The 119,393-nt window shown below is 36.3% G+C and overlaps 15 protein-coding genes, 2 long non-coding RNA genes, 1 other non-coding gene and 1 pseudogene across 23 annotated transcripts; 7 read left to right on the top strand and 12 right to left on the bottom strand.

Moving 5' to 3' along the window:
* The first annotated feature begins 2,559 nt into the window (after positions 1–2,559).
* LOC147551016 (uncharacterized) lies at positions 2,560–4,347 on the top strand. Of its 2 annotated transcripts, none has more exons than XM_086671074.1 (5): positions 2,560–2,788; positions 3,503–3,593; positions 3,668–3,797; positions 3,898–4,044; positions 4,155–4,347. In XM_086671074.1, the coding sequence occupies exons 1-4, from the start codon at positions 2,682–2,684 to the stop codon at positions 3,999–4,001; spliced, it is 432 nt and encodes a 143-aa protein (XP_086527200.1). In that variant the 5' UTR covers positions 2,560–2,681; the 3' UTR covers positions 4,002–4,044; positions 4,155–4,347. The 2 variants fall into 2 exon arrangements, with proteins under 2 accessions (XP_086527200.1, XP_086527199.1); XM_086671073.1 differs by having other exon boundaries at positions 2,566–2,788; positions 4,147–4,210.
* A 12,550-nt stretch (positions 4,348–16,897) lies between these two features.
* Positions 16,898–18,620, top strand: LOC147551015 (putative F-box protein At1g32420). The gene has a single exon (XM_086670528.1). It carries the CDS (start codon positions 16,949–16,951, stop codon positions 18,455–18,457), a length of 1,509 nt encoding a protein of 502 aa, XP_086526654.1. The 5' UTR covers positions 16,898–16,948; the 3' UTR covers positions 18,458–18,620.
* Positions 18,621–29,236: 10,616 nt separating this feature from the next.
* On the top strand, positions 29,237–29,950 carry LOC147551014 (uncharacterized). Its single transcript, XR_015238257.1, has 2 exons — positions 29,237–29,587; positions 29,714–29,950. It is a non-coding gene; the product is annotated as an uncharacterized LOC147551014 (long non-coding RNA).
* Positions 29,951–30,204: 254 nt separating this feature from the next.
* On the bottom strand, positions 30,205–32,725 carry LOC147551013 (Protein phosphatase 2C family protein). The gene is made up of 6 exons (XM_086668831.1): positions 32,501–32,725; positions 32,264–32,344; positions 31,658–31,939; positions 31,062–31,320; positions 30,837–30,958; positions 30,205–30,439 (listed from the first exon to the last, which is right to left on the bottom strand). The coding sequence occupies exons 2-6, from the start codon at positions 32,297–32,299 to the stop codon at positions 30,302–30,304; spliced, it is 837 nt and encodes a 278-aa protein (XP_086524957.1). The 5' UTR covers positions 32,300–32,344; positions 32,501–32,725; the 3' UTR covers positions 30,205–30,301.
* A 3,938-nt stretch (positions 32,726–36,663) lies between these two features.
* Positions 36,664–37,271, bottom strand: LOC147551012 (large ribosomal subunit protein eL14y-like). The gene is made up of 3 exons (XM_086669417.1): positions 37,146–37,271; positions 36,926–37,038; positions 36,664–36,881 (listed from the first exon to the last, which is right to left on the bottom strand). The coding sequence occupies exons 1-3, from the start codon at positions 37,252–37,254 to the stop codon at positions 36,828–36,830; spliced, it is 276 nt and encodes a 91-aa protein (XP_086525543.1). The 5' UTR covers positions 37,255–37,271; the 3' UTR covers positions 36,664–36,827.
* A 4,336-nt stretch (positions 37,272–41,607) lies between these two features.
* Positions 41,608–47,737, bottom strand: LOC147551011 (protein NPGR2-like). The gene is made up of 6 exons (XM_086668829.1): positions 47,593–47,737; positions 45,775–46,799; positions 43,430–43,538; positions 42,650–42,720; positions 42,016–42,565; positions 41,608–41,937 (listed from the first exon to the last, which is right to left on the bottom strand). The coding sequence occupies exons 1-6, from the start codon at positions 47,651–47,653 to the stop codon at positions 41,819–41,821; spliced, it is 1,935 nt and encodes a 644-aa protein (XP_086524955.1). The 5' UTR covers positions 47,654–47,737; the 3' UTR covers positions 41,608–41,818.
* An 11,326-nt stretch (positions 47,738–59,063) lies between these two features.
* LOC147551010 (putative galacturonosyltransferase-like 7 pseudogene) lies at positions 59,064–59,782 on the bottom strand (annotated as a pseudogene).
* A 75-nt stretch (positions 59,783–59,857) lies between these two features.
* On the bottom strand, positions 59,858–68,797 carry LOC147551009 (ATP-dependent RNA helicase MAK5-like). 2 transcript variants are annotated; one of them, XM_086670298.1, is made up of 10 exons: positions 68,449–68,797; positions 68,335–68,379; positions 67,801–67,942; positions 67,482–67,645; positions 66,848–67,015; positions 63,759–63,932; positions 62,064–62,375; positions 61,917–61,961; positions 60,291–60,873; positions 59,858–60,218 (listed from the first exon to the last, which is right to left on the bottom strand). In XM_086670298.1, exons 3-10 carry the CDS (start codon positions 67,886–67,888, stop codon positions 60,112–60,114), a joined length of 1,641 nt encoding a protein of 546 aa, XP_086526424.1. In that variant the 5' UTR covers positions 67,889–67,942; positions 68,335–68,379; positions 68,449–68,797; the 3' UTR covers positions 59,858–60,111. The 2 variants fall into 2 exon arrangements, with proteins under 2 accessions (XP_086526424.1, XP_086526425.1); XM_086670299.1 differs by having other exon boundaries at positions 68,335–68,385; positions 68,454–68,543.
* Positions 68,798–70,830: 2,033 nt separating this feature from the next.
* Positions 70,831–72,797, bottom strand: LOC147551008 (uncharacterized). Of its 2 annotated transcripts, none has more exons than XR_015237519.1 (3): positions 72,682–72,797; positions 72,446–72,525; positions 70,831–70,884 (listed from the first exon to the last, which is right to left on the bottom strand). It is a non-coding gene; the product is annotated as an uncharacterized LOC147551008 (long non-coding RNA). The 2 variants fall into 2 exon arrangements; XR_015237518.1 differs by lacking the exon at positions 70,831–70,884 and adding an exon at positions 71,299–72,116.
* A 761-nt stretch (positions 72,798–73,558) lies between these two features.
* Positions 73,559–75,924, bottom strand: LOC147551007 (large ribosomal subunit protein eL14z-like). Its single transcript, XM_086668207.1, has 5 exons — positions 75,499–75,924; positions 75,253–75,354; positions 74,068–74,197; positions 73,855–73,967; positions 73,559–73,763 (listed from the first exon to the last, which is right to left on the bottom strand). The coding sequence occupies exons 1-5, from the start codon at positions 75,499–75,501 to the stop codon at positions 73,710–73,712; spliced, it is 402 nt and encodes a 133-aa protein (XP_086524333.1). The 5' UTR covers positions 75,502–75,924; the 3' UTR covers positions 73,559–73,709.
* Positions 75,740–79,703, top strand: LOC147551006 (glutathione gamma-glutamylcysteinyltransferase 1-like). Its single transcript, XM_086668206.1, has 8 exons — positions 75,740–75,892; positions 76,688–76,844; positions 77,208–77,446; positions 77,560–77,723; positions 78,076–78,127; positions 78,453–78,680; positions 78,777–79,274; positions 79,424–79,703. The coding sequence occupies exons 1-8, from the start codon at positions 75,818–75,820 to the stop codon at positions 79,520–79,522; spliced, it is 1,512 nt and encodes a 503-aa protein (XP_086524332.1). The 5' UTR covers positions 75,740–75,817; the 3' UTR covers positions 79,523–79,703.
* A 96-nt stretch (positions 79,704–79,799) lies between these two features.
* Positions 79,800–85,645, bottom strand: LOC147551004 (origin of replication complex subunit 1B-like). The gene is made up of 18 exons (XM_086668205.1): positions 85,532–85,645; positions 85,144–85,251; positions 84,453–85,029; positions 84,241–84,376; positions 83,600–83,752; positions 83,354–83,494; positions 83,116–83,267; positions 82,907–83,006; positions 82,466–82,588; positions 82,249–82,404; positions 81,795–81,852; positions 81,507–81,685; positions 81,225–81,339; positions 80,919–80,989; positions 80,689–80,784; positions 80,494–80,570; positions 80,293–80,376; positions 79,800–80,022 (listed from the first exon to the last, which is right to left on the bottom strand). Exons 2-18 carry the CDS (start codon positions 85,187–85,189, stop codon positions 79,959–79,961), a joined length of 2,328 nt encoding a protein of 775 aa, XP_086524331.1. The 5' UTR covers positions 85,190–85,251; positions 85,532–85,645; the 3' UTR covers positions 79,800–79,958.
* On the bottom strand, positions 83,615–83,692 carry LOC147551005 (small nucleolar RNA snoR28). The gene has a single exon (XR_015239066.1). It is a non-coding gene; the product is annotated as a small nucleolar RNA snoR28 (small nucleolar RNA).
* A 2,775-nt stretch (positions 85,646–88,420) lies between the features above and the next one.
* Positions 88,421–92,075, bottom strand: LOC147551003 (uncharacterized). The gene is made up of 2 exons (XM_086668203.1): positions 89,606–92,075; positions 88,421–89,058 (listed from the first exon to the last, which is right to left on the bottom strand). The coding sequence occupies exons 1-2, from the start codon at positions 91,196–91,198 to the stop codon at positions 88,666–88,668; spliced, it is 1,986 nt and encodes a 661-aa protein (XP_086524329.1). The 5' UTR covers positions 91,199–92,075; the 3' UTR covers positions 88,421–88,665.
* Positions 92,076–95,843: 3,768 nt separating this feature from the next.
* LOC147551002 (long-chain-alcohol oxidase FAO2-like) lies at positions 95,844–99,543 on the top strand. Its single transcript, XM_086667554.1, has 3 exons — positions 95,844–97,028; positions 97,293–97,565; positions 97,646–99,543. The coding sequence occupies exons 1-3, from the start codon at positions 96,708–96,710 to the stop codon at positions 99,374–99,376; spliced, it is 2,325 nt and encodes a 774-aa protein (XP_086523680.1). The 5' UTR covers positions 95,844–96,707; the 3' UTR covers positions 99,377–99,543.
* LOC147551001 (peroxisomal membrane protein PMP22-like) lies at positions 98,503–102,564 on the top strand. Of its 2 annotated transcripts, none has more exons than XM_086667557.1 (7): positions 98,503–99,387; positions 100,530–100,628; positions 101,295–101,396; positions 101,533–101,608; positions 101,853–101,923; positions 102,003–102,088; positions 102,254–102,564. In XM_086667557.1, the coding sequence occupies exons 1-7, from the start codon at positions 99,373–99,375 to the stop codon at positions 102,303–102,305; spliced, it is 501 nt and encodes a 166-aa protein (XP_086523683.1). In that variant the 5' UTR covers positions 98,503–99,372; the 3' UTR covers positions 102,306–102,564. The 2 variants fall into 2 exon arrangements, with proteins under 2 accessions (XP_086523683.1, XP_086523682.1); XM_086667556.1 differs by lacking the exon at positions 98,503–99,387 and adding an exon at positions 100,120–100,356.
* On the bottom strand, positions 102,097–106,270 carry LOC147551000 (protein NPGR2-like). Its single transcript, XM_086667555.1, has 5 exons — positions 105,925–106,270; positions 104,189–105,405; positions 103,564–103,717; positions 102,931–103,273; positions 102,097–102,464 (listed from the first exon to the last, which is right to left on the bottom strand). The coding sequence occupies exons 1-5, from the start codon at positions 106,013–106,015 to the stop codon at positions 102,458–102,460; spliced, it is 1,812 nt and encodes a 603-aa protein (XP_086523681.1). The 5' UTR covers positions 106,016–106,270; the 3' UTR covers positions 102,097–102,457.
* A 780-nt stretch (positions 106,271–107,050) lies between these two features.
* On the bottom strand, positions 107,051–112,333 carry NPGR2 (no pollen germination related 2). Of its 2 annotated transcripts, none has more exons than XM_086668201.1 (6): positions 112,031–112,333; positions 111,109–111,428; positions 110,276–110,543; positions 108,313–109,529; positions 108,068–108,221; positions 107,051–107,635 (listed from the first exon to the last, which is right to left on the bottom strand). In XM_086668201.1, the coding sequence occupies exons 2-6, from the start codon at positions 111,358–111,360 to the stop codon at positions 107,295–107,297; spliced, it is 2,232 nt and encodes a 743-aa protein (XP_086524327.1). In that variant the 5' UTR covers positions 111,361–111,428; positions 112,031–112,333; the 3' UTR covers positions 107,051–107,294. The 2 variants fall into 2 exon arrangements, with proteins under 2 accessions (XP_086524327.1, XP_086524328.1); XM_086668202.1 differs by having other exon boundaries at positions 111,109–111,386.
* Positions 112,334–117,344: 5,011 nt separating this feature from the next.
* LOC147550998 (uncharacterized) lies at positions 117,345–118,626 on the top strand. Its single transcript, XM_086672412.1, has one exon. It carries the CDS (start codon positions 117,703–117,705, stop codon positions 118,141–118,143), a length of 441 nt encoding a protein of 146 aa, XP_086528538.1. The 5' UTR covers positions 117,345–117,702; the 3' UTR covers positions 118,144–118,626.
* Positions 118,627–119,393: the final 767 nt, after the last annotated feature.

The following is a 119,393-nucleotide window of genomic DNA, read 5'->3' as shown; positions in this document are numbered from 1 at the left end:
CAAGAGGGAAGCAAAGGCTAAATATATATCGAAACTAAAACAAATCGTCGTAGTTGTTGCATACACTCACTCTGTTTCCTCAAACCCCAATCTGTCTCTCTTTGTTGAAGATGGTTTTTAGAAAGTATGCAATTAACATTACCTCTGTTGAAAATCAATAACAATAATCATAGAGAAGAAGAAAGAGGAGAAACATTGTGGAGGCTATGAATCTCATTCTTATTAAATTAGGTTTACAACTTAACAAATATATACTAATGATAAAAGACTAAAAGGCCCTTAAAGGGCAAATTACTAAACAACCCCTAACTATTACATATATTATTCTAACACCCTCCCTCAAACTCACGATGCGATTTTGAAAAGTATCGAGAGTTTGCTAACTAAGCAACGAAAGCGTGGAACCGAGTGTGACTTGGTGAACAAGTCACTGCTAAACCAAATAGTGCAAAACTGCTAAACCAAAATCCAATATCCGATACTGCCAACCAAAATCCAATATTGCCCAACAAAAATCCAATATCTGATACTGCAAACCAAAATCCCCGAAACTGCTAAACCAAAATCGGATACTACGAACCACAATTCAATACTGCAAATTACTGTCAAACTGCAGACGGAGAAGAAGATGCAAATGCAATATTGCCCAAAGGAGGAAGAATTTGCAAATGCAATATTGCCCAAAAGAGAAGGAAGAAGATGCAAATGCAATATTGCCCAAAAGAGGAGGAAGAGGATTCAAATGCAATACTGCCCAAAGAGGAGGAAGAAGATTCAAATGCAATATTGCCCAAAGAAGAAGATTCAAATGCAATATTGCCAACATTCAAATGCAATACTGCCAACAAGTTCAATAACAAATCCAAAACCACTTTCAAATTTTCAGTAACACAACCTCCTCCAAATTCTAAAACCACCTTATCTAAAACCACTCAAATCAAATCCCAACCAAAACTATCATTCAATACCTCCTAAACCATTCAATACTACCATTCAATTCAAGATTGTCATTCAATACCATTCTACCTTCTTTTATCCAAAAATCCCGTGAAGAATAATGCAACTAATAACCAAACTAAACCACCTTTTTTTTTTTTACGCTCATAAAACAAGACAACACTAAATAGACTAGCTAAATAAATACGAAGAGGAAGAAGTGCGAAGAAACAATACCAGATATGCAACGAGAAAATAATTTTGCTGCATCAGCCAAACAACCTCTTGAAGAAAATAATTTTATTGCGGAAGCCAAACGATCCCTTCAAGAAAATGAATTCCTCAGCACGGACTCCCAAAACCAAACGTACCCTTATCTTCTCACCAAAACGACCAAAGAAATAACCAAAACTACCAAACAAATGACCACAAAACTGCCTAAATCAAGTCTCCCTCTAAAACCGCCTAAATCACAAAACCACCCTTCTCAAAACTACCAAACAAATGATCTCCCCTTAAATATCCAGTCGAAAACCACCAACTCAAACCCACTTTTAAACATCCCAAAAACCGCCTCTTGCTCTTCCCTGGTTTCATTACCCAACCTCTTCAAACTAAACCGCCCTCATTCTTTCCGAAACCAAACCCCTTCTCAAACCACCACCTCATTACTAAAACTACTTTTTCAAACCTCAATAGCAAAAACCCACTTTTCAAAAACCACCTCATAAAACTACCTGTTGAGTAGTTTTATTTTTTTTCAAAAAACCAACTAAATCCACTTATTTTAACTCTTAAATATACTACCCAACAAGTCAACCATCTTCTTTCAAAATCGTATACTACCAAATAAATCAAAACCACCAAGAACCCATCAACTAAATTTTTCAAAACTCGTCCAAACTACTAACAAATCCAAAACCAAAACCTCCATTCAAAACCGCCAACAATCCTTCTTGAAATCTAAAACTGGTGCCAAAAAATTCACTAATAAAATGGCCAATATCAAAAATCAAAACTACCTTTAAGAACCATGCTCTGATGCCATGTTGAAAATCAATAACAATAATCATAGAGAAGAAGAAAGAGGAGAAACATTGTGGAGGCTATGAATCTCATTCTTATTAAATTAGGTTTACAACTTAACAAATATATACTAATGATAAAAGACTAAAAGGCCCTTAAAGGGCAAATTACTAAACAACCCCTAACTATTACATATATTATTCTAACAACCTCATCAATATTTTAGACTGATGTTCGTTTCAAATAGATAAAAGGGCTTTGTTCCACCAAGAACTAGTCGCCTTTATGCTTCAATTTTGTTCAAAAGATATGTAGAGATCCAATGTGCTTGATATTTTCTATTCTTCACTCTTTGTAGATAAGCTATTACAATTATTCATCAAACACACAAAAAAAAACACCCTTAAAGCCATTGCCTTTGAGGAAGGGTTTGATAAATATTAAGTTATTAGGATCGATACATTCCACTATTAAGTTTTCAATAGCAAATAAAAATAAAAATATTTAGTTCACCAAAAAAAAAAAAAAAAATTAAGAACTTTCACTGTGGACCATAGAAATGGTTATATACTACAGTCACCACGGCACGGGGCCACTGAACTTGAAGAGGAAGGAAAGAAAGAAATACGCCGACTGTAAAGTTAGCCGTGAGAAAGTTTCTCACAATCCTCTTTATAGAGCTCCCAAAACCCCTAAATCTTTGAAACCCTAGTTTCGACATGCACTTGTCCAAGTTTCTCTTGCACAAAATAAAGCATCCTCTGACGAGAATGACTCAAACGAGGAGAACACATAAGAGGAGGAAGAAGCTTTCTTTGAAAACAAGGTTACTCTTTTTCTTTGTTTAAACTTCCAATTTAATGGAATTCTTTCTCACCCATCATTCATAATACAGTACAGTAGTTTTTTTTTCCCTTTAATAGTTAACATGTATATCGATGATCTTGGTGGTATGGGTATCATGTCTCCAACACAATTAAGGTGTTTACTTTTACATCAATCCTTGTTGCTTTATACACAAGTGAAGTTAACCTAGATTTGTATTTTTTAGCATCTCCAATACAATACTCAAGAAAAACTCAATTATGCCCAACAGCCCTTGGTTCGAGTCTCAAGAGGTATAATCTTTCACCTTAAAAAGGTCTAGGGTTTGAGTTTTTCAAGTTTGTTGCATTGGAGATGCTCTTAGCATGATTGTGCAAGCAGTTAAAAAGGAAAAATCTCACATTATACCTAGGAAAAGTGAACGTGAATATAAGAAAAGAAAAGCCGACCACAAGCCGAATGTTGATCTGGATGGCTACCATTGGACGGGCCCTGTTGAGAAAGAATGGTCCATCCAATGGGAGCTGACCACACTCGGCGTTTGCCCTGTGTCTGACTCTATTTTTCAGGTCATTTAGCATCAATGAAGCAAAAAACAAGTACCCGAATGTCTAGAGTATTTTGATTCGGCGAAAAAAAATAACACCAAGAGTACTTATATTATACTTTTGGTTTAGATCAAGTAAATGTTTGTTTTAATGTTTTTATTTCGCAGGGAGAAGACAATGACATTACCTGAGAAGGAGACTAAGAGAGACGATACGAAACCGGAAAAGGCGCAACTTCCAGATACGGCCTATATGCATGTGAGTTTCAACTCTTATATCTTTCAACTCAAGTTATGTTGGTATCACCTTTAACAATGTTAATTTTGTTTCAGAACATTGAGATAATAGTAGATTATGAGGATTTCGACTGTGATGATCTTATGGACACGGGCCCTTGTAAGGCCTACAAGGATTATGAAGGTTTCATTCCCCTTGGAACTGACGAGTTTTTCGAGGATTTTGGTATATTTTTTGGATAATTTGTTTCAATTTTCTCCTTGCAATCTTTTGGGGTTTCTGCTCCTTGATATATATATATATTATATTTTGTAACCCAATACAGACGACACCGATGAAGATGTCGAAAATGATGAAGAGTCAAAGATGATAGAGAGAGAGAAAGGGACTTTTGTTCAACATAGTGAGAAAAGTGTAAGGATCAGATGAAGGGCCTGCCATGTCGAAAATGAAAGGGTAGTTAGTAATTGAGGTAAAAAAAATGTACTACCATACTAAGTAATGCATGATATATAATGTATATTTCTTCAAGAACAAAACCACTACTATTGATTTGTCGGCCTTAATGATGCAGCAAACCAGGTTGAGCATGAAGGTACACAATTGAGTGACAAACAACAGCTCAATGATAAGAGAAAACCCAAGTATTGGGTGATATAACAAGATTCTCATCTTTTTGTTTTTCTTTTTAAACTATTAATGTACCTAATAAAATCCAGTCTTCATGACTCGGTGACTCATAAATCAAATACAAAGACTCGTGATTCCTTGAGTTTTTCTTTTGTTAGAAATTACTTTTAGTTTGCAGACATATAAACGATAGAACATATTGTTTAATAGGTAGTTGTAGCCTTGGTCCATATTGACATTGTTTACTTTGGTTGCGTAAAATAAAGACCACTGCCTTGGGGTTGGAGTTGCTCTAACAACTATCTTTTGTTTTGTGTCCATTAATAAAGACAGCTGCTTTGTGGCGTACTTTGTTTAGAAATTCTTAAAAATGTTTTTTACGTTGATTTGTGTGGAAATTGAGTATGGACGAATTCGACCAAAATTTCATTTGGGATAAAATTATACTTGTATGAAATGTTTTTTTTTTCCAAATATTATTCAAGATTGGATTTCATATTATCTCCAAATTTTAGATTTTTAAACCATCCTCCCGGTTATCCGAGTACAATCACCATCTTATGGATCTTATGTCCTTCCATGGACAAACCTAACAACAACGCCACATCCTCAGGAGTAAATTCTAACTCCACTCCTCCAAATATAAATTTCTTTTTATCAGTGTTGAAGTAGCATAAAAGTTTATATACTGCCCGATGTGGTTTCACTTGATTCTCCATAAGTATCTCGTCATTAATTGCAGCCGAATGGAAACGAGCAAAAGGCGTATCGACAACTGTTTTTTTAAGCTTCGCTCATCAATGGTTCCAGCCCGCGAACCATGTCAATTACCAATTTGACGTTGTATCTATATTGTTGGAATTTGTCAGTAGAAGGACCATTTTTTTCTTGACCAACAAAATTATGCTTCTTCTGCACCTTTATCTTCCTCTTTTCTGATGCAATATCATGTCAGTGACATAGAAGAATGAAAAACATTAAAACAGTTTCATTTAAAGCTTACAATTTCAACACCAAAAAACTTTAAGAACCATGAACAACACAACAATTTTAAAATAGACAATTTACACAAAATCTGTATATTGCTATAACATAATGTAAATCTACCATTCGCATTCATACATTTATAGAAACAACATACATTGCATTCACATTACTAAGAATTTTCTGCAAAATTTTTACTCTTTTTTATTCTGATTGAGCTTCCTCCATAGAATCATCTATCTTCTTACTTTTGCACTTTTTAGGTCTAACCTCTTTCGCTATCTTTCTCTTTTCAACTGTTTCTTCTATCAAAATACACCTTTCTGTCCTTCCCGGTGAGTCGTTTTGCTACATAAACAACATAAATAATATCAGAATTGAAAAATTGCTAAAAACATAAAAGCAGGTTCCATAGATATTGCAAAAAATAATAAAAGATTTCAAATGTTGTATTATATCACTACATTTTGTAACAAAGTATTAAATGTATACAATACTCAACTTCTCTTGTTTTCCTCTTCTTTAAAGTAGGTTCTACCGTACGCCCCTTTGTCTGTTGTAACATCCTTTTCTTTGGATTTTTTTCGCACCTCGGGTGTGTGAGAAACATTATCCTTTGTAGTCATGGAAGATCGACAATCGACATTCTTGTCGGTCTGAAGCTTTAATCTAACCATTTGGCTGAATCTGCAAAATGATTAACATAACACATAAAGCTAGTTAAATTTCAAATGTGTGTTAGCCAAAATAACAATTAAACAAGTTTGGGTAATAACCATTTATGTGGTTCTATAAGAAACTACAGAATGCTAGTTATACACGTAATTTTTTTACGAAAACCCGATATATTCTGGGACTAAAACCAATACTCCAAATTACATGTTCTATGAATTTCATAAAACCAAGTTCGTGTAGTAACCATTTAAAAGGTTTCATGATAAACTCCAAAAATGCTAGACTAAAAAATGAAAATGTTTATGCAATCCAATTATATTCTGGAACTATTATCCATACTACAAATTAGAATGTTATATGGTTGTCATCAAAACAAGTTTGCATAGTAACCATCGATAAAGTTTTATAAGAAACTTCAAAATGCTAGACAATTTTTTTTTTTTTTTTATGAAAGACAATATATACTGGAACTAAAACTATGCTTAAAATAAGCCTTTTTTAGTCAAGGGACCAAAAAGTGATACCCTATTACGGGGAAGGTCCAGGGCAGACATGAAAAACGGATCAGGTCCAAGGCGTCAGGGAGTGGTGGGTCCGACTGAAAAGGTGCAACAAAAGATGTGTCATTTTTTTGCAAATACCCCCATTACCCTCCTTCCCCTAACTCCACAAATATATTCCCTTTCTCTTTCTCACTCTAAAAAGCTTCCAACTTTTAAATATCTCCTGCAATTTTTTTTTCTCTTTAACAAGTATAGTTTCCTTTCCATTCTCTCTGTGTTACTCTCTAACCAAAGAGATTTAGGGTTCATAATCCATATTCTTTTAGATATAGAGTTATCAAATACATAAATTATTTCTATAGACTTTATCTCTTTTGAAAACTCAGATCTGACCTCTTTTTTTCTAAGAACCAAGAGAAAATCAAGATCAGAAGACACTAGAAGATCCAGAAATTTGTAGAAATCACAGATCTATAAAGGATTGAGTACGATGGTGTATATTGTTCAGAAAATCAAGAAATCAGATTTGCACCTTCTAGTACAAAAAAATTGGTGATAGTGGTGTTAGGTTGGTTTCTTTAATATATTCTTGTTAATCTTTGGAGCTGGTGTTTACTGTTTAGAAAATCACGAAATCACTAGGACGGTACAAAAAATTGGTTGTATTTTTTTTGGTCTTTGGAGTTGGTTTGATAAACCCTAATTCTATACAATAATATACGAGTTTTGTAAGATTCTTTACCTTTTACTATGAATATTTGATAAACATTGAATGGTAAAGAAATCAAATCTGGAGTTATCCTTAACTTGATGTGCTTTTACTATTTTTGCTTTTTTATTTCACATATTTGTTCCGAAAATATTAAAATGTTGAGTGCATAGAATGACGCATTGAACAACTCCTGGTTCTCTTAGATATTGTACCATTTTTTATTAAATTTAACGTCATAGATATACCTTTACATGTTGAAATGTAGTGTACATTTCTCAGTTCCCGCTACATTTTACCGTTCCCAATCCGTTCCCACATTTCTTTGTCATGTGGAAGTTCATTGTACATTTTTTAGTTTCATTCGCCTCATATTTCTATCTTTGTCCTTATTTTGTCAAGGTTGCAACGTGAAATCTTTTTCTTAAACAGAGAGTCAGAGATTAATAGATTTTGGAGAAATTTCCAAAAATTTTATAAAAGGGGAAAACACCATGGAATCATTTGGAGACTGATTAAAGATTTTATACCCATTTTGATCTATCTAACCTTAGAATGCATATATAAACAGAGAGAGAGAGAGAGGTTTCAGCAGGTAATCTTGTAAAATTGATTTGGGGAGGAGAGAAATGGTTAGGTCGGTGGATGTTTTAGAGTCATTAGAGATGGGGTTGGGCGAGATTGATGGATCGAGTTAGGAGATTATAACTGTGGGCGTGTGAGTTTATACATTTATAGAGAGAGATGGGAAAAGGAAGTTTGGACATTGAAGAGAAAGAGAGGGAGACTATGTACATACAAAAATTCCAATATAAAAGTGTCACGTACATAACCAAAGGGCCAGTACATAAAATAATTCCCGGTACACGAGATAATTGCTAATACAAAAGTGACCTAGAAATAAAAAAATGTATAGTTAATAAAACAATTCCCGGTACACAAGAAAATTACCAGTGAAAAATGTTTAGTAAGTAACCAAATGTCCTGTACATTTCAAAATTCCCGGTTCATGTGAAAGTTCCCACGTTTCTTTGTCATGTGGAAGTTCACTGTACATTTTTTAGTTTCATTTGTTTCATATTTCTATCTTTTACCGCATTTTGTCAAGGTTGCAACTGTGAATTTTTTTTCTTAAACGTTTAAATTTTTCAATTTAGGAGTTATCCTTAACTTGATCTGCGTTGACTATTTTATTTTCTTTACTAAAAAATTTCCAGTACACAAGACAATTCCCGGTACACAAGAAAATTCTCAGTACAAAAGTGTTTAGTAAATAACCAAATGGTTAGTAAATAAAACAATTCCCGGTACACGAGATAATTCCTAGTACAAAAGTGACCTAGAAATATAAAAAAATTGTATAGTACATAAAACAATTTCCGGTACACAAGAAAACTCCAGTAAAAAATGTTTAGTAAATAACCAAATGACCAGTACATAAAACAGTTTTCGGTACACAAGAAAATTCCCAGTACAAAAGTGTTTAGTACATAACCAAAGGCTAATAAATAAAAACAATTCCCGATACACAAGATAAATCTCAATACAAAAGTGTCCTGTAAATAAATAATTTCTGATACACAATAAATTATCATATATCGTACAATTACAATGTTTTGTAAATAAATAATTTCCGATACAAGATAAATCTTAATGTAGGTTACAGACTTGTACATGGTACATTTCCTAATTTACAGTACATTTCCTAATTTACTGTATATTCCAAAATGTGAGTAGATTAGATTATGCACATTTCTAAATGTAGGTTGCAAACTTCTATACGGAGTACATTAGACAATGTACTGCACATTTCAAAACGACATGAACTTACGGTTGAAATATCACCAAAACATAATTTTTCAACATATACATTCGTGTGCAATACACATGTCTATTAGTAAATAAGCAAAAATACAGTAAATGTTACAAAATACGGTAAATTGTTTCACTAAAATTATTTATGTTTTGGAAGAAATGTATATGACATTTGATTATAAATGGAATGAAACCTGAAAAGAAAAATATAAATCTGTAGATAAATTTGAAACTTGAAAGACTAATATAAATAGAATGAAATATTTGACAAAAAATAATGCAACATATATCCAAAAAAGAAAAGAACTTTAAGATTTTAAGAAAATATCATACCTAAAATAAAAGAAAAAAATTACAAAGAGAGAAAGTATTTAAAGTACATTTCCTAATGTGGGGTACAGACTTGTACAAGGTACATTTCCTAATTTACAATACATTTCCTAATTTACTGTATATCCCAAAATGTGAGTACATTAGATTATGCATATTTTCAAATGTAGGTTGCAAACTTCTATAGGAGTACATTAGAAAATGTACTGCACATTTCAAAATGACATGAACTTACGGTTGAAGTTTTACCAAAACATAATTTGTCAACATATACATTCGTGTGCAATACACGTGTCTATTTGTACATAAGCATAAATACAGTAAATGTTACAAAGTACAGTAAATTGTTTCACTAAAATAACTTATGTTTTGGAAGAATTGTATATGACTTTTGATTATAAATGGAATGAAACCTGAAAAGGGAAATATAAATATGTAGATAAATGGAATTAAAAATTTGACAAAAAATAATGCAACATCTATCCAAAAAAGAAAAGAACTTTAAGATTTTAAGAAAATACCATACCTAAAACAAAAGAAAAAAACTCACAAAGAGAGAAAGTATTTAAAAAGAGGAACAAAAATATATTTGTAGAAAGAGAAAGAATTTATTTTAGATTTGAGAGAGAGAGAGATGGAGAGGATGACGGTGGATAATAGAATGTAGAGAGAGAAAGTGGAGAATAAAGTGTAGAGAGAGAAACGTGAAAAGCCGGATTTTTTTATGGCATTTCTGTAATTTCGGGGTGGCAATTTATGTAAATAAGAGTAAAAGTTTCCCTAGTGTTGTAATTTCCCACCATCACTTAATTATTGGACCTGCCCCTCATTCCTTGTGTGCAGTGGGCCTGCTTCTCTTTTTGGAGAAAGTAATGGGCCTTTTGCCCAACCCCTCTTAAAATAATCATCTAACTAAAACACAAAATGGGTCAAAGACCCAAAATGATGTTCATTAGTAGGCTAACAACCCAAGTTAGAAAGAAATTAAGGCACAAGTCCAATTGCTCAGAATTGTTAGGCCCAATAAAAAATGACGTCAATTTCTTTTAAAATACCCTAAACACCCTTTAAACCCTTTATCTCTCTTTTAAGTTTTTGTTTCTCTCTCTATGCCTTTATCTCTCTTTAATTCTCTCCATTTTCTCTCTCTATTGTAACTTTCCAGATTCAAGAAAAAACAATTGTATTGATCTATATTTTCTTGGTGGTTTTTCTTCAAGGCGTTCAACTATTTAGAACTAGATTCGTTTTTTTATACAGGTTGATTACTGTATGATTTTGGGGAAAGGTTTGTACGTTTAAGAGAGAGATTCATCACCAAGTAGAGATCTGATTTTTGTTATCTCTCTAGCAGTACAACAAGCTTAAAAACAACAAAAGGTTTATCAGAATTCCTTTCTAGGATGAAGATCAAAGAGGTTTAGATCTGAATTGAAGACCCAAATTTTGTTGAATCTTTTAGTACTAAATTTGGTATTTTGTATGATTTCAATACCATGGAAGTTGAAGATTGAAAGCTCAAATTTAGAATTTAAGAACATGAAAGTTGAAGATTGAAAGCTCAAATCCAGACAATTTCAGTATGTATGTATGATTTCGGGTTTTAAAGGCTTGATGATAAATTTCATTTTTTTTTGTACGTATAAGGATGAGAATTATACGAGGAAGGATTATGTATTTTTTTCTAGTGTGACGTTGATGATGAAGAAGAAGAAGGTGATGATAAAGTGGGATTGGTTTCTATTTCATTTGTTGATGTTAATAAATTTGATATTAATCTTGTTAAGATCTTTAAGAAAAAAATGTTTAGGATATGAACATATATATAATAGGGGACATTTGATTATTTACTATACATAACAAAATTGGTTAAGATCTTTATTTTACTATAAATATATTCTTTCATTTGGTTTGTATTTCATTTGTTGATGTTAGTTAATTTGATTATTTACTATACATGGCAGTATATAAAAAAATTCTCGGTACAGAACAAAATTCTCAGTACAAAAATGTCTAGTATATAAAATAATTCCCGGTACACATGAAAATTTCCATTACAAAAGTCTCTAGTACATAACCAAATGGCTAGTACATAAAACAATTTCCGGTATACAAGAAAATTTCTAGTACAAAAGTGTCTAGTACATAACCAAATGGTTAGTACATAAAACAATTACCGATACACAAGAAAATTCAAAGTACAAAAAATGTCTAGTACATAACCAAATGGCTAGTACATAAAACAATTTCCAGTACACAAGAAAATTTCCAGTAGAAAAGTGTCTAGTACATAACCAAATGGCTAATACATAAAATAATTCCCGGTACACAAGAAAATTTCTAGTACAAAAGTGTCTAGTTACAAGTAAGTAGCTAGTACATAAAACAATTTCCGGTACACAAAAAATTCCTAGTACAAAAGTGTCTAGTACACAAAAAATGTACAGTACAAAACCTCTTGTTTCAAAAAAATGTACAGTACAAAAAATTCAAAAAAAAATTGCCCAAAATATAAGAAGATAAAGTTATAGAGAAAGAAAATAGTTAAAAATAGATAGAGAAAGTGTAAAATAAAATGGAAATATTTGTGAAAATAAAGTATAGATTCAAAAAGTAAAAATTTTAGAGAGAAAAATTATAAAGAAGGGAAAAAAAAATTTGGAGATAAATCTAAAACTTGAAAATAGGAATATAAATGGAATGAAAGATGAAATCTATCCAATATTTTTTTTAAGATTTTAAGAAAAAAACCTAACTGGAGAGAGAGAAATTATAAATGAGAAAGTAGGAATGCGAAATTATGAATGAGAGAGAGAAATTAGGGGGAGAGATAAAGTAGTTAAAGAAAGTCTTTATTGATGAGAGAGATAATTTATGAATGAGGAATTAAGGAGAGAGAGAAAAGTTAGAGAGAGAAGGAATGTGAATGTGCGGTAGAGAGAAGGAACGTGATTTGCACGGAATTTCTGCAAAGGGTATTTCTTGTAATTTTGTAAAAACTAGAGACTAAAATCGCAATTTTACCACAGCTCCTGACCATTGAAACAACCCCTTATTCTTCTCCTGCAGTGGACTTGCTTCTTGTTCTGGGACAAGGATTGGGTCTTTTGCCCAATCCCTCTAATTAAAATACAATACCCTAAATTAGATAGAACCCTAAATTGTAGAGAAAAATTAAAAAATTATAGAGAAGATGGAGTAGTACCTGAACTTAAGAAAGAAATTAAGCTATAGATGTGATTTCTTCGAAGAAATTTTATAAAAACAGAGACAAGGAAACTCCAAAAATTTCTTGTTGCATGCAACTCTACTTACTCTTCACTGCTCACTGCTACTCCGAATCTACAAAAACAGAGACAAGGTAAGAAATAACTTAATAGATATTGATAAATTTTAAAAATAACTTCCATTAATCTACATTGAAACAACGAAACCCTAGAAATTTCTTATTACCTAGTCAACTTCAGAAAACTAAATTATAAGAAATGTTGTAAAAATCAAAACCTAATTCGTTTAGTGTTGTTTGCAGAGATGAGAACTGTTTAAGGAATAACAGAAAGGATAAAAACCAAAATCCTCTTTACTTACTTTTGTTTGCTGAAGAAGATGTTCAATTGTTGGTGTTAAAGACGTTATACTTTTAGGATTTCTCTTTCGGTTGAAGAAGAAGAAACACATAAATCGATTCTCTCTCTCCTACTCGGTTTATTTTGGGCGATTTCTCTGTCTTAGAAAGGATAGAATATGAATCATGGGCATTCGGTTAAACGGAAAAAGTAACTTTTTTTACCGGATGGAAAGTTCTATTTTGAGGAAATAATGTTTTGAATATGTAAATATTATTGTATCTTTTAATTTGTGTTATTTTTTTAACTTGGGATAGGTTAGGTAGTAAAAGAAAATGAGAGGTTAGACAAGTAATTAGTCTAAGTAGATTTTTTTGTGTTAATTTGATTTCGATGTACGATAGTCATTACAAGGCGTTGATACATCAAGGATGCGATAATACTCTACTTAGATTTATTTTCTATTTCATATTAGCTTTGGTCTCTAGACTCATTGGTCCTGCGATTTTAGACTTAAAACCCATCCCTCGTTTTTTTTAGTTTATTTCCCAAATAGCCCCCAACTTTGTGACCAGTTTCCTGTCTAGCCCCCTACTTTATCAAAAATAACCAGATGACCATTTTTTCAGTTACCGTTATAACACCGTTAATTAGTCATCACCTCTCTCATCCAACTCATCGCCTCTCTCTGCCACCTCATCGTCTTCATCGGCGAAGGTCGCCGATCGGAAAATTTTCCGGCCGGCGACCTACTGACATAAAAAAAAATAAAAATTTGGTTTATCTCTCATCTCTCTCACTAATTTTTTTTTTTTTTTTAAAAAAAACTCTCTCCTCCCTCTCTCTAAAAACTCCGGCGAAGACTGGAGTTTTTTGAGAGAGAGAGAAGAGATGAACTAATTTTTTTTTTTATGTTTGTGGTCGCCGGTGAAGACAATGAGTAGGGGTGGCAATTTGGTCCGAACCGGTGGGTTTTTACCCGAACCCGTCCCTAATGGAACGGGTTTTACCGCCACGTTTATTAAATGGATTGGTAATGGTATGAAAATAAAACCATCTACCGGGTTCGAGGCGTGTTTGGGATTAGGTAGTAAAACCCGCCCCACCCCGATTAAATATGTTATGTATTATATATACAATAGGTTTCTAAAACTTTTTATCTTATATCATCAATTTAACTATTTTATATTTTATATTATGTAATAAGTTGTAGTGTTTATAGTTGATAAAACCGAATTGTTATAAAATTTTGTATATAATAATCTATATTTTTTATTAATATAACTTATTTGAAATAAAAATATGAAATTTATCATTAAATCCGCCCCGCCCCGCACCGTTTCATGTTAAACGGGGTGGGTCGGGTCGGTAATGATTAAATAATTTTTAACCGGGGCGGGTATGTAATTAAATACCCAACCCGATTAACTATTGGGGCGGGAACGGTAAAATCCGTTTACTAACGGGGCGGACTTGGGAAAGAGGTAACCCGTCCCAAACTCACCCCGTTGACATCCCTAACGATGAGGTGGCGAGAAGGTGAGGTGGTAAAGAGAGGCGATGAGTTGGATGAGAGAGAGAGGTGATGATTAATTAACGGTGTTATAATAGTAACTGAAAAAGGGGGTCATCTGGATATTTTTGATAGTAGAGGGCTAGGCAGGAAACTGGTCACAAAGTTGAGAAATAACCTTTTCTTTTTTGCCACCCCTTCAGATTCTTATTTAATGTATTTAGGGAGATTTGCTGTTTGGACTCCCTTTCTTATAATTGACTTGCTGTTTGAACTCCCTTTTTCCAGAGTTGCATTTTGGACTCCCTTTTTGAAAAAAAAGTTAAATATAACATTTCCAAAAATCTTTAGACTATTTTACCCTTCGTCAATTTCTTAATGGAAACAAAATAAATTAAAAAAAAAACTAACCAACCCTTCCTACCTCCTCTCAACAAAATACGTATCCCCTTCCCACCTTATTGTTCATCCTAGAGAGAGAAAGAAAGAGAATGATTTTTTTTTAATTTGATAGAGAGAGATGATTATCTGGAGTATAGATAGCTTTGTTCACTAAAAAAAAGGAGTATAGATAGCTTTGTCTCTGTTAGCACTAGTCACCAAACAACCCTCAGTCGCCATGGGAACTGAATATTCAACACCATCAACAATAAAGGACCAGCAACCCCAACAGGAATTTGAATAAACCAGACAATCATTTCTCGACGCCGCCCTAAATTTAATTCATAATCCCACCCATCTAATGGTAATCCATCAAGAGATTTCGATTCTTTGTAAATCTTCACGGCGAATTGAAGCAGCTCTTTTACAATCCCCAAGTTTAGAAACCTGGGAGTTTATATAGAGTTTGATTGTAGGAGATGACGATGATGATGATGAGTTAGGAGTTTTGGATTGTGTAGTTTTTGTTTAGATTTGGTTTGTAAAATAAAAAAATTGTGGATTATAAAGTGACATTCTGATTTAAGGGTTTGAATTGATTTTGCAACTGTTGGTGGTGGTGGGATTTTTGGACGACTGTAATTGGATTTATGGGTTCAAGTTTAGAACGGTTGGTGGCGGTGGGATTTTTGTTCCCATGTTGAATTTAATTGTTGGGTTTGATACTAAATCTGTTGCTGCTATTTATAAATGCAATTTGGGAAGTAACATCTCTCTCTCTCCATCTCCATCTCCTTTCTCTCTCTAAATTGGGTGGATTTAATTGCAGGTATGATCATGGGTGTATTAGCAAAATTATTTGGTACATTTTAAAAAATACACTAATATACATAGGAGAGATAACCTTTAAAGCCTTAATCATTATAGATCTCTCAATCTTCTTCTTCTTCCTTGCTTTATCTTCATCCACCATTACCATCAATAAACTAATCTCTCCAAGAAGTATTTCTCAGTACTGCTCAAATTCTTTAATTATTTTAATGGTTTTTTTTCTTGTTGAATGTATATTAATGGTTTTTTTTTGTTGAATATATTAATGGTTAGTAGGAAGAATTTGGGTCATTGTTTGGGTGGTGTGTTTTGTTAAATGGAGGAAGAAGATGAGTTAAATAGAAGAAGAAGATGAGTCCCAACTACTTTAGTTAAATAAACTAGGGGGGTCTAAACTGCAATACCGATTATGTGAGGGCAGGGTGGGAATATTTTTAAATGTAACTTTAGAGACGGAATATTCTCAAATGATTCCGTCAAAAGGGAGTTCAAAATGCAACTCTGGAAAAAGAGAGTCCAAACAGCAAGTCAATTATGGGAATGGGGGTCCAAACAACAAATCTCCCATGTATTTATTGTGCGTCCCACCGTTAATGGTAATGTTTTGGCCAGCGCTTTGGGGAAAGCTAAATAGTTTCCTGAAATTTTAAAGGGAATATGTAGAATTTTAGAAATTTTCCCGGGAAATAAATTTTAAGGGGAAATAAAAAAAAAACACTCCACCTCACCTCACTCTGTCTCCACCTCACATCTCTCTCACCACCTCACCTCTCTCTCACCACCTCACCTCTCTCTCACCACCTCACCTCTCTCTCTTCTCCGACAAGGTCGCCGGCCGGAAAATTTTCCGGCCGACGACCATTAAAAAAAAATAAAAAAAATTCACTCTTTTTCCCTCTTCTCTCTCTTTTTTTTTTTTTTTTTTCTTTTTTCCCTCTCTCTAGTTCTAGAGAGAGAGAAAAAAAAAAATTAGAGAGAGAGTGGAGGGAAAGGGAGCGAATTTTTTTTTTAATGGTCGCCGGCAGGAAAATTTTCCGGCCGGCGACCTGTCGGAAAAGAGAGAGAGTGGTGGGGAGAGAGAAGATGAGGTGGAGAAAGAGAAGTGAGGTGGAGAGAGAGGGAGCTGAGGTGGAGAAGCTATTTTGCTTTCCCCCTAAATAAAATTGTCAAACAAAATTGACCAATTTTTGACCAAGTCTTCGCACCCCGGAAACTATTTTACTTTCCCCAAAGCGCTGGCCAATGTTTTTAGGGAGGAAACCCTAGAGTTAGAGGTGCCCCTAGACTTTGCTGCAGAGAGGCGTAGAGGGCAACTCGATTGTTTTCAATAAAAAACGGTGAGTGTAGTCTTCTTCTATCAAATCAAAAAAGAAAAAAAAAAACTCATCATCCTGTTTTTCGGCGAAGAAGCCCTAGAGTTACATTCTTCTTCTCCTAACATGAAGACGAAATCTGCTGCCTTTCCTCTTAAATTATGTAAAAGCATCAACAACAACAACAACAAATTCAAGAAGAAGAAGAAGAAAAATACAGGTATTATTATTTCAGACCCGACTCTGCCTCATATTAATAGTAATAATATTAGTGGGTTTTTTCTTGGCGAAGACACATTAGTATACGAGATACTCACCAGATTACAAGTAAAATCACTTGTTCGTTTCAAATCAGTATGTAAACGATGGAATTCAATAATTAGTAAAGATCAAAACTTTATTGATTTACATCTTACCAGATCAAAATCAAGAAACCCTAGTTTATTTATCATCTATAGACCAACTGTAAAAAAGAACGATCCCTTCCTGTGTAAGGAGTTCTTCTCGACTGCTGACTTATTTGATGGCGGGAGAGCAGCATCCTTTAACTCTCTGAGGAAGACCTCTAGATCTTTTATTAGTAAAATTACAAACACTATAAATGGTTTGATTTGCTTCATTGGCTCTCGATTTCGTGAAGCTGTTCTAATTTATAATATTAGTACCCAAGAACAATCGCCATGGATTCAATCCTCTGACTGGTTCTTGGAAGAAGAAGAGAGAAAGATGGTCCCTAGAGCTTCTATTGTCGATAGTGGAACCACCTATCGTTTCGGATTTGATCCTGCCACTAATGTATACAAATTAGTCCGTGTTCGGCATCTACGTCGATTAGATATTGATTTGAATTATAATGTTTGTGAGGTCTTAACCCTTGGTATTACGCCTGTGTCCCCAGCTCGACCCAAACATTGTTTTGTTAAAAGATGGAGAAGGATTGATCAAGTCCCACCCCATTCACTAGGTACTCGTTCTGTTTATGTCAACGGTTATATATATTGGATCACTACTCAACTTCAAAAGTGTTGGAAACGGGATCAAAATCCTCCTGGTACTCCTGTATTTATAGTTGCATTTGATGTTGGAAAGGAGAAGTTTAGATCTATTCTAGTCCCTAATGTAATACATGATGAGACCAGGTATCATACTATAAATGAAGATGCATATCCACTCAATCCAAATTTTGATCTAATAGAAGTGAACGGTCGTGTAGCTCTACAAGTTAAAGTGAGTTATTACATTGTCAAGTTGTGGATATTAGATGATGACAATAAGGAGAGTACAACAACAAAAAATGGTAATTCAAATTGGACTCTATTGCAGTTAGAATTGCCATTTGAATGGAGGGATAATATTATTGATCTACGTATTCATACGATATCTGATCAAATAATCTTAACAACCAAGAGTTATTACCGAGAAGTATATTTTTCCGACGAGTATTTTTCTTTTTATTCTTATAATCGGGATAAGAATATCTGGGAGAAATTTGAAATCAGCGGAATCCCCGAAACCCTAAGAACTAGTTTTGATGATTTTGTTATATTCACCAAGTTTGTGGAAAGTCTTTTGCGTGTTCCGAACAATATATCTAGTAAAAAAAGTGACCCTTTGAAGAAGCATTATGTCTTCTGATGAGGAAGAGCTCTACTTTGTTCGTTTCTTACTATCTTGCTATATGATTTTTCTATTTCAGCTTTTCCTCATTTTCTGGATTAAATTAATTTGTATAAAGTTGATTATGTTTTCAAGTAGTGAGTTCCCTTTTTGAGTTTGCCTAAGAGCAACTCCAATGCAACACTCAATCTTAAACTCTGAGTGCTACATATGCTTTTTAGAGTTTTTTCTTAAAAACTCTCTCTAATGCAACACTCTATATATGGATCTCTAAGATGACGTGTCGAGGGTGGAATAGAGATATCTCAAGAGGACACTCTATTTCTAGAGTGTCTTCTTGAGATATCTCTAATATCTAACTCATCAATATTAAATTTTCAACCAATAGAAATCGAGTCTTATATATTCTCTAAATAACTAATTATTTATTTATAAAAATAACTATGACACATAAGTAACTAAGATAAGTTTAGAGTTTTGCATTGGAGAGACAAAAAAGGCCACTGTTTTGGGGAAAGCAAAAAAATTTCTGGGGAAGACGGTGGACAACAAAAAAAAAACTCAAACCAAACACTCCCCCTCAAGTCGCAGGAATAAAGGTGCCGACCGGAAAAGTTTCTTCTCTCTCCTCTCTTTTCTCTCTTCTCTCTCTCTCTCGCTCTCCTCTCTTTCTTTTTTTTTTTTTTTGATACAGTTCCGGCGAAGGGGTTTTCCCTTCGCCGGAACCCTTCGTCTGGTTTCCAAACGAAGGTGGGGTTCCTTTTTTGGAAACTAGACGAAGGCGTCTGGATCTGGTTCATCCAGATCCAAACGAGTTTCTGACGAAGAGAGATCCCCTTCGCCGGAAAGTTCGTGTGACAATAAGAGAAGGAAAGAGGATACGAGGAGAGAGAGAGAAGAAAATAAAGAGAAGAAAGAAGAAAGAAGAAAGAAGAAGGCCAGTGTTTTGGGGAAATAAGCAAAGTTTTCGGGGCAATAAATTTTGCGTGGAAACAAATTTTGTTTGTTTCCTCCAAACACTACCCATTTCTGATAAAAGTGACATATTATTGTTGACAAAATTAGGAGATAAAGATTTAAGAACATCAAATGAAACCCTAATTTCATCAATTGAATCCCATGATTTATTGTTGACAAAATTACAGGGAGATAGAGATTTAAGAACATCATTGAATCCCTCTCTTTCCTCTATCTTCTCTCTCGTTCTTCTCTTTCCGATAAAAGATGCCCACAAAGATGCCCACGCTAATGAATCACGACCTAATCCAAAGACTATGAAATTACAGGGAGATAAAGATTTAAGAACATCAAATGAAAACCTAATTTCATCAATTGTTTGTTGTGGGATTACCTTTGATGTTGCATAATGAAGGATTGAGAGGAGTTGAATTGATGTTGGGTTTGAATCCGTGGTGGTGAGTTTAGAAAGGAGGAAAAAAGATGGGGTTTAAATAAAACCAGTAATAAGAATTGAACCGATTACAAAATCGGTGATTCCGATAACTATGAATCGGAGATTTTGTGTGTGTGTGTGTGTGTGGGGGGGGGGGGGGGGGGTTGGGTTTTTTTCATTTTATTTTTGGAGAGGAGCAGATAAGAAAAGAGAGAGGAGATAGAGAGAGAGCCGGACGGCGGTGGCCGGAGATGGAGAGTTGGTCGGAGAAGAGAGAGAAGGTGCGTTTGGATTGATTTTTTTTGGTTTTTCACCGTCTTTCCCGGAAACTTTTCAGCTTTCCCCAAAGCGGTGGCCAAGAAGAAAGAAGAGAGAACTTTGTTTATGGTGATCGCCGACATTAATGGTGCAATTTGTCGAAATTCGGTGGGGGTCGCCGGAATTCAAGTTGAGGTGAGAGGACAAGAAAAAAAAATTTGAAAGGGTGATGTTTGGAGGAAACAAAAAAAATTTGTTTCCACCCAAAATTTATTGCTCCAGAAATTTTGCTTATATCCGCAAACACCAGCCCAAAAAAATTGAGGATCTCTACTTTCGTCACATTAGAGTGAGAATCTAAATTAAAATTTGAGACATAGGAGGAATAAAGTTTTTTTTAGAGTTTTGCATTAGAGATGCTCTTAGGTTCTTGAAATGTTGTAGTAGGTGGGTTATCATAAGAACAACACTTAGTCCACTTTAGTTGATTATTTAATCTATTGGCTCCCTACAAAATATGGTTGCCTAGAGAGTTAGTTACCTCAGGTGCATATAGTTTTTCTAGTGCCTCTTCAAACTACCAATCACGTCCAATGCATTGTGCTGGCTTAGGGAGAAAGTATTGTTGGCTTGGGGATGAAGATTGTTTGAGGTGGTTTTGGGAAACAGTGTAGGGAGCTAGGTGGGGGATTGACCGACTAATACCACCTCCTCACTTGCCATATGTTAGCCTATATATACACCCATGCACTCTTGAAATGATATACACTTTTCCCTCTTCTCTTATATACCTACTTGTATCTTTCCCTCCTCTCACCTTATACTTTTGGGTTTGTACTTTCTTTTAAGAGTTCTCAGAGAGAGAGATATATATATCATTTAATATATAATAACATAATAGTGTTCCAACAATCTATTTTCATCTCTCTTTAGCCTATTTAATTTTATCACGTTATCAGCACGAGTCTCTAGCCAACTGAAAGAAGTCGTTGCTCCGCTCCGTTGCCGAAGTCAACATCGGTGAAATATCGAACAAAATAAGCCGCTACTCCGTCTGTTGAAAGGTATAATATTTTCGTTCATATTTCATAATGTCTTACCTTGCTAGACTTGAATTTGCAACATTAGATATAACAGGTAAGAATTACATAGAATGGGCAGTCGAAGGTAAACTAACTCTAAAAGACAAAAATCTCCTGAACACTATTGTTGAAGGGAATAATGCAGATGAAATGTTACGGGCTCGTGCTTTAAGCTTTTTGAGACGTCACATACATGATGACCTGAAGTCAGAGTATTTGTATGTGGAAGATCCATTGGCTTTATGGAATATCTTAAAAGATAGATATGATCACCTGAAGATGGTCTTCCTTCCAAAAGCTCGAAATGATTTTATAAAACTTCGACTACAAGATTTTTCTTCTATTTCTGCTTATAATTCGAGTCTTTGTAAATTTGTTTCACGATTGAAAGTGGGAGGAGATATCATCACTGATGAGCAGATGATCGATAAAACTTTGAGTACGTTCCATGCCTTGGATATTGTCCTGCAGTCACAATATCGAGAGCGACGTTTCTCTAAATACTCTCAGTTACTGACTTGTCTTTTGGTCAATGAACATAATAACAAGTTGTTATTACATAACCATGAATCTCGATCCACTGGGTCTACACCTTTGCCTGAAGCACATGCGACATTGTCAAATGATCATGGCAGGAAACAAAATTATAAAGGTAAACGTGGTTCTGGAAGAAACCACCAACGTGGACCGCGCACGAACAAATGGGAGAGAAACATGCAACCCCCTTACCACCGGAAGTGGGAAAAGGGAGAAAATTCAAAGAATTATGTAGCGTAAAAGCCTGATAAAGTAAAGGGTAAGAATAATACCCCTCCCAAAGCTCGTGAAGAAGCTTGTTACCGTTGTGGTATGGAAGGTCATTGGTCCCATACCTGTCGTACGGCGAAACACTTGGTTGACCTATATCAAGCATCTCTGAAATCTAAAGCTGCACCAGAGATGAATGTTATGGAGTTTGATCCACCATTGTGTGTTGGACATTATCTCCCTGAAGGAATCGATCAAACAGATGATATGTTTAATATTACTGACTAGTGTGTTATCTTTCCTAACTATTATAATGTTATCTTGTAATATGTCATATAACTTTTTTTTGTAAGATATTAGATATTAGCTTATTTATAATTGTAATAGTTTTGTTTATATTATCAATATAAATAGTGTGGTTTGAATCTTATATGATATTCTTTAATTTTATGAAAGGTATGGATTCCAGAAGAAACATATCTAAAAGTGATGAAGATACCTGTCTAGCAGACAGTGGGACCACAAATTCGATACTTCGAAATACAAAATATTTCTCGACCTTAAAATTATTTAAGGCAAATGCGATTACTATCGCTGGCTCATCAAATCTTATAGAAAGCTCCGGAAGAGCTACTATAATATTGCCTCGTGGTATTAAACTTATTATTGACGACGTTTTGTACTCGACGAGATCCCTGAAGAATCTGTTGAGCTTCAAAGACATACGCCGAAATGGGTATCACGTCGAAACTAGGTCTATGGATAATAAAGAATATTTATATATCACCTCGAGTATATCATACAAGAAGCGTGTTTTAGAAAGACTTGAAGCTCTTTCTTCTGGGTTATATCTTACAGAGATTAAAATAGTCGAATCCTATGTCGTTGTTAACCCGAAGTTGCACGATCCAAATACTCATAAGATTTGGCATGATCGACTGGGACACCCAAGATCTACCATGATGAGTAGAATAATACAGAACTCTCAGAGACACCCTCTTTAGAACCAGAAGTTTCTGATAGATAGGGATTTTACTTGCACTGGTTGCTCATTAGGGAATTTTATTACTCGCCCATCCCTGACAAAAGTACATATCGAATCTCCCAAATTTTTTGAAAGAATTTAAGGTGATATATGTGGCCCTATCCACCCGCAGTGTGGACCTTTTAAATATTTTATGGTATTAATCGATGCATCAACTAGATGGTCTCATGTAAATCTGCTTTCGACGCGGAATCAAGCGTTTGCAAAGTTATTAGTTCAGATAATTCGTTTACGAGCTCACTTTTCTAGTGATCCGATTAAGTCGATGCGTCTAGATGGAGCAGGAGAATTTACATCGAGTACTTTTGATTCCTATTGTCTCTCAATTGGAATTAATGTTAAACATCATGTAGCTCATGTTCATACTCAAAATGGTCTAGCTGAATCATTTATAAAACATATCTAAATGATTGCGAGACTAATGTTGATGAGGACTAAATTACCGGTTACTGCATGGGGACATGCAGTTCTTCATGCTGCAGCTTTGATAAGGTTACGCCCCACTTCAAATAACCAATTCTCACCTTTGCAATATGTTCAAGGCCAGCAGCTAAACATATCTCATTTGCGTATTTTTGGATGTGTTGTATATGTTCTTATTACAGCCCCACAACGCACAAAGTTTGGGCCTCAGCGCCGACGAGGAATCTATATTGGTTTTAAATACACCATCTATTATTCGATATCTCGAACCCCTGACGGGCGAGACTTTCACTGCACGCTAGGTCGATTGTCACTTTGATGAGACAGTTTCCCGCCATTAGGGAGAGTAAATTTGCCTGAAGCAAATATTACGAAAAAAATACTTTCTTGGTTTACTCCAAATTTGTCTCACTTTAATCCTCGTACTAATCAATCTGAAGTTGAAGTACAAAGGATAATACATCTACAAGAGATTGCTAATAAAATGCCTGACGCATTTAATGACGCAGCGAGAGTGACAAAATGACACATACCTGCTGCAAATTTCTCAGCAAGGATAAATGTCCTCGAAGGACAGGATAAAAATATTGCAACAAATGAATCGTCTAAAACACGCCTGAAACGTGGACGACCAATCGTTCTAAAGATATAGTTCACCGGAAGAGGAAAAACTAACCACAAGTAAATAATGTCACAGAAGAGACAACAAGCTGCAACTTTAGCTAATATACCCCTAGAAGTGGGTGAAGCCCAAGAAGAGGCAGAAGCTCTAGATTAACATGAGTTATCTCCAAATGAAGAGATACCTATAATAATGCTTGTAATGGTAAAGTGTTGAATCGAGATAACATAATCATCGATGATATATTTGCGCTTTCGGTAGCTACTGATATTATCACTGAAAATGATCATTATGAACCACATTCCATTGAGGAATGTCGGAAACATCTGATTGGATAAAATGGAAAGAAGCAATACTGACAGAACTGAATTCACTTTCAAAACGTGATGTTTTTGGACCTGTAGTCCCGACACCCAAAGATGTAAACCCTGTAGGTTTCAAATGGGTATTCATCAGAAAGCGAAATGAGAACAATGAAGTTATTCGCTATAAAGACAGACTCGTGGCACAAGATTTCCTGCAAAGGCCAGGGATCGATTATGAAGAAACATACTCTCCAGTTATGGATGGAACAACCTTTCGATATTTGATCAGTTTAGTTGTTCTAGAAGAACTCGAGATGCACTTGATGGATGTAGTCACTGCGTATCTATATGGAAAATTAGATATTGATATTTACATGAAAGTCCCTGAAGGATTTAAATCGCCTAAAGACAACCCTTGTACCATGTATACACTAAAGCTTAATCGAGCCTTATACGGATTGAAACAATCTGGACGAATGTGGTACAATCGTCTTAGTGAATATCTGATCAAGGAAGGTTATGTAAATGATCTCATTTGTCCCTGTATATTTATCAAGAAAGGAGATACTGGATTTGCTATTCTCGCATTCTATGTTGATGATATCAACCTTATAGGAACTCCAGAAGAAATCTCTAAAGCTGCAGAATATTTGAAGAAAGAATTTGAGATTAAAGATCTTGGGAAAACAAAATTTTGTATTGGCGTACAAGTTGAAAGAAGTGTCAGCGGTATACTTGTACATCAGACTTTGTACACTGAAAAGGTCCTGAAGCGATTTAACATGGAGAATTCTTATCCACTTAGGACTCCCATGGTTGTTAGGTCTCTCGATGCTCTGAAAGATCCATTCCGTCCTAAAGAAGAAGACGAAACACTTCTTGGTTCAGAAGTACTATATTTGAGTGATATTGGTGCATTATCATATTTGGCTCAATGCACAAGACTGGATATTGCTTTTGCAGTAAATTTATTAGCTAGATATAGCTCTGCACCAACTAAGAGACATTGGGTCGGAGTAAAGCAAATTCTTCAATATCTTAGAGGAACAACTGACCTTGGATTATTTTATTCAAAGAGTTTATCTGGCGATTATCAAGTGAAGGGATACACAGATGCTGGTTATATTTTTGATCCACACAAAGCGGAGGTACAACTTTCTCATGGCGATCTAGTAAACAAACTATGCCGGCAACCTCATCTAACCATGCAGAAATTATTGCTCTCTATGAAGCTACAAGAGAATGTGTATGACTCAGATCTATTATTGAGCACATTAAAAGCTCAAGTGGTCTTGTCTTTATTACAAATTCCCCTACAATTATTTACGAAGATAATTCAGCATGCATCGATCAGATCAAAGAAGGATACATCAAAGGCGATAGAACTAAGCATATCTCTCCGAAGTTGTTTTATTCACACCATCTCCAGAAGTATAATGAGATTGATACCCAGAAGATACAATAATGTGAAAATTATGCTGAATTGTTCACCAAGTCTTTACCTACTACAACGTTCAGAAAACTAGTAGAAGGCATCGATATGCGACGTGTGAATAATATAATGATGTAAGACTACATCACTCTATCTGATATTCATCAGGGGGAACCTATTATTATATGGAGATTTTCGCATCTATTAGTACTGGATATTTACGCTCTGTACTCTTTTTCCTTCGTCCAGTTTTTGTCCCATTGGGTTTTCTGGCAAGGTTTTAACGAGGCAGAATTTCCGTATCCAACGCCACTCAGCATCTATGTTATTGTACTCTTTTTCCTTCGTTAGATTTTTGTCCCACTGGATTTTTCAGATAAGGTTTAAATGAGACAATGATTCCGAGTAGTGGTCATCCAAGGGGGAGTGTTATAAAGTGGTGGTTGCCCACAAAATATGGTTGCCTAGAGAGTTAGTTACCTAAGGTGCATATAGTGTTTCTAGTGCCTCTTCAAACTACCAATCACGTCCAATGCATTGGAGGTCCAATGATGTGTGCTGGCTTGGGGAGCAAGTATTGTTGACTTGGGGATGAAGATTGTTTGAGGTGGTTTTGGAATACAGTGTAGGGAGGTGGGGGATTGAAGCAATACAAGGATTACAATTTCCATTCTAGAAATACATGTAACTTTTCTTGAGGTAATTAACTTTTCTTAAAGTAATTGAAAGATTACAAAGAAAAACCAACTTTTGTATTGGAAAACGTCAAATATCTTAATTAATGCATGATATATTAAAAGTATCAAAGAAAGGGTATTCATGGAAAAGTAAGGGATTTTATATGATATATTTGGAATGTGACTCTTAATTTGGGACATCCAAAAAAGGAATAGTTGACTCTTAATTTGGGAAGGAGAGAGTAATATGATGAGAATATTATCCCAACAGTATATGTATATATGATTTGTATATTGTTGCAATATTCTTTAGTTCATATATATAATATACTCCCTCCGTCCCAAATTAAGAGTCCCATATTGGTAATCCAACTTATTTTCATATTTTTTCTTCTTCCAAGTTTACCCTTATTTATTTGACAACTTTTCTTGAAGCAATACAAGGATTACAATTTCCATTCTAGAAATACATGTAACTTTTCTTGAAGTAATTAACTTTTCTTAAAGTAATTGAAAGATTACAAAGAAAAACCAACTTTTTTATTGGAAAACGTCAAATATCTTAATTAGCTTAATTAATGCATGATATATTAAAAGTATCAAAGAAAGGGTATTCATGAAAAAGTAAGGGATTTTATATGATATATTTGGAATGTGACTCTTAATTTGGGACATCTAAAAAAGGAATAGTTGACTCTTAATTTGGGACGGAGAGAGTAATATGATGAGAATATTATCCCAACAGTATCGGTATATTATTTAATACAATATTGTGAAAATATTATTCCAATACCCCCCCCCCCCCCCCCCCCCCCCCCCCCCCCCAAGTTGGAGCGCGTGAAAAAATTTGAGACAAACCAAACTTGACTACTAATCGGTGAAACTGGTGCGAACCAAGCAGCTTCGTGAAAATGTCAACTACTTGTTCAGAAGAGCGGATATGGATCATCTTAATAGACGGTTTCAAGTTTCTCACGAACAAAGTGACAATCGAGCTCGATATGCTTAGTTCGTTCGTAAAAAACAAGATTCGCCGCAATGTGTATTGCCGTCATGTCGTCGCAATAAACCTGAAATAGTTCAGGAATTGGAATACGTAAGTCCTGAAATAGAAATTTCAACCATTGAAGTTCTACTATTAGAGAAGCCAGAGTTCGATATTCTGCTTTTGCGGAGGAGCGTGAAACAATCGATTGTTTCTTAGACTTCTAAAATAACGGGCTTGCACCTAACATAGTGAAGTAGCCGGTGGTAGAACGTCGAGTAATAGGACAACTGACCCAATTAGAATCAATGAAATCAGAAATGGTGAGACAGCTGGACGAGGAAAGGAGAATCCCATGGTTTAGGGTACCTTTCAAGTATCGTAGAACTCTAATCGCCGCATCCATATGGGTAGTGTCGGGTGTTGCATAAATTGACTAAGGTAGTTAACCGAAAATGAAATGTCAGGTCGAGTAATAGTGAGATAAAGGAGTCGGCCAATCAGACGACGAAATTGTGTGGGGTCATCAAAAGACATTAACCTTCTTTAAACAATATTGTGTTGTATACTTGTATAAAGTTAGCGTGTACCCCTATAAGCTTTTGACTGAATAGATGGGATTTCAAGTACTCGGTGATTGTGTTCCATTTGTGAATCAGAAACACTAAACACCTATACATCTAAATGTTGTACTTGCTCTCTTTGCACAACAACCACATCTGAATCTGACTCGTCTACACCGAACATCAAGAATCGATCTTCCAAAACACAAAATCCATGAGAAATCGATTATAAGATGATTGCTATCCTAGCATTCTCATATTTACTCCTCTGACTATCTCTTCCAAGTTCCAATGAGTCCTATCACTCTGAATGCCTATAATGCAAATAACCCACAATTTCCATGATTAAAATATACCCAAAGATTTTCAACTTAAAAATACAAAAATGATACGTCAACAAAAGGTATTAAATCCTTTCACAAAAAAAAAAAACAAAAGGTATTAATTTATTAAAATGTCAATTTACATCAACTAGTCGAATTTCGTGCAATTCCTTGACGACATCTCGTTCAAAATTCAAAAGGCTATAGCACAGAAAGTTACTTCTAAACTAACAATTTTTCGACTAGAGTTTGACCATAAGAGTTAAAAGTTGTTCGTGGATCTATTAATCTTAATTTACATAGTTTCGTACTATTCGGACGTTGACAAAACTTCCTTGAAAGCATAGGGCCTCTTTGACTGACAAAAGATCATTTGGCAAAGGTAGAACTGGCCACTACATCCCCACTTGCACCATGGACATGCTATACAAGTACAATCAACATCATTCAATTGGGTTTTTATGTTTTCAGATTATATATCAATCTATACATAATCAATTACTCATTTATATATATATATATATAAATGAGCAACACTACCTAATATAAAAAAATATTCATGGTTAAAAATTTTCGTCTCTACAACTTGTTTTATCTACAACTTGACACTATAATAAAATGAATCAATGGTATTGTTTATAAGATGCTACTTGTAGTTTGTCCAGTAACCTGCAACTTGACCATGTTAGTTAAAATGCTCATGGGTACAAAAATATGTATATTTATAAGTAACATACTGATCACATGGGATAAACCCTTGAAATGGAACCCACTTTCTTGACTACAATTCAAGTTTAGCCATGAAAGTCTAGTTAAAATGTATAAATTAATCTTATACTCGTGCCATTTTTTCTTTGTTTGGATTTAAATATGTATGCCCACTTGAGCCTACTCTCTGCAATTTGATACCCATATTTTGATATTATTGAGCAAGTTCAATGCATATACTAGCTAGCTAAAGCAAGACCAGTGTTTATCTTTGTTTAACTAAGACCCTCTGTGAATTAGGTTATTGTTTTATAAGAGGGAAGTAAGTGACTAGTTTTGTGAAGAAGAAAAATATAAGGATGATAAATAGTACTAGTAAGAGTGTGATGAAGATTGCTCTTCTTGCAGTATTGTTAGTTAGTGTCTTCGTGGGAATGTCGGGTGCAGCTCGTGTTCCAGCTTCGTCGAGCACTACTGTGAAGAATGAAGATGAGCAGCAACTAGTAGTACCCACTAGGTTAGTACCGTCCCCGGCATCAGAAGCTAAAGCTACTGCTTCAAGTGACAATGTTGTATATCCGCAACGTGAGTAACTAGTTAATCCTCGATCGTCTGTTTGCTTTGTTTAGACAGCAATGACGATGAATACCAACTAAACAACAATTTTAACTAATGATATTTATTTTTTTGATGCATGTGTAAATCATGAAGATTGCAAGTGCTGCAGATGGGCAATTGTTGGTCCTGGCATCAACTGCGTTGAAATATGTTGTGATTAGCAGCAAGCGCGCGAAGAAGCAGAATGCTGCTCAACTGGTGGTGGTGGAGGACAGAACCACCATTTTGATTAGTAACTGTTTTTGTTTCATGTTTGTGTTTCTATTATGCTAGGCTGTTGCTGATTCATGTTCATGTTGGAGTGGATATAATAAAGTCAGTCTATTAGCATTGTTATCAATAAATTTTAAGTACTTGCTGGGTTTTATAGTCCATCTCTTATTAAAAAGTTCGAAACCCTTCAGATCTATCCATCCAAGAAGTCTGTGATAAAAAATTCTTACCCACACTCATAAATCGTATGTATATATATATATATGCAAAAATTCTTACCCACACTCATATATATTTATGTGTGTGTGTGTGTGCGCGCGTGTGTGTGTGTACGTGTGTGTTATATGCAAAACAATTACAAATTAACAAGGTTTTTGTATATATACATGTTTTCTATGGATTCTTTAAATCTAAAACAAAGTTGATATTGGGGGGAGGGTATGATATGATAGTAACAATATAAAGTAATTAATAGAATCGAACAATTAAACAAGAGATGTTGGATTTGGTGAATCTGGTTAAGGCTTCCTTTGCTAAACATTCTGCAGCTTCTTGTGGATCGTCTATGTGCCTTATCAAGTTTACAGCCTCCTGGTTCTTCATCACCTACACAAAAACACCCAACTCTCCATTTACATCTCCATGTCTTATGGAAATAGGATTACTAAGGATTTCGACGAAAAAAAAAAATTTATGGCCTAGACAGCTGCAACGGCTCCATATATGAAGTGTGGTAGTCACACATAGTTTAGGGGGTTTCCAGAGCATAGGCTGTATGGGCAACTTAAGCTTAGTAAGTATCAAGATCGTTTAAGTTGACTTATGGAGTCTTTGCCAGGAACAAAACTCTACACACTTCGGGTGTGGGCCGAAGATGCAAAAGGAGAGACATTATCGACTTATGGAGTCTTAAGTAATGCTGCCATGAGACCAACTCTTGCCTTGTCAAAAGCAAAACGACTACAGGCTTAAAATTCATTAACAAGAAATTTTGTGTAGTTACCTCCCAAATGCCATCGCTTGCTAGAATAAGGAACTCCGTTTCATAATCAATCTTTTCGACACTGACAGTCGGTTGTGAGCAACACTTTCGCCCCCTTCCTCTTAGGATCTTACGAAGTGTGCCTGTTTCAATAACATCACAATCAAAACTTACAAGAAAAAAAATGTATTTTTTGATATTATCAAGAATTTTCTCCATAAGAAAGGAGAAGATCTAATTTCATACCTAAAATGTTATTTAGTGACAAGCTTTTCCTAACCATTGGATTGTTTGGTTTGGATATTTGATGGGCTATACCATCCCTACAAACAACTGTTTTATAACCACCTGTTTCTGCTGCGACAACTTTCTGTCCATTGATCACAATCACAGATGTAGATCCACCATCTTGATCACCTTCATTGTGAGTTGCTCCAACTAAGTTTCTTTTGCTTGAATTATATGCCTTCCTAATTGTCTCTTTGCTTCTTCTCTTGATTTCATTCTGAAAATGCATCTTAACCAACCTTGGTAAAATTTCAAAAAAAAAAAATCTATTTGGCCTGAGCCATTATCAGACGTAGGTCCTAGCCCATGGTGTGACTTTCAAGCATGTCAGACACCGACCCAAGACATATTATATGGCGCCTTGCCTGCACTTTTATTTTCAAAGATGATACTATGCTCGAGCGGCGGATAGCTATCAAGAGATAGAAAGTTACTAGGCCTCTCCTGGCTGGCCAATTTAGCCCATTGGGCAGAGTAACATTTTGTCCATTGTTAAGACATTCATCTTCTTTAAGTAATATTGTGTTGTATACTTGTATGAAGTTAGTGCTTACCCCTTTAAGCTTCCGATCGAATAGATGGGAATTCAAGTACTTGGTAACTCTATCTCCCATTTGTGAATCAGATACACTAAACATCGATACGTCTAATTCTTGTACTTGCTCTCTCTGCACAACAATCGCATCTGAATCTGACTCATCTACGCCGAACATTAAGGATCGGTCTTCCAAAACACAAAATCCATGAGAAATGGATCTATAAGATGATTGTTTCCTAGCATTCTCATATTTGCTCCTCTGGCTATCTCTTCCAAAGAGTCCTATCACTCTGAATGCCTATTAATGCAAATAACCCACAATTTCCATGATTAAAATATACCCAAAGATTTTCAACTTAAAAAATACAAAAATCATACATCTACCTAAAAAAGCAAGGGTACCCAAACTTAGAATCAAAGACCTTCATTTAGAGTGAGCAAGTCCATCAAGAAAGAAAGAGACTTGACTCGAAACAAGGGTAGCTCATTTCATTCCTTTAGGTCTGAGTTAGGCTTTCACTTTTAGGTGGATGTATCATTTGTTGTAAGAAGTGTCCCTAATAACTAGCACACAGAAGGGGGAAAAATAGGAGTTAAATCAAAAGTAGAGAGAGATTGTTACTTTGATTAGCTTGAGATGAAGATCCTGAAAACCCATACAAGAGATTGAGTTCTACCCTTCAAACTCCTCTCCTAATTTTATCTGAAATTTCATAAAAATAAATAAAATAATAGGTTTAACAAACAAAAACAGATGAGATCTGAAACATGGGTTGATTGAAATTTTTTAGTTTAATAAGTAGAAAATGAAAATCTTAAGAAATAATAGAAGAAAAGTTTGACCTAAAAAAGAAGTTACCTTTGAGATGAAGTTGAAGAGAAAACAGAGGAGAAGAAGAACACCAAATAAGTAGGAGTAGAGAAATTCAACTAATCAACAAAGCCATGAATGAGTGAGTGATTATTAGATTTTGAATATTTATTATGAATAAATTTAGTCAAGAAGAAAGAAATCAATTAGGTTACTTAAATCCCTATTTTGGAGGATTCCTTTCCCTTAATTGATATTAATTACATTTTAATTATGGTTTATTGGAAATATGAAGTAACGGTCTGTTTTGAGAATATTTTTCAAATTTTTTACAGATCACCCACTAGTTGGCTGTTTCAGTTACTATACATATCTCATTTTTGACTATTTTAATTACAAAAATAACCTCAGTATTTGGAAAATTTACATGGTGTATTTGAAGTGTAAACATAAGTAGACAATGGTTATACTTTCTTAGCACTAGAGCAAATTAGATGTTCAAATTCACTCCTAAGCCTATAGCTAACACTGGCTTGAGTTTGGTCTTAGCAAGAGCCGAGGTGTAAGAACCAAGAACTGCATTCTTAACTGAGTCGCATGGGCACTCGAAACTCAAAAGTTGGTCTAATCCGTCTGAGGCAATAAAATAAACAGGTCCGATTCAGTTTTCGAAGTGTTTCCCAAAATTTAGTTGGAATTCGACATAACCTGCATATTAAACGTCCCCTCATTTTTTTTTTTAAGTTAAATGTCCCCTTATTTAATCAACATAACCTGCATATTAAATGTCCCCTTATATTAACCGTCCCCTTATTCAAAGGGAACAAAAGTGGTTCAATCCACATAGCAAGGAAGGACCATATGTTTGAATGACCTTCATTTATAATGATCGGACTTCTCAAAATTGTCACCAGATCCAGCCAGATTCCCACCCCTATACAATTGTAATATCGAGCTCAATTCAAGACTTCGGACCATATTTTCTACATGGTCAGAATATAACAAGAGGAAGCCTAGCTAAAAGAGTATATGATCTTCCATTTTCTACAAAAAACTGAAACCAGATTATTTTGCAAATGAGATATATATGAGTATCAAGGATCTTGTTAGAGTATAAAGATCGAGATGAATCGAGATCCGTATATATCCGAAGATATCCGTATCAACCGTCCAAGATATATGAAGACATTATTTGTACTTATCCTAGATAGAGTCCTAGGATAATAAGATACCCGAATCACTCTATAAATAGAAGTGACCTCTATGTATTTTACATTGAATTGAGTTGCATTGAGTCTTCGAGTCTGTAACCAATCAATCCCACGATTGTGGAGATAATATAATCCAGCCATTCATGGCTTTCTCCGTGGATGTAGGTCGTGATCCTCCGACCGAACCACGTAAACTATTGTGTTATTTATTTAGTTTGTATCTTCAATTCTACCGACTAACATAAATTTTCACATGGTATCAAGAGCAGGTGAATCAATCTTCATCAAGCTTCCGCAAATTCTCGATTTTTTGGATCAATTAAATTATCCTGAGCAGGTTCATCAATCCTGTTTCATCAAAAAAAAAAAAAAAATTAACTTCCACTATTTCCGACAATTTTCTTGCGTCGTGATTCTACTTTTTAATCACTTTGTCGATTTGTTCGACTCTTCTTAAAATTAGATAATCGATAAATCACCTTATCAAATTTGTATTTTTTCCAAGTTATCTTGTGATTATCAAGCTTTCCTATTCAAGTTGACTTCATGTAATTCCATCCACCTCGTCTTACCATACATGAAGAACTTAATAGATGATTCCGCAGCAAGGGAGTTTATGCTCTTCATAATTGGAACCATATTCTTTGGATTGGGCAACATAGCATTGGCATCTTCAGAACCATCCCTCTACCTTTCAATCTCAGACATCATCAAATTCTTATATCTAAATTCTCTGTTGACTAATTTATCAATCAATATTTTTGATTTTTATCTTTTAACATTAGTCTTATGACTACTCTCATATTCGTTCTATATTCATCTACGTTGTATTATTATCCTAGAGTTCAAATTTTCAAGAAATACATTGGTGAACTATCTATGTGTACATTCTCAAGTTCAAGGTTCGTAGTTTGGATTCGAGTTTTCAAATATCTAGCTCAAAATTTTTCATCAGATTTCATGATGCAAGAATATCATCTTTATTGAATCATTGTTTTCCTGATTCCATTATCAATCAAATCACTTTGTCTACTTTATTTCAATTCCAAGTTCATCGATTTGGACAAACAAACAGAGTTTTTCTTTTCAATTTGATGACAAATCAATTGTTTTTTTTTCTCGGTTTCGGACAATTTCCATTGCCCTCTTCTTCTCCATTTTTAGGCCGACGAACAACTCTCTCTACAACTTTGGACGATTCAATACTGTTCCAAAGTTAGTATCCCTCGAACAATTTGTTGCTCTCTCTCGGTTATCTCTACTTGTTGGAACCGTACTTTTCGCTAATCGATTTTCCGGCGTCTCTTTTACCAGTTAGGTTATCCGACTGGACCAGGTCCTCCTTCAATGTAGCAATCTGTTGATCTTTTTCCATGGAAGAAACCTTCGGTTGACCTTTTTCTTTCCTAACAGATTTACTTTCTCCTTCATCAGTTGTCATCACGTCAATGATAAGGCATTCATGAACATTAGCTGGGTTTAATTTCTTTTCCTACAGTATCCAATTCATTCATCTATTCACGTGGAGAACAATTATCACCAAAGTGGAGTAGTTGTCATCACCTCAATTTGAGAGGCATTGATTTTGTTATATATAATTTCCAGTTACTCAATCACATATCACTAAATCTAATATAAGCACCACTTCAGTGGATGCTTATCTCTCCTTCAAATCACTGGGTCAATTTTCTTTCTCTCCCAATTATGATTTTGATCTCATAGATGTTTTCCACATCTCCACATATTCGATGCGCTTCGAGCAATCTGTATTCCAGCTTCCACATCTCTCTCTATACTATTCGATCTCTTTCTCTCCCGATCATTCAAGATCGACAATTCACATGGTATCCGAGCAGGTTTGTTAGTCTTGTGTTCTCTTAGCTTCCACACTTTTCCGACGATTTTTTTCCAATCGTTGTGATTTCGTTATCAAATATCAAGAATCAATCAGGATATTTGAATTTTTTTTTTAGCTTCCCCTATTATCGCCGATTTTTTCGTTGTGGTATAGGGATCAAGATGAATCGCTTTGATATAGGTTCCCAAATTATTCTTGTCATTATCAAGTTCCGACGATCTTTTTTGTCGTTGTGGTGTAATCTCTCTATGTCATCTCTCTCTCCCTCACGATATCACCCGTGGGTTGTAATCTCTCCCTCATGGGTTCTCTCACGTGAGTGTGAAATTTCACATGATTTCGATACGCTATCTTTCTGTCACCTATCTCTTCTTTTTGTGACACTATGTCTTCATCATCCTCTTCGTGGATCCACCGGTTCCTCTCTTCCATCATGAACTACATCTCATTAGTTTGTTGATAAATTTGAAGCTGACCTCCCTCTAACCAAATTTTATTCAAGCTCGAGAAAGAAAGAAAGAAAAGAAGAAAAGAATGAGATTCAAGCTTACGAAAGACAAAAATATTATATCAAGTTTATGTGCGATTACAAGTTCAAGTTGCAGACAAAGAATTCAGCATCATTGGCAATTGTTCGACATTAAACAAAAGTTAAAATTCAAGTTCAAGTTCAAGTTCAAGTTTGAATCAAATCATATGCGAGCAAAATTCATCTTTTCCAAGTTCAATCTTCAAGTTGGAAACTTCACAAGCTCCGTATTCCAACTTGAGGGGGAGTGTTAGAGTATAAAGATCGAGATGAATCGAGATCCGTATATATCCGAAGATATCCGTATCAACCGTCCAAGATATATGAAGACATTATTTGTACTTATCCTAGATAGAGTCCTAGGATAATAAGATACCCGAATCACTCTATAAATAGAAGTGACCTCTATGTATTTTACATTGAATTGAGTTGCATTGAGTCTTCGAGTCTGTAACCAATCAATCCCACGATTGTGGAGATAATATAATCCAGCCATTCATGGCTTTCTCCGTGGATGTAGGTCGTGATCCTCCGACCGAACCACGTAAACTATTGTGTTATTTATTTAGTTTGTATCTTCAATTCTACCGACTAACATAAATTTTCACAGATCTTAACAAAAACTAGAACTCAGTTAGAAACTAATACTCTGTTCTGATTGCAAAAACGATGACCCAATATAATTAAGTTTTTACCCAACAGTATTGGTACAAAACTAAACCAAAAACAAGTAGTAGCTAAAATCTATGTTCCAAAAATCAATGATGAATCGAAATCTTATGCGTTCTGCTTCTTTAGCTTTGAGAGCTCTTGTTGGATCGCTCCACCTCTCTGCACAAGAATAGTAGTCAAACGCCAGATATACTAGAACGTACCTTGATCTTTGCCAGCATAAGCTTGAATCTGTCGAAGTCACTCAGAGCAGCCCTCCTTTTCTGAACAATCAGTTTCCTGCCCCAAGAGCTGTTCTCCCATTTGTTCTTAACATCTGAAATCGCGATAAAGTAGTTCAGTATTAGAATATGAAAGCGTTAAAGTTTAAACTCAAACTTTAACTTGTTTGCCGAAAATGAACAAAAAAAGTTTGTCACTCACCTCCTGCCTCCAAGGCCTCAACTAAAGCCTTCTTTTTTGGGACTCTGCCGATGTCAATTTTGATATCAGTCAACGTGAGTCTCTTGAAGTTCATTTGGCTTCTAACCATGTCAGGTGCATCAACAAGAGCCTGTCACCTTTCAGCCCATCACAAAATCATGAGCCAAATACTCCTTTCGCTTCAAATTTAATACAACGACAAATCCTTCAGTTAAAGGCATAGCTATTCAAGACAAACGCCTAAAATCTAAGCATTGTTTTGACAAATTTCTACAGTCTAATCAAGTAAGACGGATAAATGAATCCACGAGATACGACCCACAATGACAACTAAACATAAAATTACACAATTAAGAGGGCAGCTAAAATTTTCGGAGATAAGAACCGGAAAGGCAGATCATTTTATCTACAAAGAAAAGCTAACAGTTTATTTGGTATATTTCGGGTCTAAACACAACATATGCATTGCGGCGATCAAAGGTTAGTCACAGTTCGCATTCTTCTATCCATTGCGGCGATCAAAGGTTGGACTCTTCATCAACTCGATGTCAACACTGCATTCCTTCAAGGTGATCTTCATGAAGAGGTCTTCATGAAACTTCCACCTGGTTTTTCAAAATAGGGAGAGTCCAAAGTTTGGCGACTCCGTAAATCTCTTTATGGCCTTAAACAAGCCTCTCGTCAATGGTTTTCAAAATTTTCTTCCGTTCTACTTAAGAAGGGTTTCCCTCAGTCTCTCTCCGATTACTCACTTTTTTTGTTTCACACTTCTACCACATCTATCTATGTTCTGGTTTATGTGGACGTTATTGTTATCACTGGAAATAATAATTCGGCCATCTCGGCACTTAAGACATTTCTTAATAAAACATTTTCCCTCAAGGATCTCGGACGACTTCAATACTTTCTGGGTATTAAAGTCTCTCATTCTTCTAAAGGTATTTTTCTATGTCAAAGAAAATATACCCTCAACATTCTCAATGATTCTGGATTGACCGCATCACGTCAATCTGCTTTCCCGATGGAACAAAAACTTCGCTTAAGTCCGTCAGATGGTGATTCTCTTCTTGAACCTTCTATCTATCGTCGTGTGATCAGGCGTCTACTCTATCTCACTGTAAATCGTCCAGATATTAGTTATGCGGTTAATAAACTTAGCCAATTCTTACAACATCCGACTAACATTCATCTTGATGCAGCACATCGCATTCTTCGCTATCTAAAGAGTTCACTCAATCATGGCCTCTTTCTTTCGGGCACCTGTTCGCTCCATGTCTCGGGCTACAGTGATTTTGACTGGGCCGGTTGTCCAACAACCAGAAGGTCGACTACTGGATATTTCACTATGCTTGGTTCCAACCCTCTGTCCTAGAAATCCTAGAAACACCCCACAGTTGCAAAATCATCCGCTAAAGCTAAATATCGCTCCCTTGCTAATCTCGCCTGTGAATTACAATGGATCAAATTTCTTCTTCATGATCTGGGAATTACTCATTCATCTCCTATGTCCGTTTATTGTGATAATCTTGCGGCGCTTCACATCGCCGGCAATCCCGTTTTTCATGATTGAACAAAACATATTGAAATTGATTGTCATTTCATTCGTGAGAAGATTAAAGACAACACAATTGCCCCCCAATTTACACCGACTGCTGAACAACTTGCAGACATAATTACTAAACCTCTCGGTGCCGAAGCTTTCACGAAGACAATTGGCAAGTTGGGCATCGTCTCCATCTCTGCTCCAACTTGAGGGGGAGTATTAAAGGCACTCACTCGGACTCTACTGACTCGGCAGTGATGACCAACAGTCACACTCGGTCAAACCAAAATTTATGATTTTATGTAACAAGGATTGGTTAAGATCTTAGGTAGAGTTTGTTTATATTCCATGTATATCTCAAATGTATTTGCTTAAACCCTAAATGTAATTACTATATAAACACATATAGGAATTAATAATAAACTTCTCGAGAATCCAAACTCTCTGACTCTATCTCTCTCACTCGAATCCTCTAATACAACTCGGTTTCTATATTAATAAGAATTGGTTTTACAATTCTACTCTTTTTGGCACATATAGGAAGTGCCAAAAAGAGAATGAGACGAAATATCATTTATTCTTTATTTGTGAGGGGACACAACCTATATGGGAACAGTTGCTCCAGAAACTGCGTTTTAACAGTTGCTTCAGAAACTGGGTTTTGTTCAACGTAGTGCCGAAAATTGGGAGATAGAAATTCAGTGGCGCATCTCGCTATTTATGAGCCCCTCGTTGAAGAGTCAGCTAGGCCGATTGATTTCTAATGCCTACATCTATCATATTTTGTCGGGAATGAAACAAATTAATTTTTGAAGGAAAATGTCGGCCTACAACGGAAGTCTTGAGAGAAATAATTGAAGAAGTCACAATGAAAATTAGCAACGGGACGAAGAGGATTGAAGCTAGTATAGAGACCAGCAATATAATGGAGAATTGGAATTTAAGTCTCAATATAGCATACTCAAAGGTCAGTTCTATCCAGTGGATTGGGCCAAGCCCAAGTACTTTCCTTATCAACACGGATGGGCCTCTAGATAATGACACCGCAGAATGTGGAGCCATTATCCGCGATCAAACAGGACGAATTCTAGCAGAAGCCACGACAATGACATCGAAGCAGACTATATTCTTTCATGAACTCCAAGGAGTGGAGTTAGGCTTAAGACTAGCCATTGATCAGGAACTTGATAATTTTGAAATTAGACTGGGACTCGGCTAATGTTGTTTCCTTTCTCACAAAACAGGCACAATTGGCTCTTTGAAAAGCAAAGAAGCTGTGGAGAAGAGTAAAAAGATTGCGGGAGAGGTTCACTAGTGTAATGGTGGCCCACACTTATAGGAAGTTAAACCACGCCACAGACTACTTGGGAAAAATGAGAGTACGCGCCGGTAATTATAAGGCCCAAAATGGGGAAGTTAAAGAGAATCAGGCCCAATACTAAATAATAATGAGGAAAAAACCCAGTAGATAAAAATACAATTTTACCCTCCAAAATGAAATTTTTCGCTCAAATCAACGTCAAAAACAATTTTGAAAATTTCTGAACAATTCTTGGTTTGCTCTCGACAATTTTGTAAATTTCTGAACAAATCTTAGTTTGTCTCAACAATTTGTAAATTTTTGAACAAATTCGTTCTTGCTTAGACATTGTTTTGCCAAAATATTTCGCATTTTTCTCTTTTGCATTTTACATAGACAAACTGACACAAACATTTTGGCTACAACATTTTTCGATTTGTCTTGTGAAAAAATAAATGATTTTGGCATTTTTTGTTTTGCTTTCGACATAAATATAAAGACTAAAGCATTTTTTTTGTTTGTCCTTTACAAAAATTAAAATGTTATGTATATTATCCTTTGTATTTAACAAATCCGTTAACGAACCAATAATATTTTGACTAATACATTATATATGTTGTTAAGAACACAATTATATATGACACCAACATTTTATAATAAGTCGGGACATTATTATAGATATTGTCAACATTTTATAACAACACAATGATATATGAGTTTCAACAAAAAAAAAAAAAAAAAAAACACAATGATATATGTTGTCAACATATAAAGGTAAAAATGGAATTATGAAAAAAATATGTTGTCTTGTTAACAACATAATTACATATGTTGTGAACATTTTGAAAAATGTTCAAAAAATAGGTTTTTTTGACTTTATTATTTTTGAGTGGATTTTTTTTCTTATTAGGGTCTAGATTTTTGGGTTTTTCACTCATTTTTTCCAACCGGGTTAATGTAAAGGCACCTTTACCTTTTTTTTTTTTTTTTTTTTTTATGAGATAAGGCATCTTAACTTAGGTTTGTTTTATTTCGTTTTTGTTTTTTTCGCTCTTGTATTCGGAATGGGCCCTTACCCAGCTTACCTTAATAAAAGGAAAAAAAAAAAAGTGTCTTAAGTTAGCTAACATCAGGACAGAGTCCCTTCAGGCAAAAGAACATAGCTGAGTCGCCACACGCCTAACCCATTTGGCCTGCTTTTTACCCATAATTTTCCAATCTCTCCACATCGTAAAAATGAGCCATCAGGTCCATCTCTAGTCACTTCTTCATCTTGATTACCTCACTTTAAGTAATACTAATGATCATCAAAGCCATGGCAAAGCCTTTCCTTTTAGTTATAATAGTAATCATCGAAACACATCGACCCCGTAGACCTGACAGGCTGGTAGGGGAAGTAGCTACCCCCACGCCTCACCAGACCTTATGAAATAGCAAGCCCTTCTCATCTCCATCCAGCTCATTAGTAAGTAAAGTATAAGTAGGGAAGTGAGGTCTTCACTATTGGAAAATTTGGAACTTGATGGAACTAGATGTTGATAATTTAGGTTTTATTTTGACTCTCACTGTACGTACATTATGCTAGCAAGACGAACATCAGATTACTTCTTCAAGAATCAGAAGGTAAAGACTCTTTAATTCAATCAATCATATAATTAGAAAGTCTAAGGTAAGCGTTCTGAAACTAGAGAAACATGGCAAAAACACTCCAAATAACATCTAAACACACTGAATATAACAGTACAGTATTAAAGAGAATACTAGGAGAACAAGTATCAAAATACTAGTTATGAACTTCAGAGAGACAAAAAAGTAACTAGGGCTAAGCACTCAACGAGTGAAAAACCGGAGTCTCTTCTCTTTTGCAATCTTCTCCAGGTTGTTGCTGGCAATCCAGTCTTCCACGTGTTCTTCTATTAGGAAACTTCCAGCCTCCGTAACTTTTTGAACTAAAATTAAATAAGAGAAAAGATAATTAAATAAAATACTATACATTTAAAATTTATATAAACGGGTTACGATCCTACCTCTCACTAGCCCCCCAGTCGAATTGCAAACCTTGGTTGTTTCTGCCATAGCCATTTTTATCATGGCTATGGTCTCATCTTCACTTTGGTTCTCTATGTCAGATGGCCAACCTCTCAATATGTTTCTAGTAACATCTGGCGTGTTACCCAAACATGTATATACTTCTACTTCTTCGTAAGCCGTTTTGTCCCAGGTACTTAGTTCAAATAATTTAGGTTCTCCACTGATGTACCCTCCAACAAAGCAAACAGAATGGTCATTGTCATTCTTAGACTTATTATACTTGAAATAAGGTAACATATGAATGACGACCTTCATGAGTGTTAAATTCTCATTTCTGTCCTTCATTTTACTTTTTAATTTCTCAATAGCTTCACGAGATTGATCATGTTTTCCTCCGCAGGCTATTACGACTCCATCAGAGACTCGAAACACTTTTTCTCTCTCACTAGATATTGGACAAATGTTACGATATGTACCGTAGCCATCTGCAGCCATAAAAACTCCTTTACATGTTTTTACTGCAATGATTGTTGTACCATGTTCCTCCTACAAAAACAAAAACTCATATTACTACAGTCTACAGTTAAGCAACAAAGTTAGATGGTTTTAACTAAGTCATCTATCTTATACCTCGGTAAGAAGATTCTGCAAATATGTTGGAGTTAACTTTATGGTGTCTGAAATGTGTTTGCCAGCAACTTCTGTAAAAACATGGGCACATAGATATAATGAGACAAATAATTAATTTGATGTCCCATCTCATTTGTTTTAGCCAATTCCTCCAAGAGTACGATTCACTTTGTGGGCAGCAGCTCTACAAAGCCTTCCCACGAATGATTAACTCAGAAGAAGAGGATGATCAGGATAAACCGTTGTACAAGAAGAATTGGTCAATCACTTGGTCCTACACAGCAGGAACTCTAACATCAAATGGTGTTGTCCACGAGATATAGTAGGAACTCTAGAGCAATGGGAACATCTAATGAAGCCAAAAGACAGCAGGGAGGTTTGGAGTATGACCTTTGTGGCCATCATATGGTGTATATGGAAGGAACGGAACAACAAATACTAGTGCAAGCGATATAAAACAATGCACAATGCCAAATACTAGTGCAAGTGATATAAAACAATGCACAATGCCTAAACTAAATGATGACACTTAAAATGACTCGAAATGTTATGAGAAGACACTTATCTAAACCTAGGACTGCTAACTATGCAATAACTTATAGTTTAAGCTTGCTGGAGTTTTGTAAACACTTGATGTGCAATGCAATATGACGATTTCAGCCGACATCTTCACAAAAGGGTTAGTTTAGGCTTATAATCTTACGAAGAACTTTGTGATTATGGCATTTTTCTCTCAATAATATATTAGAAGGATGAAAACATGAATGAAAAATGAGGTACCTTTAATGTTCCAGAAAGAATGAATTGCCTTGCATTTGGAAAGGCAGTCTTCAGCATCCTGCCAGCATGTTAAGCTGGTGTAGAATTCAACGACATATTGTTGCATCTCCTGCCAAAATAATTTGTTTGCTCAAGTAGTTCGTGTCATTTGTACAATCACGAACTAAATTTTTGGGGTTTGCTACAATGACGTCTTTAAGGTGTCGTTTGGCAACCAAAGTATAAGTACTTTTGCTTGTAGTAGAAGTTCTTTTGCTTTAAAAAAGTTTCAAAAGTATATGCGGCAAAAATGTTACTTATAAGTAAAAAGGTCAAAATGTTAGTTTGGTAATCCAATTTATTTTTGATAATTTTACTTTTCTATTACTCATAGAGATACTTGATTTTAATGAATTTATTTATGATTTCCACGATTACTCTTGTATACGAAGTGGTGGTGATATTGTCGGTAGTGGCGGTGGCGGTGCCTTGAAGGTATGGTTATGGGGTTTGGTGGTGGTTGAGGTATGATTGTGGTCGTAGAGGAATGATGGTGGCAGTGGCGGTGGTGGTGGAGGTATGATGATGGTGACGGTGGTGAAAGTACGGTGGTGCTCGAAGTATGGTGGTAGTGGTGTGGTGGTTGAGATACAATGGTGGTGGTGGAGGACGTATGGTGGTGGTGGACGTATGGTGGTGGTGGATAAGATATATTGGTGGTAATGACGGAGATATGGTGGTGGTGGACGTATGGTGGTGGTGGATAAGATATGTAGGTGGTAATGATGGAGATATGGTGGTGGTGGTATAGTGATGTAGAACGCAGCGGAATTTAAGAATAAAATAAACTAATACGAAGAACGGTAAAATAACGATTAAATAACTCTAAATAACTGTAAACTCGATTAAACTTGATTGGGTTTTCTCTTCAACATCGGAATAATGGACAAACTAGATATCCTTTTATAGGATTCTGGACTTTCCTAGATAGACTTGAATTAGACTTTCCTAAATAAATAAAATACTGCAACTTCCTAAATAACTAGACTCAAATCTGGACCTTTCCAATTATTGGAAATACTAAAATAACATAATTTCCTAAACCTAAATTCTCTAATAATCATACTAAAATTGGGACTTCCTAAAGCTACTCTCCATGGCCGGATGGCCCATGGCCCGGTTTAGTCATGGAAAAAGCCTCCACGCCGGGTGCCCCTGCATCATATAGTGTTGGTGGCGGTAGGTATAGTGGTGGTGGTGGTAGGTATAGTGGTGGTGATGGTGGATAAAATATGTGGGTGGTGGTGTTGAAGGTACGGTGGTGGTGGTGAAGGTACGGTGGTGGTGGTGAAGGTATGGTGGTGGTGGAGGTACAAAGGTGGTTGTAGTTGAGGTGTGGTGGAGGTGTATGGCAGTGGTGTTAGTGATGGAGGTATGGTGGTGGTGGAGCTGCGAAGGTGGTGGTTAAGGTGTGTTGGTGGAGGTGTAAGGCGGTGGTTAAGGTGTGGTGGTGGTTGAGGTATGGTGGTGGGGGAGATGCAATTGTTGTTGAGGTGGTGGTGGAGGTACAATGGGATGGTAGAAGTTTAGTTGTGGTGGTGGAGCGGAGGTAGACGAAGAAAAAAAAAATCGTCAAGTAAAATTTATGTATGTGTTGTACTTAAGTTACTTTAAAGTCAAAAGCTAAAAAATTTAACTTCAAAAGAAAGTCAAATTCTAACTTAAGTGAAATTCAAATCAAAATCATTTGTAGAAAAGTCATCCCTCCTAGGGTTGGGTTTTTCGTGTGGGCTAGAGTTCCTACGGTAGATTCGTTAAAAAGAAAAGGATTCTCCCTGTCTAACAGATGTGTGCTGTGCAAGGACCGGAAGGAAAGCCTAGATCATCTGTTCCTTTCATGCCCTATAGCTAGCTCTATCTGGAACTACTTCATAGCCTCCTTCAAGGTCCTTTGGTGCAGACCGGAGACAATAAAACAAGTACTAGAACAGTGGGAGGGCCTTTACAAGAGCAAGAAAAGAAGGAAGGTGTCAGAGGCACTACCATTGGACATTATTTGGAACCTTTGGATGGATCGAAACAACAAGGTATTCAAGGATTCAAACCCAAACACCAACATAGATGTGGAAGACATCAAAGGCACTTTATATTCTTGGATAAAAAGTGTTGACACTTTTAGGCACATTTCTTACATTGATGTTGTAATAAATTGGGAGGTGTGGATTTCGTGAGATGTCCACTCCCTGGCCTTGTCTTTTGTAAATAGTTTCTTTTTTCTATATATTCAATCAGAGTTTCAATAAAAAGAAAAAACTTCAAAGTTAAAAGCTAAAAATTTTAACTCAAGTGAAGTCAGAAATTCAAACCTTGGAAGTGGTTATTTTAACTTCTGAAATTTCGTTCTTTCTTTGAACAACATTTAGTATCTTAGAGAATATTTTGACAGCGTTCCTTAGTTGAACCTGCGCAATCTGGAGTTTAGCTTTAGTACGCGATAATTTTTCTTGAGGCCATTTCCCAGTTTGATTAAGAGTAGAATCAACGATAACTTCGGCATTCGCAAATCGTCTTCTAGCTGATAGTATCAGTGTCATCATAATCAAACCCTTAATACCGGGTTCATCTTCCAGGTTTAGCAACTGCTTTCCATAATATATAGCATCATCCAAACTTCTCTGCTCAAGATATATCATACAACTAGCACCACTACCTATTTGTTCACATGTTCCTACCTTTGATTTTAGCTTTGTGCGCGCAAGAATTACATTTGTTTCTGCATAACTGAGTGCCTCCCCAGAAATCTTTGAAGCCAGTAATTGAGTATGAGTGCAATTAGGATACTCCGAGCCACTTGATAATTGCCTGATCAGTTGATTAAGAGCATTCATGTCTTCACTTTCCTCTGAACCCAAAATCCAAGGAAGCAATTCGTCAATAAGATCGGTGAAGCACCTTAATGCCCCTGACATGGATAAGGCATAGTAAAGATGATCAATGATTGATACATCCCACTCAATTCTTTCGAGAGCAAAATTCCTCAAAAGAGTCGAAAGAATTAAAATTGCTTCCTCTGTATTGTTTCCTGGTACAAAGGATCCTTCAATTTTATAACGAAGGATTGGAGGACTAGCGTCAGTGCCACTGTAAAGAAGAAAAATGGCAAAGTCCTTTTGTATTCTTGCAGTAGTATCTGCATCAAGATTCCAATCATGAAGAAGGGCTAGTCGATATGATGAGATAGCTTCATTAGAATCACCTGCAAGTCTCCACAATTCTGGAAGCAACTCGACAACCTTGTGCAATTGATGAGAAATTTCGAAATTTTTGGCCACACTTTCTGTTGAAGAAGATTTGAAAGTGTCCAGAACATCTTTTAAAGATTCAGCAGCCTCTGCACATAAATATTAGAGATGAATTAATCGGTGTAGGACTGCTTTATTGTCACTTGTTTGAGATGTCAAAATTTCTAGAGTCCTTCAAACAAAAAGGCTTTGAACATGTTGAGATCATCTTCTAACTTTTCTAATCTTGCTAGCTAGGTAGGTAGGTATATAACCAAGGATAATCCTAACATCCATCTGAATTCTACTTATTACTTTCATAATCACTCGGTAATAAATTTGTTTTTACAACTTAATTTGATAGACCTAGACATGATACCAACTCAACATTGACAAAGTTGTACATTCTAGAGTTCTACTAACACAAATCAATGGTGATCTTCACGTCAGGTTAACATTTTCCTTTTATCTACGTACTACAGAAACAAATCAATGGTGATTTTCACGTCAGGTTAACATTTTCCTTTTATCCACGTACTACAGAAACAAATCAATGGTGACCTCCAAGTTTCATCAACAAATCAATGGCTGTTTTCAAGCTTCAGATGAAACTTGGAGAAGAAGAATACAACTCTTAGACTAAAAACTCAGCTACAAACTACAATAAAGTTCATCAACATCAGGATCCTAGATGATTAACCTTTACTAAATTGACTACATAGTACATACTAGAGTCTTAATCAAACAAATCAGTTAAGACAACTTTTTCCCTTTTATCTACTAGTACAGAAACCTCAAAAACAAATCAATGGTGATCTTCAAGCTTCAGAGGAAACTTAGGAGAAGAAAATTTCAACTGATAGACTAAAAAACTGAACTACAAAAAACTGGACAACATTTTACCTGCATATTTTCCCGCACATTTCAAGGAAATAGCTTTCTCTAAAATCTTATCAGTAAGCATTTCCGATTTTTTCAGACAGAGAAAGAGAAGACAAGAGAATGAAGGGAAAGCTGGTATGTTTTAATAAGGTCGGGGGTTTTGGGCATAAAGACTTGTTCAACTATTAGTTTTATTTAGAGGGAATGGGTGAAAGGCCCTAAGTTAAGCCCAAAATAAGGGCCCGATCTAAAGTTGGGAAAAAATGTAAAAGAGGTCCTCTGTGTCAGATCTGAATTTGGAGAAACCAAATACCCTTACTTTTTTAACAAAATTACGATTCGTGCCACTCAAAAATTACGAATCATGCCACTCAATATTTATGATACTTGCCACTCAAATTGCCCAGGAAACGCGAAAAAATCTGAAAAATTCGGCCCGATGTGACAGTTGCAGGTGGAGGCGTCCCATCTCCATCACTCTCTCTCTCCCACACCTTTACTCCAGCAAAACGTTCACTCTTCTTCTATTAACTTCACTCAGAAACCGTTCCCTCTCTCAAAAACCACCAGCCATTAAAGAACCAGAAGCCATAAAATCCCTCTAAAATCAGCCCTCTTTCACCTGATTTCAGTTCATAAACAGAAGCCAAGAAGGAACGGTTTTCTCTCTCTCATCTCAGCCCTCTTTCACCCGATTTAAGTTCAGCCCTCTTTCACCTGATTTCATTTCAAAGGTAGGTTTTCTCTCTCTCTCTCTCTCTCTCTCTCTCTCTCTCTCTCTCTCTCTCTCTCACTCTCACTCTATATCATGAACATACGTTATTGTTATTTTCTCTGGTAATTTTTCATTCAAAAAGCCCTAATGTTCTAAATTTTTTTTTCTCTCTCTCTATCTATCTCTATATCATGAACAACTAAGAGATTTCGTTACTGTGTGATATTACTTTGTTTTGGACAGATGGTAAAGCCTACTTCATCAAAACAATCAAGTAAGAAAGTATCCATTGATGAACCTCGGTCTAGCAGATCGAAGACAGTTATTGAAGAACAAGTAAGTAGAAGAATGAGCCCTAGAAAAAAGGTATGTAACTGAAAACTTTAAATATTTTCTGTTTCATAAACTTATTCCGAGTACATAATAATGTTTCCTGTAGATTGATCTGTTTCATAAAGTTGTGTACTGGTACAACCAAATAGTTCCAGTAAACCAGTTGATTTTTTTACACTGGATAGTTTCAAAAAAATTATCCAGAATACGTAACTATGTAAGACACAGATAAATTTCCAAAAAAAATCAACTCTTTCTTATGTGAGTGGTTTGCAGTTTTCTTTTTTATAAAGCTGTATATTTTACATAGAGGAATTCGCAGAAAATTTTACTACGTACTAGTACAACAAAATAGTTGCAGTAAACCAGTTGATTTCTGGTAGAACAAAATAGTTGCAGTAAACCAGTTGATTTCCTGTACACTGAATGGTTACCGTAGTTAAGTTTTATTTATGAAACACACAGATGATTGCCCGAAATTCAATTCTTTCTAATGTCAATAGTTTGCAATTTTTTCAGGTCTCACAAGATGATACCTTAACAGTGGTGCCACAAACAAAAGGAAAGAGAAAAATGGCAAATGTAAAACCTGAAGGAAGGCCAAAAAAGAAGACACAACAAGCTGTACCTGAAGGTGACTCTGCAAGGGCCTGGGTTGGCTCTCCAAGTGAGCCAAAAAATAGACCCGAAAATTTGGCGACCAAGTTGTCCAAGGAGTACAAGATTTCTCTTAAAAACACATGGACCCAGTTGTAAGGTGGTCTTTGTTGAAAATAACAGAAACGTTTGACGAGAAACTAGCCAGTCTGACATCTGAACAGGTATAAAATAACATTTACATACCAGTAAACTTGTGGGTTTAATGTAAACTAACTTATGTACTAGATACTTTTTGGTTTACTGGAAACTGTTTAGTTTACTGGAAACTTTTCGATTTACTGGAAACTTATTGGTTTACTGATATGGTTATTACTGAAATGTTTTTCATTTTCTTTCAGGTAAGTGAAGCTCTTGTTTTCCCCCTCAACGAAGAAGAAACCAAGTTGGTGCAAACAATAGAGACCAAGTCCAACGTAAGTGACTTCATTCTTGAGATTGACCAACTTAAGCTAAGAAATGACCAGCTGGAGAAAGAGAATGAAAAGCTTAGGAAAGAAAATGAAGAACTTCAGGCAGAAGTGGCAGAAGCTATTGAAGAGAGGGACGATGCATTCAAAGGATATTCAGATCTACTGGCAGAGGGAATGATTCCAGTAGCCATATCTTCGATCAGCTGAAGGCATTTTAGTGCCTATAATGAAAATGAATACAGAGAATGCACCAGAACAACAACAGGAGGCTCAGGAGAAAGAGGAAAAAGAGGAGAAAGTAAAGGAAAAGGGTAAAGAGAGTAAGGAAGTTTCAGGAAAAGAAGTTGCAGCAAAAGGTAAAGAAGTTGAAGGAAAGGAAGATAAGGGAATAGGTAAAGAAGTTGCAGGAAAGGAAGTAAAGAAAATTGCAGGAAAGGAAGATAAGAAAAAAGGTAAAGTGAGTAATGAGGAAAATTCTGAAAGTGGAGAAGAAGATACGGATGATGAAGAAGGTGAGGAAGAAGAAGCTGAAGAAAATGATGCTGAAGAAGATGATGGTGAAGAAGAAGATGATGAGAACAGTGAGGAAGATGATTCAGAAGGCAGTAAAGAAGAAAAAGAAGAAGATGAAGCGAGTGAGAAAGAACAGGATGAAGATGAGGAGACAAAGGATGAAAAAAAGGAAAAAAGCAAGGGTGCAAGCAAAGCTGCGAAAAAAGGCAAAATCTAATTTCAGATTAAGAATTTATTTTGGTTTAATCTAATATTATTTTCTACATTTAGTATTCAGTTAGTTTCAAGTGTTTTTATTCTTATTCCAAAAATAGTAAACATCTGGCAGGTTTTAAGTATTGAAATTCTAGTTACGCTCATTAGATCCTCTATAGGAAACTTTTTGATTCACAGTAAATTATTCTATGTCTCGGAAATGACTTAGTGTTGTTTTCACTGAACTTATATCAGACAATAGCGAGGAAAGCGATGAAAGCAAGGAAAGAGATGGTGAGAGTAAACAAGGCAAACAATTATCTTAACCCACAATTTTGTACGTAACTTTACTAAATGGTCCTCAAAATCAAGTTTAAAATTCTTCTTTTATATCCATTTATAACATAAATAAGTAACGAGGATTCTGACGAAGAGGAGATCCAAATAAATTTGTCAAGTGAGGAGGGGGGTTGGGTTGAAGATACAATGGAAAAGGAGTTGTCAAAAGAAAGAGGTGACGTTCTGATATTAAGTTGTCCCCACCATTAAGTTTTGTTCGGAATTTAGAAATTTAATACTCCACATGTAATTTATTTACAGATTATAATGTAAAGAGGATGGTGGATCAAAACAATGATTATCCTAGTTTGTAGGGATTTACACCCTTCTACTAGTGTTTATAGCGGAAATATGACATCTAATGTCTACACTAGTATTCCCAGGATCACATGCAAAACTAGTAATTAATCTAATGGAGATAGTAGATTACCTTAACCGCTTTTCCCTCGAACTAGTTGAATTGATTGAAGAAGACCAAGAGCTTCAAGTGTAGCTCCTCTACTTGGGACACGAGCAATCAATTTGATCTCCCACCTTGTTGTATAGCTAGAACACCAATGGTGGTTGGATAATAAGAAGACCTTCTTCTTGCTTGACTAGAAGATAGCTTGGGAATTAGCTCACTTTCTCCTCTCTACTTGATGTGGTAGAGTAAGAAAGCTTAGAGAGAAATTCCACACCTTATTCTCTGCCCTAAGAGTGTTTATATAGAACCCTAATAAGAATCCACCTCCTTTTAGGTTTCCTAAAACACCCTTTAGAATAAGATTTAGGGAAATAGTCGAAAATAGCAACTATTGGTATTTTCTCAATTCCCTAAGGAGTAGGTGTCCAAACACCACGAAAATTGGCAGATATAATGTTTATTATATCAGCAACTAACCCTCCAAAATTCAGCCCAATCCGAGTCCTAGAAGTACCCGAACCGGTCTAGGCCCAAAAACCCTGTTTTTGGCCTTTTTGTACTATCTTTGCCTAATTCCTTTTTAGGCCTATGAGATATGTTTATGGGACACTCCCATGATTATATCTCACTCCCACTAGTCATATCCTAGATCAATTTGTCACTCTTATGTGTAACCCGTTGTAGGATCCGATCGAAGTTAGCCGCGAATTACTTCGTAATTCGACGATCGTAGTTGGTCTCTAGCTACAACTCTACGATCCCTAAATCAATCGGACTTGATGATCTTCCACATCAATTGTCCTATCCGACAAATTGTTCGCATTGTCACCTTGGTCGAAGGACATCTCCTTCAACTCCTTCAGACTTCCACTTGGACTTAGAACAAGTGCAATGCCTCGATTCCCGTGTCAATTTAGTATCCCATCTGATACGTCACATCATTCAGACTTTCTTGATATTCGAGTACAACTGTAAAAGACAAACGATTAACTTTTAATCCGTTTGAGCGCGGCCACGCATTTTCAGTTGCTACTCATCAAGTGGCCTTGAGACACTTTGTACCTAATGTGATTAGGGTGACACAATCCATTCTTGCACTCCCACTTAACTTCATGTCTATCCTGTCCTTCCCAGTATCCGCCTTTATAACCTCCTTTTACGGCGCGGCGTTTAACGGAACCAAAGTCGGGCATTCCTTACATAAGATGAGTGGAGCAATCATGTTTTGAGGAATCTCTCCAATTGTCTTTATGAGAAGTATTGACGTTCATCACGAATGATGTACTTCTCATTTGAGGGTTATCCAGTGTATAAACCTTTTATACACCCACGTAGTCGAATAGAATATACTATTCCTATAGCCCATGAAACTGCGCTAACCCATCGACTCCCGTGCTAGTCTTCGTGAGTCATTGTTGTCCATGCAATGACCTGGACCAGGGATTTTTGATAATAAATATTCCAAGTTCACTTAATAGGGTTTCATTCATCAGATCACGTATCTGACAAACCTATTCGGAACGTTTTATTATCGATGGACTGTCGTTTAAACACTAAACCAAGTTTAGACGACTGGTGAAATAATTCTTATTATTTCTGATAACGAGAGTTGTAAATCTGAGCCTCTTCCGTAAAACTCCTTTTACCCACTCAGTTTTACTTGTCGAGGTTTAAAATTTATACCTCATGCCTTAGACTGTGTATGAATCTCATACTATGTCTTAGGTGACAGTTTAGTTTGACTACCGTGGTAGTCGGTTTTAAACTTTGCTTATTATCAATTAACTTGAAGATTACTATCTTCAACCTTGATAATATCTAGTAATCTTTACTAGAGTTAAGGCCTTTAATTCTTTGTGTAGTATTTGCAACAGTTCCCGGCTTAAAACACTTTTAGCCTACTTTCCTTCCATGTCTGGAAGTTTGCTACGATGACATGTTCAACTTTGTACTACTTCATCCTTTAGCCTTCTAGGATGTACTAAGTAGTGTTTCGGTTTTCCAATCCGAATTCGGATGTTTAAATGCTAATCATGTCCAACATGATTGACTTTATGTTTTCGAACATAAATGTCTCTCTCATGCGTGCTAGCTCATCGGTGTCTTTTAGACTCCGAGTTTTGCAACGCCCTCTGTCATGAGTTTTTGGGTCGAAATTCTTTTAGACTTTCCGAGTCTTAGATTTTCTGTTTCGGATCTCAGCGTACTGAGTCTCTCTAATCCTATCATCCTTTTGATCTATGCTTATAGATCTTCAGATGCCCAAAATGGCATTTTATCCTTTTGTGTGTGGTCCTTTATTGAGTCAGTTCGTTACTGTTATACAACACCTTATGTCGTACTCAATCTTTTGTATGTACTCTGCATACGGACCCGGAAGGTTTGTTTACTCCCACTTACCTTCTTGAAACTCGTGATTCAAGATTTTCTTCATTCTCCAGGAATCAAATTTCTCTAATTGCCTTTTGAATCGAAGATTCTAACTCTTGCGTGCTTTTAATCCGTCGATAGGTTTCCGAAGCATGCTTGTGGACATAACTTGATTGGAAGAATCTTTATTCTTCTTGTCTCGTTTCGGGAAACACGAATGTTTCCATCCTTCTCAGTTTTCTATTTTGGAAAACCAATTTAGGTCTTTTGTTGACTTAAATTATCAAGCTTCATGTCTTGACGAGATATGGATTCCACGATGATTTTGGGTTCTAGCCAAAATCTAGAGTCAGTTTCCGTTTCTGCGCAGGTCTTTTATCTCTTCAGAAATAACCTTTATTTTCTGTGTCTTTGAGATTTGACCTTTTAGGGCTTTTGAACAACAATTTGGAATTTTCTCAATTACTTTAAGATATTCCTTTAGAGACACTTTCACTTGTTTTGAGAGTTCTCCGGCGAATGACATTCGCTTTTGTGCGGTGGGTTTATAAGATCATGTCTTTAACCTTTCCTTTTCCGAGGAGCCGCAGTTTGTTGCTCTTGGTCGACTTTAATCGTCTTGTACAAGTTTCATGATTGTTCTTCATGACCCTCCATGATTTTTCTCATGATCGAATTAAATCGACTTGTACTTTTCTCCCACTTATTCTTGTAATAATTAAGGTTTTTCTCCCAGACGACCAGGTGTGCTAATTATTAGAAGAATACTATCATGAGCAACAAACACTTTGTTCTCTTGATTGGTTGTGGAAGAAGCCCAAATTTCTTTCAAAAGAAATTGCATCAGATATTAGCTAGTTTTTGTAATGCTTTTACAAGCTTAGCTGTTAGACGGAATTTTGGTAGTTTTGTGAGAAGCTATGTCTAGACTAAATGGATTTTGGAGGATAGAGTTTGATTCGTGTTCTTCATCTTAATCCTTTTGGACACTCCAAATATGGATAGGTTAGAAGTACGTTTGAAGATCAATCTCTGTTTTTGACTCAAGGCTTTCTTTCTTGTCAGTTTGATTCATGTTTTGGTTATAGTGGACTTGTTGTCCTCATCCCTCTCCGATTGGGATGAACCTATCTTATAGGTTTTTGACCAATTTTAGAATCTTTTGGTATAGTTTGTTAAATTTAGCACTTATTAACATCTCAATTTAGAAATAAAGTTCTTTATTGATTCTCCATAATACTTAGTACAGAGATGATGTTAAAAAAACTAGAAAACGATTAATCTAGAATAGTGCCTAAAGTAGACTTCGATCCCTTTCAGCATCCTTAGCAGTCGAGGCTTCTGCTCCCTCTTGGATCTTGTCTTCCTTAGCCAAATACTCAGTTCCCAGCTGCGCCTGTACATTCACAATGAAAGGGCAATTTTAGGTATCATATACCAAGGTTTGGGAATTTTCAGTATTTGATAAGTTAACTGTTTATACCTGAATTGGAAGCCACTGTTCCATTCTTTTTGTCCTCCAAGAACTTAGGGCAGTTTCTTTTCCAGTGGCCTATGCCACTGCAGTAGAAACATCTTGACGTAGATTGAATACCTTTGTTTTGAGGTTTAGCAATACGTTTGCCTTTTCCTTTTAACGCGGGTTTCTTCTTCTGCCTCTTGTTCTCTTGAGCCACAAGAATCTTATTCTTTGGCTCCAAGTCCATTGTTAGTCGTTCTGCTGCCTGAAGCATTGCATCAAGTTCCTCTAAAGGCTTGTTCCATCCATTCATCGCATATTCCATCTTAAATAGATTGAACCCTTCATGAAGTGAATAGAGGATCATGTCATTAGCCGCCGATTGGCTAACAGGAGAACCCAACTCTTCTAGTTTAGCAAAGAGTTCTATCATTTGCCGAACATGAGGACCTACTGGTTTTCCTTTCTCGAGGCGCAGACGCAATAATTTACTGGTTGTATCAAACCTCTCCACTCTCGCTTTGCTTCGGATTGAATCCTCAGTTTTCGGAGTGATGGAGGGGACTTCCATGTTCAGAGGTTTCTCGTTAAGGGTAGCCTCCATGGCTGATAACAATCGAGAAGTCATTGATTCTGGTTCTGCCCTCTTTTGTCATCCTCTTGATGCTCTATTTCCTTAGCAGTCAAAAAATCCAAAAATGGATAGTCTGAGACATTTAGCTTGTTTTTAAACTCTCCATCCAATATTTGAAGTATCTCCCGATTCCTTCCTTCATGGATGTTTTCGTTTAACACCTTCCTTAGGTATGTTCCAAGGTCGAACTTGTTTCCTTGTGTCATCTTTAAAACTACATAAAGTAATGGCAAAGTTTTAAAACTCGTTATCGTTTTTGAAAAACATTAGTTTTCCCACATTATTCAATATAAAATCGTCCCCGATTGAATAAGTGATTCCAAGACCCCAGTTCTTCGAAGTAAAGCGGACGAAGGCCCTACCCTTTGACTCCGTCGTTCCGGGTGAGCGAACTACTTCACTGATCATACCTTATGACTCTTGGTTGATAGATTTCATTAATGAATGACTAATCTATCCTTTTGCCTCGAGTATCCAAGACTCTCTTGCTGATCTCGTTGAGTAGAACCATTTAGACGTGTAGGCCTCTTCTATAGACCTACCCGCATTGTCCCAAGGTAGAGGAGGTACTCTGCGAAGGCCGACCCACCTTCCTCGAACAAGGGCGCAACGAGTGTCTTAATCTGAATAGGCGATTACTCAAGATTACTTTTGGGGACTTTTACGCTAGTCTGGCGTTTGTTATAGTGAACTATTTAGCCTAACTAACATCCACGACATAAAGCGTAAATAAGTAAGTAAATGCGCGCGAGAAAGTAAATCAAGCAGACATGGATCCTAGTATGGCCCCTAACCTAGAAGATCTAATCATCCTTGGTTTTCTTCTTGTTTCGCCTTTTGGTTCGTCTTAGATCGCCATCTTTGAACCTCCATTGATTTCTCCCACTCGCCTTTGGATTTCATCCTCGAGTTTCTTCAATGGACTCATAGACCCTAAACTCTAATTACAAGACTCTAACGATTCGCAGATCGTATAAACTTGAAATTAAAATTAATTACAAAGCATGCACCCATCCGTGCTTAAAACAAGAATAAAGAAATAAATCTATGGCCATACTAGTTTTCCGCATTCACATCACATGCAATCATATAATATATCAAGGCTAAGAATTATATATGCATGATTATCTTGGGAGATACTTTTGTTGACATCACATGTCACATTACGGACCTTAAGTCTAAATTCGAAGAATTCTACTAATGGTGCTTTCCGGTTTTATCTTTTATGATTTCTAAAATCATCTTTAAGAAAAACTCCGTTTTGGGCTCGAGAAAGCCCGGGTCAATTTCGGAAAAAATATTGGTTCGATTCTTAATGATTTCATAAATCAATTTAAAGAGAAATCCGTTTTGGGCTATTAGATGGCCCGGATTGATTTTGGAATTATTTGGTTGGAATCGGAAAAAATTTTGGCAAAAACTCCCACTCGAATGATGGTCCCTTTTCGTGGTCCGAAAAGCCTCGAAAAAGCCCGGGACAAGTCCTAGACAAGTCCCGGCCCAAGCCCAAAAAGGGCTCGGACAAGGTCCGGACATAGCACGGCCCATAGGGCCGGCATGTCCTGGCCGAGGCCTATCAAGGCCTGGTCTCGTCCTGGCCGGAGCCAGGACGCTAGTCCATGTACCAGACGCGTTCTAGACGTGTCTGGTACTGGACCGGACCAGCACTAGGTGTCTCGGACTAGTCCGAGACACCCAGAACCTCCCAGACGCGTCTGTTGCTGTTCCGTCCCGAGTTGCCTGTTGCTGCAGCTTCTTCAAGTCCCGAGCATCTGTAGTCGCGTCCCTTTCAATCCCGATCAAGTCCCGTGCCTTGCTCCTTCAATGGCAAACCGAGCTGCTGTCCGAGTGAAAACCCGAGCTGCTGTTGTTGAAGAACACCCGAACTGCTGTGTTCTTCTTAGTCCCGAGCTGCTGTGGAGGAGCTGCTGTGCCGGTCGGCCAAAGCTATGGCCGGCGGCTGCCTCCTTTCTTTCTCTTTCTCCCTGGCTTCAACTCTCCAAACCCTAGAAAAACTCATGTAGAAGAAGAGGGTCAATCAGATTTTTCTTTTTTCTTTTCTTTCACCCAACTCTTGACTTGGTGGCCCATAAAGTTTGACTTGGAGATAAAAGGGGTGCCTATAGTTTCTTCTTTTCCTTTTCATCTTGGCTTTTATTTTGGACTTTGAGTTTGGGCTTTTAAGAACTAAAGGTGTGCCTGCATAATTGGTTCTACTTCTAATTTTCAGAAAAGACAAAAATGTCTTTCGGTTTCTTTCCTCCATAACTTTTCCGTCCCTACTCCGATTCGACTTCCGTCTTCGCCGTCGGACTCACCATTGGCTCCACTTTCCATTTAACCTATAAATTTCACAAAATGACCAAAATACCCCTGGTTCCCTCTCCTTCCGATCTCTTCCACATGAGACGAAATTGTGACGAATCCCTAACTTTAGCATCCGGAATAGTTAGGAATTTAAAAATTATGTATCCCAAAAGAAAAATAAGAGATTGTGGAATCCACAGTGTAACAAATATGCGTATACAGAAAAGCTAAGGATTGAGAATCTATTGGAGAAGCTTGGAACTCATTCTTATGTGAGATCATTTGGAGTTCTTTAAAGAATTCTAAAGCTCTCATAATCGTTCTGAATCCACTCTAGATAGCTTACTATACTGTTGTATTCTTCATCCAAGTCTTTTTTGTTAAAAGCTACAAATTATTTTTGCAAACGATACAACAATCGCAACCAATTATAAGTTATTAGTAAAGTTCAATATTACATTAGTATCCCCATCTTACCCCTATATCTTTGCAAAACTCAAATCCCTAAACATCTCTCTTCTTCTACTCTTCTCCCTCTTCTTCTACCGAAATTACGATCCATCACGGCGACCATTATTAACGAGATGAGTTCACCGAAGCAACTTCAACAAAATTTAGGGAAATAACAAAAAAACAATTTCTAGACAAGATTCAGTCTCTAAAAAGGTGTATGAACATTCCCTAACACATTTTTTGTTTACATATTTTATAATCTGTTTGTTGGTTGTATGAAGAATTGTTTTTGTGGAAAATGAAGGTCCATCCGGTAAGGCTCCACCGAATGGTGTTTACATATTACGATCAGACCAGATCGAATGGAACTCTTCTAAGTAAAAAAGTAAATTTGGTAGAGTCATATCATAGTTTGTTTAGACTCATCGGTCAGCTCATACCGATGTGTAGTCACCTATATGGGTTTTGGTTGACCGAACTAGACAAGATTTAGTCTCTCAAGTTCAAACCTAAAACTCGATGTTTTGGGAAAATAGGAAATTATTCGGGGTACAAATTGTTGGGTGGAAACAAATTTTTTATTTTATGTTTTGTTTATTCAAAACATCATTCACCCTTAATGTCCTTTCAATTTCTTCTCCCTCCCTCTCTCCCTCCCACCACCACCACCACCACCATCAACTCCGGCGACATCTCCATCACTTGCCATCATCATACGGAGCCCCTAAAGCATCAAGCAAACAAGACCGGTTCAATCGAGTTTCAAGTTTCACCCAGGGTTTACCACTACAACTCCAATGTAATAAACTAACTAGTCCGGGATGGAGATCATGACAACTACCTTTAGCATTATCCCACCGTGTTGGTTCCACCTGTTTCCAGTCGCTGCCACCTGCCCACATCACCAGCAAATACTAACTGAAACAGAGGTAACAATTCCAACTCATAAATCCAACCGATTTTCTGAATTTCCATCTATTTCTCTATCTTCTTCTTGCACCCAAATTTTCTCCATTTTATTGGATCTATCACCATTGCTCAGGTATTGAAGTAACAAAGTTTCCCCACGTTAAATGCACCAGAAAACTGCATATATGAGCAGAAACTAGATATGAAATATTTCGAGACATTAGTGTGGCAATTCCGGTGCACCAACTGTTCCTGAACTTAAATTTGTTAACCATAACATCGATCCATAATCAACGACAAGATCTGAATCAAGATTGATACTCAACGAATACAAGACTCAAGTAAAGCAGCTAAATAATTTCTTGCGTACTTTAATGGTGGTTCTAATGCCTGCGTTCTTGATGATGAAAGTAAGTTTTGTACAATCTCTGGACAGAAATAATAGACTTTAAAACACTGGATGACATTAAAACATGAGATATCATTTAAAATGATTCTTTACCTGCATTGCAATAAATTCGAAAGTAAACTTTTGAGGTTATTTTTCCAATGGAGTTAACTCAAACACATTCACTACACAAGATTGTGAAGAACTAAAGTCACTATTAATTAATTTCTAAAAGAAATCTGACTTAGGGTAACGTCATATAAGAAAACACATTCATAAACAAACTTAGATGAATGTTCTGATTCTCTCTAACTTTCCAATGGTAATCTATTGATATCGATATTGATATCAAAACAAGAGAGAGTAATATATTTTCTCTGCATAAAAGAAAAAAACTCTTTGAGAAGTAGATCTTGAGCTACACAATAAAGAAAGATGGTACTACATCATTAGGGTTGCTTTGCTAATTCCTCCTGGAAGTTGTACCATGTTATCCAGTTGTGAAAACGTTGTCTATGGATTTCCTTTTCTTCCTCCATCTTTGTAATTCGATGAACTATGAAAGAAGAGCACAGAAATAAGTTAGAAGTCCTAAAACAAACTAGAGTAAAATAAAGTTTATTTTTACCTCTCATGATCCCCCCAGTATATTGCTTTGCATCAGCTAAAGATGCCCTCACCACAGCCCTTTTGACCAAATTTATGAGTTCTTGTTCTTGTTCTTGTTCCTGTTCGGATTTGAGCTGCTCTGCATTTCGGAAATTTGATAGCCCTTTCACAATTATATCTCTAGCCACACTGGCACCATATCCAGCAACAGACACACGACCTTTCCGCTCCGTACTCGTCCATCCATGTTTAATATTTTTTAAAGTATAAACCTTCTGTTGGTTTCCAATGTATCCTCCTATATAAATCAGACCACATCCTGTTTTTGGCATGGAATCTAAGATCTTACACAGCTCTGTCGCCGCATCATGTACTGTGGCGTCGGATTTTAATATGTTCTTTACAATCTTCAAGCCGTTTAAACAAACTTGCAGGTTGCCGGTGAAGACGGCTACTATCCCATTCTTGACTACAAAAAATTTTTGTTCTGTAAAAGAAACTGGGACAAGCTCCTTATCTAAAAGATCCAAGGCAATTCCATCTGATACCAAGTATATACCTGATGACATCTTTACTATCATAAGTAAGCCTTGACTTACACCCTGCAAAATTAGAACAAACAATTTTTGTAAAGAAATTGATTGAAAGACCAGACCCACTTGGTATAAACTACTACAAAATTTCTACTCACACATTCGAAGTAGGCCTGGTCTGTAAACGAGTAGGAGTTCCATAAAACTCCAGCAAGCTTAAACTAAAATTTATTGCATAGTTAGCTGTCTTAGGTTTAGATAAGGCCCTTCTCATAACATTTCGAGTCATCTAAAGTATCATCATTTAGTTTAGGCATTCTGCATTGCTATTTTGCATCAAATGGCCAACCAAAACCAGAATCCTCAAGGAGAGACTTCGTCACCATAATAGGATACCCCGAGAGGTCACTCCGGAAAGTGACGATGAAGATGATTCTGAACCAGTCATTCCAAATTGGGGTCGTAGAGTAAATAGAATAGTCAATAGACCTGCTATGACCACAGATAAGAATTGGAATCAGGGAATTAAAGTTGAGGTAAGCGACTTTGAGGGGCGTTTGCAACGGGAAGAGTTCCTTGATTGGGTTGACAGGGTTGACCAATTCTTTGAGTGGAAAGATATGCCAGAAGAAAGAAAGGTGCGTTTGTTGCAGCAAGGAAAATCCTAACTTTGTAATGGATTGATAGCCAACGAACTCGATTCAAGAATTAAGAGAAAGGAACTGGGTAATTTTGTCAAAGTTGAGTTAGAGTATGATAGAGTGAGTTGGGATTCCATTCATAAAAGTAATGGATATCTTGTCTGATATATCAAATAATTTTCACATCTAGGGTACTTGATATGGATTCATAAATGCATTTCTTCATCTTCTGCAACTCATAAATGCAATATTTATACTAATATATCAAATAATTTTCTGATTCGGATATGGATTGTGTGTTATCCGCTCTGATAAGCATCCGCTTACTAGCCAAATTAGAAGACTAACATAGAAATACTCGATAATTTTCAGATACGAACGATGTGAAATCAACTCTGATGGACATTAATTAGCCTAATTAGAAAACTACAGGTTAATTAGAGGCAAGAGATCGATAAAAATACAAATTACCTCATATGCAGATGGCTGCGAAGTCTTGATTCTTCTATCCAACTCCTGAAAATAAAAATTAAATCAACCCAAGTGAGTCAATTAGACAAGTAAGCCGCACTAATAAAACAAATATATACTATTTTATTATCAAAAATAGATTCTTACCTTTTTATATTGCCAAAAAGTTACAATGGAAGCATCCCTCGGATCAAATATAGCAGCATCGTTTTTCAATCCAACCGTTTCTAAAAACAATTTAAACGAATTCAACTCGTCGACATAGTTCAGCTTCTCACGAAAATCATGTGGAAATGCTGAAGTAGTGGAGAACATGAATAGCTGCTTCGTTTTTTTCTGATTGATCTTTGGATTAGTCATCTTTGCTAGCATTGTGAGAATCCTCACTAATGGATTGACGTGCTTCTTGTGTAGCATCTCATCCACACCATCGCACACTAAGAACGATGGTGCAGGTAGCTAATATAGCGAAATTAAATACATTAGTTAGTAATGGTAATTTATTAACCTAAATCAAAAGAAATCGAAGAGTTCAACGAGATTGATAAAGATTCAGAGAAACCCTAACGAAATTAGTTTTTTTAAGCAGTTGATTAAGTCGGCGACTGCCCGCCTAGCCATTTCGGGGCTAGGCTGCTAAAATCGCTGATTTACTCGGCCTTTGAAATCGACTAGGGCTTCAGTCCTAGTCGATAGGCCAGCTGCCTGTCACAGCCCATCTAAAGTATCCCCAAACAGCAGCTTATACCTGGGCCGGACAGCAGCTAAAGCGCCCAGAACAGCAGCCAGGCAGCCTAGACAGCAGCCCAAACAGGAACCAAACAGCACCATTGGGCCAGGCTGCATTTGTACATAGTTGGAGCACCTTCTTTGGCCCAGCCCAAGGAGTTTTCTAGAGATGGCAAGGAGATATTTTGGGAGAGCATTCTAGAGATACTTGGAGCCCAAGTAATCTAGAGATTTCCATCAGCATTAGATGTGTTACATGTGGGTAAATCCTAGCCGTCCATTGTATATAGGAACTAGTATAAATAGGGGATCACCCCTCATTTGTAAAGCATCCAAGTAAGGATTCAAAGCAATAGTGTGAGAGTTGAGTGACTTGGGAAACGTGCCCAAAAAGCCTTCTTGTATACAAAGAGTTCTTAGTAATAAAGACCAAAGTTCTCTTTAGTTGGTGCACACTTTGGAAGCTTATCTTTCTTTGGTCTTTGCCTATTTAGTCAAGGTTACTTAGGCATTTGGGAAGGTTAAGGCTCAGACTTGTACTTAGGAGGAAGCTAAGTCAAGTGCCGCACGGTGCTAAAGTAGGAGCGAAAACTTTACCCCGTGACATGCCGCTTTCCGTGTGATCGGCGCCTATGCGCCGCTTTTTAAAGCATAGGTAGTAGGTGAGTCCGAATGGTGGACATCAAGGACAAGGGCGGAAGATGTTGATTGTGGAATAATTTCGAAAGTATCAAAAGACGAAGCCATTAAGCGGAAGTAGAAAAAAAATCAAGCAAAACGAACCTTGCTGTTATACCATGCGAACTCTATAATCCAATGAGTTAGATTGTAGGATGAGAAAGCGAGAGCTAGAGAGAGATATGCGATATTAAAATAATTCTCTTGTATATTACATTCAATATACAATACCCTATTTATACAAGTACTATATGAGTTCTATTAGGATACATACAAAGTTATTTTTGTTTATCTAATAATAACAAGATTTAAATACTAAACTACCTAAACTAACCGATCGGGTCAGTGAGACCCATCCGGGGCGGGTAGACGTACATAATAATATGGACCTCTTTTTTTAGACATGAAGTGTTGATCTAAAAAAGAAAACTTTACCTTAGCAAGGTGCTTAGTTGCACCTGACATAAGCTCTTTTACTTCTTCTGGTGTGCCAACAATAATCTTTTCACTAATTTTCAAAAAGGCATCCTCCTCTGTCGGCATCCCACCGACAACAGTCGCCACCCCGATTGTGGTCCCTTTAGATAATTCTTTTATATATGTTGATACCTTTAAAGAAGACCACAAAGAACATCACAGTTAAGGTATAAATAACCGACAAAGAGGGAAAAAGGAATTATAAATATCCTATATACAAAGAGGCTCACAATCGCCTCTAAAACTTATTGACAATAAATTGAAGCTTCTTTTTTCTTGAAACGCAATATGATTCGAAGTTATCGGAAGACATCGCCAAAAGTATTACCCCTTGACAAAAAAATTCATAACTAAAAAATGAGAAATGTTTAGAAACATTATACTTAACCTCCAATGATGTTAAAATCGTGGAATTTACGACTCAAATCGCACGATTTGAGTCGGATCGCAAGGAAAACGAGTCAAATCTTCAAAAAATCGTATTTGCAATGAATCATGCGATTTTTACGGTAAATCTTGCTGAAAATCATAAATCATGAGATTTTGTTTGAATCATACGACTTGGAAAATTAACAATATGAAAAGGAAAACGAAAAATGTATTTAAGGGAGATGATGAGGTGACAGGTTGTATTAGGGTAAATAGAAGAGTGTCTTGTTTAGAGAAAGAAAGAGAAAAAAAGAAAATGGAAGGGGGAAAACCTACTGTAAGAATTGTGAAGGGACTGTGCAGGTTCTTCCTCTTCACCTTTCATCTTTCTCTTCCTTTATTTTGTTCTCTTTGTTTTGTTTTTAAAAGTAAAGCCAGAGCAGAAATGACAAAGAAATTTCTCTGCCCTCTTCTCTATCTCATGCAGTTTTAAAACCACAAAATTAAAGGTTGTTGAAGCCAATGAGTCGGGCTCATTTGACGAGAAGTCACCATTGTTATTAAGATAAAGGAGGCTTTTGAATTAATGTAGTAACTACTTAAAACACAGTAATTAATACATATCTATTAATGACAAAGACTAATTCATATCTTAGGTGTCGTTTGGCAAACAAAAGTAAAAGAACTTTTGCTTCTAGTTGAAGTACTTTTGCTTTAATAAAGTTAAAAAAATATTAAAAGCATATTTGGCAAATTAGGTACTTATAAGTAAAAAAAGTCAAGAAGTTAGTTTGGCAACATAATTTACTTTTCTATTTTTTCTTTTTCTTTTTTTCATAAAGATAACTTATTCTTAAGTTTCCGTAAAAGATTTCATGATGATTATTGTGGCAAAGGTGGTAGTGGTGATGGAAATACAATGTTGGTGGCTGAGGTGTGGTGGGTGTGGAAATATGGTGGTGGTTGTGTTGGTATGGATATGGTGGTGAAAATATGACGATGATGGTGATGGAGGTGTGATGATTGTGGTGGAGGTATAGTGTTGGTGGTTGAGGTATGGCGGGGGAAATGGAAGTATGGTGGTGGAAATGTGGTGGCGGTGGAGATATGGTGATGGTAATGGTGGTGGTGGAAGTGTGGTGGCGATGGTGGTTGTGGTGGTGGAAGTGTCGTGGTTGTGGTGGTGATGGTGGGGGACATATGGTGATAGTAATGGTGTAGTGGTGGTGGTGGAGATATGGTGATAGTAATGGTGTAGTGGAGGTGGTGGAGACTTGATGGTGGTGGTGGTGGAGGCTTGGTGATGTTGGTGGGGGATTGGTGATGGTGGAAGTGTGGTGGCAGTGAAGATATGGTGATGGTAATGGTGGTGGTGGAAGTGTGGTGGCGATGGTGGTTGTGGTGGTGGAAGTATGGTGGCGATGGTGGTTGTGGTGGTGGAAGTGTCGTGGTTGTGGTGGTGGAAGTGTCGTGGTTGTGGTGGTGATGGTGGAGATATTGTGATGGTGGAGATATGGTGATGGTGGAGATATGGTGATAGTAATGATGTAGTGGTGGTGGTGGTGGTGGTGGAGATATGGTTTTAGTAATGGTGTAGTGGAGGTGGTGGAGGCTTGATGGTGGTGGTGGTGGAGGCTTGGTGGTGGTGGTGGAGGCTTGGTGATGGTGGTGGGGGCTTGGTGATGGTGGAAGTGTCGTGGCGGTGGAGATATGGTGATGGTAATGGTGGTGGTGGAAGTGTGGTGGCGGTGGTGGTGGAAGTGTGGTGGCGGTGGTGGTTGTGGTGGTGGTGGTGGAAGTGTCGTGATTGTGGTGGTGATGGTGGTGAAGATATGGTGATAGTAATGGTGTAGTGGTGGTGGTGGAGGCTTGGTGATGGTGGTGGCGGGGGCTTGGTGATGGTGGAAGTGTGGTGGCGGTGGAGATATGGTGATGGTAATGGTGGTGGTGGAAGTGTGATGGCAATGGTGGTTGTGGTGGTGGTGGAAGTGTCGTGGTTGTGGTGGTGATGGTGGAGATATGGTGATAGTAATGGTGTAGTGTCGGTGGTGGTTGCGGTGGAGATATGGTGATAATAATGGTGTAGTGGAGGTAGTGGAGGCTTGGTAGTGGTGGTGGTGGTGGTGGTGGTGGTGGTGGAGGCTTGGTGATGGCGGTGGCGGTGTTGGAGGCTTGGTGATGGTGGTGGCGGTGGTGGTGTTGGAGGCTTGGTGATGGTGGTGGCGGTGGTGGCGGTGGTGGAGGTGCGGTGGCGGTGGTGGAGGTGTGACAATGGTGGTGGTGGTGCAAATTTGTATTGTGGTGGAGCGGAAGTAGACAAGAAAATAAGTAGTCAAGTAACATTCATGTATGTTGCCAAACGACACCTTAGAAATTATCACAAAGGCTATTGTATTAAAAAAGTGTTACTGAGAATAAACTATAAAAAATCTATTCTAAACATATATGTAAATATATTACTACATAGTATAATATTTTCATTAAAGTGTAGATGAATGTAATGCAACTTTTGTATCATCTCACTAGATTTTACATGTTATATATTGTAATATTTATATTACCATTCATATTATAGTTTAAAGAATGAATCCTACGATTTACGATTGAAATATACGATACGATTTATAAAATCAGAAATCGATTTACGACACGATTTACGATTTAAAAACATTGCTTACCTCGATAGCGAGCTTGTTAGGAGCCAAGACAAGAGCCCAAACACTTCCATTCGGACCTTTCACCCCGTCATTATCAGCTTCCTCTTGTTCTTTAAGAAGACTTTGCAAAATTGGAAGCGCAAAGGCAAGTATTCTTTCTGATCCCGTCTCGGCAACCCCAAGCAAATCCTGTATAGTAGAAAACATCAACTACTACAGATGTTTTAAAACACGTTTTTAAGCCTCGAGGCGGTTGGCATAACACTTAAGTAAACATCGTATAATGGTGAACATTATAAGATGAATAAGATGGAGGCAAGAGAGATTTAGTAAATTGAAGATGATAACAGTGTATAATGGTGTATATTATACACTGTTATACAGTGTATAACATACATTGTTTATACACTTTATAACAGTGTATAATATGCACTGTTATACAGTGTATAACACTATTTATACACTGTTTAACAGTGTACATTATACACTCTTATACACTTTTAGTGTATGACAGTGTATAAATAGTGTATGTTATACACTAAAGTGTAAATACAGTCATACAGATGATGGATATTGGAGGGTAGATAGAAAAAGAGAGAAATACAGCCTTGATGCGCACGCATCACTCGCTTTTTAAAACACTACTTCTTAATACCTTCCCTTTGTGAGCGGCAGCTGGAAAACAAACTTTTATGATAGTTGGTGGCTTTTTTAGGCCGAGGTTGTAAATCGATTCCATAAGGGAAGGGTGAAGTTCCATTTCATTCCATTCATTATATTCAGTTTTGTCAACTGCTGTCGAACCAATAACATTTACCCCTGTAGATTACAAATTGAAAAGAGAAGGTGTCAAAAGCATTATATAGTTGTTTCATTTCACAAATTGAGTATTAAATGTCAAGTAGAATCAATTTCACATTAAGAAACAAAAAGAGTTCAAGTAATAAGTTGAATATAACTAACCAGAAGCTTACCACTTTTCTTCTTCTTTTCCTTTGTGTCATGTTCTGTCACATTCTCTTCACTGCTACGCTTCCTCCCTTCCTTGACAGCTCCTGACATTAGGTTCTCCTATAGACTTATATCTGTTCAGAGAGATGGGACAGACAGAGGGACCTGATTCGAGAACCAAAAGTACAGAATTTCAGAGTATAGAAAGGAGAGTATGAAATCACTTTTCTGAAATTCTATTTAACTAAACGGAACCCTAGATTACAAGCTCTATAACCATAGTTCGAAATTCATCAACTAAAATGGAAATGACTAATCATGAAACCGAAACTTCCTGTTTGTATGCTTCATCAGATCACAAAAAACATAGGAAAATAGGGATGTCAATGTTCTAGCCTAACCACTAGGGATCATTCAGGAAATCAAATCCGTTTTTATTTTATGTCGTTCCATGAGATAAAATGCTTAAATACACAAGTATACGAACAAATTGTGCAAAATTATTAGGGCAAAGTCAAAATTATAGACATAATAATGCTTAAAGAAACATTACTTACCTTAGTTTCCTAGACAGTAGATAACCAGCCTGAATCCTTTGATTACTTGATTTTGTTTATGAAGAACCCTACGTTATACTTTGAATCTTCAATTTATATAAGCATTAGCGAGACATGATGGTTTTACGGAAGCTAAGAGGAGAAACTGATGAACACTCTCGATTAGTTCAATCTCTCTTTCTCTCTCTCGGATTCATCTAGGGTTTAGAAGTTATGAACTTTTTTCAGTCTCTCTCTCTCTCTCTCTATTTCTTCCTTTTCAAGTTTCAACCGAGATAAGTGAAAGAAAAGACCCCTGACTACTTTTACCTAACTAACCCCACCACTTAGAAAAAATAACAGAACTATCCCAGCAAAGGGTGGTTTGCTCAAGTGGGCATGCCTCCGACCTTGAGTCAGAAACAATAGCCACTTTAATCGCACCCAGATAGACTCTTGTCTATTTGTTTGCTCTCTCACCCCCTTTAGAAAATTGTAAGACAATTAATATAGGTGATTGCTCACACAAAAAATTATTCGTAAAAGCCTCACAAAAAGACTCATCATTCTACGGTAAAATAATTAATTTTAGTAAATGAAAATTTGTACTTTGCATTTGACGATATGCGGAAAATAATGAACAAAACATTGGGGATAAAACAGAAAGACAGTTGGATTGGTTGTTAAAGATATTTAGATGATAATCCATCAAAACAAAACGAATATGTGAGGACAAAATTAGAAACACAGTTAAATTAAACAGTTGGAGAGGAAGAAAGGTTGGGGATAAATCTAATCATATTCCAAATCCCTCTAAAATAATGTGATTAGTAAAGTAATCATATTTGAAGTCCCTCTAAAAAGAATATACAAATTCAAATCAAACCTAAGATCTTGAGAGAACAATTAGATTATCATCTTTCTTTCTCTACAAAAAAAAAACATACAACTTGACCTCAAACTTCAAGTTTTAAGAAAACACAAGAAATACAGAGAAATTAAATGATGGATTGAATCAAATATAAAGTATATAATAATATGTACGTTATCATCTCTCTAGCTTAAAAAAAGAGAATTAATAAATAGAACATAAGAAATACGAAAAAGTGTGAGAGAGATGGATTAAATTCTCATTAAAACACATATACAACTTTAATTTAAACATAGTAATTTTTTTTAGAAAGTTAGTAATAAAAAAAATCGATCGATAACAGTTTTTAGGGTTTAGTAGTATTTAAGAAGTTATTTAATTAATGGGAAAAATTTGAATAATCTATTGAAAGATGAGGGAATATCTAACTACTTCTCTAAAATTGTGGGATTTTATCATGCCAAACACTCCATTTTAGCGCGGCCTTTTTATTTAGAAATTTTACATGAACAAAAATAAGGAAAATGTAGCAAATAAAATGGTGAACTACTATAAAAATAAAACAAATGTTTTGGAGATGATATATAGTCTGAGAATATGAACAATGAAAAATAAAGGTTACTAAATTTATTTTTGTTAAACAACGATGCCTATAATTGCATCTTCTAAGGACGAACCTAGTCGAAAAAGGCTAGAAAAAAGTTACACCAGAATTACAAAACAATGAAATAAAGAATTTGAACATTGAGTATGAAATGAAGAAGAAACTTTCATGCTTTAGTTCATCTCAATAAAAAATCAACAATTTATATAAACAAACGGGCGGGCAAGAGAAAGTCTTACATACAATTTTAAAAATATACAATTGATTATATAAGAGAAAAGGACCAAAAAAAAATAGAAGAAGAATATTAAGAAATTCATCCTACAAATATTGCTCCAACCATTCCGTGGGTCCATCATAACATAAAATGTGTCACATGCAAAAACGATGAAAATTTAATTAGTTTTTTGAACTCAGAACAGAATAAGCAACAATCAAAATATCAATAGAAAAAATTATTATCGAGCAAAAATTAAGAGAGCATGAAAATTTAGTGAAGTGAATGAAACAAACTTGTCATTCCTAAAAGAAGTAAAACGAACATAATTAGTGAAGTGAATGAAATAAATTTGTCATTCCTAAAAGAAGTAAAACGAACATAATTAGTGAAGTGAATAAAACAAACTTGCTTCTTCATCTCTATAGTACTTTAAAACCCTGCAAATTCGAACATAAACATAAGTAAAAAAAACACAAAGGGAACATATGTAACAGAAGAATAATGATTGTGGAAGCTTGAAAAAATCAAGATCAATAATATCAAGGAGAGATTATAGGAACGAATTATAAGTAATTATTTTAGAAAAATGTAGAGGGAGGGAGATAACTGGTTGATCTACAATATTTGAAACTCATAATAAGTACACCATTAAGAACAACAACCAAAGAAAATCATAAGAAGTATACAATTAAGAACAACAACTTCGCATGGGTTTAATGAACCAAAATCTGTAAAACAAAATGAGAGAAAAGAAGGGAGATGAAAAAACTACAAATAAAAGAACATAAATAAGTAAACAGAAATAAGAAACTAACCAATTCTGGTATCTCCCAAGATGCCCCCCTTAAATAAAACCCGAAGAGGTTAGATAGTTTTCTGAAATAAATGCAAACAAAGTAGAGAAATAAATGCAAATTTAACCGAGAGATATAAGAGGTAGTCGCCATTTTCCTCCCCACTGATATCTCTTTCTCCCACAATTTTCTCCCATAACTATAGGATATCAAGTAAATGTCGGATGTTACAGGTACTAGCTTAATTATTCATGACACAAAATCCAAATTCATAGAAGCACATGCTACTACCACTAGGAGCAGAAACTCCGAGGAAAGTGAAGTCATAGCTATCCTAAACGGATTGGTATGGGTCGAATCTCAAAATTACAGAAGAATCATCATAGAAAGTGATAATATCAATATCATAAAAAATTTACAAAACGGTAGACATGAAGTTCAATGGCAATCGAAAATTCATATTCAAAGAATAAAGGAAATAAAACAGAGGCTGGAAAAAGTTAAATTCTCTCATACTAGCAGGAAATTCAACGTAGCGGCAGACAAATTGGCAAAGTGGGCAAGGAAGAAAAACAGAACGAAGTCATGGAAGAATGTACCATATATAGTTTTTAAATTGTATTGTAATAGAACTCTTATTTTCTAGTAATATATAATATCAATTTCAACAAAAAAGAAAAAAAAAAGTAAATGTCGGTTATGACCTTGTAGTTAATTAGTTAGGAGTTAACACGTTTGATAATATTTAATACAAATGAGGGTATAAAAGTACAATGGTAGTTTGAAGAAGTTACATCATTTATGTGAAAAATCAAAATGAAATATGTGGCGGAATCTCCATCTTGAAGTTACATCATTTATGTGAAAAATTAAAATGAAATATGTGGTAGAATCTCCATCTTGAAATGAGAAGATCTAAAAGGACAATTCAAAGGCGACGATTATCGGGACATAAATCAAAGGCTCACCTCAAAAAACACCAATGTGCTTTGTATAATATTAGTTATATAGATATATATATATATAATACTAGTAGAAGTCTTAACTAAAGGTGAAAATCAATTTAAAATTAATTGGTAACTCTATCTCCCATTTGTGAATCAGATACACTAAACATCGATACGTCTAATTCATGTACTTGCTCTCTCTGCACAACAATCGCATCTGAATCTGACTCATCTACGCCGACATTATGGATCGGTCTTCCAAAACACAAAATCCATGAGAAATGGATCTATAAGATGATTGTTTCTTAGCATTCTCATATTTGCTCCTCTGGCTATCTCTTCCAAAGAGTCCTATCACTCTGAATGCCTATTAATGCAAATAACCCACCATTTTCATGATTAAAATATACCCAAAGATTTTCAACTTAAAAAATACAAAAATCATACATCTACCTAAAAAAGCAAGGGTACCCAAACTTAAAAAGAGAATCAAAGACCTTCATTTAGAGTGAGCAAGTCCATCAAAAAAGAAAGAGACTTGACTCGAAACAAGGGTAGCTCATTTCGTTCGTTTAGGTCTGAGTTAGGCTTTCACTTTTAGGTGGATGTATCATTTGTTGTAAGAAGTGTCCCTAATAACTAGCACACAAAAGGGGGAAAAATAGGAGTAAATCAAAAGTAGAGAGAGATTGTTACTTTGATTAGCTTGAGATGAAGATCTGAAAACCCATACAAGAGATTGAGTTCTACCCTTCAAACTCCTCTCCTAATTTTATCTGAAATTTCATAAAATTAAATAAAATAATAGGTTTAACAAACAAAAACAGATGAGATCTGAAACATGGGTTGATTGAAATTTTTTAGTTTAATAAGTAGAAAATGAAAATCTTAAGAAATACTAGAAAAAAAGTTTGATCTGAAAAAGAAGTTACCTTTGAGATGAAGTTGAAGAGAAAACAGAGGAGAAGAAGAACACCAAATTAGTAGGAGTAGAGAAATTCAACTAATCAACAAAGCAATGAGTAAGTGATTAGATTTTGAATATTTATTATGAATAAATTTAGTCAAGAAGAAAGAAATCAATTAGGTTACTTAAATCCCTATTTTGGAGGATTTCCCTTAATTACAAATATAGCCTCAGTATTTAGAGTGTAAACATAAGTAGACAAGAATTGCATTCTTAACTGAGTAAACTCGAGCATGCGTCGACTGAACCAATAAAATAAACAGGTCAGTCTGGAGTGTTAGAGTTTTTCTCAAAATTTCGCTAGAGCTCGATCTGTTATTATTTGGCCAACATAACCTACTTATTAAATGTCTGCCTATTCCAAGGGAATAGAAGTGGTCCCATCCACATAGTAAAGAAGGATTTTATGTTTGAATGACCTTCATTTTTGAACTTTTCAAGAGTTCATTAAGCTCAAGTGACCTATTGGACTCGTTTTGAATAGTGTAAGCCCAAGACAGGACCAACCGATGCTAGATAAACACGAAAGATTTGACAAGGCTTAGACGAGTTTTGGTCCTTTTGGACATTAGCATTTCAAAAATAACTCATTTGAGTCCTCCCGAGAGTTATTATGGACATGAAATTCTAGAGCCCGACCCAATGAGGGAGTAAGCCAATTGTCACCAGACCCAGCCCAATTCCCACGCCTATATCGAGCTCAATCCAAGACTTCGGACGATATTTTCTACACGGTCAGAATATAACCAGAGGAACCCTAGCTAAAAGAGTATATGATCTACCATTTTCTTCAAAAAACTGCACCAGATTATGTTGCAAATGAGATATGCGTATCAAAGATCTTAACAAAAACTAGAACTCAGTTTCTGTCCTGATTGCATAAACGATGAGCCAATATACTTAAGTTTTTACCCAACAGTATTGGTACAAAACTAAACCAAAAACAAGTAGTAGCTAATTCTATGTTCCAAAAATCAGTGATGAGTCGAACTCTTATGCGTTCTGCTTCTTAAGCTTTGAGAGCTCTTGTCGGATCGCTCCACCTCTCTGCACAAGAATAGTAGTCAAAAGCCATAGGTCAGATAATAATCGAAAAATTTGAAAGTTAAATAATCAAACCAGATATACTCAAACATACCTTGATCTTTGCCAGCATAAGCTTGAATCTGTCGAAGTCACTTAGAGCAGCCCTCCTTTTCTGAACAATCAGTTTCCTACCCCAAGAGCTGTTCTCCCATTTGTTCTTAACATCTGAAATCGCGATAAAGTAGTTCAGTATTAGAAGATGAAAGGGTTAAACTCAAACTTTAACTTGTTTGCCGAAAATGAACAAAAAAAATTTGTCACTCACCTCCTGCCTCCAAGGCCTCAACTAAAGCCTTCTTTTTTGGAACTCTGCCGATGTCAATTTTGATATCAGTCAACGTGAGTCTCTTGAAGTTCATTTGGCTTCTAACCATGTCAGGTGCATCAACAAGAGCCTGTCACATTTCAGCCCACAAAATCATGAGCCAAATACTCTTTTCGCTTCAAATTTAATACAACGACAAATAATCCTTCAGTTAAAGGCATAGCTATTCAAGACAAACGCCTAAGATCTTAGCATGGTTTCGACAAATTTCTACAGTCTAATCAAGTGAGACGGATAAATGAATCCACGAGATACGACCCACAATGACAACTAAACAGAAAATTACACGATTAAGAGGGCAACTAAAATTTTCGGAGATAAGAACCGGAAAGGCAGATCATTTTACCTACAAAGAAAAGCTAACGTTTATTTGGTATATTTCGGGTCTAAACACAATATATGCCATCTTATCTAAGACCAAGAAATGGATAAAAATCGATTTCTCTTAATCAAGTAGGCAATATTTCATATTCGGAGCTTCATGAGAAGTAGCAAGCGATTAGCTCTCTGCTCTTCACTCTAACTCCGTCAAAACAAACCATAAAATTACGGTTAAAAAAATCAACCAAGATTTTCGAAGAAAAGAACCGGAAACCAAATCCTCTACAAAGAAAAGCCATTTGGTGTATTCGGGTCTAAACACAATATATGCCATCTTAAACTAAGACCAAGAAATGGATGAACACTCGATTTCTCTCAATCAAGTAGGCAATATTTCATACTCGGAGCTTAATGAGAAGTAGCAAGCGAGTAGCTCTCTGCTCTTCACTCGAACTCCATTACAAACAAAAACAACCCATGCCCACATTATGTTATAAATACAAACCAATCCGATCGATTGTCAAGACACTCGAATACGTTTCACACATGTAGTTTTGAGTGTAAATTGGCACACGTAACCTAATCGAATCATAACAACAATCTCAACTAGCACTTTAATGATCAACTTCAAAATACAACACCATTGACACATTAAAGATAAGATATTTATACCCATTACAAGAACAAAATCAATTAAAATTGATACAAATCACTGAAATGAACATAAACAAGACATAAATAACAAGTTCTAGATAGCTAAAAAGTATATGAAACAAACCAAATTAGACCTAAAAAAGAACTTACCCTGTTTTGATCGACGACATCGACAATCACTACAAGTTTTCCATAATCTTTCCCATAATTCACCAGAGCTACTCGCCCTATTTCCACATAACGCTTGAAAGGCTATCAAAATCAACAGTTAAACCCTCAGCTCAAGAAAAAAAACAATCAAAAAAAAAATCATAGAAATCAAAAAATAGATTAAGTAATTGAAACTCTAATTAGGGTTAAAATGTATTAAAGGGTTTGAGAGATTCATTCACTCACCATTGTTGAGAAATGTAATGTGGCGGGATGGAGAGAGGAGCTAGGGTTTCTACTCTCGTCTCCTTTTAACTAGTTATTACTCTGAATGACCCACACGCACTTCTCGTACGTGCTTATTAAGGTACACGTGTTACGATATTTAAGGTGTAACGTAACGTGACGTAGTGTTGTAACGTATCGGACTGTTACTATGAAATATGAATGGTACTTTTTTTATTTTAACCGGCATATTATTCGTTTTAGGGCGCGAAATTGAAATTAAAGTAGTATTACTATTGGTTCAATATCGGATTTGATAGAAAAAGATCGGAGTTGTATAATGGCGTTGGCAGGTTTGTATAGGCGAGTTCTTCCATCTCCACCAGCAGTTGAGTTTGCTTCTTCTGAAGGAAAGGTAATCCCTTTTTTTGTTAAGTTTAATGGATCATCATCATTAAGTCTGATAGTGACTCTTTTATTTGAAATTTTCTACACAAAGAGGTAAAAATTGAAATTTTAACTTGTGGGTATGAAAACTTGTTTGGGTTTAGGGTTTAGGTTTTTTTTTTTTGGGAAATAGACTATGATCTAAGTTAGTCGTTACAAGACATTATACCATCTAAGTTAAACCAATAATGAAAGAGGCCTAAAGTCCAACAACATGAAAGAGAGTAAGAGACCTTAAGCCTTACAAACTTTTTACATCATTATACCTTTAATCACTCAAATTCAATAATCATTGATTCCACTTCCTCTCAGAATCAAACATGTGACCTCCAGAGTTTTGGAGTTTATGTCAACACTATCAACCACTTGGGCAATTGACAGGTTTAGGGGTTATCAAGCTTCGGGCAACACTTTTTTTCTTCAAAAATGTCATTGTCAAAATTTCCACAATTTGGATTTTTATTTCTAGGACATACTCATTAGTGAAATATTGGAGTTTGTAATCTACTTGATACTTTTAAGTTTGTGAAATTCAATATGTTGATTATAAGAGTTTGCTTGCAATATAAATGGTTGACCAAAAACACATTATAAGTTGGATGAAGTTTTTGGTTCATGGATAGATTAGTATGAATTTGCAATATAAGGTTTCGAGCATCATAATCGTCCATTTACACTTCGAAGTATATCGTGCTTCGGGCATCATACTCATCCATTTGACTATTTGAGTATATCCAAAATACCCTTTATTTGGATTTTGTAGCAACTCTTCAGTGAAGCACTTCAACATGGAACTATGGAAGGATTCTTCAAGTTAATTTCTTACTTCCAAACACAGTCTGAACCTGCATATTGTGGATTGGCCAGCATTTCCATGGTCTTGAATGCACTTGCTATTGATCCCAAAAGAACATGGAAAGGTAACTTTATTTTTAGCAAAAGCGAATTGATATGGACTTGTGAACTGTAGCCTGTAGATTTCTAGTTAGAAACAAGGTTGACAAGAGTTTCTAACTGTTCTTGAGAGAACTCATTTTATCGGATAAAATTGAGTGGCACACTAGTCTATCTCATGTCATTTAGGATACTATTGGAGTATTGGTTGTATAAAATACAAATGCAGCACTTGTGTGTGTCCAAGTTTCATATATATTTTCTTGGTGTAGTTGGCTAAACTCCGAAAAACTTGAATTTGAATCTAATTTTGAGGTACTTATTACCATTCACATTGTGGTTTTTGTTCTTTCATAGCATTGTCATGTAGTTAGTGTGTTTTCTCCCAGGACCTTGGAGATGGTATGACGAATCTATGTTGGATTGCTGTGAACCCTTAGAAAAAGTTAAAGCGAAAGGAATTACATTAGGTAAAGTTGCATGTTTAGCTCACTGTGCTGGAGCTAAAGTTGAAGCTTATCGCACAAACCAAACTACCATTGACGAGTTTCGAAAATATGTCATGACATGTTCTTCATCAGAAGATTGTCATGTGGTTGCATCATACCATAGAGCACCTTTCCTACAGGTAGTTCGAGCTTATCGTCTATTATACATCGTATTTTTATCTTTCTTGTTCTCATTACACTACTACTTATCAAAACCTAAAGAGGATAATGAGAGTTGATGTTTGTTTTGTAGACAGGAACTGGTCATTTTTCACCTATTGGTGGATATCATGCTGGAAAGGATATGGCACTGATTCTAGATGTTGCTCGGTTCAAGTATCCTCCTCATTGGGTTCCACTTACACTTCTTTGGGAAGCCATGAATACTGTTGATGAATCAACCGGACGTCACAGAGGGTATTCATTCCTTGTGCTACATTTGAAAGTTTTAAAATTACACAATGAGATGCATGTCTTGACTCTTGAATGCTACATCTGGCTCTCGGAATTGATACAAAAACTTAAGTTTTAGGATCTCAGTAAACCAAGTCACTGACCCATTTGCACAATTATCTTGTACTTCGAGCAGTATTCGGACCTATGCAACAATATTATCTGTACATAATAGCTGAAAAAACATTTGTTCAGTTGTATCTGCCTATCTGGTATGGCATATGTCATCTGAGTACACCTTTGACAGGCAGCTATTCTTGCAAGATAAGTGAGTAATTACTAGTAATTATTTCTAAAGTTGCTATTTCTTTTTCAGATTCATGCTCCTGTCACGGCTTCAAAGAGCACCATCTCTGCTGTATACGCTGGTACTGTTGACGACCCTCAGTTATCTCATTTTAACTGTTCTTCTATGCTCATGCACATGCTGCAATATGCCTTGATCAATGATCCCCTCATTCGTAATATCAGCTCTTTCCAAAACGTCTACCCTAAAGAAAGTGACGACTGAATGCAACAAAAAGTTTGATTTGTTCGTTTTTTGCAGTTTAGCTTGAAATATATTAGGTGGAAAATTAAGAGATGGAATTGCTTTATTATGAATGTTTCAATTCTTGAAGTTATCTTAATTGGGTATTGGGTATTGGTTATTGTTATTGAACTACTGATATGAATTCTGGGCACTCTCTGCAGAGCTGTAGACACGAGAGTTGGATGGCTACTGCTAAATATTTGATGGATGAAGTTCCTGTTCTCTTGACAGCTGCGGATGTAAGAGATGTCGAGAAAGTTCTCTCTGTTATATTTACATCTCTCCCTACCAATTTCGGCGAATCCATCAAATGGGTAGCAGAAGTTCGAAGACAGGAAGACGCAGGCTCTAACTTAAGCGAAGAAGAGAAAGGAAGGCTTTCTGTCAAGGTTTGGCTCAACTTCTGATTCCTACTACTTTCCTGGTTTCTGCTGGCTTCTACGCTTACTTCCAAATATTAAAGCACAATCCATTTTGAGTTCCAGGAAGAGATATTGAAACAAGTCCGAGAGACTGAACTATTTAAACATGTCTCTGCAAGATCATGCTGTAGAAACATCCCATCTTCGACCGGTAGAGACAGTTTGCCTGAAATTGCAGCATCTGTTTGTTGTGAAGGAGCTGAACTTCTAACTGGAAAAGAGGGTTCTTCTAATGGCTTCTGTTGCAGGACTACATGTACGAAATCCTTGAAAAGTAATGGGTCTCCTCCAGTTACCGTAGTAACTGGCACAGTAGTAACTGGTAAAACTGAGCAAGGGGTGGATATGTTGGTCCCTTTTTCTAAGACTAATCCTTGGAGTTGCCAAGAGTCCGGTTCATGTAATTCGAATAGGATGCACCCAGTGAGCAGTGACATACTTACTGCAGTGTTGTTGTCATTGCCTCCAAGTACATGGTCTGGTATAAAAGAAGACAAGTTGTTGCAGGAGATCAATAGGCTAGTTTCAACGGATAATCTCCACACTTTGCTTCAAGAAGAGGTAAACGTAATACATCTCAATTTAAATTTGAATTTCTGATGTCATATGAAATGTAGTTGTCTACTTTCAATTATGACTTACAGACTCTCGTAAAGAAGCCATTTTGGATATATGCTGCGTATATCTTATGCTTATTACATCCATGGCAGGTCTTGAACTTGCGTCGACAGTTCAATTTTCTGCAGAGATGCCATAATAAAAAGCTGGACGAAGATCTAGGAGTGCCTTCTATCGGTTGTAATTTGTAAATGAAGAACCGAAAATATGATCAGAGCTAAGTGAATAACATGAAGGTTATACCAACTTTAAAGTCTTAGACTGTAACGGGAAAACTCAAAATCTGTTTTTTTTTCCTTATAACAATGGTAGAGCAAAGTCCGTTTTTAGTTCATTAACATTTTTATATATCAAAATTCATTTTCTTTGTTATAACACATGAAACCTAAGATGATCAAATTGCAGATAATCTGAAAACCTCTCAATGAGAGGTAAAAAAACAGACAGCTAAGAGTACAAGGGAAAACCTTTCAACCGTTCAAATCGAATGGATAGAGATGAAAAAATATATAATCAGTGAGAATACAATGTTAGATTTGGGAAGAATTACCCAAAATATACCAATATACGCAAAATATAACACAAGAAACTAACACAGATCTGAAACAACGTCAGAATATCCCTCGGTTAAAGGTACTTGGACAGCCACGGCAACTCCGGGCAATCTTTCAGTGCAAAGGTTACATCGTCACTGCCAGAATAAATAACACAAATAAATCCAATTAAGTTGCTGCTAAGAATCTAATATAGTACGTCAAAAAAGTTCAAATCGATAGAATAACAGCATAATTTCAAGCTTAATTAGATATTCAAGTGGCAAGAACCAGTAAACACGGTGAAAATAGACCAACTTGTCTTTTTAACATTGTTTCGCGGAAACAAGAATGTCAAATTTCAGAGTTTAGGGTTCTAATATTGTCGTTTGATCGACTCTGTTCTGAGTTCTGTCGAGTTAACTAACCTTGGAAAATTGAGCTGCAATTTTTGCAACCTATGTTTTGCACCTTCTTCACATATAATAATTCTGCACTCTCCAAGCTTACAGCTGCAGAAGTTCCATTCCGGTTTTAAGATACAATATCAATAAGAGAACAGCCCTCTCAGACCTAACTCACTACCTATAATTTTGAGAAAAGAGAAAGAAAGTAATATCAAGCTTTACCCAATTCTGAAGAGTGTGTCCCATCCTGGGAACGCTTCTCCATTGCTCGAACAGAGACATGAAACATTAATTGCCAACTGCAGCACCATACCCACCAGAAAGATTTAATTTGGAACAAGCATATAGATAGGGCAAGATTGATCAAAGAAACAAGGTCTGACTACTGAGAATGAAACATGAAGTATAGAGGTTAACCTTTTCAAAAGTGGTCTCTCCCATTCCAGTTTTGTAGAGTTCATGCACCATAGCCACCAGAAAAATTTTGCCAAGTTTCGAGCAGCTTTTCATTATCTGGAAGGTGTGAACATATCCATTTTCCAAGAGAAATAGATTAGCCAAAACATTCCATTTTCATCAATCTAAAGCTAAGGAGATTTAAGGTACTAAAAAACAATGGCTAGATTGCTAGAATTAACTTCAGTCACCTGAATATGAGGTGCCTGAAACATTTCCTGTATGGCGGCATCCACCTCAGCCATTCCAACATGGGCTTTTCCTGCATGATACAGAAAATACGTATCTACTAGATCACAAACTTTCATCAAGTATTTATTACTCTCGAAACCAGTAAAAGCATAGACTAGTGCATGGACAGCAAATGTTCATCACTTCTCGCTTTCTAACTTGTCGGGAATCTCTATATTTTGTACATGATGAAATCCTTCCCAAGTAATGCATATCACGTATTCTATGTCTGGATGAATTATTAGAAGCCAAGAAATTGTACATACCTGTGGATGCAGAATCTAGAGTTGAGGATGATATCTTAAGTTTATAATCTGCTAGTTCAGCTGCACGTCTACATATTTCAAGCGCACGACGGGCATCTCCTGAAATTGCTGCTACCTGATGGAAAGTAGTTTTAGTGATGTTAGAGCTGTTGTAATACGAACAACGTAAAAAAAAATTTGAAGACACAATATGGTCATGTTACTGTTGAAGCATATGTTAGAGAAGATGAGACGAAACTACGTTAAGGATTTTGTAATAAAGAAAATAATGAACAAAAACACCTTTCTCGAGGCAAACTCTATAGCTTGCTTTTCAAATGCATCAATTCCTTTTACGCGGCTTGAAATGATTTCTTGAAGTTGTTGATAATTGTAGGGGCTAAAACAAAGCCGTTGAATCCCCATACGACTTGAAATACGTGGTAGCAGTTTCTCTGGAAGATCCATGGTGTTTGCTATTCCTGAACTTAGTTAACAACATAAAAAGTGACATCAGTAAAAATGTGCAAACTTGATATTGAGTTCTGAAGCTTAAAGAAAGCACATTCCGGAGTAACAAATACGAAGTACCTATTACAACCAATTTGGAATGTGGCTTGGTAGGCCAATCGAGAATGTTATACAGGACCTGTGATTACAGTAAATTGTTAAAATGCATATCTTCAGAAGTGTCTGCAACTCTGAATACAAAGACCTAAAGCACTTCGAAACAAAACATGGTTGACATAAAAAGAATTATAGTTCATTCAAGTAGTCACACCACAATATACCTCGTCGACTCTTACACAGACAAGTAAATTAGAAGACAAAAGTCTAACATAAAATAGGGCAAAAGTAAAGGTAGAAGGTTGAAAACTAAAATTAAGAATAAGAGAAGGATCTATGAAAATTAAACACGCATGTTCAACTAGTCATGACTCATGAGTTTGCCTTAACTATTATTGGTGGGGATTCATTTAAATAGGAAATCAATCTAAAAGTCCAATAAAAAATGTAAATGTATACATCATATATTGCACATTACCGACTGGTTTCTTGTTACAAGAAGATCAAGCTCGTCGATTAGTAGAACACAAGGTTGACTGTTGCTGACTTTAGTACCATCTGAAAACCTCTCATTCAACAAGTGGAGAGCCTTTTTCCAGCTAACCCGGTGGCCGCTTAGTTTTTCATATATGACCTGAAAGGCTTATGTTAAGTTTTTATCCGAAATGTATTTTATTTGACAAGTGGCTCCTTACCCTATAAATATTCTCCGGAGAGGCCAATTTTAAACCATTGATTTCCACAAAACAATATGGTCTTATCCTTCCTGCGTCAACTTCAGACCTAAGATTCTTCATTGCTGCAAGTACACTCATAGTCTGCAATTTCATGCAGATGACGCAAATAAGTACTCTTTCAAACTTAATAGATGAAAGAATAATGCTAATATTTTAAAACCCAGACCAGTTACTGAAACTTTAGAAAGCCAGGTCAATGTGGAGTTCACTTTGTGGATGGATCAAACAGTAGTCTGGACCAGTTCTAAAACACCATATAATGACTAATCATTTTGTGAATGACTCAAGAATAGCACTAGAATGAAAACTAACAACGAGATATGTTTTCCTATTTTTTCTCTTTCCATTTTTTCTTATTATTAATTTTAACAGATACATGCAAGTAGATACCAAGCCTACCTTGCCAGTTCCAGGAACACCATGTATATAAAGGCAGCGTCCAAGACATTGATCATCACCGACTGCACCTCTAACAAAGTCAGTTATCTCGTCCATTTCTCTGGCATATAAACATATTTCTGTCATTAATATTAACCTAAAACATAGATGGTAAATGTAAGGACAACATGCAGGTATGTCGCTAACAACTCCAATAAACGGGGACATACTTATTCCGGCAAGGAGGAGATGTGGGTAATGCTGCTAACAATAACTTCGCTTTTGCTTTTTCAAGTTCAGTTTGACTGTGGCCTCTCACATGCTCTAAAATCTTTTTTGTCCCTACTTTTTGAAGGCCAATGAACCGTGCCCCTTGTGCGTTCTGTATGGAGTACGCAGATGAAACCATTAACCTTCTGAACGAGGGGAAGCTAATATAGAAGAAAGCAAAATGAAAAGTAACCACACCGCAGCAAATCCATGAGCAGGAGATTTCCCACTCGGTGAGAATTTTAGCTTCTTCCGCGCACCGTTTAAATCTTCGTCAGTGTCGGAGCCTGAATTGCTGCAAGATTCCCAATCTTCGTCTCTCGCAGCTTCTCCATGATCCTAGTATATATTGTATGTTTGAAAACCTTAAAGCTCGTAACAACTTTACTCTTCAACTCCAGTCAATAGACTAATTAAATGCTAAGCTATAGTTTGGAAGCCTACCTCTTCAGCATTATCAATATCTGCAAGGCGCTTGAAACTGTGACGATGGACATCATATTCGTATTCACAGAGATAGATATCATCTCCCTCGTTGTTAGCTTCAGAAAACTCTTTGCAGTTCATAACATTGCAATGTCTAATGATAGATTCCATCTGCAAATTAATAGAGTCAAGTAGAGAACTTTCAATTGTCGACTTGCGAAAATGATAAGAATGTGTCTAAGTAAGAAGCATCTTTAATTCAGGAAGAAGATTAAAACCAATTTACCATTATTTGCTACACTTCTTTCAAAGTTCCAATGCAATAAAGAAATAAAAGTGTTGTTCAAGCTTACTCAACTGAATAAGATTGGAAGCGGAAATAAAACAATTCAAAATCATTTTTAAGTTCACTGAGTAAGATGTTAATTATTAGTTATGAACAAAATGCCTAATGTGCTTCTTATAAAAGCTCTACTTTCCTTCTATTGTTAGGCCATTCGTGAAGGCGACTAGTATATTTTCATACGTAAATACTTAATACACTAAACAGAAAACATTACTCCAACAACGTATACACGAAAATGTTAATCAACAATAACATTTTAAAGAACTTAAAACTGAAGAATGAAGAGTAGACATAAAATAATCACAGCATTCACCTCAACATTAGCAAAATCATTTGTGCGATAAAGCTCCCGCCGTAGATTATGTGACTGTCTTCCAAGTGCAGTCTCTTCAGGAATCATATACCAACGTCCCCTAAACCAGTAGCTACCGTCCGGCTCTTTCCATAAGCTGGTACAATTCATAAAATCAGAACTCAGTAAGCGTACAACATACAACCAGAAGTAATGTTTTTATCAAGTCTCACCTTTCAATACGTACGGCCCATAAATCACTTGAAAGTAGCTTCTCCCTCGCGGTTCTCCTCCGCTTCTTCCCTTTGGGAGGAATTGGAAGTTCAATTTTCTTCCCCAATTTCCGAGCCTCACAAAATTCACAAATCCAATCCCCTTCAGGAACTCCCTTCAACGGAGGCTTAAGACATTTTAGATGAAACCCATTCAAGCAATCGTCACACTCAATCATCACATTCTTTCCAGACTTAAAGCAATAGAAACACTCTTCCACCTCAGGGTCTTCATTATCGGAGCTCGCATCCTCTCTTCTCTTCACATAAACGTCATCTCCGACCTCAAATTCTCCACCATCATATACAACCTTCTTATAATAAACACGCCTCTTCCGTTCATCAATCTTCTTAGGTGTTTTGTCAGCTGCTGCCTTTCTAGAAACAGTCGTTTTACTGGTAGTCGCCTTTTTAGGTGTTTTAGTTTTCTTTAGCTCTGAGTGATTAACAGAGACTGGGGAAAACAACTCTTCAAGAGAAGTTTTGACCCTCTTGGTGGACTTAGATTTCGATTTAACCGGGGAACGATCTTTCGAAACTGGAAAAACAATAATCAAAGAACAAATTCATTGATATCAAATGCAAAAACACCCATTATAGGAAAAGAAAATTATTTCACTGTTCAAATCAAATTAGGGCAAATTGTATATACCAGATGAATTTCGAGAGCGCAAAGGGTAAGGACTTTCTGAAGGCATAATTCTGATGAATGGATTATAACTCAGTTGGGGGTTCAGAAATCCAACAAAACCAGTTGAATCTGCAAAAAAACGTCAACTTTATGAGTAAAAAGGAACGAAAAATGAAGGGAAGATCAAAGGGGCAATTACTGAAACCCCCACCTTTTCATAATGCAGATTACTGAAACCCCCACCTTTCATTTATAATTACAAAAACCCCCCACCTTTTTGAAAATTCTGTTAGATTTAACTTTATACTTTTAAATATTACTTTGTTACCCCTCTTACTAAAACCCCCACCTTTTCATAATAAACTTACTAAAACCCCCACCTTTCTAATACACTTACTGAAACCCCCACCTTTTCTAAACAAACTTGGACTCTTACTGAAACCCCCACCTTTTCTAATACACTTACTGAAACCCCCACCTTTTGACCACTTTTTGACTGCTTTTTGCTCCTTTTTATGCAATTTTTTTTTCTATTTAAACCCAAGTTTGAGACCACCATATAAACTTCACCCCTTCCATCAACAAGTTTTACTTTAGTTATTTAATGGCTTCTTCAAGTTCATCAAATGTGTATCAAAATGCAAGATCACAACAAGAGGTAGTTTTTTTACTTTAGTTCTTTTGATTGATTTATATAATTACTGATTTTTCAATATTCACTATGTTTAGGTTATTTGTCAAATTTGCATGAGGATACTAGCTATAAAGGGTATAGATAGGTAACATTAGCATCATAACCAAAGATTAAACTTACAATATGCAGTTTACTCAATAATGGTACCTAATTCAGAACACACGATCTTAACAAAAAAAAAATTCAGAACACATGAATCTTATATATCAACAGGAATCATACGAATTCAAATACTCTAACAGTACATCCGTATGGAGTTCTAGTACGGCTATAAATTATGTGATAGTATAAAATTAAAATGTGAGACCACAACAAACTAACTGGACTGTTTCCACAAAACTGAAGCTACAAAATCACTTAAACTGATAGTATAAATTTAAAATGTGTGATCACACCATTAAGTTATCACACCATTGAAGCTACAAAATCACTTAAACTGATCACACCATTAAGCTACAAAATCACTTAAACTGATCGCACCATTGAAGCTACAAAATCACTTAAACTGATCACACCATTAAGTCTAAATAACAGATTACAAAAACTAATACGAGCTAAGCCTGATAAATCTACAAGACTACAAGACTACCAACTAAAACTACCTTAATTGATTACATGGGGTCGAACCCAAAAACCTCCCTTACAGGAGGGAAACCACACAATGACACAACTACAACTAATCTAACTTCATTAAAACTACCTTAATTTTAATTTTCATATATTAAACCCTAATTTCATAAATTAAACCCTAATTTCAGTAATTGTCCCAACCCTAATTTCATACATTAAACCCTAACTTCAAAAACACATCAATATCAAACTAATTACCTTACCCTAGCTCATAATACACATCAATTCAGGGGGGTTTCAGTAGTTTTGAATAGATTACAAGAGAGAGGGAGAGAGAGAGAGAGAGAGAGCACCTGATCGTTTGAGATTAACTCGGTTTGAATGGATTAACTCGTTTGAGATTAACTCGTTTTTTGTTAGGATGGAGAACATACAGTGGGTTAGCCAACGAGATTCATACTTCGAGCCACCAAAATCCCCAATTTGCTGCTCGGTTTTTGCTCAAAAAAATCTCCAATTTGCTGCTCGGTTTTTGCTCCCAAAAATCCCCAATTTGCTCGGTGGTAAAGAATGGGGTTTCGTTTTGCTGAGAGGGAAGATAGAGTCGGTTATTAGCACCCCCCATTTTTTGTTCGAAGGCGCTCAGTTTTTTATTTCAGAAACGTGGGAGCTTGTTTAACCAATGGACATTTTCGTCATTCCACCTCACTAACGGCCCTATCCCGTTAAATGTGACGGAAAAATTCAAAAAGGTGGGGATTTTTGTAATTATAATTGAAAGGTGGGGGTTTCAGTAATCTGCATATTAAAAAGGTTGGGGTTTCAGTAATTGCCTCAAGATCAAATAGATAGCATTGAAATACTCCAACAGAAGTTTAGAGAGAGAAATAAATGAAGAAGATAACAAGTACGACCTAGTTAGATAGAAGTCCTCGGCGAGATATCGACGGCGGCAACAGCAGGGAGGGCGGCGGCGGTGATAGCAGTAGTGGTGGAGTTGGTGGTGGGGATCGATTCGTGGTGATGGCGGCCAAGAAATTTAGGCGGGAAAAAATTACTACTTTTTTTTTTATTAGCAATAGTCTATCCAATGATTTCAAGACACGTGTAAATTACTGGGCGGGTTGTCATTGTTCCTTCTCTTTTACATATATGAAAATTTTCAAACAATTTTGCATTCCTTATAAATATTGTACAATATTGTGTATTCAAACCAAATGATATAATTTTGTATTCCTCATGTAACTATACCAAATGTATAACTGTGCTCTCTCAAATCATCACGATGTTATTTACTTGTATCCACATGATGTAATTAAAGTCATGCGAGATATTTGGATTTTTTCCGTTATTAATTAAATGAATATTCCTTTCTCAAAAAGAAAACCTAGATCTCATCTCTATGACTCTATTTGGTCCTCATAATCTAAAAATGTTGAGAATGGGGGCATCTCACAATAAAAATACAGTACCTAAGCTTATACCATCCATGGGTTAAAAGAATTTAGACAAATGTCAAACACATGGTTACCCAAGTGGTTGCTAGCGTTGACATAAACTCGAAAGTCATGTAGGTCACAATTTCGATTCGGTGGAATTAATGGTTATTAAATTTGGATTAATTAAAGATACAATGTGCGGTAGAAGAGAAGAAAACAAAATAACGGACGAGAAAATACATTCAGGCACATAAAAGTACCAACAAAGTGGTAATTTGCAAATGGGTTGAGAGGAAATTTGTGACTTTGAGTATTCACCAAGGGATTTCACTAGTCCCCCATGTCATCGATCACTGATCTCTCTACTAAAGAGCAAGATTCACATGTTAGTAGGTTTTTGTCACATATATGCAGATTTTCAAATTTGTCCATGTCTTTTGGTACATTTCAATCTTGAAACCCTAAAATTAGCATGCCAATTTGCCTTCCAAAAATCCAAAATTGCAAGAAAAAAAGAAACAAAAAACAGTGACTAATACATGCAGAGAAAAAATCCACTTCAAGAAACATTCCAATCAAAAATGAAAAACATGAATGAGAAAGAGAGATTATATTCCTCCCAATTTCACAATACATCATCAAATACAACAGTAATTCAAAGAGGAAGATGATGATCGATCGTTTCATCGTTCTAATCAAACAACAGCCAGCAGTTATCTATTTTTTCTTGAGCCCAAATCTTGAAAGGGAAGTAAATGAATAAAATTTCAGATGAAAGAGCTTTCAAAACTCATCCTCATTTGGTATATATCTAAGAGACAAAGTAGAAATAGTGATTTCTTACACTAGGCGTTCATCGGTATCATCAGTCAGCCGTTGGCTTCCCTCTGTGCTTTTTGATGTCCCCTGTTTCTTACTTTTTCTGCTCCTTGCTTTCTTGGCTTTCATCCGACGTTTTTTCTCATTGGCATCGACCCAGGTATAATCTGATGGAATATGAAAAGGATCTACCTCTTCCTTGAAGGAGTGGCTTTCTCCGTCACTCGAATGCCCTCCACGGCTTCCTTTCATCCATGAAATCCACGAACTTGATCCTTCTGATTCCTTGGATTTGGAGTCTTGGAAATGTGTTGGGCTTGACACCGGTGTTGAGAACTCCTCACTGGGCTGAAGCTCTTCAAACTTTGTGAATGTAACAATTACCCGAATAGTTGGAACTATAGGGATAGCTATCTGAATGAATAACAGAAGTGCAGACTTTAGTGGCAGGCATAAGCAAAGTCAAGTCTATGCTATATTAGGATATAGAACACAAGGAAAATAAGATATCTCGAGTTCTGAGCTTTCATTCCAAAAGGTACATAAGAGAACACATTTTGCTCGGCGATAACTTCAAGTTAAAAAGGACATGTTATATTCAATATACAATCGAAGCAAACAAGGACTAAAAATAGGTGGAAAGGAATGGAAATCAAATCCGGATCTTCTCAATCCAGTTCATTCTTTGATTTGTTCTAAAAGAAAATACAGTGACTCGGTATCTAATATGGAGTTGAAGATGGGAGAGCAAAACATAATTCAAAGACATAGAAAGCTCCTTAGAAGTTAGAACACTACCATATATCATAACTTCCAAAAGCATTCATGCATTTTCAAATAGTCAAACAGTAAAAGAAAAAGAAATCATACCCAGACCAAGTGATAATAGAAGCATAAATATAGTATCAGTAAGTAAATAAAAACGAAAAACCAAGATGTATGATAAGATATCGAGTATTACCTTCACAGGAAATGTGCCATGAGGTAGTTTAGTGGTTAAAAGCTCCCTCAGTCTCCTAACAGCCTTAACCTTGTTTGCTAGAATATCAAGTAATGGCAACAATTCTTCTGTTTTCAAGGGGAAGTCAGGTGTCAACCATAAAACTGGTCTTAATCCCTTCTTGTACTCGCTCTCATTCTTGGACTCAGTCGTTGTTCCATTTTTCTTTTTCTTCTTACTGTTTTTCTCTTTTCCCTTCTTAGCATCACCAGAATCGTCTCTCGGGGTTTCAGATGCCGACCTCTGATTATCATTTTTCTGATTAACTTCTTCTGAAGCCAATTTTGAGAACTTCTTCATCTTTGAGTCTTCAGGGTCAACACCAACGTTCTTTGACCCCTTCTTATTCCAACCAAACCAACCCTTCTTCTCCTTGCTAATGTTAGTTGATTCACTACTTTCATGAGAACCTCCTGGACCAATTTCTTGGCTCTCAAAAGCTCCATGATCCTCATCCTCGCCAAAACCATCTCCATTTCCCATCCTTAAAGCCGAATCTAATTGAATTCTCTCATCAGCCGTTAATATATCATCGCAGTCCTCATCATTTTCACCTCCATTTATAATCCTATCCTCACTTTCCGCAGCAAATAGTTCTTCATCGGTCATTGCACCAGGAACCCTCCTTGACTTCACACTCACCATCACATGCAGCATATCATAGACCTTTGCCTTCCAATTTCCTACCATCTCAGTCCTCTCCTGTCTCCGCCAATTTACATGGGGAACAAGCTCAGCTTGAGTAACATCAATCCCAGGCCTATACATGTTAGTCTGTGACATCAAAGCTACTTCATGAGCAACTTCAGCCTCTGTGGGTCGATTACCAGCTCCTTCTAGAGCATTTGTGATCTCTTTCTCCTTGTGAGAAAGAACAATCAGCGAACCAGGAGGTAACGATATATTACCATCATCTGTCCCACAACCTTCTCCAAGAAAGAGAAAAGTTTGGTCAGAGCGTTGGATGCGGAACCCATCAAAACCAGCAAGGGTCATGTCAGCACGTAGATTTGAACCTCGCTTCCATATCCGGTAAGTATCCGAAGGAGCAATTCGACCAATAAAAGGGATGACCGAACTCTCAAAGTGGAATGTTATCTCCATGTAGAAATCACGAATTCGAGCTGCAGAAGATATGATTCGTGGGAGTCGACGACACCACTTCTCCCATGCTAGGGGCTGATAATGTCGAGCTATGATCATCGCGATCGAATCCTCACGGGTACAAACTGCCTCCTGAAGAGCACTCCATCCATTCTCATTTTGTAAGCTCCAATCTGCACCTGCGGACATCAGAACTTCTGCAGAGATGGCATCACGAAGGCGAACAGCAAGGTGGAGTGGAGTTTCACGACCAGGAACATCACGTCGATCAATAGAAGCCGAAACAAGATCAGCTTGAGACTCGGCAGCAAGTGCTTCAGCTTCATTGGTGACTTCACCAGCTTTGGGTAGCCGAGGAAGAGCAGAAACAATGCGTTTGAGGGAGACGTAATCACGGCGTGCCACAGCCAAATGAACTGGGCTGTGTGCATATTTAGACAAATCCTCCATTACTACTTTCTCTCTCCCTTTCCTCTTTCTAAGCTATGGTTTGTGTCATTTCTGCTTGATTTGAATCTTACTACCCACTAAGGGAACTTTAGTTAACCTAAACACAAGGAGCCCTAGAAAATGCTTTGTCAAATAACAGATCTCCTTAATTCCCTCCAACAATGAAGATTTCCCAGCTAACCCTAAATTCTCTCCATTGTTAGGGTTTCAGACATGTCAGCTAACCACCAACTAAGAAACTGAAAAAGGGATATAACTAACCCCCCAAGCCCCAAATGTAAAATTAAAGCTTCCTTATATATCCCTCTTCACCTCAACTTCTCAGCCACAAATCCAAAACAATTTTTCTTTACTTCAAACCCCCAAAACACCTGAAACCATCAAATAACTAGGGTTTCTTTTTTTCTTCTATTCAAATCCTATTGTTTAATCTACCAGAAGAATCCGATTCGTCCTTTCTCGACCAAGATTCAATCTTTCACAACTAAAACAAAATACCCAAAATCAAATTGAAAGAATTACAAGAAAATTACCTCAAACCCGATCTAACTCGTCTTTTTGTTAGTAGTTTTCTTCTTCCTTAGCTTAGAAATGAACAAAGAAATCGTTTTTTTTCCTAAAACTGATGAGTGAGTTGAAGGATCGGGTTATCGAATTCTACCATTAATTGTTGACAGAATGGATATGAAGGAACTCGATCCCCACACAAAAGTCACCAACAACGAAACTCTCACTTTCTCTAGACAACTTTCTCTCTCTCCTCGCTTTCTCTTTCTATCTCTACTACTACCTGTCTTTCTCCTTTCTCTTGGCCACAATGGTAGTATTTACAGAGCTTGTAAGAGCTATTTACAGAGCACTTCATCTAGAGAGGTGTACTTTAATATGGCAGCGATTTTGGGGTGTAAAGAAAAATCTCCCGCTATAAAAATTTAGTTAATTAACATTGACTTAGATATTACATTTTTTTTAGCCCGAAAATATACTTTATCAAACCTTGTCCCTACTATTCATCTCAGTCTCACTCTCCTCCATAATCTCTTTCTCCTACTATCTCCCAATGTCTTAATTTTCCAATGTTTATCTTTCGATCTCTATCTGTCTCCCGTTCCCTTATTCTCTCAAATCTCTTACTGTTTCTTTCTCAATTCCCTAATGTTTATCTTTCGATCTTTATCTCTCTTTCTCTCCCAGCCAAAATTATGTCAAAGAGAAGTATTCTCTTCGCCGAAACCAGACCTCGAGTGGACTTTTGGCGAAACCCTCCTCGACAATTTCATGACTGGTTGACCACGATATTCTTGTGGTCGACCAGCCACGAAAACTCTCGAGGAGGGTTCCTCCTCCTCGGGGCCCCCTTCGTCTCGTACGAAGGGGACTCCGACGATGGAGACACTTCCCTTCGCGGGAATTATGTGAGAGAAAGGAGAAATGGTGAGATAGAGAAATGACAGATCAAGATAGAGCAGGAAAGATAGAGAGGGAAAAAAGGGAGAGAATGAAAGAGGGAGAAATAGTGAGAGAGAGAGATAAAGACCGAAAGAGGGGGTAATAGTGAGCGAGAGAGAAGAGAGAAGAGGTGGCAATGGTGGTCGGAAGTTATGGTGGTGAGGGTGATAGTGAAAATTAAGATTATGGGACATGATTCAATCAAGTGATTTTTTGGGCAGGACAATAAATATGTCCCCTAAGTCAATCTTAATTGACTTAGTTTTTACGTTTCAAAGATTTTTCATGAAATATTTAGCGGTAGAGTCAAAGAAAATTACCAACATTAGCATTTGGGTCAAGAGGTTGTCCGTTATAGGGTCTGAATCACAGATTAACCATTGACCTGGTTGATTAGAGAGGGTCGTTAACAACCGTTAGTTTGTGGCCCAAATCCCTCTACGATTTGAGGACGCGTATTAAGTGCAGTATAAATCCCGCTATGATCGACATATTCAATTCAATGAAAATTTATGTTTTTGAATTAAAATGTAGTTTTGCTATATTGTTCAATATTCTTTTATTTTGGCATTACAATTCACTTTTGAGATATTTATTGTTAGGGTCAACGTAAAGTACCGACATTAGCATTTGAGTCACAGACTAACAGTTACTAACGACCGTCTCTAGTCAACTGGGTCAACGGTTAGTTTGTGATCCAGACCTTATAACGGACAAACTCTTGACCTAAATGCTAAGTCGGTACTTTTCCTTGACCCTAACACTAAACATCCCATTTTTCATTATGATCCAAGATCGTGGCCTTTAGTATTTGCAAAATCAAACTAATTTTCTACCATTTGCAATAAAAGGCCTTACTATTTGAAATTATAGAACAAAACACTAATTTAAAACTCATTTTTTTTCTCTCCCGTCACCATCTTTGGGCACCATCTCTAATCATGTTCCCCAAATATTTGTCAACGACGATCCTTTCTCTGATCCCTTCTCCCTTATTTATCTCTATTTCTTTCCTCGCCCCACCTTCTTATAGGTTTTTAAACGAAGGGGCTCATTCTTCTTTTAACGAAGGGGAGGAGAAAGGAAGTTATTGAGAGGGAGTAGGGGAAAGATAGAATGAAAGGAGATAAGAAGAAGGAGAGAAAGAAAAAGAGGGTTTTGGTGGACATTGAATAATTTAAAATAGTGATTTGAGGTTTTCGCTCTAACCTTTCAAGTTCTCTTTTGATCCCTACATAACTTCAGCTTTAATTTCTCATTTTTTGTTTGACAGTTTAATTTCTAATTTAATCTTCAAATACTAGTAAATTTGATATTGAAAGATATGGTTGAAGAAGTGAATTTCTATTTGTTCTCGAAAAAAAATAGTCCAATATTTTTTAGCTCTATAAATAGTCCAAGTAGATCTCTATATACCAGGGTCTTTCTCTTTTTTCTTACTTTGCTATTTTTCCTTGACTTCTTCATTTATTAAATTAATACCCTTCAATTTAATATTTACTTCATTATTGCCATTATCACTCACATGCTTACAACTCAAAATCCAAACTCACGTGTTCACAGACATTGCACGTGCTACTGTTGGAACGAACCGGTTCTAATTTTTTGGTGCTAATTATTTTAGTTCTGTAGTAATGCCGATTTCTCCCCAACAGGGAACCAATTATTAGGATCCACTTTGGTTTGGGTTAAACACACTAATAAGTTGTGGAATTTTGTCTATTAACATTTTTTATTAATTTGTAGGACATTTGGATTTGTGAATGATTTGAGAACTAATGCCCTAAATCACATCAACACCAATTTCTATTTTTCTGAATAATATTCGCTGACATATTTTAAATAAATAACACTACTAGTTATACCAATAAAAAAAATATATACTCAATTACACCCAGTTTTTTGAATAGGGAAAAATTATAAAATCAAATCCCATTTTAGTGTTATCATAAGCAAACAAGAACTAGATTTTTTTTCTTTAACTACCAACAATAAACTACTAATAAATATAGTGGTTGCGCAAGGCTTGTGTACATCTAAATCTATAACTTATCAAATTTATTAAAGTTGACATTGAAGCTTCCTTTGTTAGGTAGTTTTCGTGGTGAGTTCTTCATCATTCATCGTCTATTCCTAAATTTTCTATCATTTTCTACATTATTAATAGTACTTTTGAAACACCGTAGCCAATAGAATACCTCATAAATCAAAAAAAGGTATTCTCTTATTTGTGGGTGATAGTGTTTAAGAAAGTAGACGAATCCTTGGCAGAAACAGGATCAAGATTCTACGAATAGTTAACTTTTCCCACTAGACGGGTCATACATTTCGGTCCGAGACTCTCCGGTGGGAAATTTTATGAGACCCCATCACTATAGTGGGTCAGGCGGGTACTGCAATACTGTTCATCTCCGGACTTCCACAGGCTCGTTCTGACTCTGGCCCTGTAACACATACCACTATACCACACTTCCGGATTTGTTTCACTAGAGCGAGGGTGACACATACCAGTATACCACACTTCCGGATTTGTTTCACTAGAGCGAGAGTGAACCGCCTAAATTAATCAGTAGGTTAATGTCAATATTCAGGCCCATAAGTTTATCCATTCATTTTCGGAAAACCCCATTGTACCAGAAACCTCAAAAAGAGAAACTTGTGAACCAGATCGTTGGAGATCAATTTGTTGGTGTTAATATGCCAACTACCAGGGGACCCACTTAATATAGAGAGAGAGAGAGAGTTAGACGTGAGATTAAGTGAAGTAGGTGGTGGTGATTTGTCTTTGTACTAAATTCTTGTTATAGTTTGCATCTTTTGGAGTCATTTGGAATGGGTAATATAATACCATCCTAATCACATAAACTATCAAGCAATTAGAGACATCAGTTAGAATGTAGGCCGACTAGTTTTTTTTTGAATGAGTGATTCTATTAATCACCAATACAAATTACAATTTGAAGGACTATAGTGAAAATATCAACAAAGAAAACAATAAACCGGTCATCCTGGACTTGGAGGGACCAATGTCGCAAAAGCCAAGTTGTGAGGCCCAGTATTGGAATGTCGCGAACAATGTGATAGGGCCATGTTCCTCTCGCCTACTTTGGCATGAGGAAATTCAATTTGAGACTTTAATTTCCACGGTGGGGAGGATGAAAAATCCGATAAAAGGGTGTAGTTAGATAGTTGAATTGTATTGGGAATGTCAAGGATCGAGTCTTGCAAAAGCATACGTTCTGTTTGACAATTGATTTGCTGATTGTTTTCTCCCGTTGTTACGTTTCTTCTGACCACAGTTCTCCTTATCTTTCTTTGCCCTCTCCTTTCTCATTTTCTTCTCCCTTATTTCTATGAGCGACTTGAAAATCATATTCCCGAGCGACAAAAGTCGTTCACCCAGAAACCTTAGACGAACGGGGGAAGGGGAGAGGGAAGATAGAAGGGGAGAGAGAGAAGGCAGAGAGAGAAATGGTGGTGGATGGAAGTAGCGTGAAAATGAGAGGATAAAAAAACAAATACTATATAAATTTTTGGATCCCAAAATAAGATTTCTGCAAACCCAATTGGGTTAATTTAGGCCAGCGACCCATACTACAACTGTAATTTAGCCGCATAGTGGCCCAGGGGCCATTTTCTTTTTCTACAAGGCTACACCCGCCTCCTTGGACTCCCACATGAATCGCATGTGAGAGAAACAAGAGTTTCCCTCTCCACGTGGTGACGTGACTGAACATGTGAGAGGAGAGAGAAACCCTTGTTGGTCTCACATGTTGTTCAAGTGGGAGTCCAGAGGCGGGTTGAGTATATTTTTTGTTTCTTTTTAGGTATGGAACTACATCATCATTTACATGCACAACTTTACTCAACTTCAAACTTTTCAATAGAGACCTTTAGAAGTTGAACACTGAACTTTACAACTACCCAACTTTAATATTCACCTATATATAATTTTTAGTTGGATATCATAATTTAGACCCCCCCCCCCCCCCCCCCCCCCCCCCCCCTCTCTCTCTCTCTCTCCTTATTTTGTGGAAGAGGTGAACTGAAAAAACTGAATATGGAGCAAGACAAGAAGTTCTATTCAGAAGAAGAGAAAAAAATGATGGAAGAGGAAAAATCAATTGTGAGAAATAGAAGAGAGTGTCATCCATTATTGAGAGGAGATTACAAGCAGAAGCTGAGAGAGAAAGAAGGTGGGAATTATAATCATGGGTTATGTTCTTATGAGATTCAATCACTATCTGCCATATGTGAAACTCTTATACCATCTCTATCATTAGAACCACAACTTGATCAAATTAACATCCCAAAATCAAGACTAGAAGCCATTAAATCTTTTTATCTTGCTTCTGGCTCTCAGAAACCAATACCACATGAGGTATATGTCTTTCATTTCTCACTCTTTATTTCTTCGTCTCTCTTTAGATTTTTCATTTCGAGTAATGCTAGAGAACAAGAAAAATTAGGCAGACACTGAACAAGAATTCTCTGTGGCTTGCGGTGATTCGAAGTTCAGTGGATCAAAATTATTGAAAGCACGAATAACAACAAACCACATAAGATTTCTGCCCAGAGTCTGTTTGGTTTTTCTTGTCCCTACGCGTTTTTCATCTTTCTCTCTAACTTGTAACATTTTCAACAGGTTGCAGAGTTTATGATGGAGAGGGGTATGTTACATGCTGTGATCATAGTAAGAGTGATTTTATTGATGCTATCAACTAGATTGGGAACTCTACTTCTTTGTGGATATCTATGTTTTAGTTCTAAGTTCCCATTCATCAATACTTTTCAATATATTCCATTGAAGAAAAGAGAGAAAATCTTGCAAAATTGGTCAAGAGAGAAGTATCTCATATATGTGAAAACTGCTTTTACAATGATCAAATCCGTGTGCTTTTACATATTTTTCACAAGAGTAAGTATTACTTGATATCAATTTTTAGGCCATTTCAACCTTTGAGTTATCAATTTCATTCTATCAACTTTTTGTTGCAGACCGATGATAAGTTTGAAAACCAAGCATGGGAAGCAATTGGATATCGAGTAGAGGACGATGAGAATATTACCAAACCTAAAAAAGAGAGACCACTTGAGAAGGGAATTGTCGAAATGAAACATGAAACTAGCTCAAGTTTTGTTCAATCTCTCACCCAAAAAGGCCTAAAAGTTACAGAAGATTCAAAGGCTTACAAGATCGAATGTGATGTGGTTGTTGTTGGTTCTGGTTCGGGTGGTGGAGTTGCAGCTGCAGTTCTTGCAAGTTCTGGTCAGAAAGTTTTGGTTCTTGAGAAAGGGAACTATTTTGTACCCGAAGATTATTCGTGTATAGAAGGACCTTCATACAATGAACTCTATGAATCTGGTGGGTTCTTATCGACCCTCGATGGAAAAATGCTGATACTTGCAGGATCGACAGTCGGTGGTGGATCAGCTGTGAACTGGTCAGCAAGCATCAAAACACCAAGTTCTGTATTAAGAGAGTGGTATTTAAATCATAAGATTCCACTTTTCGGAAGCTCTGATTACATTTCTGCCATGGATGTAGTATGTAAGAGGATTGGAGTTACTGAGAATTGTACAAATGAAGGATTTCAGAATCAAGTTCTTAGGAAAGGGTGTGAAAGACTTGGCCTCAAAGTCGAAAAAGTTGCACGAAATTCGTCGGAGAATCATTACTGTGGTTCTTGTTGCTTTGGTTGTAAAACAGGAGATAAGAAAGGGACTGATTCTACTTGGTTAGTAGATGCTGTAAACTGTGGTGCTGTGATCTTAACTGGAATTGAAGCAGAGAAATTCATTTTGGAGAAGAACAAAGTCGGCGAAACAAGAACAAAGAAATGTTTGGGAGTAATGGCAACATCTATAAACAAGAACATCACAAAGAAACTAGAAATTCATTCTAAAGTAACAATTTCAGCTTGTGGATCTCTCTTGACGCCTCCGTTGATGATCAGTAGTGGATTGAAAAACCCTAATATCGGAAAGAATCTTCGCCTCCATCCTGTTTTGTTTGCGTGGGGTTACTTCCCAGAATCAATGACAGAACTCGAAGGCAAAAAATTTGAAGGAGGAATAATCACATCACTACACAAAGTAATATCCGAAAACTCCAATATTCAAGCTATCATAGAAGCTCCCATACAAGGACCGGCTAGTTTTGCTGTGACTTTTCCTTGGGTGTCCGGTCTAGATATGAAGGAGAAAATGGTGAATTATTCGAGGACGGCTCAACTATTTGCACTAGTTAGAGACCAAGGTTCAGGAGAAGTAAAGAAGAAAGGCAGGATAACATATAGCCTTAGTCGGATGGATAAAGAGAATCTTAAAACGGGACTTAGACGGGCTTTGAGAATTCTAGTTGCAGCAGGAGCCATTGAAGTAGGGACTCATAGAGAAGATGGTCAAAGACTAAAATGCAAAGGGATTAAAGAAGAAGAGTTGGAAGAGTTCTTGGACTCAGTTGAAGAAATGGGAGGCCCGTTATCCTTCGGAGAACACTGGACTATATACTGTTCGGCCCATCAGATGGGAAGCTGTAGAATGGGAATCAATGAAAAGGAAGGTGCTGTTGATGAGAATGGAGAGAGTTGGGAAGCAAAAGGGTTATTTGTATGTGATGGAAGTGTATTGCCTAATGCAACTGGAGTTAACCCTATGATCACTATCGAATCCATCGCTTATTGCCTATCGAAGAAAATTGCAGAATCAATGGAGAAGACTAAATGATGAAAAATCAAGTAAGTTTGGAGACCGAAAATCTAAGTTTTCATGAGTAATAGTTTTCATATACTAAAATTTTATTTAGAAGGTATTATGTAAGAAGAATTTATCTACATGGCTTAAAAATATGTACTTCATGTTCTGTTTTTCTTTTCTAAAGCTTTTAGATCTTAGTTAGTTTTTGTTTGATGATATCAACCAAAAATCAATATCAACTCGACGATAATTTTTCTTTTTTTTATAATTTCGTGGAAAGTGTCACAGAAAAGTACCAAGCTTTGAAAAAGAGTACTGATGAATTTGGGTCATTGAATAACGAAGACCAATTAAATTAAGTTCTAACAACCAACTAACAATTAGATTAATGTTCGGGAATAAGAAAAATGATGCACTATAGGCAAAAATCTTATGTGGTTGCCGTAATCCATAAGTTGATCAGAATCATCGGAAACACAAATCACAACAAGTCATGTAAAAGCATAGAGTGATCTCATTCTTGGTCAAGAATCAAACAGTCAACTTTTTTCCTTAAAAAACATATGATAAACCATTAATTCCTTTTCTAATTTTAACAAATTAAAATTCAATTCAATCAAATTGGAGATTCCATGATTTTTAAGTTAAAAGGAAACTAATTTAAGGGCCCATGATAGAAAAATATCATTATAAAAATGGCAAGTCAAGGAGGTCAAAGTCAAAGTAATTTGATTCCTGGCTTTATATTTCTTTTCTCTTTGCTCTTACCAACCCACACCACCTCTCTTTCTCTTTTAAACTGCTATTTCCATCACCTTTCCCCCTCTCTCTCTCTCTCTCTCTCTCTCTCTCTCTCCTCAAATTTTCTCATTAACTTCCAATCCAATAGAGAGTAAACAAGGCATAGTATAGAGAGAGAAACAGAGGGTTGATCAACCATGTCTGATATCATCAAAGAAGCTTGGAGAAATTATCTCATACAATTGCAAACCAATCCTCTTAGAACAAAGGTAGTTTGATTAAAATAATGATTTTGAATCTAGTTTTCTGTTTTTGTACTTAATCAAACTTCAATTTCTCTGTTTCAAATCTTAAGTAAATTATTAGGGTTAATGCTTTATTGGTTAGCTAATTGAATCTCTGGGGATTAAGTTGATTTCTATGTTTGATCTTTTTTTTATAGGCCATTACAGCAGGAGTTCTAGCTGGTTGCAGTGATATAACTGCTCAAAAGATTTCTGGAATTAAGAAGCTTCAATTGAGAAGATTACTTCTTATCATGGTATTCCATTTTTTCTCTCTTAGGGTTTTATCTTTATTAGATTTGTTATTCCAATTGTTGAGTTTTTTTTTATGCATTTTTGGGTATTTAAATCAAGGGTAGTCTTGTGTTTGAATAAAAATATATACACATCCTTTGTATAAAACATGAAGGATTTTTTTAAGGGTGACTGCTCGATTTATACAGAGAATTAGAGATAAAGCCAGTCCTAGGATTGTCATCTAGAGTTTCCACATCATGTGTGTGACATCCCAAACTTCAGCACACGGGGGCATACACCTATAACCCATGCTTTGGATTCTCCCCCAAGCGATGCGGGACTATCACAGGCCCCCACCTTGGCGACGAGTTGTCCTGGACTTTGATACCATCTTTAACGCCTCAAGTATGACAAGTTATCGATATTGTCTATGTTTTCATACTCAGACCTAAATCCACAGGCATGGGTGTTGCTCCCGACAAAGACTCCACGAGCCCACCCAAAAAACCTCAATACTTACTAAGCTTGAGCGTATACATGTAAACCAAGCTCCAGACTCTCACCCGAGCGATGTAGGACTATCAAAGTACGGTTGAGTTTGAAACAAAATCGTATGGTTTTGTTTGAAATTTTTATTGGTTTTCTCTTGTTATTAAAGAAAATGAAAGTTTGATTACTTTTTGCAGCTCTATGGGTTTGCATACTCAGGGCCATTTGGGCATTTTCTTCATAAATTGATGGATTGGATTTTCAGAGGAAAGAAAGGCACCAAAACTGTCGCTAAGAAGGTTAGTTTAAGTCATTTAACCCTTGGGATCAATCGAAAATAGATAAGATACATTAAAACAAAAGTAAATTTAATATTTGACTTGTCGAAATGGAATTTTGGTATTTATCTAGAGCGGGTGAAATTTTGTGATTCAGGTGCTATTGGAGCAATTGACTTCTTCCCCTTGGAACAATATGTTTTTCATGATGTACTATGGCTTGGTAGTTGATGGTATGAACTTCTACGAACATTTAATTTTCTATTAACTTCTTTCTACTTTTTTCTTAACAACCAATCTATTTTCGTGTTACGATAAAATTCTATATATGATGTGTTAGGTGTGTTTTAAATTATCTTTTTTAAAATGTTTCAGTAACAAAATTTGACAGTGAATCACTTCGTGTATAACTAAAAACTCGACGTTAACTACTGACCATTTTCGTGCATCTAACATCTCAAGTTCTTCATTATGTAGGAAGACCATGGGGTTTGGTCAAGAACAAAGTCCGTAAGGACTACCCTACTATTCAATTGACTGCTTGGAAGGTAAGAAATTTTTATTTTTACGACTGAATAAAGGGATTTCTGAATTGTTTAACATTGTTAAAATTGGTGTCTAATGCAGTTTTGGCCTATAGTGGGTTGGATAAACTATCAATACATGCCTTTGCAGTTTCGAGTCTTGTTCCATAGCTTTATTGCCTCCTGCTGGTATATAGTTTTCTCTCTCTAACTCTGCAACTCTCTTTCACATGTACTCATCCAAACACACATATATAGGATTCATCTATATCTATTCGTTTTTTCGAGCATTATACGAATACAGAAGAGAATGTATACGAATTGACACTGTTTTATTTCATTTTGCGATCTCAGGGCAATCTTTCTGAATCTAAAAGCTCGCACAGTCACTATTAAGAAGGCCTAACACACAAAGAGATAGATATGAAGCAATCTCAACGGCGCTGCAGTTTGCTTTATTCTGTAGGCATGTTAAACTTTTGTAGCTCCTAAGAATTAGTTTTCGGTTTTTTCCTTGATTCTGAAAGGGGATATCAGATTCTTCGTCCATGCTTGTTTTCAGTACCTTCATGTTGGAAATAAATGTATTAGGATTGCAGATCAGAATTTTGAACACATAATATATTGATTTTGACGTATAAGATATCTCAGATGGGATTTATTTATCACTCTTCTTCAATTTCTCCTCCAAGTCTATGTTCTTTTTTCTATCACCTTCTAGTACAAGAAACATCAAATCTTCTTGTAAAATGAGAAAAGTTCTAAAACTATTGACATGTAAAAACAACAGTGATGGGTGAGAAAGTTTAAGATTTCAACTAAATATGCAGTTACCCTAATCTTTTGTAAGGCTGATTTAGATGAGTTAATTGTCAAACAAGAAACAACCCTTGAATCATCTTTATCTAAATCAAGCAAAATTAGATTCATTCACGGTTGGTACATGGCAAGTATACGTAAGTATATAAGTTTGAGTGCAAGACATTTATACGCATGTAGAGACAGTAGTGGAGAAGAAGTTGGTTGGTTACCTGAAGGACTTGAATGGTTCAGATTCTTCAAGATATGAGGCAGCTTCAAAACATTCGACTGCTTCTAGTAAAGCGGTAGCAGCAGTAGCAGCAGCATCACAACCCTTGGCTTTGTTTCTGTAAAGCATTCCAAGACTGTACCAAGCAAAAGCATTTGTTCTATCCAAACGCAGTGCTTCTTTAAGAAAGTTTCTTGCCACTGCAACTGATTTGTTATTCTCTTGATGTCTGAGAATATTAGCAATAGAGATTAAGCTCGGAACATAGGTCGGTTCAACATCTAATGCTCTTTCGAATGCATTCAGAGCTTTCTTCCAGAGGCCCTTTGCTTCGTAAAATAAACCTGAGAATAGTAAGCATCATTAGATAACATTCAGAGCTTTTGTGCATTATATTATGAATCTACCATCATTAGATACAGTTAGTTGTAATATGTACACTAACATGGTGAGAACTTTCAATCCAATTTGCTCTTGTTTTACAACTTCCCGACTGTTTTGTTGTTCATAGACAAGATCACAAGATTATATAGAGATAAGAAACCCATTTCACTATGGATAGAACCAGCATCATTCTGAAACGAAGAATAGAAGGACGAGATTATGAGATGAAAAAAAGTAGAAAGGAAGGTACCTTTAGTGTGCCACATAGAAGCAGCATCTGGAGCAATTTCCTCGGATTTGGAAAGGCAAACCTCTGCGTCCCGCCAATGTGACAAGCTCATGTAGACCTTAGCCAGATCATGCCAAATCTCTTGTTCGTAACTTCTATCATGGCTACGATTACCCTGTGATCATAAGATATTTGTAAGAACAGTAATAGCAGTAAACTGATCCATAAATTGATGTAGCAAGTTAGCAACTCCTTGAGAAGTTGTGTAGCTGGAACCTAATAAATAGACAATGAAAAACACATAATGTTCAATATATGAAGGTTTCCATACACCTTTTCAGTGTTCTTTTTCTTTTAGAAACTGTAACTTCCATGGTTTTGCTTCTTTTCAGTTCGTTGAGCTTATATTTATACTAAACTATGAGCCAATCAATATACATGGAGTAAAGCATGTTCGTCTCAAATGGCCATGAGAGAAAACCAATATGAAACGCGTCTCCTTAAACTATCAATGGGTTTAACTACTCTTTTGCTGAAACAGATCGTGTTGTTTTCAATATTTTATTTCAGAAAACTAATATAGCACATAAATTTCGCAGGCTCTTTGACCAGAAGGATCTTTAAGAAAGGAAACAAAATTTCAAACCTTCAAAAGATATTCTGGAACTCCAGCACTTCTATTTTGTACTTGAAGGATTCCAAGAATACTTGAAAATGTCTTGATAGCACGTTTTGGTTGACCCTGAGCAATCTGGAGTTTAGCTTTAGTACGTAATAATTCTCCTTGAGACCACTTCACAGTTTGATCTAGAGCAGCATCGATGATAAGCTCAGCATCCGCAAACTGTCTTTTAGCTGATAATATAGAAGCCATAAGAATCCAACCTTCGACATCAGATTCATCTTCCAGTTTTAGCAACTGTTTTCCATAATAGAGAGCAACATCCATCCTTCTCTGCTGAGCATTTTCTAGACAAAGATGATATACAATTTTAGGATCTCTTTCTTTGTTTGTGCTCTCAGCAGTTTCTAATGCATCAAGTGCCTCGGCCTGCTTCAGAATCATCTCAGACCTAGACACAATAGATCTCGCTTGAGCTGACAAAGAGACTCCTAGTAAACAATTAGCAACACTACCTATTTGATCACACCCTCCCACCGATGTCTCCTGTGCTCTTCGAGCGAATCTTACACCTTCTTCAGCACAACTAGGCGTCTCCCCGCAAATCTTTGATGCCAGTAATAGAGGATGAATGCAATTTGGATTCGCCGAGCCGCTCAATAATTGCCTCAGTTGATTCAGAGCATCCATGTCTTCACCTGCCCCATGGTAACAGAGAGAAAGAATGTAACATGCTTCATTCAAACCTAAAACCCCAGGAAGCAATTCGTCGATAAGATCGGCTAAGCACCTTAGTGCTCCTGACATTGATAATGCGTAGCAAAGATGATAAATGATTGATGGATCCCACTGAATTCTTTCAAGAGCAAAACTCCTCAATAGAATCACAAGAAGAAGAACAGCTTCCTCTATGTTGTTTCCTGGTATAAAGGATCCTTCAATTTGATAACGAAGGTTTGGAGGACTAGCATCAGTACCACCATAAAGAAGAAAAATAGCAAACTCCTTGTGTATTCTTGCAGTAGTCTCTGCATCAAGGTTCCAATCATGAAGAAGGGCACGCCGATATGATGAGATTGCTTCATGGGGATCACCGGCAAGTCTCCATAATTCTGGAAGCAATTCGACAACCTTGTTTAGAGTCTCATGTAATTTACTACCCGCTTCAAAGTTTTCTGGTAAACCTTTTGTTGACGAAGATTCTAAAGTGTCAAGTATATCTTTGCAAGATTGAGCAGCCTCTGCAGAACGACATTACACATAAACATCAGACAACAATGAATGTTTTGATGTTATTGCTGCTTCAATGTCATTTATTTTGAGATGTCAAAATCCTAATCTTCTAACTTTCTTAATCTTTTGAGGTATCAAAGCCATAATCAACAAAAACCCTAATCACCATTTGAACTCTACTTGGGTAATTTCATAACCACTTGACAACATCACTATATTCAATGCATATAACTTACTAACTAGTTAGAAAAAATAATTCGTTTGGGTGAAATCGAATAATTTCCTAATGGAATTTGATTATGGTGCAAACTGATAATTAGACATAAAATCCAATTTAACAAAGTAAGTTATACTCAAACAAATGAAGGACGATCTTCAAGCTTCAGATGAAACTTGGAGAAGAAGATTTCAACTCATAGACTAAAAAACTCAAACTACAATAAAATTTATCACCATCAAGATATCAATATGATTATATGATCAAGGTGTGGGCGAAAATGAGAAAAATAAAAAAAAAATTGGGTTACCTTTATATTTGCCAAGAGATTTTAAGGAATTAGCTTTCTCTAAAGTCTTGTCGAGAATACTAATACAGAATTTCTCTGTATCTGTAAGCATTTCCAAACATCAAACTTCTTCTTCTCCTCCTTCTTACTCTTCCCCTTCAAGAACTGAAAAGCTCTCGATGTTAATGGCGGACGATTTTTCTGCCGAACTTGGAAAGCAAAGCAAATACTATCAGTTTCCAGGAGAAAATGCGCTTTTTTAGGTTAATTGGCGGGAGCCAATTGCCGTTTTTCTAAAAGGTTTTTTTTTTTTTTAAAACCGTTTTTCTGAAAGTTTGTAACAGATGTTTTTCCATTTACAGTTTCTTAATGAAATAAAATTATAAGAGAAAATACTTATAATAGGTGCCTTTATCATTTCTAAGTGTTGATTTTTCAAAGGCTTTGATTAGTATTTGTATCGAGCTTGAGTACAAGCACAAGTGTTCCCACCATTAACTCTTGTTTGAGAAGTCGTGAATATGTGTTACATTTTGTTTGTGTGGTTAGAATTTTTTCGACTTTATAAGTCAAATAAACCAAGATAGAGACTAAGGCAATAATAGTCTCTGAGATGTCCGGTATCAATATGAAGGAATAGAAAATTGGTCTGATGTCAGGTAACGATATTTTGAAAGAAAAGAAATTAGTCACGGTAATTGAATGGTTAACTTCACATTTTGCATGACAAAATATTTGGCTTAAATTGCGCGTAAGTATAGTGTTTCTAAATAAGGAGAACTATTGAGTGGAAGAATTTAATCATTTTATGGATAATGTTGAAGTTTTGAAGTAATTAAGCAACATAATTGAAGATACAATGTAAAATGTAATAGAGCAACAAAATTATCCACAACAAAGTGATTAACCAATTATATGTTCAAAGAATGTGATTATTTAGCTCAGTTTTTCTTTATTTCTTTCACGAAATACCGTTTCAATATTGACAAAAATACCATAAGTTTTACATTCCTTTAGTCACTTCTATCTACCCCATAAGCCATTTAAATTTGGGTTCCAAGTAAAATTCTCCAAAAAAAAAGTAAAACTCTCAAAAAGATGCAATCTGTTTAAAAAACTCTTTTTCATGGAGGGTGATATGAAGTAAAGAAAAAAGAACATTATTATCCTTTATTCTCTTTCAACCAAATAAAATTATTCCCTAAAAACATCAACTTAAGACTCGAAAAAGGGAAACAGAAGTACATATAAAACGACGAAAGTTCAGAAGAGATATTTCGATGATGAAGCAAAAAACATTCATCCATGAGTTACTTGTACAAGAAGTATATATATGTGTATATATATACGTATATGTGTGTATATGTACGTAGATAAAATCAAAAGGCTAGTTATCTGAACGGTTCAATTGGTTCTGATTCTTCGAGAAGAGCAGCAGCTTCAAAACATTCCACAGCTTCTAGTAAATAAGCAGCAGAAGAAGAATCCGAACTTTTCGCCTTTTCTTTATAAAGCATTCCAAGATTATACCAAGCAGAAGTATTTGTTCTATCTAGACGTAATGCTTCAGTTAGAAAACTTCTCGCTATTTCCATCGACTTGTTACTCTTTCGCTGTCTGAGAATATTGGCACTAGAGACTAAGCTCGGGGTATATGTCGGTTCGACGTCTAAAGCGCTTGTGAATGCATCCAGAGCTTCTTTATGTAAGCCTTTCGCTTCGTAGAGTAAACCTGAGAAAATATAAACATCAAGTACGAAATCATTCCTTCATTTTAAGTACAAACCACTAACACTCACGCTAAGATGGTGAGTCCGGAACGATGCTCTATGGCTAGATATGTGTCCTCATTTTAGGTTTAGGGGAGTGTTAAGTTTCATATCCAGCTACTAATTTTGTGACTGCGAGTAATTTAGTCCAACTTGAAACTAATTGGCAATGCGTGGAGGAGAGGTCCTTGATAATTGATATATACTTGATACATTAGATTCCTTTTGTCCATGAGGGACTATCCTCGCACACGTACAAAGTTCTTTGAGTCTAACACGTATTTTTGTTGGGTGACATGGAGCAATAGTTCCATCACGTATTGACCTAACTCTGATACCATAATAGAAAACCAAATGTTGTATACATGAGTACCAAATGGAAGAGATCTAGCTACCTGTAGTGTGCCACCTAGAAGCAGAATGAGTTGCAATGGCTTTCGATTTGGAGAGACAAACCTCAGCATCTCGCCACAGTGACAAACTAATATACACCTTCGCCAGATCATGCCATATTGCTAGTTCCAAACTTCTATCATGGATTCCATTACCCTGACATAAGAACTCTTGATTTCATATAAATCGAATGGAAAAAGAGGAAATGTAGTTTGAGTATACTTAAAAAGAATAAAAGAAATCGAACCTTGAAGAGATTTTTCTGAATTGAAGAACTCTTATTCTGAACTTGAAGGACGGCAAGAAGATGAGTAAATGTTCTGACAGCATTCTTAAGCTGACCCTGAGCAATCTGGAGCTTAGCTTTAGTTCGAAATAATTCTCCTTGAGACCATTTTCCAGTTTGATCAAGAGCAGCATCAATGATAGTTTCAGCATCTGAAAATCGTTTTTGAGCTGATAATATTCGAGACAACAGGATCCACCCTTTAACATTCGATCCAACTTCCATTTTCAGATACTGATCGGCATAATATAGTGCAGAATCCAACTTTCTTTGATCAGCATTTTCTAGACTAAGATGATATAAAACTTTAGGATCTCGTTCTTTCATTGTTCTCTCAGCCATTTCTAAGGCTTCAAGTGCCACCGACTGCTTTATAGTCCTGTCAGAATCGGATACAGCACATCTGGCTTGAGCCGACAGTGAGATGCCTAGAAAACAATTGGCAGCACTACTCATCTGATCACATCCTTCCTGTAAATTTTCACATGCTCTACGAGCAAAATCTGCACCTTCTTCAGCAAACTTAGGGTTTTCCGCACAAATCTTTGAAGCTACTAAGAGACCTTGTATGCAATTTGGATTCTCTGTTTTACTCAAGAGTTTCCTCAGTAGATTCAAAGCAACCATATCTTCACCCTCTCCATAGTAACAGAGAGAAAGAATGTAATATCTTTCTTTTCGATCCAAAATCCCGGGAAGCAATTCTTCAACCAGATTAGCTAAACCCCTTAGCGCTCCTGACACAGATAACGCAAACGAAAGATGGTCCATGATTGATGGGTCCCACTCGATCCATTTAAGAGCCATATCCCTCAAAAGAATCATTAGTAAAAGAACAGCTTCCTCTATATTGTTTCTAGGTACAAAAGATCCTTCAACTTGGGAACGAAGGTTAGGAGGGCTAGCATCGGTTCCACCGTAAAGAAGAAACGTGGCGAACTCTTTTTGTATCCTAGCTGTGGTTTCCCTATCAAGATTCCAATGACGAAGAAGGGCTCGTCGATATGACAAAATTCCTTCATGGGGATTACCAGCTAGTTTCCATAATTCTGGAAGTAACTCAACAGCTTTATTTAGCGTCTCCTGCAATTTACAGTCAGTACCAAAGTTTTCAGGCAAGCCTTCTGGTAATGCAGATTCTACAGTGTCCAAAATAACTTTGCATGATTGAGCAGCTTCTGCAAAATCGGTTGCATATAAATATTAGACATGAAATGATTGATCTAATGTCGCACACAGCTTTAAATCGACTAAGAAACAATTAGCTTTAATGGCTCAACAAAAGAAATCCATTAGTCAGAGAAATCATAGACAGCACAGTCACCACTCAAAATGAAGTATGGACTCATGCCCATTAGCTTCGAATGTCAAAATTCCAGATTTTTCTAAGCCCCAAACAGTAAGCAATTTCAAACGTGAACAAAAAGGAGAAAGGGGAGGGGGGAGGGGGCGGGGGATTACAGAACAATGGGGTGACAGAAATCTTCAAAATATAAGCACAATTACCATCTTAGTTCTTAAGTACAACCAAATACCTAGTATTGATGGTCGATACGACATGAATGAAAAAGTATAACGAACACAAAATGACAGTGGACAGCGCAGTTCTCATGTGACGCGCGCCCATTAGCTTCGAATGTCAAAATTCCAGATTTTTCTAAGCCCCAAAGAGTAAGCAATTCTGAACGTGACCAAAAAGGAGAAAAGGGGTACTACAGAACAATGGGGTGACAGAATTCTTCAAAATTTAAGCACGAAAACTACTTAGTGCTTGAGTACAACCCAATACCATAGTATTGATGGTCAATACGACATGAATGAAAAAGTATAACAAACACAAAATGACAGTGGAAACCATAAGAAAGTAGGACACTTAAGGAGAACAAACGAAACTTCATAGAAACAAAAAAGTTAAAACTTTTACCCGTATACCTCCCGAGGGACTGCAGCGATTTTGCTTTGAGAAATATGGCTTCGAAGAGTAAGCTAACGGCATGCATAGACATTGGAGGAGGAGGAGGATCACTCTGGGACCGTCGCCTCCTGCGGCCGTTTCTTGCATCACCTCGTCTAGCAATGCAGAGTTTCATTTTAGGAACCACAGCAGCAATGTCTATTCCTTCAAATACGTGAAGAGCTGCTTGTATACTTCCTTTTTGATACTCGAGCCTTCCCAACAAAGCTCTTGCTTCCTGTAAGTGGGAAAAATCAACAAGCCTCAAACCAGACTTCTACGAGAATGATTAGGAAGTAAGCCTCGACTCAGAATTAACAGATACTGAAAGTACAGCATTAGAGTTCACATCTAACGAGATAAATTATAAATGTGGCGCAAAACTAAGCTAAGATAATAATTTGGAGGTGATAAACATCTTGGCGTAATGGCGCTCATGTAGTAGAGAAGATGCAACAAGTTGAAAAGACTGAAGGATAAAGTGACATCGTTGCACCATGTGATTATTTCGAGTAAGAGAACAAGAATTTAAGCTTCTCCTAAGCGTGTGCCAATTGATAAAACAAAGAGAGTGGATTGCACAGAAATGAAATTCCGGTTTTACATTTCGAGCAAGGGAAGATTTCTAGTTTTCTACAACATGGCAACTACGTTCACTCATATCGAGGTAAAGAATACTAAGTAGGTAATTTTTAAGGGATCCAAAAACATTGCAGACTTCAAATAACTCCTAAGCAGTTACCCACAACAAACACGAAAGAAACGGAAAGAAACGAACGTATTGAGACTAATACAGAACGAACCTCGTAGTTCAGACAACCACTCTCACGAAGAGAAGATTCGGCTTCTTCAATGTTGCTATTATCAGGCTTACTCTCACTCTCACCAGCTCGAGAAGAATACACACTTGCTGAATAATCCTTTGTCGCGAGGGATTGAGATGATGGATCCATTTCATCTGCTGCAACTTCTTCAGAGCGAAGACACTTCATTATCTTTTGAGACCACGGTTTACTGCTGATTTTCCGCCCTTTCATCCATCTCTTACCTCCCATACTATTTGATTATATCCAATATTCTTCTAACCACCATCACCCACAAAAGATAGAAATCAGGATTCCCTCTGTAAAGATGAAAAATTGGAAATGGAAAAATCCGAAGAAAATTTCTCCTTTTGAGCTTTCTTAGATAATTAGAAATCAAGCAAACTAAACCAGTGAAATTATACCAATTAAATCAGGATATTTGTAAATTAAACCGTTTCAAATTCAAAAGTAAAATTTAACCAGTACCGGCTTTAACCCATAAACCAAAGCTTCAGAAATTTCTAATGGGAAATCGAAAAACTATGAAAGAATTCGTAACTAAATAATCAAATTTTACCTTTTGAAACGAAAACCCACGAAAAATTTGCAACCCAAGTTCAAAAACCCCTCAAAATTGAACCCTATTTTAATCCCCAAATACTTAACAAACTTTAATTATAAAGGAAATAAGGAAAGAACAATAAACCCCCAAATTTAAGCCTTTTTTGGAGATAAATTTGGCATTAACCACCAGAAGATTTCCTTCTAAAATAGAAACATATATGACATTATGACATATGAATGACAATTTGAAAACCCTAATGAGATAAAAAAGAAAAAAACCAAACCCATAGATACAGAAGAGTAATGAAGGAAGTAAGAAAGGAAAGGAATTGAATTAATGATTAAAAAAAAGTACCTTTTGTTCTAAAAGAAGCTGAATTTGGGCCCTCACAACATCAACACCATCACCACCACCACCCATCTCTCTCTCTCTATCTAAACAGCTCACCTTTTTAACTTCTTAATAAGTTTGTTTGATCAAGCAAAGAATCCAAAGCTCCATCAACCCACTCTCTCTCTCTCTTGTTTCTCTCTCTAAAATTTGGACTTTTGGTTGAAGTTTCAACTGTCCTGCATTTTCCCCTTAAAATAATTAAAATTCACACTTCAGAAGAAGATAAAGATTTTTTTGGGTCTTACAAATGAAAATTCTATTGTTACCGCCACTTTACCAAATTCCCGCGTTATCTAATCAACGATTCAAGTTATTCCACGAAAACAGAGAAAAACCGTTAGAACAGAACCACGGGAGTGTATCAGTATGTTACAGCGGTACCTTTGGTATTATCAGGAGTTTGGAGAACCCTATATGGGTTGGGAGTGGGACTTGTGAAGGGAGGAATGTCCTGGGACCTATTATGAAAATATGTAACCAATAGATGGTTGCCACGTGTAAGTTGCTCCTCCACACGTGTGGCTGTGGATGGATTGTTTGATCGTGGCCGTCACGATTCTTATTATGGTCAACCATTACATCATGACATCTTATATGAACGGTTGTGATTAATATTGTTATGTACACGAGGTGTAAGAAAAGATATAGACCTCATCTGGATGGTATATGCTGATCTCTAGGAAGTGCTGAAAGTAATGGGGGTGACAGTAATAAGGTTGATTATGTTTTAAACAAAATGCTAATAAAAAAGGTAATTACGTCAGGTCCATTAACCCGTCTTTCAGCCCATGCTCTGGATCATGTGATGGCATTTTTACTTTTTTTATTTACATAGTGTTTAGAAAAGGACTAATCAAAATGTATTTTACTACTATTTCTTTTTATGATTTTTTATAGACTTAAGCTATTTTAGTTTAATGAGAAATATAATGACTTTCCTTTTTTTAGTTGGAATCAATTTGATTTGGGGTATGTAATTTACCCAAAAAATTACGTGAGATCGAAGTTTTAGATTTTTCGTGGGAAGAAGGGGGTCTTCCATGAATTGCTATATAGAACTTAATGATAATAGGGATGTAGTCAACTTAAAGATCTTTAATAAATCACTCTAAATTTAGTGGATTAATTTGAGAATCTCTAGTATTCATTGTCATCCAATTTTAAGTTGAACTACTAACAAACTTAGTGGTCTTCCCGCTTCCCGCTATGGGCAATTATCATGGTTCCACTGCGACAGCTCACATTGTTTGCGAGAGTATCTAAAATCCGGGCTAGGTATGCGCTAAAGTTTAGCAAGTTCGTCGAAGTCTTTTGGATGGACTCACAGAATCTTGACCACAAAAAACCCAGTTGTCGTGGCCTTAGGTTCGGAGTGACAAAAGTGGAAACAATATCGATAACTGCTAAGATTTGAGATGTCAGACCTATCATATCGTTACCTTGATAGTTAGATGCTTATTATACCAAATATCATTTTCGAAAATTGAGTCCTATTGTGCTATAGGTTTCATGTATATGTTTATATATACTCTCTACTGAACTAAATTGGAGATTATGGTTAAATTTGAATGAGTTAGACTTTGACGACTGGTTTAGAAATGAAAAGTTTTCTTTTGGACATCTCACAATATTAGATGTTATTTTATCATAATTAGTGAAGATCATGCCTTTTGTAATATTTTCATACTCTAAAACACACCATTATGTGAAGAATCGTAATTCATGAAACGACCATTACAGCAGGTTGATCAAAAGAAAAAACATTCGTGAAGGAAAATCGAATTGTTTTGACTCTTCATGACGACCATTACAGCAGGTTGATCAAAAGAAAAAACATTCGTGAAGGAAAATCGAATTGTTTTGACTCTTCTTCCGGTGATACTATTATTTGGCCTAATAAGCTCCAATACATCTCAACGAAAAGAAAAAACTCCAATATCAACACCCCCACACCCCCAATAAGTCAGGGGACTAGTTGGCGTGGAACATGACATTGACGTGGTACTATTACTTGGAATCTCACAATTCCTCTCCTACTACAACATATACTTTTTTTTGTTGAAATTACTACAACATATAATTGCTTTCAACAAAAAAAAATATACTACAACATATACTCTAAACAACCACCTATTTTAAATGACAGTAATACCCATTAATTGTGTGTTTTTGCTGAACGTAGTTACAGAGACTATATCTAGTCTTAGTTGTGTTTTGGATTATCATATCCATGAAACGTGTTCACAATTGTCATCAGATTGTCTTAAAAAATACTATGCACCCTATTTGCTATGAAAGTTGGATGAAAATTATTATTTTCACTCCATTAACATATCATCAATAAATAATGAACATTCTACTGAAATCGGTATTTCCGTAACTTATGGTTTTCAAAGTGGATGCACTACCGCTGGAAACCTAGAACAAAAATTGTTAAGTTTGTGGCTATCCAACTCAAAACCAATTGGCAATGAGTGGAGAGGACCTATACCTTGCTAGTTATCATTCTCCCATGTGGGACTATCTCACACGCCCCCTCACGTGTGGCGTTTTTTTGAGCCTAACACGTGTGTTTTTTTTTCTTTACGGGTGACGTGGAGCACTTGTGGTTTTTAAGCCTATCACGTGTGAGCCTAACTCCGATACCATGTTAAGTTTGTGGTCATCCACCTCAAAACCAATTGACAACGAGTGAAGAGGACCTATACCTTGCTAGTTACTCATTCTCCCATATGGGACTATCTCACCAAAATATTCTAAGTATCAAGATAACAATGTTAAATTATTATTCGAAAGATTCACCCATCAAATGACATATATACCTTAGAAGATTAGTAGATGTGAAACATGGTCACATAATAATGTTGATACTCCAAAGCTGATATATATAAACCTCTAAAATCTCAAGAACGTTAAATAGATTCTAAATATCATGAAGAACTATTCTTATTATATTTAGTACAAAAATACCTTCTGAAAATACATTCAACAAGTGAAAGGTCTCATTTTACCATGAAGGACATATCTAGAGATTAAGTTACAACCTCTCTATTTCTAATCACGTGTCTACAAAAATACGTTAACGTTAGAGTTAATTCCTGTATGGCCCCCTCTTCTTTTATGGTTCTTTTTTTCGTAAATTCAAATATAGCCCCCTTTTTTGAGGTTAATGTCCTGATTACCCTTCTTATTAATATTTTTTCAACATAAAAAAAAAAAAAAAAACTTGAATTCCACCTCACTTCCTACTCCCCCACACATATCTCTCCACATCATCTCTCTCTCTCTCTCCATCTCACCTCTCTCTCCAACTCACCTCTTTCTCTCTCTCCAACTCATCTCTCTCTCTAACTCACCTCTCTCTCTCTCTCTCCCTCTTCGACGAAGGTCGCCGGCCAAAAAATTTCCGGCCGGCGACCTTAAAAAAAAAAAAAAAATATTTTTTACCTCTTCTCTCTCTCTCTATCTAGAAACTCCGGCGAAGGGGAAACCCCTTCGCCGGAGAAGGTCTGTTCTTGAACAGACCAGATCTGTTTGTGAACAGACCTTGATCTGTTCAAGAACAGACCTTCAAGGTCTGTTCTCCGGCGAAGGGGTTTCCTTCGCCGGAGTTTCTAGAGAGAAATGAGGGTTTTTTTTTTTTTTTTAAGGTCGCCGGCCGGAAAATTTTCCGGCCGGCGACCTTCGTCGGAGAAGAAGGAGTGACTCGGAGAGAGAGAGAGGGGTGAGTTAGAGAGAGAGGTGAGTTAGAGAGAGAGATGAGTTGGAGAGAGAGAAAGAGGTGAGTTGGAGAGAGAGGTGAGATGGAGAGAGAGAGAGATGATGTGGAGAGATATGTGTGGGGGAGTAGGAAGTGAGGTGGAATTCAAGTTTTTTCTTTTTTTTTTATGTTGAAAAATTATTAATAAGAAGGGTAATCAGGACATTTACCTCAAAAAAGGGGGTCATATTTGAATTTACGAAAAAAAAGGGTCATAAAGGAAGCTGGTCACAAAGTAGGGGGCCATATAGGAATTAACTCTTAACGTTACTGCGGCTCTCTATATATTCAACAAGTGAAAGGTCTAATTTTACATTTTAGAAGCATCATATTCTCGTTCATCGGTATAACACAAAACAATATGACGGATAAACTAGCAAATTGGGCCAGGAAAAAGCAAAACAATAGATTCTGAAAATACATTCTAAAATTTATATCGACCATGTACTGTAATGGTACTCTTGATTTTTTAGTAATATATCTTGTATTCAACAAAAAATAATAATTGTTAGTTTAGTTGCCCCAAAAGGGAAGCTATAAAATGGCTTTTGTGTCAATAATATGACCGCATTAGATATCACCTTTTTTTTTTTAGTTAAATCATAATTTTCATTCATACGTAGGAATTCAATTTAAAATGGTTTTGAAACTTTTGACTCATTTGAGTACAACAAGAGATTTACAAAAATAAATTACAACATGAGACTTACAAAAGTAAAGTACAATAGGAAGCTAAATGAGTAAACCGTCACAATAACAAAATGAAAAACTCTAAATGTCACAATATGAAAAGATTCTAAAGATCACACATGAGAAAACTCTAGATTAAGGTCTTAAACTTTATTATACTTAAATATATTTTCTTCATCATTGTTCTTGCTAAATCGGGATTGAAAGTTGTAGATGAACCAACAAAAACCAACATAATTAAATAGTAGGTGATAAATGTAGATAGAGGGGGTGTTGAACCCCATTTCATCATCGTAAAAAAAAAGAAAACACTGAATTAAAATGTTTGATTGACAAACTTTTCGAAGTCTTCAAATAAAGTACTTAAAAGATAACCATGAAATCAAACAGTTACTTTAACTAATTAAAGCGACTAGATCTGATGATGTCTTTTCAAAAAGGGAAGAATGGTCTTCTTCCCGTACCTGAAAAATTTCTCCTCTTCCTTTATCTACTCCAAAAGATGGATATTAGATGGACAAACTAAGAAAATTATATTTTTCTCTTGCAAAAAAAAAAAATCATGTTACCTTATATAACTAACACGACACAATATATCAATGTCTTGTAAGGACTAACATAGAAATCTAACACGACACGAGCTTAGGAGCCAAGAAGTGAATCGTATTGGATTTTAGAGTTTTCCTAATCGGTGAGGCCGTGAGGGTACTTTAGTCAGGTCATCAAGTTAGATGGCAAAGGAGATATTTCTGTAAACATCAGGGGCTTTCAGCTAATCCTTGTCCTATAAATAAATAACCGTTCTCATTGCTCGAGTTCGATTTCGTGTCAATTTCTCTCTCTAAAAATCCCTAACTAATTTCTCTCTCTCTTGCATATATCATCATCGTGTCAAATCCACGGCAGCGTCGCCTTCAATCCGCCGGTTGAGCAACCGTTTCAGTCTTAGTTGTCAGATTCCGGCAGCCTCTAACCGGATCGGAAGTTTCCATCATCGACTTAAATTATTTCTCTCCCTCTATCTTTTCATATTATCTATCTATCAACCAGACTACGACCCCTCTTTCCCTCTTGTTGTGTTAAAGCCACTTTGACCATTCTACCCTTTTTCCAAATGTTATTTACGTTTTTATCCTAACTGAACCGAGTTTCCCGCTTTGGTTAAACGAATCAGTATCCCACTATGTCCGTTAAATCTCACGGCGTTGAAGGGGCGTTACGAAAGCGAAAAGAGAGAGAATCAAATTTTGACGACGTTATTAAACCGTCAAAACTAACAGCAACAACAACAACAACAACAACAACAACAACAACGGTAAGGTCAGGTAAGAAAGAAACTGAGCCGACTAAAGGTAATCGGCTCTTAGCCGGTTACTTGGCTCACGAGTTTTTAACTCAAGGGACTCTTTTGGGCCAAAAATGGGACCCCGTAAAAGCAGAAGCTTTTCCGATCTCCCCACGTAAGCCTAGTCTGAAGATGAGAAGAACGGCGGAGATGAAAGTAGCTCCAACGATGGTGCCACGTCAAACATATGCTGAGGTGGCGAACTTGTTGAAATGTGATGGGGTCCATATAGAAGAGATTGTAAATCCAACTCAGCTTGCTAGGTGGTTACAAATGTGAGAGAGGTATGTGGGGACACGTGGTTGATTTTGATTGGTTTCTATTTGTATACGTAAGATACTCTTCAGCCCTCACGCATCAAGTGCTCTCTCTCTCTCTCTCTCTCTCTCTCTCAGGAAGCAAGAAGCTGATAAGTTCTATATTTGTAGAGAGAGAGAGAGAGAGAGAGTAGTGGTACTGTGGTAGAGTATTGAGAGTTTTAGTTTGAATAGGACGTCTGACCTTGAAATCTCCTTTTCTTCTCTCTGTAGAAATATAATTGAATGATGATGATACGTCCTCCTCACTCACTGTTGTCTACAATCTATATTTGTTGTTTCTTTTGATCAGGCTAGTAGGAATGATCATAGAGTATGATGAAACATGACTATTTTGGAGGGAATTCTTTTGGGTTGTTGTTGAAATGGAGGGAATTAGTTTGTTTCCAAGAATATTGGTCATGGGTCATGTTACTTGAAATTTCTAATATTATTGCTTACAAAATGTTAGTATGACCGAAAAAGCAGTCTGAAATCCAACCAAAGTATAAGGTCGGGCAATTGATAATGGCATGGGGCGAACCCGATGTCCATATTAGATTTCAGCCTGATTTCAACTGTAAGCATGTCTATATAGTATAGGCTTTTTTAAGCCATTGTCACAATAGAGATTTTGAGCATATTTTTACAAAATTTATTGCATCTCCTTTTTTTTTGGCGAGCTAGAGAGATTGATAGGATGGATGAGATACGGTAGATCGGAATAAAAATTATAAGTAACTAGGATCACTGAATTTTTTTAAATAAAGGTGATTCTTTACTCACCATTTCTTTCTTACTTCTTTTAGGCTTCAATTACTTACACACTGTCTATTTAGAGCATTTTCTATCTATTAAAATAGTGCAAGAAATATGCAACTAAGCATGCCAATAGTTGTATAAATATATATATATATATATATATATAACAGTTAGATTCAAATCAAATAGGGGATGCATAATGTATAGTTTACCTTATCAACGAGAAAGGGTCTACCCAAACACGCAAGCGATAGATGGTGACGAAATCGCCCCCTGTTGGACTAATAGAAGAAAAGGTCTAGCATGAGAGAAAAGAGCAAGTCAAGTAAGCCAAGGACAACTCGCTATTAATCACTTAATCTGATATTCTATTTCACAATCGTTAACCTTTTACTTAAAAAAATTGTAACATACGCAAAACTTTCGAAATTTTTTTTAGAACATCCGCGGATGAAATCCACACTCAAAAAA

Source organism: Eschscholzia californica, unplaced genomic scaffold, assembly GCF_041429995.1.
Source record: "Eschscholzia californica isolate CP2 unplaced genomic scaffold, dmEscCali1.0.p SCAF_3, whole genome shotgun sequence".
Lineage (NCBI taxonomy): Eukaryota > Viridiplantae > Streptophyta > Magnoliopsida > Ranunculales > Papaveraceae > Eschscholzia > Eschscholzia californica.
Note: the sequence above shows the minus strand (reverse complement) of the source record. Positions and strands in the feature narration are given on the sequence as shown.

Bases quoted from the DNA above. Each gene is read 5' to 3' on its own strand.
- NPGR2 (XM_086668201.1), bottom strand. From the start codon at position 111,360: ATGGGAGGTAAGAGATGGATGAAAGGGCGGAAAATCAGCAGTAAACCG. The intron at 108,222-108,312 runs GTTCGATTTCTT...TTCTTATGTCAG, and splicing joins TTCAGAAAAATCTCTTCAAG to GGTAATGGAATCCATGATAG. The intron at 107,636-108,067 runs GTAGCTAGATCT...ATATTTTCTCAG, and splicing joins TTCTAGGTGGCACACTACAG to GTTTACTCTACGAAGCGAAA.
- LOC147551004 (XM_086668205.1), bottom strand. From the start codon at position 85,189: ATGCCTTCAGAAAGTCCTTACCCTTTGCGCTCTCGAAATTCATCTG. The intron at 83,007-83,115 runs GTATGTCCCCGT...TTTATATGCCAG, and splicing joins TCTCCTCCTTGCCGGAATAA to AGAAATGGACGAGATAACTG. The intron at 82,405-82,465 runs GTAAGGAGCCAC...TAAGCCTTTCAG, and splicing joins CTCCGGAGAATATTTATAGG to GTCATATATGAAAAACTAAG.
- LOC147551000 (XM_086667555.1), bottom strand. From the start codon at position 106,015: ATGCTTACAGATACAGAGAAATTCTGTATTAGTATTCTCGACAAGACT. The intron at 105,406-105,924 runs GTAACCCAATTT...GTCGTTCTGCAG, and splicing joins ATCTCTTGGCAAATATAAAG to AGGCTGCTCAATCTTGCAAA. The intron at 103,718-104,188 runs GTTTGAAATTTT...TTATGATCACAG, and splicing joins TTCCAGAATATCTTTTGAAG to GGTAATCGTAGCCATGATAG.
- LOC147551011 (XM_086668829.1), bottom strand. From the start codon at position 47,653: ATGCTTACTGATAAGATTTTAGAGAAAGCTATTTCCTTGAAATGTGCG. The intron at 42,721-43,429 runs GTACCTCATTTT...ATGTTTTTACAG, and splicing joins TTCTTTCTGGAACATTAAAG to AAGTTGCTGGCAAACACATT. The intron at 42,566-42,649 runs GTATAAGATAGA...TTGTTTTTGTAG, and splicing joins TGCAGAATCTTCTTACCGAG to GAGGAACATGGTACAACAAT.
- LOC147551007 (XM_086668207.1), bottom strand. The intron at 73,968-74,067 runs GTGAGTGACAAA...TCGCGATTTCAG, and splicing joins TGAGGCCTTGGAGGCAGGAG to ATGTTAAGAACAAATGGGAG. The intron at 73,764-73,854 runs GTATGTTTGAGT...ATTCTTGTGCAG, and splicing joins TTATGCTGGCAAAGATCAAG to AGAGGTGGAGCGATCCGACA.
- LOC147551003 (XM_086668203.1), bottom strand. From the start codon at position 91,198: ATGGAGGATTTGTCTAAATATGCACACAGCCCAGTTCATTTGGCTGTG. The intron at 89,059-89,605 runs GTAATACTCGAT...TTATTCATTCAG, and splicing joins ATGGCACATTTCCTGTGAAG to ATAGCTATCCCTATAGTTCC.
- LOC147551016 (XM_086671074.1), top strand. From the start codon at position 2,682: ATGCACTTGTCCAAGTTTCTCTTGCACAAAATAAAGCATCCTCTGACG. The intron at 2,789-3,502 runs GTTACTCTTTTT...TTTATTTCGCAG, and splicing joins AAGCTTTCTTTGAAAACAAG to GGAGAAGACAATGACATTAC. The intron at 3,798-3,897 runs GTATATTTTTTG...AACCCAATACAG, and splicing joins CGAGTTTTTCGAGGATTTTG to ACGACACCGATGAAGATGTC.
- LOC147551012 (XM_086669417.1), bottom strand. From the start codon at position 37,254: ATGGTTAGAAGCCAAATGAACTTCAAGAGACTCACGTTGACTGATATC. The intron at 37,039-37,145 runs GTGAGTGACAAA...TCGCGATTTCAG, and splicing joins TGAGGCCTTGGAGGCAGGAG to ATGTTAAGAACAAATGGGAG. The intron at 36,882-36,925 runs GTACGTTCTAGT...ATTCTTGTGCAG, and splicing joins TTATGCTGGCAAAGATCAAG to AGAGGTGGAGCGATCCAACA.
- LOC147551001 (XM_086667556.1), top strand. From the start codon at position 100,285: ATGTCTGATATCATCAAAGAAGCTTGGAGAAATTATCTCATACAATTG. The intron at 100,357-100,529 runs GTAGTTTGATTA...TTTTTTTTATAG, and splicing joins CCAATCCTCTTAGAACAAAG to GCCATTACAGCAGGAGTTCT. The intron at 102,089-102,253 runs GTATATAGTTTT...TTGCGATCTCAG, and splicing joins AGCTTTATTGCCTCCTGCTG to GGCAATCTTTCTGAATCTAA.
- LOC147551013 (XM_086668831.1), bottom strand. From the start codon at position 32,299: ATGGGTTTTCAGGATCTTCATCTCAAGCTAATCAAA. The intron at 31,940-32,263 runs GTAACAATCTCT...TTGCATTAATAG, and splicing joins TTCATCTCAAGCTAATCAAA to GCATTCAGAGTGATAGGACT. The intron at 30,440-30,836 runs GTAACTACACAA...GTTTTTGTGTAG, and splicing joins CAAGCGATGGCATTTGGGAG to GTGATGAAGAACCAGGAGGC.
- LOC147550998 (XM_086672412.1), top strand. From the start codon at position 117,703: ATGTCCGTTAAATCTCACGGCGTTGAAGGGGCGTTACGAAAGCGAAAA.
- LOC147551015 (XM_086670528.1), top strand. From the start codon at position 16,949: ATGAAGACGAAATCTGCTGCCTTTCCTCTTAAATTATGTAAAAGCATC.
- LOC147551002 (XM_086667554.1), top strand. From the start codon at position 96,708: ATGGAGCAAGACAAGAAGTTCTATTCAGAAGAAGAGAAAAAAATGATG. The intron at 97,029-97,292 runs GTATATGTCTTT...CATTTTCAACAG, and splicing joins AGAAACCAATACCACATGAG to GTTGCAGAGTTTATGATGGA. The intron at 97,566-97,645 runs GTAAGTATTACT...TTTTTGTTGCAG, and splicing joins TTTACATATTTTTCACAAGA to ACCGATGATAAGTTTGAAAA.
- LOC147551009 (XM_086670298.1), bottom strand. From the start codon at position 67,888: ATGTCAGGAGCTGTCAAGGAAGGGAGGAAGCGTAGCAGTGAAGAGAAT. The intron at 67,646-67,800 runs GTAAGCTTCTGG...TGTAATCTACAG, and splicing joins GGAAAAGAAGAAGAAAAGTG to GGGTAAATGTTATTGGTTCG. The intron at 61,962-62,063 runs GTAAGAATCTAT...TTTTATTTTCAG, and splicing joins CTTTTTGGCAATATAAAAAG to GAGTTGGATAGAAGAATCAA.
- LOC147551006 (XM_086668206.1), top strand. From the start codon at position 75,818: ATGGCGTTGGCAGGTTTGTATAGGCGAGTTCTTCCATCTCCACCAGCA. The intron at 75,893-76,687 runs GTAATCCCTTTT...TGGATTTTGTAG, and splicing joins TTGCTTCTTCTGAAGGAAAG to CAACTCTTCAGTGAAGCACT. The intron at 78,128-78,452 runs GTACTGTTGACG...CACTCTCTGCAG, and splicing joins CATCTCTGCTGTATACGCTG to AGCTGTAGACACGAGAGTTG.